Here is a 121,896-nt window from a genome sequence, read left to right on the forward strand (position 1 = left end):
TCCACCAGGGGTTACTATTGAGCTTCGCATCAGTGACACTGTGTCAGTGTCTGATCTGACATCAGATTAGTTTTAATGGCAAAAAAGCCACATGAAATCTGACTTCAGGTTTCAGAGACACATTTGTAGGTGACTCCAAATTGGATTCAGATCTCCTCTCTGAGCATGTGACTCTTTGTGACTTTGATCTCACTCTTCTCTAAACTACGTCTCCCATGATGCCCCTGTGCAGTGGATTCTCGGGGGCTCTGTGAGGGTCCGTCAGTGGTGGCGGATCAGCACCGGTGGACGGTGTATAACTCTAAAGTGAACCTCCCCGCCGCCCTCAACGACCCGCGGCTGGCCAAGCGCGAGTCTGACTTCTTCACTAAGAACTGGGGCCTGGACTTCACAGAGACGGAGGTCATGCCTTCCTTCTACCTGCCCAACATAACGGCCGAACACTTCAGCTCGTACCTGCAGGACACGGCTCAGGTAACACACACACACACAGTCACAGACTCTCACATCTGCTGTATAATTCAGGAGTTTTCTGACAGGAAGGAGATTCTGTGGAGAAAATGGAGTTGTTTGTGTCTGTGTCTCTGTGTGTGTGTGTGTGTTTGTGTGTATTTGCTTTACAAATCATTGTACTTAGTTCCAAACCATTTATAAGTACCCTCTAACACCCTTCAGAAACTGTATTGAAGAGGTTATCATTTTGTTCTTTTGTTTGGCAGAGAGAGAAAATCCACAATAGGTGTAAGAACATTTGTCCCAATAAAGACGACCATTCACTCTCCAACATCACAAACAACCACGGTAAATGAAGAAACAAAGAAATGTTGCTCCTTTGATCTGTAAATCTGTTTGAATTATATCAGATTTAATAAAATGTTTAATGTTTGGGGTAGGTTTAATGTGTTGTTTGTGAGTTATGTGAGTATTATCGTTCTTTTTTTCCTGATAGATAAAGCCAAAGAGGAGCTTGAACAGGTGCCTAAGGTAAGAACTGCCATACGAGTTTGAGTGCAGTTAAATATCGGCAGAAAGTCAGATGTGGTTAGTATTTTGTTCAACTGTCCATTTGGAGTTAATTTCAGTTTCCTCTCAGCTCTTCATGAAGCCAGACTTTGTGCTGAACGACCCCACCACCTTTAACGCTGTTTTGCCATGGTCACACTTCAGTGTCGCCGGGGGGAAGAACAGCCGGGACGGCGCCTCCTCGAGACTGCTGCAGGAGAAGGTAAACTAAACTCTGTGTACATGGGACTGCTTCATTACTCCTCTTCTCACAGACATAGCTGCAGGAAAATGAGGAGTTTGGGTCTATTCAGTTGTGAGGGTTAGGTTCTGGCAACCAGAACTAACTCTAATCTACGTAGTTTGGCTGTATCAGTTAAATCTAATTTTCTTTTAATTCAGTTTAACCTTTTTTGTTAGTTCTGTTAATACGTCCCACACTGTGTGTTCATGAACTGTCCTTTTAAAAGGAGGAGAACCTAAACACAGAGGCGGACCAAGCAACTCGTACCAAAGAAGAGTGCTGTGTCTGTGGTTTGGACGTGCTTTGACATTAGTCACTGACTAAAGAAGTCAAATGTTAACAAAAAACTGTTTCAGACTCAAGTTAATCCCCCAGTCTGTTTCACTCTGAACACAATCACACTGAATTCGAGCAAAGCATGGCTTTAAAAGACGAGATGGACAAGCTCCCATCGACATTCATAATAATAAATAAAATAATAAAAAGTTCAATAATCACAATATTGATTTGTGGTCATATTGCCCAGCTCTAGAGAGTGTTTTATATTTTTCTCATAAGTCTCTCTCTGTCTTGTTCTCTCTCTCTAGTTGAGTCACTACCTGGACGTTGTGGAGGTCAGTATCGCCCGGCAGATCTCTCTACGCTCCGAGGCGTTTTTTCATGCAATGTCGTCTCAACACGAGCTGCAGGACCGGCTGCGTGAGACGGCGGTCGCCGTGGCGACACTGCGCAATCGCACGGCGGCCATGAAGCGGGTGATGTGCCGTGGGCCGCTACAGGTGCTGAAAGACGCAGTCACACGCAGCAACTGTGCCAAACTGCACGGAAAACTGAAGCTGATGGCAGCTGTGCAGCAGACACAGCCCACCGTGCAGTTACTGCTGTCAACCTCAGAGTTCGTGGGAGCGCTAGAGCTCATCGCCACCACCAAAGAAGTACTGCAGCAGGAGCTACAGGGCATACACAGCTTCAGGTACACACACACACAGAGAGGTTTTATTGCACATCAGGGCATGAGTTTAGGTGTAGAATTGTGTGAAAAAGTTGAGGCACAAATGGCATATTTGTGGGTTTTCTGAGTGAAAAATGTAATAATAGGTTACATGTTTTGTGTCTGTATTTAATAAAAATATTATGTTTTTGTATGATCTTTCACTCTCTCTCTCTCTTTCAGACATCTAGGTTCTCAGCTGTGTGAGATGGAGAAGCTGATTGATAAAATGATGGTGGCTGATTTCACGACCTATTCCAGAAGTGACCTCGGCCGTTCTTTCGAAGATGACAGCCAAGTATTGGAGAAGGTACAGAACACACAGGAATTGATTTTCCTTTCTTTCAGATACATGCAAATTTCCCTCTGAAATTCCTAAAGTGAAAGCTAGATAGGTAGGTAGACAGATAGATAGATAAACTAGAAACCATTAGAATAAATGTATAAAATAAAAGCAGATATAGAGGTAGAACAGAATAAATATGCGCGGAAGAGAAGACGGAGCAGAATGTCTTCATAACCTTCATATATTTATTATTTTATATATGCATTTTTATCAGGCCTTTTTAAATGATCTTACTTTCTCAAAGCTTCTGTCTAAACACTGCACAGACTGCACCTCCTGAAAGTACCAAAGCCTAAAATAAGGCCTGAGCTGTTGTTAGAAAGAGTTTCCCTGCCATATCCGACACCCCCGTGGTTTCGGGAGCCACTTCAGAGCAGGGAGATGTGTTTTTAGGTCAGTGGGTGTAGTGTGTAGTCTTTCATTGGTCTGAGGTTTGAAACTGTGGCTGTGTTTGATTTAGGCTAAAGACCACACACTGGCAAGTGAGAAGGTTAGTGTGTCGAAACAGAATGAGTACATTTCTGATTTAGAGCTGATCCTAAAACACCTACACTCAAACCACACGGGGAATTCCTGATCCTTAGATTGCATATTGATTTGTAGATTATTTAAAAATCCTGCTGTTATTTGATCATTTTGTAATGAAATAAATGCCTGCTTGACAACGGAATGCATTTCAGCGCTTCAACATGCCAATGTGCAGAGATCTGAAATATACCTTCTGTTAGTGCCACAGTTGTGCATTCCTGATCTTTTAAACGACTTTTAATTGGTAATTTTAATTATCAGTTATCACTGATATATTTATAAATTAACATTTAAATTTAACAACTGGGTTTATTGTAATTATATTAATTCATTTGTATTTATGAATTTATTTTTGCATGATATTTTGACCTCATTTGTATGTATATGTGTATATATTTATATAATGTACTGTGTGTGTGGTTCAGGACCGTCTGCAGTCCCTTGTGTTCGGTTTACTGAGGCAGAGGAAGCTGGACTTTTTGGACATTTACAGTGAGGAGATCATGCAGGCGGCCAAAGGCATCGTCCGGCAGGTACTGAACACTCACAGGGAGTTTAAAATTGACGGATGTAGTGTGGAGGCAAAGTGCAGATCTTGTTGCGGTGATTTAGAAATGTTCCAGTGTGATCTCTTTGTAGTTTTGATGTCAGAAACAAGACCCATCAAGATGAATGTGCCTATCCTGACTCTGTGCTACGAGACCAACCACAGCGTCATGTCTCTGTGTGTTTTGCTGTAGCCATGTTTAATAAAAAGGGCACGACTGGAGAGAGTAATGCAGTCACCATATAGTATTTTCCTCATATTGTAAAGAGCTAATAAAGTGTTAAAGTATACAGTCTATTCCAGTCACATTGGTGAATTCGCACTACATGAGGGTTACTTGCCCCTGACACTTATAGTAGGTTCAGACACTGGACATTCCTTGTGCCAAAATTGGGCTAAATTCATGTAGTCTAATCCCAGCATAACTCACCTCACTCAAACACATTTAGTAGGTACAGATTTTCCACAAGAGGGCAGTAGTAGCAGGAAGCTCAATGCGTTGAAGCAGTGGGAATGTGTCCACATTAAACATAATTCTGAATTCTAAATCTAAGTGTAATACAGTTATCTAATGATGGTACAATGTGAGCTCGTGGCGCAGTTAATGGTTTGGTTAATAACTTTAACTGAATCAAAATTTTGTTTCTGGTGAGAGACAGATGTTCCTTAAGCCTTAAGCCTCTGTAAATTAAAGCTGTGTTTTTATTCGTCTTTATCTTCCAGTGTGTGTTAAGATCGGTGTCTCAGATCGAGGAGATCGACACAGACACTGTCGTGAAGTGAGTATTTCAGAAGAAATAATGAATTCCTCTCCAAGTGCATGTGTTTCTTATATGTTTTTGTGCTTATGCTGTTGTGTGTGTTGCAGGCTTCAGGATCAGATGAGGCTGATGACGTTTAATCAGTGGTTCGAGCTGCTCCAGAACGTATTCGAGCATTTTATTCTCTTCCTCACGAGGATCAAGGTACAGCATTAAATCTAGGTTACACACATAAAGAATTAGATAAGGTTTCCACATTGTTTTAAAAAATTATGCTTCAAAAATTGTTTTTAGTGAAATTTAAAGAATAAAATCTGTCTGACCAGCACTTCTTTAAATTTAGTTATTTGTTATTGTTTTCTCATTAAATAAATAAATATCTTTTTTTACAAGAGAGAAAAAATAACATGTAGAGACATTTCCTATTGCTGTACTGACCAAGAATTCTGTATTTAAATAATTTGTTTTGTGTGTGTCAGGCCACTCTGAGCGTGATCCGTAACGTGGTTCTGGAAGTCCTGGACAGTTGTCAGAGGAGTCGCTCGGCCGACGCCTCGCCTGCGGTTGTGGACGGTAACTGCGGAGAGAATGAAGACGAGGAAGAGGAGGATTCTGGAGGCTCTTGTCTTCGTCCTGGAGAAGCTGAGCTCGCGTACCTCACCCACGACGGCCTGTTCATCAGTGACGCATTAAACGAAGCCGAGCGACGCAGCAGCGCAGCCGCTCAGACAAAAACAAACACGCAGACACGCACAGAAACACGGGCTGAAACCTCAGGGAGCGATTCAGCTTCAGGAACAACAGAGTCGTCCTCCAGCCGAGAACAGACCTCCAACACTACCTCCTCCCTGCCCACAGGGGGCACCACCTCAATGTGAGTAACAGTACGTGCAGGGGACTCGATTTCAGCAGGAGTCACCTGCAGTTTTACTAACTGGTGTTGTTTATAAAAAATCTCTCTCTCTCTCAGTGAGGATTTGATGCCCTCTGAACTGGAGCTTGGCCGAGTAGCCAACAACATCCAGGAGCTTCTGTACACTGCATCAGACATCAGCCACGATCGCTGTGTTAAAGTGCTGCTGGCTAAAGCTAAGGTACACACACACGCATGTATATAAACAAATAAAGAACAATATTTGTATTATAAATATTATTAAAATTAAAAATATACATTTTTAAAATTATTTCTCTGTGTGTGTGTGTGTGTGTGTGTGTGTGTAGGATGGTTCTCTGGAGCGGTTGAGCTCTGCTGAGTTTGTGTGTATGAGTCGAGCAGTAGAGGCTTTTGTGAAGGAGACGGAGGCTCTCTGCTCCAGACGCAGCGTCAGCCTGAGGGGGGCGCTACAGAGTCAGGCCAACCGCTTCGTCCACCGCTTCCATGAGGAACGCAAGACCAAGCTCAGGTAAAAACACACACACTAAACCGTTACCACTTAATTAATACCACTTTCTCTGTGTGTGTGTGTGTGTGTGTGTATGTATATATATATATATATATATATATATATATATATATATATATATATATATATATATATATGAAAACCCCTCACCACGTTTTTTTGGTGTGTGTTTTACAGTTTGCTGCTGGACACTGAGAGATGGAAACAGGCAGAAGTTCCGGCTGAGTTTCAGCACCTGGTCGACTCTATCGCAGACGGACACATCACGCTGCCAGAACGCAAACCCGCAGGTACACACACACACACACACACACAAGGCATTGTTCCTTCATTATCTGCAGAAAGATGAACATCCCCGTTCTGATCTCCTCAGTAGGATAGTTACAGATCGGATCAGTGCACAGATGACGTTTAAGAGCCGTGCTCTTTACTCATTGACTGTTGATTATTTCCAGTTACAGAAGACAAGAAGCCCAGTGACTTCCTGCTGGTGGACGGGCAGAAATACGCTGTCGTCGGGTGAGTTTCCTTCCAGAAAAACTTGTGCCTCTAAAAATACAACAGGCTTTAGGCATTAAACTGGAGAAGTTCAGTCTGTTTCCACCAGAGACCACCACTTTCAGTGTCACCCTGGTCACTATGACTGAGACGGTTACTTTTTATTATTAACTCACTCCTGCTCCAGGGGTCCATCAGCAGCTCAAACTCCTAATGCTAATGTAGACTCTGTTATAGAATAAAATTACCCAGCATCACTGAGTTAGTGAAAAATAAGAAAATGAAAATAAAAATTGTTTCATGTTCGAATATTTATTTTTACATTCTGACCTCCCATCTCTTATTTGCAACCCCCTCACTTCACATCCCACAGTCTGAACACCTCTGTGTTAAAAGACAGAGGTGACTAGTGCCTTGTAGTGTATTGATCAGAAGGAGGAAAGGTGAGGGCAATGAAGTATCTATCACTCCATATATCAGTCGCTTGCCTCACAATTTTCTCAGCTGAGGTTGTTTTTGAACGTACCTTATGAATTAATGTTGTTTTCTCGTAAATGATTTGCCACTGAGGTGATTAACTGGCCCTGGTTCCCTCTTTTAGGACGGTCCTGCTGCTGATCCGAATCTTTCTGGAATACTGTCAGTGTGTGAATGACATCCCGTCCATCACCACGGACATGCTCACGCGCCTGTCAGACCTCCTTAAGGTGAGGGACACCATGTGGGAACTGGAGACGGATAATATGTACAGCACAGTGTAACTTCGTGAAATATCTCGTTTAAACAGCAACGAGCAGTTTATTACATTGTCAGAAAAACCACATGTTGTCTACATTATGTACTTCAAGTCTCCATGTCATCACATCACACTAACCTTGAGTTCCTGCACTCGTGTTACAGTTAATGACGCTTGGGTTTCATGTTAAAAATGTTTTAGCAAAAACTGTAACATGTGTGAAGTTCAGTGTTCCGTAGATGTGACGTCAGTTCTTAAGGTAATTCGGTTCCAGGTGTTTCGTCTTGACTTTACCTGATTGATTTTGTTGCTGTTTTCTTTCCGTGGCTATAGCACTTCAACTCGCGGAGCTGTCAGCTGGTGCTGGGGGCCGGAGCTCTTCAGGTGGTGGGGCTCAAAACCATCACCACCAAGAATCTGGGTAAATAACAGGGTTATACACTCTTACACTTAGTTATCATCCTTTGACTAGTGATCCTCTCCAAGGCTGCTTGTGACGAAAGGACCCATGAGAATAAACATTTCTCTTTCTCAAATCTCATTCTCTCTTTTTCTCTCTCACTTTTTCTTTCTCTCTCTTTCTTTATCTCACTTTTTCTTTCTCTCTTTCTATCTTTCTTTCTTTTTCTCTCTCTTTCCCCCTCTCTTTTTCTTTCTCTTTCTTTCCCTTTTTTCTCCCTTTTTCTCTCTCTCTTCCTCTTTGCCTCTCTATCTTTCTCTCTCTCTCTTCCCCCTTTTTCTTTTTTTTTCTTTCTCTCTTTTTCTCTCTCTCTCTCTTTCCCTCTTTCTCTCTCTCTCTCTCTCAGCTCTAGTGTCTCGCTGTCTGCAGCTTGTTGTTCACTACATCCCAATCATCAGAGCACACTTTGAGACCAAGCTACAACCCAAACAGTACAGCACCCTCCGCCACTTTGACCACATCACTAAGGTAAGCACTTTCCCACTGTTTGAGTATTTGTTCTGTTCTTGGGGATAATATTGAATCCAAAAGTATGTTTAGACGATTTAAATATAGGGATTTGTTTTGTTCGTGATCGTGAATGTAGTGAAATTATGAAAGCCACATTCATGATTGTAATAAAAAAAAACATATTTAAAAAAAAAAAATTAGAAGATGTTTCCTCACCATTCGCTGCTATTCAGTCTGTCTGTGCGTTAGAAACTAGTCTAGTGTGATTATGGAGCCCCAGTGTCTGTAAATGAGTGAAATGCCAGACTGGCTCCGTCCAGTATCTGGAGTTATTTTAGACAGTGTAGAGCTGTGCTTACTTACCCACCATCGTAGATGTTTCCTATAATACATTTTTTTATACTACACAACACAACCGTTTGAATTGAAATAACGGTTAAATGTGTTTCACAAAAACATTTTTAAAACTTATTTTTACACCTAATAAAATGTAGCCACTGGAGTTTGTTCCAGGAAACTCCAGAGCCACCCTAGGGCTAAAAGACTTGTCTAACTCTCCTTTTATACCCTTTTTAAAAGTGGATGTGGAAAGATCTACTGAATTAAATGATCAAATTAGTAGGGTAAAGAAAACAGCCATGGCCTGAGGTTTAGAGGCACAGACTTGGTACTGGAAAGTTGCAGCGGGAACGTGTGTGTGTGTGTGTGTGTGGTTTCACTTCCCTTGAATCACATTGTACAAAGAAACATGACTTCTGTATTTAACCCATTTGTTGTAGTAAACACTCTGTTTTAGGATCATTTTTGGTTCCAAAATCTAAAACACAACCCTCCAGAGTCAGAGGTATGCGCATCTAACTGTGCTGTGCTCAGCTTTGGACCTGAACACCACAACATTCAAATCCACTGAGCTGAGCAGGTCTGGGTCAGGTCTCTGATGGCAGACCTCCTCCAAAGGAAGCTCAGGCGGCTGCTGGAAGTGTTGTTGTTGGGCGATGTTCTGTGTGGATCCCAATGCCTGAGTGCAGTGACCGAACAGATCCTAACTATCGGTAACAAAATTATTCAACAATACGAAAGCATCAGCGCTCCTAAAATTCCTGTCAGTAACAAAACTTAAGTAACACATATGACAAACTTGGACGGATGGATTCCTGGAGAAGGGAACCGGAAGACCGGATTGTTTGATTTATCCAGACAATATGTTCACTTATCACTCTTATCCTCCGTATCTTTAAATAAATCGGCTCCCTCCCTCTCGTCTCATCTCTGGCCGTTGCATCGTCCAGGTGGAAGCTGCACGTTGGAGGAGGTCAAGGCAAATCCATAATGTCCATAAGAATGGTCTAGAAAAAAAGCTATATTTAATTAACTTGTGTTATAATGGAAGCTAATTATATTAGTTGGAATTTCATATATAATGTGTGTGTGTGTGTAGGATTACAATGACCACATTGCTGAGATTTCTGCGAAGCTGGTGGCCATCATGGACGGTTTGTTTGAGAAAGTTCTCTCCAAGGTGAGCACAGATTACACCTCCAGCTTTTCTGTTGGCGTTGTTTATTATTTAAAGATTTAATCATTCATAACTCCTTCTGTCTTTCTATACAATGTGACTATAATACGCTTATGAACATTATATTGTGTACTTTCACTCTGATGTTTAATATTAAAGCAACAGTAGGTAAAATGTTTGCCTTTAAATCAGTACTACAAAATCATTGTGATGCTTCTCTGAGCTGTAACAGGGAAAACAGATCCTCTGTCATTTATTTACTTTCCAAAACTAACATGTCATGATCATGATGATAAAACAGTGCTATAAAACCTCTATAAAATGTGTGTGTATGTTTTTGTGGTGTCTCACAGTATGAAGTTAAAGCTCCGATGCCGTCACTGTGTTTCCGTAATGTCTGCAAACAAATGGCCAAAATGCACGAGGCCATTCATGAGCTTCTACCTGAGGAGCAGACACAGGTAAGACAATATACACACACACACACAAAGTCCTGACAAATCTGACTCACTCAAGTGTGTATCTTCTGGACGTTTACTTGATCGTGTGTGTTATTGTGTGTAGATGTTGTTTTTGCGGATCAACGCCAGCTTTAAGTTGCACCTGAAGAGGCAGCTGTCTCGGCTGGGGGTTGTAAACGATGGAGGTCCGCAGCACGGGTGAGAACCACTTCCTCCTTTGTTCTAGGGGACACACAGGATTCAATCACATTTAATTAAAAGTATACACAGTTCAGGGTCTTAGTGAAATGTCTGTGACCTGAATTGGTCAAAACACCAGAAGGATCAAACCCCATAGCAGCGATCTCCCCCTGTCTAAACAACCCTGTTCAGAGCGGCCGGTTTCGGTGCTTGTTCCTTTAAATGATAATGAGGCGCTCGCTGTTCACCCCGACCCCAAGTGCACAGCAATCAGCCATTTTCTCGCTTTCCCAGTTCTTACTCTGCTCTTATTTCTTTATGCTCGTTGTGTCTGTTTTTGCGGCGTTTAACCTAAATTTTTGCACACTCATATAAGTGCGGGTCCAGCGCTGTGATTGGACAGACTCAGACGAGGGGGTGGGGCCATTCTAAAGTCTCTGCACTTGACATCAGAAGCGGAGCTGAATCAGAACGGCTCGTTTTATCCTGCGTTTTCTGACTTAAGCAGATCACAGGAAATTGACTGGACGTTCTTGTTTCAGTGTGTGGGTTGGTGGGCTCCAGAAACCATCATTGTGAAAAAAATCACATTGTTTGTGCACACTAGTGTCTCCATAGTAATGTTGAGTTTTTTAATTAAATGAACCTCCTCTTTTCCGCGCTGTAGGTTGGTGGTGGTGGATGTTGCCTTCTACACTGAGAACATTCAGGCCCTGCGTTTTCTGGAGCATCTGGACTTAAACATGCCTGAGATCTGGGAGCAGAAGAGGTGATGATCCACAGCCAGGCCATCAAGGGCCTTTCCTGCCTCGTCTGTCACCTCATCTGTCGTCTCGCCCTCTTCCTCCCACTTTCTCCCTGAAGGGATCGAGGCCCGAGGCGCTGCAGGAAGAGGGGAGCGTACACTCTTTTGGGGAAAACTGTTATATACTCCGAAAGAAGGATAAACTTTTTGGTTTTGTACCTCCTGCACTATTGAGATGAGGGCATCTCCATGGGCTGTGTGAAACAGAACGGCTCCTGGACCAGGAAAAGTTTGGTGGTGGCGTAAATCCTCGACTATTTAATCTACAGAAGAGTTCGGGGGGGGGTGTTCGGCATTGGGGACCAAATCAGGATAAGCTGAGCGTGGTTGAAGTAGAGCGCTGGCATTTTAAATCTCCATCTCTAGCTGACACAGTGTCGATTATCGTAGACGGTATCTCAGCACAGCTCCCTGAGACTTCAGACCCACAGATAACAGCCTCAAAATACAGGTCGGCCTGTATTCGGCCCCAAAAAAACATGTCAACGGAGGTGAGGGGCTAATGATTGAAGACAAGTTCTGGGTCATCAACACTAACCCAGCTCGTCTCAGAGGTGTTGGATAAAGCCACGGCCCAGTGCTGGCAGTTAGCTGACAGTAAGCATTGAGCACGGTGATTTATTTTCTGTGGTTCAGAGGTGTCGGACAGAGATGAAGATTAAAAATGCCTGAGTTTACCTTTAATTCTAAGCTGGGGAACTCTGCGGTGGGAACTTTTTCAGTTTCAATCAGTTCGGGGCTAATTCTCAGTGCCTCCTTACGTGCTGTCAACCAGCACAACTCTCTGCTCATGTGCAATTCTGTCAGATGATGATGAAGATGATTATTATTATCATTGTTATTAATAGAAACTGAATGAATTATTTATGCTTATAAATGAAGAAATTTCAGAGGGTGCAGTGCAGCAGCTGGGTTTAAAAGTGTTAACCTGGGTACATTGTCTATTTTCTACAGATTGGTTTTACTGAGATTTTTCTGTTGTCTGTTTCTGAATTGTCTTAAAAACCTGTGGCCACTGAGAGAATGGGTAACAACAAGAGCATTAGAGAGAGGGTGGAATCAGCGTCAGAGCTGTTCTGAGTGTTTCTATGCATCTGCTGGTTTTCCATCATCGTAATTAGCCTTTTTACAGTCACTTAAATTATTTGCCTGTCAGTCCTGCTGTATTCTAGAGGTGTAAATGTCTATTTCAATATTTAAAGCAGTTTGTTATTTATAAAATATTTATGCCCCCCCCCAACAGATGGAGAGTTGGTGCTGGATGTCTGCGTCGCATGGACAATCAGCGCTCTACTAGGTTTACACGCCATGGTTAAGTCCCTGTTCTCCCGAGCCGAGTAAGAACTAAACTGTGATGTGTAAAACTTGCAGAGCGCTGATTGGCCAGAGAAAATCATCCCCGAACCACAGTTATCAAATGGAAAAGCAAAAAAAAGCAGAGAACACTAGAATCAACTAGGTACCAGGCAATGCAAAGTGCTATTTTGGCCTCGCTCTGTGTGGGTGAGTAGTACGGCTCTCCCTCTCCCCTCATCTCTCTTCTCACAGTGCTTAATTAACCCAGCTGATGGGTGTTGTAGAATCATTTACCCACCTTCCTGGGGCTGGGGGCACTGTGTGAGACTGTGGGGAGACTCCATTAATGTCATAATTGAAGATGACTAATATTTGGGGAGAACATTCAGTAAACATTTTGGGAAAAACTTTTAAAAGGTGAAATGATTCAGTTGATCATTTCATTTCTCATTTGACTGCAGACTGGTTCTGATTCTGGTTTGTTCATTCTAGAGAAACGGACACAGTACCCGACACTCTTTGTGAGGGGTTTGAAGGATTGATCAGTGAATAATGAAATGCATATTTTAAAAGAATTTAATTACATCAACTTGAATTGATCCCACGTTTCCTAACTGGCAGCACCTGAATCACATTCTAATTAAATTCACACACGCCCCCGTCTCCTTATGTCCTCCAGTGTTGACTTAAGTCCAGTAAGACCAAATAAATCACTTCTTCATTCCCTGTCCCACTGTTACATACATCATCTGTAATCTTCTTCCAGCGTTCATTAGTGATTCCTGAATAATACAGACAGAGGTCCCTATAGGGGTTTACTGCTAGGACCTGCTTTATCTTTGTTATTCTCACTAAGCTTTATTGGATTGCATGAATGCCCTGATTCATCCGTTCATCCAGAGAGACTCATCACCCTGTCACATGACCACACCCATGATCTGTTTTAAGTAGTGTAATCTTGGTGTATTTCCCTTTTAGATTTCATTACAGATATGAAATAACTGTACACTAATTAATTCTCTTCCATTCCTTCATTCATCTTCTGTAGCTGCTTCATTTGGAAAATAGTTGCTCAGTCTGGAATCTCGCCAAAATTATTGGACACAAGGCAGGAACAAACACACACTCACCCTGGCACTCACTCGCTTGCTCATGGACAGTTTCACACACCCGGGCTTCCTGGGCTTTGTCTTGTTTGTTTAGTTTTTAATTAATTTATTATTATTATTTTTTTTTTTTATTATTAATTTTTTTTTTTTTTTTGCATTAAAGGAACACTAGGTAGTATTTTTACCTTCAAAATCATTATAACGCTCCAGTGGGCTGTAATTAGGGGAATAGAGCATCTGTGGTTGTTGCTACTCTGGGCTCAGCACTGCAGAAACTGCACTATGTAATATTTAGAGGAGGGTTGGAAGCGCTGATTTCAGGACAGTGCTTTAAAAGTGAATAACACTGCAACCGTAAGGGAGCCCAGCAGCAAAAATATAAAAATAATACAAAATCCTACCTAGTGTTGCTTTAAGAGCTTTACGAGTGTCGGGGGTCCCCTGGGGTCAAATTGCAGTGCTATCTTGTTCAGAAGTGCCTCCTGTTGATTTTCTATCTCACTTAACTTACAGCTCTGTCTGTGTGAGTGTGTGTGCCAGTCGTTGCTGCAGGACAGAAATTCTAAACGGTTTTTGAAGCCTACTCGATACTGGGTATTAAACATGAAGAATGCAGAGTGAATTCAAATAAAAAGCCACTGTGGAAAAATACAGACTGCTGTCTGCTTTTATTCTGTACAAGCTCAAACATAAACCAGCCTTAGCATTATATATGCTATGTATTTACACATTTGTCAGCACTTTGTAGTTGTACAATTACAGATCGTAGTCCATGTGTTGCTCTGCATACTTTATTTCCCCCCTTCCCTCACGTTGTTTAATGGTCAGGACCCCACAGATCAGGTATGAAGTGGGTGGCGGATCATTCTCAGCGACACTGACGTAGTGGTGGTGGTGTTAGTGGATCACTAACACCACTGTCCACTCTCTGAGACACTCCTCCCTCGTTGGACCACCGTGTAGATGTAAAATCAGAGACAGTAGCTCATCGGTCGCTGCACAGCCTGTGCGGACACGTATGCAGAGCAATAGATGGACCAAAGTCTACGTGTACAAGTGGTTTTAATGTTATGGCAGATCGCTGAATACGTACTTGAACGTAAAGCACAATAAAAGCCCCTTTCCGGCTGTGTTCTCAATCACTCCCTGTGCCACGGCCTCAGGACTCGGAGGCGGCGGGGGACTTTTATTGTGCTCAGGGCTTTTATTTTGGATTTAATCCGCTGGAGCTTCACACTGGTGCTGGCGATGGCGCAGGGGAAACTCAAACTTAAGGCTCAGCGACCCGGAGGGGCAAAGAAACCCCAAAACAAGCCCCGGGGACCCAAGAAAGGAGGTGAGACAGAGGGATAACTTTAACCGAGGGTGGGGGGCGAGGATAATGGGGTTAGAGCCCCTCGGGGTTTAACCTGGGGGTACAAACAGGGGACCACGTGACCAGTGTGAACGGGATTAACTTTAAAAGCAGTTTAATCCCCTAACGTGTACCTAACGTTACTCATTCTCCTCACTCTACGGTTTAATGTCATTTTAAAGAGAAGCTGAAGAGGTGTCTATTTCGATTAAATGTCTGTTCCACCTTAAATTGTGCAGCTGTTGAAGTCATGTTACATTAAAGTTACATTACAGTCCTCAGTGTATCGGTCGATGGTGTCGTGTTAAAGTGTCCCTGTGATAAGGGAGGAGCAGGATTTTAATCCCTATAAATCCTCTGCTAAATTGTAGGTATGTACCGATTCGAGTCATTTAATATTGAGTTTTTAAATCGAATCTCAATTCGATACTAATGTCACACACGCGACATATATATTACAGTTATTCAGCATCAATCTCTCATTCTTTAGTAAATAAGCTCCAGCATACACAGAGGGCTCTTAAAACCCGGGGCATTTAAGGTGGAGCAGAGAATTCCAAAAAAAAAGATGGCACATTGCTATTTCAGGTGACGCTTAAAAGTCTGCTTTACTGTAACTCTTTCTAAGGTAGCAGTAACATGAATGTTATGGTTTTTATTGCCTGTCTTTATTTGTTGTTGTTTTCTTCTAGGGAGGGTCATCGCACCCAAGAAAGCAAAGGTTGTCCAACAGCAGAAGCTTAAAAAGGCAAGTCCTCAGGGCAGTCTAATGGGACTAAATCTGTCGCCCTTAAAGGCTAAGCACCACTTAATGGACCTCCATGAATATTTCACATTATTTTAGTTACTGACATATATAAGTATGAATTAAAATGAAAAACCATTAAAATGTAAATAACATGCTTAATTTGCTTTAAAACTGATAATTTTCTTAAATTGACGGAAAAACCCGAGCTCGCTACGGAAATTCTTGAACTCAACCGTGACGTCACCGGTGGACAACAGCTGAACAACGCCGCGGTAAAACACCGTTATGACCGACTGTTATGACAGTATCTAGCTAGATAAATTCTTTGTAAGCCAATTCCTTGAATTAGTAAGAAATAACATGTTTTCTGACTATCAATAAACACAATTTAGGAACTCAAATTCCACTGTATTTATTTGTTTGACACTTTCATAGAGCTGGTGCTTGGTCTTTAAATCTGCGATCAGATCTGACTTCACGGTTACAACAGCAGTCCCTCATTTTACCACCCACAAAATAAAAACAATATATTATGAAAGTAATTAATCATTATTTTTACATTTCCTTTAATGTGCAGCTTGACTGAGATAATCAGGGTGGCAGTTTTATATTATATGGTGGTATTACAGCTTCAAAATCATTGATGATCCACCGAGCTGTAATTAGGAGAATTTGTCATTTGTCGTTGCTACTCTGGGCTCAGCGCTGCAGAATCTGCACTGTGTAACTTTCACAGGGAGACAGGAAATACAAATGTAACAAAAACAGACGTTTACCATCCAAAGCCATAGGAAAACAGCTGTGCTTGTTTTAAATCTGTGTGTGTGTGTGTGTGTTCCTGTTGTTTGCTCCTAGAGTCTGGATGTGGCCATCAGGAATAAAATCGAAGAGGAGGTCACTCAGAGGGCCAGCACGTCCTTGCACAAGAAACTGAGTGTGTTAAAGACTCCACAGGGAAAAGGGGCCGAAGCAGGACCCTCCAAACCTGCAGCTGCAGCAGGATCCTCCAAATAACACCCTCCTCATTTATTCACAATAATTAATGTGTTAGAAAATGAAGTCATGGACTTCTTTGACCTAGTTCAGTGCACTGTAATGTCATTTATAGCCACTAGGTGGCTGCAGTAGCTAAATCATCAGTAGACCCGTGAGAACTGAACAGAGAACCTGAAGACCCCATTTTTACACACTTTTGGAACACATTCATATTAAAGCTCTGGTGTTCTTCGGCCTAATCTTTAAATTTTTATTTTGATAGCAGATGAATTTGGGGGAAACATTGTGGGTTTTTTCTAATTTATAGATATATGAGAGCGAGAGAGAGATTTCCTGCCCCTCTCCAAGTAACATAGTGCAATTCCTGCAGTCTGTCTATTACAGTGGACCATCTTAATGATTTTGATGCTGTAATTTTAAAGAAACTACAGAGTTCTGCTTTAAAACAACTTAACATATTTTCCTTCAATTTAAACTGCAGCTGTTGTGATTTAAAAACTGCAGTCAGATTGTGATTTTCATATGAAGAGCCATTCATCTGTCAGCTGTATCTCCATGAAAGTTTTAAGGAATACATACCTTCATTCATTAAAATGTAAACAGAATTAAACTAATGCAGGCCAGTCTTTAATTGTGGCTTTAATATAGTGCAAGGAATATCAAAAGAGCATCCAGTGGTATGTCATCAGTTTAAAGGTGATTTCCTGACTTCAGTGACTCTGTTCAGACCTAGCGTGTGGTGTACTGAGATGGTGAGGCAGCTGTAGTCTGGTGTAAAGCTGAGGGCAGAATGCTAATGTTCAGTTCTCAGTAAAAGCAGTGGGCTGTATTTCCAGTTTATACTCTCAGGAATTCTGTAAGTCTGTTGCTCTGTTTGCTTTGTGGTGTTTGTAGAGTAAACCTTGCCCACTTGTTCTTGTGGTGTGTTACCTGCCTGTTTCCTTCACTAGGGTTTACCTCTAAACACTTGTTTCAGCCATTTCAGTTTTTACTGTATGTCAGTGGTGGGTAGTAACTTGTTACTTTCGTCAAGTGCAGGGGCTTGGGTCAAATACTGATTTGTATTTTCCTGAGTCGTCTTAAATCCTGAAACTATTTAAATAAAAATAAGTATTAAATATTTTAATACATAAATTCTTTATATTAATTTTAATATGTCTTATATTAGTTTGGGTTTGTAAATATATGCTTTAAATAATGTGAAAAAAGATCACTTTATTCTGGGCATGTGCACAATTAATGGAGCCCACCAACCCACACACTGTGAAACAAGACCACCCAGTCCTTTTTCAGTGTGCTGCCTGAGTCTGAAAACATGGGATAAAAGGAAATCTTCCTGATTTGTTCATAATTGCCGTAAAAAAAAACATTAATTCACCGATCATTATCTGCAATAAAATTCAGGGTCGCAGTGGGTCTGGAGTCCACCCGGAATCACTGGGCTCAAAGCAGGATCACACCCTGGAGAGGGTGCCAGTCTTTCACAGGGCGACACATGTATTCACTCACACTTATGGACACTTTTGAGTCACCAATCCACCTACCAGCATGTGGTTTTTTTTGTTTGTTTGTTTGTTTGTTTTTTGGGCTGTGGGAGGAAACCCATGCGGACACGGTGAGAACACACCAAACTCCTCACAGACAATCACGCGAAGCAGGACTCAAACCCACAAACTCTAGGTCATTGGAGCTGTGACAGAAACAATACCAGCTAGTCAAAAAACAGTATAATATTCAGAAGATGTTTCCTCACCATTTGCTACTCTCTGGAAACTGATGTAAAATGTTTAGAAAGCCCCAGTGTCTGTAAATAGGCAGTAAATATGTTTTTTTTTTTATTAGACAACAAAGAGAACTCCAAACATTGCTCTGCTCCATAGGGTTGTAATATGGACTTATTTGTGATGTTTGGGATCACTTAAGATGGAAATGTCTCCAACTCCAAAGACGGCTAACTGCATTAGCGACAGTGCTAAAAAAATAAACAACCTGAGTTTTCAAGTAAGACAAGTCAAACTTCAGCAACCAAAAAGAACTGTAGTTTTGTCCCCTCAAACATACCGCTCCACCTTAGACAGCGCTGAGCTTAGAACTGCGTTTCCCCACAATCAGGTGTTTCCTTTACAGGCGTAAGAAACAAAACATATTTCTTGTTTTAGGATCTCTAGGTCTGTAACCGACGTGTTCCTAAAATCATCATCATCATCATTTTCTTCTCCGCTTCTCCATTTCAGGGTCGCGGTTGTTCCTAAAATGTATTTATTTATTTAGTATAGGATACCCATGCTCCCAAAATTTCCAGTTAGAGAATCCCTGTGTTCTTACATTTCTAGGGCTAGAATCAGTGAATTCCTGTGTTTGAATCTGTGTTTCTAAGTTTCTTGTCTGGAACCCCAATGCTGCTGAATTTCCAGGTCTAAAATCCCTATTAAATGTCCCAGTTTACAGTTGTAGAATAGACCAGTTTTTGAACATTGTGAATTCTGTGTTGAAATTTGTCCCAAGAAATGTGTTAAATTTGTATATGTAAAATAAAAAGTAAACTAAATTCATTTAATATATATTTATTTGTATTTTTATCAAACACAATACAGTAACGGTAAGGAACAGAGTTCATGGCTACACTCAGCTGTGATGCTAACAACTAGCTACATGCTAACTCTATGCTGGCACAGACTCATTAGCGTCACTCATTCCCTGAATCAAGCTGAAGCTACACAGCTCTGACGGTCTGTCGGCAGTACGACGAGCGGAGGAACCGAGGGAAGGAGTCTTTCGCCATCAGGCAGTAGATACGCTGCTGAGCTTCGTCAAAAGTGTTGGTGGCAGGATCGTCCATCAAACTTATCAACGCATCGCGCGTCTCACTGTCCAGATTCACCTGAAACAAAGGGACAGTGTGAAGAAGAGTTCCCCGTTCTCTACAGAGGGTTATTTTATTAAGGGTTATTAAGAGCCCATATCACCAACATTTCCTCCCTGCTTTTAACTAAACTCTGTACTGTGTATTCATCGCTAAAGTTTCAGAATGTGCCGTTCATTCACCCAGGCCATGCTGTTCATAAAAGGAAACTGCAAAAATAATTACAACAGTTTTTGTGATGTCACAAATTCAATAATTTGATACATATCCCCCTTTCCACCTAAAGCAGTTTAACAGTTAATATTCATTCATTGTCTGTAACCCATAGCCAATTCAGGGTGGAGGTGAGTCCGGAGCTGACCTGAAATCATTGGGTACAAGGCAAGAACACACCCTGGAGGGGCACACACTCACACACTCAAACCTATGGTCACTTTTGAGTCTCCAATCCACCTACAAACGTGTGTTTTTGGACTGTGGGAGGAAACTGGAGCAGCCGGAGGAAACCCACGCAGACACAGGGAGAACACACCAAATCCTCACAGACAGTCACCTGGAGCGGGACTCAAACCCACAACCTCCAGGTCCCTGGAGCTGTGACTGCCACACTACCTGCTGCGCCACCCTAAGCTGCAGTCACACTAAAAAGCAAAGTCCATTTGAATGGAATTTACTGTGCTGAGTGCCAATTTCATTTTGGCAAAAGATGACATTCGAATTCATGTCATAGACCAATAGCGGTGCTGCTTTGTTTGATGGGCTGCCCTGAAGAGGCGGGGCTTAGCACAGTGGTACTGTCCAAAATGTAGAAAATGCACTGTAGCCAAGTGTGAGCACAACGTTTTATATTTTATCTGAGTCCATTATAAAATGGTTCATAAATGTGAGGTGTGACTTGTCTTGGCTCCGCCTGCTTCACAGAGACTAAATGTCTAATGTCACTGCAGCTTTAAACAGCAGTAAAAAGGATCACTTGCTATTTTTAAGGACTCAAGAGAAACTATATTTTAAAAAAGGCTTGCACAGAATTATTAAATGCCAGAACTGAAAAATGTTGGCTCTTAGACTCACAAACAAGATTTCAGGGGAAAACTGCCATGATCACTCCTCCTAAATTCCACAGTGAGACTGTCCCTGTGGAATTGGGACGTGTTCAGACTTCTCCCACACCACCCCCCACCCCCCTCACATGCATCCCCACCACAACCACACACACACCTCCTGAGGGGCGTCCGGGTTGATGAACTGGGTGTAGATGCTGGACGCTTTCTCTGCCAATTTACACTCAGGGGAGCTCTTATAGTCTTCACAGGCCAACCAGAACGCCAGGTTCTCCTCACTGAACTCAGAGCGCAGGAACCAGCGGAACGACTGCAGACCTGCTGCTCAGAGAGAGTGAGAGAGAGAGAGATTGCAGAAAAAGAGAAGAAGCAGAATTATCTGGGTGCATTTGTAATCCCTGTCTCTATCCGTGTTGGGAAAATGTCACTCGTTCACACATTCCACAGTGTTTGCCGAGTGATCAGACCAGAACGACTGGACATATCAGGCACTAAGGTCCTTTCTGTGGCTTAAGCTGATGTTAGTAATTCACCATTCGCAATTTGGGCCTTGTACAGGTGAGAGACTTTAAACAACACTACAACAAGACTGACACACTACATCGTGCACTATTCCTATGTTGATGATTCTGAATATAGCTGCAGTCTGCAGGATCTAAAGTATATCATGGCTTTCCATGGACAATAATTTACCTGTACTTGGTAAATAACAGGAAATGTTTACAAGAAACGCAAAGCCCTGAGGTTTCATCTCCAGCACATGACCACTGACGCAACCAGGGAGGGCAAACTTTGAAAACAGCAATGTGTTCCTTTAAAGGTGCAGTGTGTAAGATTTAGTGGCCTCTCACTGTGAGGTTGAAGACTGCAATGAACTGAATAACCCACCCTCACCCCTCTTCGAGCTGTTGCTTCAAAGCACAAACTCTCTAGAGTCAGTGTTTGGTTTGTCCACTCTGGGCTACTGTAGAAACATGATGGCCCGTTAGAAGAGGACCTGCTCCCTATGAGGATATGAAGTTATCATCAAACAGAAACACAACATCTTGTAGTTAATGATTATACATCAATAAAATCAATCAAATAAAACTGTATTCCATTTCTGCTCATGGATCCCGCTAAACATTACCCAGTCTGCAGTGATATCAGAGGAGCTGCTGGACTGAGACCCCCTACCCCAAGGCAAAACTGAGGGGTGGGGCTATGTGTTAGGGGCAAGGGGTAAGAAACTTAAGCGTTCACTTCTATCTTTTACTGTAGCTGTACATTTTGTGCCCAAACGTTTATTGCCCTTGAGTTTAAATGTATTAAAAGCCTCCACTCCTTTGTAAAGTCTTTACACAAGGTGTCAGGACATTTTGGTGAGGGTTTGGTGGCATTCAGCCACAGGAGCATTAGTGAGGTGAGGTATGGGTGATGGGTGATTAGTTCTAGATCACAAACCCCTCTCCGTCTCAACCCAAAGAATCAGATAGAAACACATTAGACTCCAAATAACACAGGTTCACTGCTCCACACCCTGATACTGGGGGGAATCAAACACCCCCTTTAACCGACGTTAGGCACTGGGTCTGGTGAACACAGGTTCCTGAGGTTCCTGTTCTCATGGTCAATAGTTTTCTGTGAGGATGATATAAACTGTCCAGTGCTGAGGGTCAGGGTCAGGAAGGTGTTCACATTAAAGCAGTGAGAATCCCACATCACTCGAAGAGCTGTGTGAAAACATCTGAGGGGTGCGAGAACAGGAACTGAGCCAGAGGTTTCAGTGTGAGTTAAAGTGAAGTGTGGTGACAGTGACACAGAAAGAGTGAACAAACAGACAGAGAAGTGGAAGTGGAAGACTCTTACCCTTGCTGCTCAGCAGGGACTCCAGGTCATGAACAACCTTCTCTTCATGAGTTCTGAGAGAGAGAGGGAGGGAGAGAGAGAGAGAGAGAGAGAGAGAGAGAGAGAGAGAGAGAGAAGGGAAGACAGAAGTAGAGTCAAAGGGAAATAAAATGAGAATACAGGAGAGACAGATGGAGACACCACAAGTGAGTGAGAAAAAAGAAGAAAAAGATAATAGACAACGACAGACAAGAAAAAAGATAGTAAGAACAATAGAGAAAGAAGAATGTTTTGAGAGAAAAGAGAATTAAAAGACAGTGAGTGAGAGCAAGAGAAAAGAAGAGAGACAAATGTGAGAATTATATTTTTTCCTCAAGTAAAAGTAGGAGTGCTTAACTTCAGCAATACTGGAGCACAGAACAAATCATCCTCGGTGTTACATCAGTACAGTAACAAAGGACTGAGCAGCTCCCGAGGGGCTTCAGGTGATCAGATCTGAATACACCTGTACTTCACTCAGGATAACATCTCTGCAGGTGTAACTCTGATACTGAAGATTCGTGTAACAGTTACCTGTGTTTGTAAGGCTTCTCGGTCAGGTGAGTTAACATCACCCGCATCCCCTTCGCCCTAAAACACACACACAGACACATTAAATTAGTATATTATAATATAGGCATGCGTATTATTAATAAAGCATGGGAATAAGACCCTAATGTGCAGGAGTGAGTTAATAAAGCATGGGGCAGAGGGAATTCCTGAGGCACTGGAATTACTTTTAGGGAATTTGATATTGTTTGGATATTTAAATTCCTCCTTCATGTCTTAATAAGTCGTTTCCACACGCTAGGTCTCTCTTTTCCATTCCATATGAACTTACTCCCACACATCAATGAGTTATGTGCTTGCTTTAATTTTGTTGTGAAGAAGCAAGGCTCTGTATGACACTGCTGAGTCACTCTCCGTCTGTGTGTGTGTTGTGTCTGACTGGTCCTGAATGTGTGTAGGAGACTAAAGCTCAACAAAACTAACTGGAGATACATGTTTGTCTTTGGAGAGTGATAATGTGTTTTTTCTTATCTGTAATCAATTAATTAAATTATTCATTCTTTGTCTGTAACCCTTATCCAGTTCAAGGTCGTGGTGGGTCCAGAGCCTACCAGGAATCACTGGGTGTAAGGCAGGAACACATCCTGGAGGGGGCACCAGTCCTTCACAGGGTGACACACACTCACACATTCACACCTACGGACACTTTTGAGTCACCAATCCACCTACCAGCGTCTCTTTTGGGACTGTGGGAGGAAATCGGAGCACCCGGAGGAAACCCACGCAGACACAGGGAGAACACACCAAACTCATCACAGTCACCCGGAGCGGGACATGAACCCACAACCTCCAGGTCCTTGGAGCTGTGTGACAGAGACACTACCTACTGTGCCACCATGCCGCCTATCTGTTATTAAATTGTAAATATTTTAAAATGACCTGACAGATGACAGCTGTTTTTGTTCCTTAATTTTATTTCATTATATCTTTGGTTTATTTTTCAATTGTTTGCCTATTTTTATTCACGTTTCCTTATATATTTTTATAATAATTATAATAATGATAATAATAATAATAATAATAATAATAGTTTTTAAAGAAACAAAAGTTTCTACACAGCTCCAGTGTTAAATCAATACTATTAGTGTTAACTTAACACTACAATTGTTCAATTATTAAACTAACAGTGTTGATTTAACACTGGTGAATTTGCTGTGTATATATATACATTTATTGTGTCGTAATTATAAATAAAATCTTAGCCTCAGTGGCTTCATCTGCCTCAGTATTAATTACTAAAAAACATGTAAATACATCAGTCGATAAATAAAGTTATACCCACTTCTCCAGGCATGATGAGGGAATGGCGGAGAGCCCCTTACACATCAAGGACCGCGAGAGCAAATATCCAGAAAGAAAGTGGTGTTCAACAGCATGAAATTGTCCCTCACCCCTCTTTGCCTTTTCCTGAGACAGAGGTGTGAGCTGCTCTTATAAAGCTGTTTATCTTACGCTAATCACAAAACAACTGGCAGATGTTAGGTAAGGGACGTGCGTCTGTGCCATGTGTGTGTGTGTGTTCACTGTGGAACATCCATTTAGGATTATACACACATAAATCATCATCACTGACAATACAGCAATTAGGGCCTAAAGGTACATTAAGAACACAGTGTACACAGCTTAGGTGTTAATAGCATTCGTCCCTAGGGTGAGGACTTGAGAGGACAATACAGGATGATGGTGGCCTCCAGCAAATGTGTTCACATCTCCTTTTCTGTCGTGACCTCTTTTTGGACTGGAGGGGTGCAGATGTGCTGCACGTCCTCCATAATTGTGTGTCATTCACACTTGCAGCTATTGACTAATTAGAGCGATGACACAGGGAACAGGTGGGGTGCTGTAAAGGTGTGTGTGCATTTAGCTCCCTGTGGATACCAGATGTCTGACACGAACTCATGGAAACTTTTTTCACAACAGGGCATCTTTTATTAGTTATCAATTTTATTGAAATAAACAAATTAAAAACACACAGTTCAGTCTTCGGAGTTGGTTGTATCACCTGCTTCTTTGAAACATATTCATGATGCTGTGGTCTGGGGATCTGAGGAACACCAGCAGCTTCTTTATATGTTTTAGGCATGTTCTTCTTTGGTGTCTTTTCTCAGTGCGGGGTTCCTTCTTCTCCCCGTCTCCACGTCCTTTCAGACCCATGGTGTTAAGTCGTCTTTCTCGCAGTGGACTATGGATGTGATCACATCTGAAGTGTGTGAGAGTAGGCCTGTCACAACAGTTACATTATTATTTCCTCAATAATTTTCGCTGACCTCTGTTTCCTACTGTGTTCACTGTTGTGTTTCTTTACATCAGAATTAATGTCACGAGTATTTTATTTCACCCATTGACCCTGTTCTGATCTCTGGTTGTCTCTGTCTGAGCAGGTATGTGGATTGGTTAAAAACAGTGGTTTCTAAAGGTTTCTTATAATGACAGCAGTGTATTATTGACAATAACAAAAAATCACTACTGTGACAGGCCTAATTGAGAATGGAGATGTGTTTTCTCTCTCTCAGTCTTTCACTCTCTGTCAAAGATGACGGCTCTGAAAGTTGTGGTGTTGTGTGGCTGTTATAGTACCATGTTCTTTGTCTGATTAATGCTCTGAATCTTTGCTTATTATCATTTTTACATTACATTTACTTTTCCCCTCTTATGTTTTTGCCCATTTTGATTAATCATTGTATAAAGGTAAGGTCCACACAGAGGAGCACTGGTCTGGGTTCAAAGGTGTGAATCCTGATGCTGTCTCAGCTCTGTGAGGCCCAGGAGTTCCAGAGAGCACAACGGGCCTTGCTCTCTCTGCGCATAGGACGGTACCCACTCCCACAGTCACTGCCTGAAGCAGGGGTGTCATAGTGGCGTGAAAAGTGGGACTGAGTTGTTAGGGCCCCAAGTCGGGGGAGTCTGGAATTTTATTTTAATTTCCTTTAAATATTAGTATAATTTTAAGATCACAATAAATGTTTCTAACTAATGTAAATTTAATGTTTTGGGTAAATAAATTGGTTGGTTGATGGACTGAATTGTGTGCCCTTTTCTATGTATAGTGTCTGAGGACTGGCCTCACCCCTTGCATGAAATGCTTTAGTTAACCTTCACCGGGCTTTTTAACTAGGCACATTTAAAAATGCTAAAAAAGATGATGCACAAGAAAGCTCAATCCGATTGTCAGAAAATAAAATAGAGGCAGGAAAAAGACAAAAAAGAAATGTTGGATACTTTCTGCATTGTTAATTTCTTGTGTACACAGGACCCAGAATTTGGTGCTACGCTCCTGGTCTGAGGTGTTAGCTATTACAGGTGTCTGGTGTGGCAGATCTGGGCAGTTTGCATTCTCCTTCAATGCTCCAAACTGTTGTATTATCGGCAGCTCAGAAAGAAGCGGTGGGTCAGCGTCTTTCGGTAAAAGCATATGTTTGCCATCACTCGCCCAAGGGTCCTGGCACTGTTTGTGATCAGGGGGAGACTCTCAAAAACTGGAATAAACCATTTTAAATATAAATTTAAAGGGGTGTCTGACTGCTGCATGAATGTATGAGCTATAATTAAAAACACTGACACAAAATCCATACAGTGTTTACTACACAGACTGCGCACATTAACTAACACTGTCCTTAAAGAGGAGTCACATTTTCCAAAATGTCTGTAAAACTGAGCGGTTGAGGTGTATTTGAATTGTTAGCACTGAATTATGGGAGGGTGGAAAGTGAAGGGAGGTTGTGATAGCCAAAAAAAAAAAACAGGAACAGGACAGGCCTATTTACATCACCACTGTGAACAGTTCTGACTCAGTGAATTATTTGGAAATACTCAAAATAACATTGTATATACTGACTTTAGTAAAATAGCCAACCTGTGGCACTAGAAAAATGTATAACCAAACCAATATTAAACAAATAGCACACTTAGTAGTGGGCAAATGGTTGTGGTCCATTAGCCCTACCATAAATTCCCTCTACTGTAAACTACTACATATTTCAGTCCTTGCCTCTGATAAATAGGAATGACTGTTAGAATAACAAACACATACACACACACACCTAAGTTAGTTTCTGTGAGTTGAGGGGACATCGCACAGACTTTCATTCACTTCACTTCTCTCCTTAACCAGAAATATTCCCAGTCTAACCCTAACTTTAACACGTTTTCACCTTAAAATTAAATTGTCACCGTTGTGGGGACCACAAGGAGAAGGAGTCCCCACAACAAGACTGTAATACAGATTTTGGTCCCCACAACTTGATTTATTCCTTTAACACACACACACATACAAGCTGCTAGCCGTGACCCCGTGACCTGAACTAGCGCTCGTAAGCCCGAATTTCCACCCGGAGGACACAAATACACGCCGCCTGAAGTCTCTCGCTGCTGGGGGCTCAACAACAAACCAACAGCCCTCCTCCACTGTGGCTGCCTCTGTGTCTTGAGCAATAGAAACCCACTTTACTTCTCGGGCGCTGCGGTGAAATACGAGCCAAACTGTAACCGGGAAAGGCAGCAGAAGACGCGTAGGCTAGTTTCTTGACGGCTTCTGGGCGTGTGACCGGGTCGGAGTTGGCCCCACGGACCGCGGAGGGTTAGTGTGTGGCTAGGACTGCGGTGTGAACCCTGCTGGAGCGGAACCGGGGCTGTAGAAAATTAAATAACAAGGAGAAAACAACTGCGTTTTGCTTGAGCTTCCTGGTTTGGGAGCTGAGCGAGCGAGCCGCTGAGCCGCTGAGACGCGGCGGTGTAGCGCGCGCGAGCAGCTGTAGAACGTTTTGGAATATTCAAAAAACACTCGTCGGTTTGAAAAGCCATTAATTTGTAACGGCTCCGCGCCTGACCGAGCCCTCGGAAAGACGGAGGGAAACTCGGTAAAGGGATGCGTTTCTGAGCAAAAACTGTGGAAATAACCGCGAGGAATCGGAGGAGACGGCGTCGATGAGTCAACCGGGCTGGAGCGGGGATGCGGACTCGGACCCGGACCGGGAACGGCTGTGGGCCGAGCTGTTTGAGGAACTGGACCTCAATAAAGACGGCCGTATTGACATTAACGAGCTCAGGACGGGGCTGACAAGTCGAGGGCTGCTCTCTAACACCTCTGTTGAAGAGGTACTAACTATAGCCTTACGTCAATTTGCGTTGACGGTGCATGCAAACATAAGAATGCATTCATATACTCATATCACAAGAGGGGTGATTCAGGGAGTTGGGAAAACCACCACTGAAGTCTACATTGAAGTCACGACGACATTATTAGGTTCTGCTAGCTTGGCTTTCCTCCTATTCTCCACCTGTTTTCCGACAAACCACGCCCACACACGCTAGTGGTTTTGATTGGCTAAGTGTCAAGACGAGTCAGGTCCAGTGGTCCTATAGACATTCCTTTGCAGAACTTGTATACGCAGGAATCGTAGGTCCTTCTTCAGGCTAGTGGTGCTGCACCATGCTTGGGCTGTGAATCTGAACGGTGGTCCATGAGTATGAGTCTAGAGCAACATGGAACCGCGAGGTACCTTCTGGCACTCCAGACCCTTAGTGTCTTATTGTAGATGGGGGTGGTCTGCTTGGCCACTGGTGATCGCGTTGGTTAATGTTCTGGGACATTGGTTGGGATTTGGGATGTGTAACCTCTGGTGCTAGATAGGTTCTACACAGTGTGAAGATTCTTTAATTTTGTTGCCAGTTTGTTGAACATCAGTCAAAAATTAGACACTAACCTAGATGTTTATTTGTTCTTCAATGACGCACTATGACTAGAACGAATTACCTGAATTACCAAACAGGAATCTGATTCTTACCTATAAATTCATCTACTGAGCCACAAGTGCTCTAGAATGAAGGATTTATAGTATAAATGATTACTGTAGAATGATAAAGCCCTCAAAATGGTGGACTGGTGTCATGTAGTTGCAGAAGTGCTCCAAAAGAGAGATCTGTGAGTGTGGTCCCATGACCTAGAATGTTAAATAATCTAGAATACAATCTATTGATAAAGTGCTATTATTTGTCATTGTACAATGAAATGTGTCATCCGCATTTAGCCCATCTGTGGTAGTGAACACACACAAACTAGTGCACTAGGGTCGGTGAACACACACCTAAAGCAGTGGGCAGACATCCCCGGCACCCAGGGAGCAGTTGGGGGTTCAGTGCCTTTCTCAAGAGCACATCAGCCATGGATATTTCTGCTAATCCTGGGGATCGAACTGGCAACCTTTCGGTACCAAGCCTGGTCTCTAACCTTTAGGCCAAGAATGTTGGATTTTAAGAATGTTGGATTGGGACTTCCGTGTAGTTGCAGGGAACACCAAAGCACTCCCAGAACAGTGATCTGTGAGTGTGAACCCATGACCTAGAACAGGCAGGTTCTGTAGAAGTGCAAAAGTGAATCATGAGTTTGTATAACTAGCCTATTTAAATACAAGCTATATAATACTCCAGCCAATCACAGCGCTGGAGGGTGGGACCAGGTGGAATACGGGTGGTAAGGAAAGCCTTGCAAATTCCGCGTGCAGCAGATGCCAGCGAACCACGTGACTAAGTTTTGCGCCGCAGGTCCACTGTGCTGCTAATCTAGATGCACACATGCCTAGATTATACACATCTGTATGAGCTCATTAGCCAGAGCAGTGTTTTTAAATGTGGGCAAATGTGTTTGTTTTTGGACACTTGATCCAACTTGTCTGTCTGAAACTAAGGGAAATATTCGGTAGTTTGTCATCCTTTGCTAAGGCTAGTCTGGGGAGGCTTTAGACTGGATGTGGGAACGTTTCTGTGAAAATTTGATTGCACCCAGCCACTTTAGTGAAGTTAGGTGCTGATTTTGGGTGATTAATTTTGGATCAGAAACACCACTCCACTCTATTACTCAAGATAACTGCTCCTCAGCCCAGTGTTGGGGGTGGCTGGACCCCTGTAGACCACACTTATCTTTGGGCACAGTGAACTTAAGTTCATGTGCAGCTGCTCCAGGGCGTCTTTTATTGTTTCCTGCGTCTCTGTAGATGGTACAAGTTGTATGTGCACAGCTGAAGGTCTGTGTCCACAATGGGTGTATCACGAAGTTCATTCATCCATTTTCTATCTATTCTGCACGACTGTACTCGGCTTGTATGTTTTCCGTAAATGTAGTAGTAGAGCAGAGTAGAGTAGAGCAGGTTATGTTCAGTGGAGAATTGTCAGTAGTCAATATGAGAGGGGTCTACAGACATTCTGACATATTGTGTATATCATATTGCATATTTAGATAGTGTTAGCTAATATAATCTCATAGACTTAAGACCTGGTTGGTTGGGGTATATTAATGAGCTATATTGATTCTGGCTTTGATACAGTACACTGTAAACAAGACAAAAAGGAAAAAATTCAGATAAAACCAAATAGCATAAACACACGCACAGTGACTTTAACACAGTGTAGTCAGCAGGATTCACCTAGAGTTCAGCTGTTTGACCAGGGTTAAAGTGTCAGGAGAATCTTTGTAAAACCTCATTAGTTTGCAGAGCAGCTGACTGACAGGAAGGACAATTTTGACAGGACAAACTGAATCAGACATTAGTAAAAATGTGTTCGTTCCAAAGTTTCTGGCCTCCCTGTGCCACAAGATACAATGGCGCCACAATACCTGATTTTTAAATTTTAAATTACATTTGGATGCTTCAGTGTATATTACGAGCAGATGTGCAATTTAAATGCTAAGCACGTCATGGTTGTGGATTGGTACCATTCCCTCACTCACTCACTCACTCACTCACTCACTCACTTATGTTTGGGAACTATTCCAATAAACAGAGTGCTGTTTGTTGCTTCATATCAAAGACGACGCAAATATGACACTATTGTAAAGTGGGGTGATTTAAACAAATTTATATCACAATATTTTCTGATTTCCGGACAATAACAATAGCACACTTTACAAATAATAAAATAAAATAAAACTAACACTAATAGGAATAATAGAGAAATATAATGGGCGGCACTGTGGCGCAGCAGGTAGTGTCGCAGTCACACAGCTCCAGGGTACTGGAGGTTGTGTGTTCAATTCCCGCTCCGGGTGACTGTCATTGAGGAGTTGGTGTGTTCTCCCCGTGTCTGTGTGGGTTTCCTCCCACAGTCCAAAAACACACGCTAGTAGGTGGATTGGCGACTCAAAAGTGTCCGTAGGTGTGAGTGTGTGAGTTAATGTGTGTGTGTCTGTGTTGCCCTGTGAAGGACTGGCGCCCCCTCCAGGGTGTATTCCCGCCTTGCGCCCAATGATTCCAGGTAGGCTCTGGACCCCCCGCGACCCTGAACTGGATAAGGGTTACAGATAATGAATGAATGAATGAGAAATATAATTGTGATTTATGCTGAAACCATACTTACTGGTGTTTTGAAGTCTGCTAGCTCTAAAGCCTGCCATACTGACTGCATGTGTTCGTCTACAGACACTCAGCTCTTGCTGTGTTTTTCCTGCATGTTGTGTTAGAAGTGGCATGACACTGTGATGCATGTGTTGTTTGGAAACAAGTGGCTTCACGCGCCTTCAGCCTTTCTCTGTGTGTGTGTTTGTTTGTGTGTGTTGGTGTTTATTGCTGCATGGGTGAAGCTAGTGTGCTCTGGCATGTCTCAGCCTTTTTTGGAGTAGATGGTTAAGGATTGATAATGATTGAAGTGCAAAGTGCACACTGTACTCTCTATCTCTTTCTCTCTCTCTCTCACTCACTTTGACTCACCTACTCACAATTACACAAATATACTGGAGCTCATTGGAAGGAAAAAGGTCAGCTACTTGGACCTGGTCCATGTGTGAGCAAAGATCATAGAGAGAGAGAGATTTAGGAGAGGTGGAGAGAAGGAGGCACAATTGAAAGCCAAATAGCAAGACAGAAGAATGAAAGTGAGTGCATGGGACAAAAGAGAGGGAGAGAAACAGATAGACTGGGGAAGCAAGAGTAGAGTGAGAACAGAAAAACAAAAGGAAGAGAGTGTGATATGGAAGAGAGAAAAGTGGCAGGTAATATAGTGAAGAAAGAACTGAAAAGACAAAAAGAGATGAATGAAGGGGGTAGAGAGTCAAAGGGAGGTAAAAAGTGTTAACCAGAAAGGAGAGAGAAAGAGAGAACTAAGAAGACAAAACACAGGAGATAATAAAAGAGAGAGAAATGGAGAGAGGAGAAGGAAGACTGTGTATCTGCCCCCAGTTGGACATGAGCATTTAAAAAGTGTGAAGTCTCCAGCATGCTAGCTTTTATAACCCACATACACCAAACTGCTAATTATCACCCACTCAGAGCTAGTTTTACAGCCTGCTGTGTGTTACAGATTCATCACTATTGGAGAACACAGACTAAGACGTCTATGTAAACGGGAAAGGTGTCTATCTGGCAGAGTTTACATAATAGCTAGTCAGCTTGCCTGTGGGCCAGAATGACCATCCTGGTCTCACACCTACTCGTGATATAGTCACATATATAGGGGGCTGAAATTCGTGACATAGTCACATTTTTTTATTTATTTTATGCAACAATATCACAATTATAAGTGTATGGGTAATTACCATACAAACCATCATATCCGTGCCCTGTGTTATGCGACAGTAATACGAAAACCCTTCCTCATTACAGGCGTCATTACCATCCATTAATACCACAGTCTTATTTATATTTACGGAAAATATAACCTTACTAATTTATTATTTGCTAAAATATTGAAGCAAATAATGGTTAGAGAAATGTTCTTTTCAGTTTCACACTTTTGAAAATTAGTCAAAATAACGTTAAGTGAAAGAAATGTTCTCGTTAGAGTTAAAGCTAAAGTAGGACACCAATAATAGGCATTGCTTAGGAGAAATATTATAATAAAATACTTTATACCTTTGTTGGAATAACAACCTATGGTATGTGATTCACATTCGCTTTTTTCTATGTTATATGAGTAATGATGCCTGTCTCCCATTTATGTGACTTTATCACGAGTAGGTGAATGACCCCTCTCCTCACTTAACTTACAGTGCTAGTTGCACTAGAGCTAGCAGCCAACTGTAGCAAACAAGGAGGTTCAAAACCTGCTAATGATCACAAAACTTATAAGACACACATTAGTAGGTTGATTGGAGGCTCAAAAGTGTCTGTAGGTGTGAGTGAATGTGTGAGTGTGTGTCACCCTGTGAAAGGGTGTGTTCACACCTTTGCACCAGTGATTCTGAGTAGGCTCTGGACCCACTGCGTCCCTGAACTGGATAAGGGGTGACAGACAATGAATGAATGAATGACTAAAATGCAGTAAATATATGTACAATAATGGTCATTTAGGGCTTCCATAACATGGTTAGCAGCATGTTGTTAATTTACTTTTCTGTTTCTTAATAAATGATAATGTGAGCCATTCATTTAGAAAAAAAAACATCACCCCAACAATGAGTGTGGTGCCAGTGAGGACCAGCTAGCATTATTTCATTTGTGTTGAATCCTAGCTATGAATATCAGCTTTGGTGTGATAATAATAGCCTTTTCCTTTTTGGGTAAATGCGTTATAAGTTAGAATTTCTTCTTATCTCCATTTATGCTGAGCTGCCCACTACCCACAGGACAGATCTGATCCGTGAAGACCTTTGGTCTGACGGATGAGGCTTTCCTGTTATAGTAACGACACATTTTATACACTTGCCTGTGATGTCCAGTACAGAACTGTTCAGCTCAGATTACATTTCAACCCTCTGTGCCAAGAAATAACTTGGGCAACTTGATATTTAAACACCACCTGCCGTAAAAGTTGCACTCTGTATGATTTTGTTAGGGTTTCTAAGAAAATGGCTATGTTTTTTTTAGATTTACCTGAACAGAGAGTTGTGAAAGCTTTAAAATCAAACCCTCAACTGGCCAAATTAATGGTGTGGACACGAGAGAAGGTCAGATGCCAGAATTCTGCCAGGATGATGCCAGGACTTTAAAAGGCCTGCTAGCAGTGTGGGTGAAATATAAAGAGAATTGCTTTCCACAGAGCGTAACATATATAGTTAAAGTATTATTCTTAGTGTTATTACCTTAATATCACAGATTCAAATGATGAGCCCTTCTCTCTCTAACCTACCCTGCTGATTTCAGTACAGTGCTGTAAAATTGCCTGAAACTCTGTAGCGAGGGCCCAGGAGCACAAAAACCAAGTCTTGGCTAGTGTTAATTTAAAGAAATAGATTTGATCTGAGAATGTGTGTGTGTCTGTGTTGCCCTGTGAAGGACTGGCGTCCCCTCCAGGGTGTATTCCCGCCTTGCGCCCGATGATTCCAGGTAGGCTCTGGACCCCCCGCGACCCTAAATTGGATGAGCGGTTACAGATAATGGATGGATGGATGGATTTGATCTGAATGGTCGTTAAATTTGTTAATAGCAAAGTGTTACATCTGAATTTACTCTTCTTCTACAATCTTAAATATAAAGGTACTACAAGAGGTTCTCTGAGCTATGCCAAAGAACTACTTTTGGTTTCATTAAGAACCAGTTTTGCTTATATTTTTAAATGGTTAAAGCATCATAAGATTGAGTGGTAGACTTTTAAACCTTTCCATGGTTCTTCATACTCATGCAGTTCTTTATGGAACCAAATGTGGTTCTTCTATGGCATCACTCCAAGAACCCCTTAAAGCACCTTTAATTATAAAAGTGTAAATGTCTTCAGTCAAATCATGTTTGCTGCAAATATAAACCTATGCAAAACATAAATATACAGACTATCCCTATGATAAACTAGCAGTTAGCATGATGCTAAGCTACCAAAGTTTACAACAATGTGATAGCTCCCGTTCAAATCTAAATGAACAAGTCCTGCTAAACTTGCCTTAGCCAGCTGACTACATTCAGGGTAGATGGTCAGTTTTATTATGAACAGTTACTTTGAGGTAAGTGTAGCTGTTTCTCAGTGTTCATCTGGTTTGTCTCTGAATTACATGTTGCTCATTAGCCGCATGCTAGCACCGATTCTCTGTTCTGAAAGTGCTGTGGGTGAACAGTGTTAGCTGTGAGTGTTGAGCATGGTGGAGAGTCATGTGGCGTTTGCCTCTAAAGCTTCGCATTGTGTAACTCGCATTTCTCCTCACCCTGCTCCCATTCCCCTTTTTATCCCTCCATTCCTAACCATTCTGGGCCTCCCTCTTTCCCCCACTTTCTTTTTCCTTCTTTGTTTTTCTCCTCTCTTCTGCCCTGTCTCACAGCAGATTGTTCGAGCGGGAGACACTAATGATGACGGCCAGCTGGACTTGGAGGAATTCACACAGTACCTGCGCACACACGAGAAACGCCTCAGACTCATGTTCAGCAGCCTGGACCGCAACAACGATGGTCAGCACTGTCAACGATAATGTGGTCCCAGCCCAATTATATTTTGTGTAGAGTTTCCCTGATTAGCATCAGCATTAGCACTGAGCTTTGATACTGCCCTAAATAAATGAATTAGGTTTGTTTTTTGAGAATACACCTTAGGAAGGAGAGGGTGATGGGTGATAATTATGTTCTCACTATGGGGATGACGTAAAACACAAAGGAAATGTATTATATTTTTCTGTGTAATCACCCCAGACTTATACATTTTATAATTTTTTTTATGCATTTGTTAGGTCTACCATTTATCTCTTCAATTCCCTGAAAAATACATTGTGTTTTCACTTGAAAAATTGTCATGGGGTGGCACGGTCACTCAGCTCCAGGGACCTGGAGGTTGTAGGTTCTAGTCCTGCTCCGGGTGACTGTCTGTGAGGAGTTTGGTGTGTTCTCCCCGTGTCTGCGTAGGTTTCCTCCGGGGGCTCCGTTCTCCTTCCACGGTCCAAAAACACATGTTGGTAGGTGGATTGGCGACTCAAAAGTGTCCGTGGGTGTGAGTTTGTGTCACCCTGTGAAGGACTGGCGACCCACTGCAAACCTGAATTGGATAAGGGTTGTTACAGACAATGAATGAATATAATCAGGCAATATATTTCCACTGAGATCTCTCTTCAAATCTGGGAGATGGTGAAATGTGCTGTGCTCAAGTTTCCTCAACACACTTCTCAGAATGGTTTAGTTTTTGTAGCGATTGGAACAAAACAAATAATGGAATGAGCTGATGTTTTCTTCATACTCCGTCTCTTCCTAGAACCAATATAAAATTATCTGCAAAACATATTGAATGCACCCTAATACACAGATCATCCATAAGATTATGACCACATTCTTGTTTATACACTCCAGCAGCACTGCTGGGTCTGATCCAGTCGCACCCGCACAGAACACACAATCACCACGTCAGTGTCACGACAGCGCTGAGAATGATCCTCTACCACATCACACCTGCTCTGTGGGGGTAACATATAACAAAAGGGGAAAGTGAAAGGAGATAAAGTATGCAGAACAACAGGTGGAAATCTAATTATAGAATTGGAGCTGAGAGAATGGAAAGTGAGAGTAGAAACAAGGAGCGTGTCTTATTGTTATGGCTGAATGTTGTACATAACCTGATTGTGTTGGAATGTGTGTGTTTTACAGGTCAGATAGATGTTGCAGAGATCCAGCTCTCATTACAAAGTGTGGGAGTGGACATGACTCTTGAGGAAGCATCCAAGATCCTCCAGAGGTTTGTGTGTGTGTATGTGTGTGTGAGAGATAGAGAGAGAGAGAGACTCCTTTTACAGCAGAGATAAAGATGACGTTGTAGTAAATTCCTATGTCATGGAGATAAAGATGGTCTTGTAGCATTTTCTTATCAAGTGTGTATATGTGTGTGTGTGATACAGCATGGATAAAGACGGCACCATGACCATCGACTGGGTGGAGTGGCGAGACCATTTCCTGTTTAACCCTCTGCACAATATGGAGGACATCGCTCATTACTGGAAACGCTCTGTGGTCAGTTCTGCTGTTTACAGGCGCTAAATAAACACAACTCACAGTACATTACAAATACACAACAAAATATGTACAAAGCAGTACAATGAGGACTGATTGTGTAATAAAGGATATAAGAAATTTAGAGGGATTTGGACCTATCAGTGGAGTCCTAGGCATCTGCATTTCTTCCCCGAGTTAAAAAAACGGACAGTTGTCTTAGCTTGGATTAACTCATATACAGTGTGTGTGACTGTATAAAATATAATATTGTGTTATTATTATTATTATTATTATAATACAAAAGACTTCTGCTGCTGTTAGTAATGGTCTCCGTAGTAATTCATTACACACATGAGCAGTACCTGTTTGTTCAATGTGGTAAGACCCACATTAAAATGCGTACCTTATCTGCTATTATCTTCTGTGACGTGTAACCTGTGTGTCCCCTCTGCGCTCAGATCTTGGACATTGGGGAGCACCTGACGGTTCCTGATGAGTTCTCAGAGAAGGAGCGGAGGTCAGGGTTTGTGTGGAGGCAGCTGATGGCCGGGGCTATGGCCGGATCTGTGTCCAGGACGGGGACAGCACCGCTGGACCGGCTCAAAGTCTTCCTACAGGTCAGAGCCTTTCCTCTGCGGCTTTTACAATTTCAGTTCAGCTTTCCTATTGGGCAACAGAGACCAAACCTGGAACTGCGATTTAGTCATGTTTAATGTTAAAAAACTTTTCTGAGAAGCGTTAACCACATTAACTATGTTTATTTTAGCTGCTTTGAAAATTAATCCCTTAAACAAGTATTGTAAAGTGATCTAGTTGATTTGTGTAGGGGCCTATTATTATGAAGTGTCACTGTATCATGGAGACAGCTGTGGAAGTGTGTTTGGAGGTTCATGGTTAAATTGTGTTGAGGGCACAATATGTAATTGACTGAGGGACCGCTAATGTTTGCAGTCTGTGTGTGTACAGCTTCACCTTCAGAGCTCAGATAAGGCAATGGTTAATAATGTGATATTGTGTGTGTGTGTGTGTGTGTGTGTGCGTGTGTGTGTGTGCGTGTGTGTGTGTGCGTGTGTGTGTGTGTGTGTGCGTGTGTGTGTATAGGTTCATGGTCAGAGCTCTGATAAAGGGAGTGTATGGAAAGGTTTGAAGGCGATGGTGAAGGAGGGCGGGCTCAGGGCGCTTTGGAGAGGAAATGGAATCAACGTCCTCAAAATTGCCCCAGAAACAGCCATCAAGTTCCTGGCATATGAACAGGTCGGTGTTTCCCTCTGTCTTCAGCACTAATATGACGCACAGTTACATCAAAACCTCTTATCTCCAAGTGGAGCGTTTACAGGAAAAGGTGGATAAGTTCTTAAAGCCACAGTAGGTAGTATCTCCACTGAAGTGTAATAGGGAGAATAGAGTCTCTGTTTTTTCTACTCTGGGTTTAGCACTGCAGAAACTGCACTATGTAACTTTTGTAGGTGTGTAAGGCACCATTCCCTGCCCCCCTGATTTCAGGACAGTGCTGTAAAAGTGAATTACACTCTGTGCCTGTAGGGGGAGCCCAGGAGCTAAAATACCTAATCTTACATATTTCTCCCATCTTTTCCCTCTCACACCTGTCTCTGCAGATTAAGAGACTGATGCACGGCAGTAGAGACGGAGGCAGTTTAAAGTTGCAGGAGCGATTCCTCGCTGGATCTCTAGCAGGCGCCACTGCACAAACTATTATTTATCCTATGGAGGTACACACACACACACACCCACACACACACACACACATTCCAGCTGCCATGCTCCTCCCACAAACACATTCATTTTTCCAATGTGAATAATTGTAGGGCATTTTCACACCTACACTTCTGGTCCAGTTCAATCAAACTCTGGTTCCTTTTTCACCCTTGGCATGGTTGGTATGGGCAGGTCTGAAAGAAGTAATTACACTCAGATGCAGACCCAAACAACTGCACCAAGACCCTCAAGAGGAGGTCTCTCTTCTGTTCCAAATGATCTCTGGTGTAGTTAATTTCTGGTGAGAACATGATCCGACCTCGATCAGACCCATCTATCAGGTGTTCACAGCAGGGTCTGAGCTAAACGTCTCTTGTAGCCAGTGGGGCTTTGTCTATAGGACACAACAGAGCAAGGAATCTGAGAACTGGCTAAAGTTTAGCTGCTAATCAGAGGGGAAACATGCACTAGTCAGAACACAGGACTCCTTCCCAAGTTTGTATTCTTGCTCCTGCCTCAGTCAGGTCTGACCAATTAGCAGTGAGAACATTCTCATGTGGGCGGCACGGTGGTTCAGCAGGTAGTGTTGCAGACACACAGCTCAAGGGACCTGGAGGTGGTGGGTTCGAGGCCCGCTGCAGGTGACTATATGTGAGGTGCGTTCTCCCTGTGTCCATGTGGGTTTCCTCCGGCTGCTCCGGTTTCCAAAAACACATGTTGGTAGGTGGATTAGTGACTCAAAAGTGTCCGTAGGTGTGAGAGAGAATGTGTGTCTCACTCTGTGAAGGACAGGCGCCCCCTATAGGTTGTGTTCCTGCCTTGTGCCCAGTGATTCCGGGTAGGCTCCGTACCCACCTCCACCCTGAATGAATTAACATTCTCATGTGGTTTGGTGCTATGTGGTTTGGTGGGCTTTTTCCCTGTGTGAACCAAAGGAAAACACTCCAAATGTTTACAAACATTTGATCTGAGTCAGACAAATTCAGCAAACAAACTTCAGGTGTGAGAAAGTCCTTAGACTACAAGCTTTTTTAAAATCAAAATGACAGAGATGAGAAGTGATAAGTTATTGTTAGGTTTAAGTGAATGAGTGTGATGTTAAAGAAAACCAGAAACCAAGCTTTAGAGGTACAAACCAAAAGCCAAATGTGGACACAGTCAGAGGTCAAGAGGTCACAACAGCACAAGCAAAGTGTGAAAAAGGGCAAAATACAAAGGCAAAAATCTATGAGGGAGGCAAAATTTCAGTACACAGATAACAGGAGAATAACAAGGAGCGCTCAGACAAAAACAAATGTGGCAATACTTACCCAAACACAGTCAATGTAAATAGTAAACATACAGGCGCTGAGAATTAGTAATGAGGAGACCTGCTCTGTGATTGGACTGGTGCCTGTCAGTCAGTGTCACATGATCTGCGAGTGAATCCTGGGAGTTGGAGTTCGGAGCAGTATTGGGAGAAAGACCTTGTATCATGAAAAAAGCTCTTCACTGTTTGAAATAAAATGATTGAAATACTTGCACATGTCTGTGTCCTGTAATGCTGTCTAGAAAGGTTCGCATTCAGCGAACAGCTTTACACACACACACACACACTATATACACAGCAAATTCACCAGTGTTAAATCAACACGGTTAGTGTAATAATTTAACACTCTCAGTGTTAAGTTAACACTAATATATATATATATATATATATATATATATATATATATATATATATATATAAGAGAGAGAGAGAGAGCGAGAGAGAGAGAGATTGTTTGAAGTCTGTGGAGAAACACACACACACACACTCACACACAAAAACACACACACACAGTTTCAGGGCCACTGCCCACTGTGGCCTTGCTCTTACACAGACATTGTCACCACATGCTCACACACACACCACAGTCCTTTGTTCAGAGGCACGCTGTTGTTAATCAGAGGGAGCAATGTATTTTTCTCTCTGAAAGACGTAATGAAACTGAGTTCTAACCCATGGTCATTTGGAAAGAGCAGAGGCCTCTGAGTGTTTATATTTCTGAACTGTGGGAATCAATTTGTATTAGAAAATCAAGCCTTGTACACAGTGCTGAGTTTAGCATTTAATTAAAACATTCGAGATTGTTATATTAATTTCATTGCTTTAATCTGTGTGATAGTCCCAGTTTATCTAATTTAATATGGACACATTCATTGCTTCACTTTATTGTCTTGCTAACAGTAATAAAAAGCACCAGTAAAATCATTTATCTTTTTCTTTATTACAGTTACTGACATTTATTCCCTGTCTATAAAGCAATTGGAGTTCTTACCTGTGTGAATCTACAAAAAAAGTGTGTTATTATTGTTTAATGACAACTGAAAGCAGGAAAACAAGAATAGCTGCATATGTTACTCAGTTTCAGTATTTTTAGATGTAAAGCACCTCATGGGACTGGCTTGTTTTATTGTCACTTACACACTCACTCATTCACTCACATCCTCACTCACCCACTCACTCATGCGCTCCTGAATCTGGAGTCAGTTCCACCTTAAGTAATCTGTAAAAATGGGTCAATTATTACCCACTTATAGAGCAGCATCCTCAACACTTTTCATGCTTTTCAACATTGGAGGTTTTCTCTGCCGTCTAAACGCAGTGAAAACCTCCAGTGCTCCGTCAGTGATGCAGTGAGAGAGCTCCTGAGCCAGTTTGGGCTGAGGCCCTTTGTTTTACCCCATTTACCGAGCCAGGGATGTGTATAAACACAGGAGCTTTTTCCAAAGGTGCACACAGACCAGAGAGCTAGCATTCACACGGACCACTTCAGGAGGGACTCTGAGATTTTAGGGAAGTGTACGTGCATCTCTTCAAGTCACAGCTGAGAAACAAAAACAAAACCCCAGTCAATACTAGGGGTGGGCGATATTACCATAAAATAATATCATGATAATTCAGGGTGGTTTGGCGATAACGATATTTTTGGCGATGTGAACAAAACACTGAAAAATACTTTTATTAATTTCAAAAACACACTATTGCAACAAAATAAACATTATTTTACTGTTAATTATATTAAATAGAATATATTTTTACACAATACAATAGTTTATTGTACATCGGTTATTTTGTAACCAAACCACCTCCACATCTCCACTTTTTTTGGAGCGAATTCCTTCGCTTCAGAGCCACTTTCCACCGTAATTCACTGTGCCTAAATCACTCATGTAAAGAACGTATGCTGTATTATAGGTAACTTCGTGATGTTGTTAAGTAAACAATTCAGAATATCTTGATATAGATTTTTTTATATCGTTTTAAGTATTATGATGATATTATCGTAAACGATACGATATGGCACAGCCCTACTCCATACAACAAGCCACAAGACTCATGATCCATATCCCAGTGGGAAGAGGACGCCACTCACAGAGGACGTACACAGTTGGATTTTAAAGTGAACAGAGATGCGTTTCTCTATCAAGTGTAAAATCAGACTTTGACTATTTTAAAGGTGTTTTAAACTAGATACGGTCGGATTTCACAATGTTTAACACAGCGCTAAGCCCCAGATTTGAATCTGAGTACTGATGTGTGGTGAGTTTAATAATCTACTCTCTGTCTCTCGGTGTAGGTGCTGAAGACTCGTCTGACCCTGCGGAAGACCGGTCAGTATTCAGGTGTGGGCGACTGTGCTCGGCAGATTCTGCAGAAAGAGGGAGTGATAGCATTTTATAAGGGCTACATCCCCAACATACTGGGCATCATCCCCTACGCAGGCATTGACCTGGCCGTCTATGAGGTATGTGTGTGTGTTTATGCATGTCGTCGCTGTCCAGCAAAAACCTGTATCTACATTTTTGTGGACTTTTTGTTTATTACTTCATTTAAACATAGCAGCTTTCCTTCACACTGTGTGAATATTCCATATTGAAGGGACCAATAGAAATGCTCCTAATTTAATGTTTTTGGAGATACATGCTTTTCATTGAACAAAGACAATGCGTAAGCTCCGTTATATATTATTAGTGTGCACACCCACACACAGACCCACACACCATTGTCTTGCATTTGTCCTCTCTCTCTCTTTTCACTATCTAGTTCTCTCTCTATTACACACACACACACACACACACACACACACACACATATATATATATATATATATTTTTTTTACTAATATGCATTTGTCTCTCTCTCTCTCTCTCTCTCTCTCTCAGACTCTGAAGAACATGTGGTTACAGAGACACAGGTCTGACTCGGCTGATCCGGGTGTTTTGGTGCTGGTGGGCTGTGGAACTGTGTCTAGCACCTGCGGTCAGCTGGCCTCGTACCCCCTCGCCCTCATCCGCACTCGCATGCAGGCCCAGGGTAAGATAGAGGAGCGATGGATAGAGTAACTGCTGCTCTGATGATGGAGGGAGAATGTATAAAGGGGTGGCTGAGCGAAAACGACAGGATTCAATAGAATTGGATCCTCCATTGTGGAGGATGGACGGGTGAATGGGTGGATGGATTGATAGATGAAGGACTGGGTGGGATTGCTCTGGGTGTGAACGCATAGAGGCATGTGTGGGTGGGTAAATTGGACAGGTCAGGGCATGCGCAACTTGCGTCCCCACAAAACTATAAACCTGAGCCGCCAAAGAGTACTGACACACTTTTTAAACAAGTAATTCCCATTCTTTTTTTAAGGGCAGTTTTATGGAATTGTGACACACTGCCACCTAGTGTTTACTTCCAAAGTTTGAATCATTCTCCCAGAAGTGGCCAAGTCCCATCTCTTTTCCCCCACACAGATCACACCACATTTCTCTCACCGCTCTGTCGCTCCAGTTTGTTTACAATTTCAGTGACTACGCAGCTGAAACACTGTAAAATACAAAACATAATAAGAGAAAGAGTGGATTAAGCGACTGGATTCAACATCAGTTACGGACAATCAGCAATTCAGACAATTCAGCAATATTTATACTTTCACTGATATTATTACATTTTATTAATACCCGTTTACATACAAATGTAATACTTTAGTTGATTTATTTGTCATAGTTCTTGAGTCCAGAGTTAAAAAGGAAAGTATTTAAATTACATTAAACTCATTCATTCATTCATTCATTATCTGTAACCGCTTATCCAGTTCAGGGTCGCGGGGATTACATTAAAATAGTTTTTAAATTTTTTGCTTATGAAATTGTCACCTCTTGGATGGAGAGATGTTGACTTTCATTCATTCATTGTCTGTAACACTTATCCAGTTCAGGGTCGAGGTGGGTCCAGAGCCTACCCGGAATCACTGGGCGCAAGGCGGGAACACACCCTGGAGGGGGCGCTAGTCTTACACAGGGCGACACACACACTCACACCTACGGACACATTTGAATCACTAATCCACTTACCAATGTGTTTTTGGAGCGTGGGAGGAAACCGGAGCACCCGGAGGAAACCCACGTGGACACAGGGAGAACACACCACACTCCTCACCCGGACTCGAACCCACAACCTCCAGGTCCATGGAGCTGTGTGACAGAGGGGTGTTGACTTTTACAGCATTATTTTAGAATGGCATAGTGGCTCTTAGCTCATGGTCTCATTAACCTTATTACTGTTAATTTAAATATAATCTGATACAGTGTTTCATATGATTTATATCCGGAAAATATCATGATATCATATTGTCTGAATATTGAACACAGCCCATTGTTAAATCTCTCTCTCTCTCTCTCTCTCTCTCTCTCTCTCTCTCAGCCTCAGTGAAGGGCGGTCCTCAGCTTTCCATGCTGTCTCTATTCCGCAGCATCGTGGCTCAGGAGGGGGTGGTGGGGCTTTACAGAGGAATCGCCCCAAACTTCCTGAAGGTCATCCCCGCAGTCAGCATCTCCTACGTGGTGTATGAACACATGAGGAAAGTACTGGGGGTGGGAGAAAGGTAGACGGATAGAAACGAGGGAGGGATTTGAATCAGTTCTGATCATTACCTCAAAGACACTGAGAACAGGGACGTTATCATTAGAGCCATGATTTCACTCCGTACGTAAGTGGATGGACAGAGGATGGAGTGATAAAATAAAGAATAAGAAAGAGGCCAAACTACCCTCTGTGGTTTGAAAGATCTGGATGAACTGTGAATCGACCAAAGGACAAGGCTGCCACTGAGGACCAAAGACAGGACCAAGTTAGGTCCATTAGGTTTATTAATCACCAGGGCTACACAGCAGCAGTGTAGATCATACAGACGTGGACAGATGTTGTGTTGGTTCCCTCTCAAGATAAATGGAGAACTCAATTTTCCCAGAAATAACTTGAGACTAATGAAGTGATAGGCCTCTATCATTTACTCCCAACAGTGGAGTCTCTCTGGGTGTTCTTTCCTGAAGTCCACGGCCGCTTGGAAAGCAACGGATGGTGCAATCACACACTGATGTACCATGACCTTGGAGTTGGGCTTGTATCAACTACAGTACTGTGGACCTTACACCTCTTAATAACAGTTTAGTGTAGTCAGAATGTCCAGTCAACTCATTGGAGAAGGTCTTACAGATTTACCTTTAAGAGGTTCTTCTCAAAGAACGCTCTCCTTTGTTTTCTTTGGTCCATGTTCAGTGTGCTGCATGTGATGATACCAAACAGAAGAGTGACAACCGTAGGTAGTAATTTTCACCTTAAAAACAGCTTCAAAATTGCTGTGATGTTCTACTGAGCTGTGACAAAGAATAGAGTCTCTGTCATTGCTAGTCCCAACTCTGCAGCACTGCAGAAACCACACTATGTAAGGAAAAATCACCCAACGCCCTCGCCCTTGATTTCAGAACAGTGCTGTAAAAGTGGATTACAGTCTGTCCCTTTTAAACAGGCCGTGTGTTTGACTTTATCAATATAATGCATATATTTAGCACTTTTTCTAGAGCTATTAACAAACCTGTGCAAGCCATTGTAGAGAATCTTTGCAGAACGAGCAGTGTTTTACCTTTTATGGACACTCCTTCTTTAAGTTTTCTTTTAATTAGCTTTTAATTTCAGCCCTTTTCTGGCAGAAATAATCATGTATTTTCAATGAGCCAAAAGGGCACCCACAAGTCTGTCCACGTCTGTAGCTTGTTTGAGTTAAAAACAGTGTGTTAATATTTTAAATATGCAACTGGTGCGGTGCTTGTTCAACTTGCAGATGCAGACCCTAAATGGCTGCCTACATTTTATGAGCGAAAGGAAGGAACCAATGCAGCGGTTTGTTTGGGGAAACTGCACTGTGCTCTTCTACTGTTGTGACCTGTTTAATTTTGGTGGTTATATGTTTTTGTTTATTTGTCTTGTTGATTAACAGGGTCCTGATATTCAGGAACACAGACCATGTTCATCTGGGGGTGAAATGATGAGAAGTGTGTGTGTGTGTGTGTGTGTGTGGTGAATATATTTGAGCATGTGCTATATTTTTAAAGTGTGTCTGAATGTGTCTAAACCTGTACATACAGCACTAGTCAAACGTTTGGACATAGGGTACTGTGCAAAATTCACAGACCCACCTTCAATGGGAGTTTTCCACACTTCTGGGGTTCAGTAGAAGCTGCTTGCATCCCTCTTTTCTCCTGATCCAGGGCAATCACAGAGTCATTGATGATAACTGATGAGGCTCTGGGGCTCTCAGTCAGTTATTTTGAGAACCACCAGCAGATTCTGTCTTAGATTTACACTTTCTGCTTTTGTGTCTGTTTCCTTTTTCCTCATTAAAGGAACACTTTGTAATATTTCTATTTTAAAAATGCAGCTTCAGCTTCATTGTGATGCTTCACTGAGCTGTAATAATGAGAATAGGGCCTCTGTCCTTGCTACTCTGGGCTCAGCACTACGGAAACTACACTGTGTATCTTCTGGAGGAGGGTAGGAAACTCCCCACCACCCCCATCCCCCTTCCCACTGATTTTAGTACAGTGCTGTAATCACACAGGGGGACCACCAGGAGCAAAACAAAAACCTACTGTTCCTTTAAGGGCCTCTTGAAGAGTCTCTCTTACTTAATATGGACTCTTAAAACTAATAACTGTATGGGAATTGAATTAAGTGAATGGTGGTCTCAGAAGGACTCTAAAACAGGACAAATTTTTAGTTTGTTTAACATCACTGTCACTGTGTTACTTTATAGCTTTGATGTTTTCAGTTTCTTTTCTCTTATGAAAGGTGTGTGCAAACCTGACTGGTGCTGTATGTAAGAGACTGAAGTCTATGTTCAGAAACATAGGCTGGCGATACCTTGGGGCGGGGGTGGGGTCTGTGTTAGTCCACATTCTGACCACTCACCCCCACCTGACCCTTCAGCTCAAAGTGCCTCTCAAAGCGAATGCAGTGTGTATTTGTGTTGAACTAGGGGTCAGTAGCCTTGTGAAAGTCTAATGTATGGATGGAGCGCCCCCTGGTGGTGGATTATGCTTTGCTTGTTGCCTGCACTGAAGCCTGAGCTCTAACACTAACTCCAGCTCTGGAGCAGAACCCTCGTCCAGGAGGAGTCCTGCAGCTTTATCTGAGGTGGTGAAGACCTTGAAAACACAGACATTGCTTCAGTTCAGGGGTCTGTCGAACTCAGGGGGGACACTTTCACAATGTCAGCTTTCTCAGAGAGGTGAGGTAAAGGAATACGGCGTTATTTTTGTTTTGTGAAACGTGTCCCAGGCTTCGTTAGAGTCTCTGAGCGGGTCCCTCTGTCCTGACAGGCTGCTGGAGAAGAGCTGAATCTCTGTGTGCTTGACCTCACCTCCTAAAGGGCACCAAAGCCTTTACTGCTGCATTTAATGTGACTACAGTATCCGATGCATGACAGTAAAGTGTGTGTATGTGTGAATTAAACCAAACAGTAACAAGCGGAAAGAGGGACGAACACTACTCTTTTACAACAGTGTTTAGATCAAGGGTTTATCACTGAAAACAACGAGAGGAGTTTAATAGTTTTAGTCTGTTTTATGAAACAGTTCAATAATTCAGTTGTTGTTTTCTTGCTTTTTCTTCTTATTTTTAAACAGTCACCGTATTCAGAGGAAGAGATGGGTTCTGTGTTCAGAGGAAGAGGGTGATCATTTTTGCGACACTGGGAACAAACTATTTTAAACAGTTTTTATTTAAAGCTGAAAGGTGACATTGCATTTAGTTTCAGGGGTTTGATTGAATTGCTTGCAATTTTATGGATATTATAAATATGTTTTTGAAGAAGAAAAACTTGTTTTGTGCTTGAGTGCATGACAAAGACTGTGTAAATTATTAAATTAAGATTATAAGATGTGTGTGATTATATTATTCTTCATGATAATAGTATGAATTAAACTTCTCAAGACAGTTATTCATGTGGTCATTTACAAAATATATATCACCTTTGTATTAAAGGTAAATCTCCACAAAAAAAATGAAAGTAAATAAAATAATTATTTTAAAAAATCTGTTAAACTGCATATATTAGGAAATGTGGTCCCTAAATGTATCCATTCCTTGACCTATTTAGATTTACCTTGAGGTATTTAAAGTCATCACTCTTCAAAAGTAAAGATATAGAATTTATTCCCAATAAAGCAAATCAAGTGGCTTAGATTTACTCCACTATAAACCTTTGCCTTCATTCAGTACTCACAGGTCTAAGTGCAAATGTAATTTGAAATTTTGGGTTGGTGGACTATTCTCAGTCCAACACTTGAGGGCTTTGAAAATTCTAGCAGCACTGCTGTGTCTGATCCACTCGTACAACGTCAGTGTCACTGCAGCGCAGAGAGTAATCCACTGCTCAAATCTTACCTGCTCAGTGGGGGACCTGACAACTAGTGCGCGACCCTGGGCCCCACTAACGCGCCACAACCTATAATGTAATGATATAATGCCAATTCTTAAGACACATTATCATAATTTATTGCTAGAAACTGCACCAACGTGGGCCATCAGTTATTTACTTGCCATATGAAGGGCAACAAATGGGGCACTTGTCTCGTTTTTGCCACCCAAAAGGCATTTTAAAGACGTTTTTTAATCATAGGGGTTGTAATTGTATTACTACATAGTGCTCATATGATAAGTGGAGCTGAGAGAATGAACCGTAAGTGTAGAAACAAAAAGGTGGTCATAATATTATGGCTTGTCTCTGTTTATCACCACAAAATCAATAGAACATGCCCTGCGCCCGAAGAGGCGCCAATGTATGTATAGCATGTAACTCATTGACCCGCCCACTGCCTTTGTTTATTGGCTGAACAGCATGTCAATCTCTCCTGAAAGCGCGTTACTCTGTTTATGATTGGTTCGTGTGTGTCGTCCTTGAACTTGGATTGGCTCGCTTCTCAGCATCTTACTTATAATAAAATCATCAACAAATAGGATATGGCGGAATTGTAGCAGCCGCCTCTTGTGCTGTATTCGCGCGTTTTGATTGGCTTAAAAATATCAATCAGCTAATAGCCAATAGGATTTCACACGTTTCGCTTCTGAGCGCTAACGGCAACCGCCCCCTTTGTTGTAGATAGAAAATCAGCAGCCAATGAAATTACACTAAGCGGTAGCGCCTGCCTCTTTTACTTTCTACGACAATTTTGATTGGTCGTCTGAAACGTCAATCAGAGCGGAGAGCCAATAGAGCTTGGCTCCGTTTCTTCCCTCGCCTTTCCCGCTCCTGCGCACCGCCGCAAGGCCTCAATCTCCGGCTCCGTTCCCGTTTTTTAGCTCACGTTCCCGGGCAGAAATGTCGGAGTACAACGCGGTGCCTCCGCCTGGAGCCGCGGGGATCAAGAAGGACGCCTTTGCGGACGCGGTGCAGCGAGCCCGGCAGGTGAGGTACCTCTCAGCGGCCTCGAAACGGAGAGAGACCCGTTGTTAGCTTGCTTCGTGCGGGAACTTTTCTGTTCCACCTTAAATGGTGCAGCGCTTTCATTCTGGCGCGCCTCGTCAGTTAAGGTGAAACAGAAAAACCGAACAGGGAACGCGCTAAGACCACGGCAGGGCGTATTTTAACGCTGGAGGCGCCTATTTATCACGAGCTATAGAGCATGTAGCTGTTTACACCCCCCCCCATAAATGGCCTATTTAAGGTGGAACTGTAATCTTTATCTTACAGTGAACCGGCTCGCATGTTTAATGATGAAAGTGGCAGGGCTCTATGGTTTCTGTGAGTTTAAGGTGTTTAAGCTGTGTGGGAGCTTTTACATCGTTATTCGTCTGTTTCTGTGATGTTTATTGTTTGATCTCAGGCGCCAGAAGGCATCTGCTGCACTGGTTAAGGTGGAATATATAGAGCCGTTTAAGAAGTCAACAGCAGCTTCGCTGAGCTGGTCGTCGTTTTTTTCATGCATTTATTTTTTAAAGATTGAACAAACTAATGTTTGAGAACTTAAATATAAGCCAGTTGTCTGTGAATTTACTCTCGTTTTTAAGTAATTCAAGACGTATTTTTGCTGATAAAAATGATTAAATAAGTATCATATCCATCCCATTGTTTACCCGTGGTGTGCTACTCGGCTATTTGCACGTTTCTCGTTAGAATTCACAATTCCACCTTAACTATCGCGGCTGTTACAATGCTGCAGCTGCACCACTTAAGGTGGAACGGAGAGTTGGAATAAGAAATGAAGTCCAGACTCGTTTAGCTTCAGTGTCTTGGATCTTTGTAGAAGTTCTGATTGAAAATGCTCAGTTTAAGCCCCCGGGTATAATTTTAAATGTTTTGCTGCTATTTAAAGCCGCTTTGATGATTACAGAAAACAGTAATTAAGTTTAATATTGTCTCTATTGTCTACCGTTAGCAGTGCTACGCTCCTTAGCTACGGTTGCTAGGGGTCGTTAGCTGAGGAGCTAAAGCCTTGTGGCAAGCGAACTTACCGACTCTAGAGGTGTTTCTTTCTATTTAATCGCTATTTAATTGATTTTTAAATCCACTTCAAGAATTCACAGTTAAGCTTTTAATATAAACAGAGCATTGTATATACGTAATCAATTTAAGTTCAGAGAAAGGAAAGTCTAAATAAATGAACGAGGGGGAAATGTAGTGTTTTGTTTTGTTAACTAAAAAAAAAAAAAAAAAAAAAATAAGTGTACACGTCCACTTTTTCCCCCCACAGATATAGGACGTATTCATTTGTTTTCTGAAATTAACATAAATTAAATCTACCACAACTTCTGCACAATCCTTGTCTTTCCCCCTGGATGATGAATGGAAATAAACGGGCATTGTGCATTTAAAATGTGCAGAAGTGTGTTCTTTATGTGGAACAGTGTGTTCTATGTAGATGTTTTAAAAGAAACATGACTGATATCTAAAATGTTCTCCCACAACTCCAAATAGCATCCCTCTAATTGCGGATGTTAATTTTTCTGGCCAGTCCGTGATGTAGACAAAACCTCAGCCCCAGCTGAAGTATCTAAATGTTTCCAATTTTTAATTTCGCTGCTACATTTTTTTTTTATCCAGGATTTTCTCACTGAAAAGAAAGATGGTTTTTAACGGGAGTTTTAGGGCTGAGGAAATGAAGAAGACATAACTAGCTGTTCTAGTGCAGACATACAACAACATAAAAACCGTGATTAAGGTTAAAACAATTCACATGCACTTTCCACAATTCACTGCTCAAATATCTGAAGAACTTCAAACATCCAGAACTTTAAGTCTTAGAACTTAAGTCTTGGTGCAGCGCATGTTTGTTATTTTGAGTTCAGTTTGATAATTCTCAGGTTTTTAACTCTCTTCTCGGGTCACTGTGTGAGAAGTGTGCTGTGTTCTTCCTGTGTCTGTGTGGGTTTCCTCCCACAGTCCAAACACGCACATTGCTAGGATTGGCTGAGCAAAACGGTCCATAGATGTCTGTGGTTTTTTTTTTATTTATGTATTAATTTTTTGTGTGTGTTGTCTTGTGATTGACTGGTGATTTGTGTTGCATTTGTCCCAAAGATTTCACTTGGACTCTGGATAAGCAGAACCGGATGAAGCCGTTATATAAAAAAAAAAAAAAAAACCTAAAAAAACGAACGAATAAATGAATGAATTCCCAGGTCATTTCTGGGTATGCGCTTTTTACTTAATCGGAAGTATGCACTTTGTTTAGGAATATATTGTACATGACCTTCACCGAGTGCTTTTCCGATAGACGGATCTGGGTACTTTGTGAGCTGCAGCAAAGAAACTCCTGATCTGTAAATATCAAAAAAAGTGTTTTGCTGCAACTTTTATTTATTAGATTTATATAAAGTAGATCCCTGCCACACATTCAGGGTTCATTTCTTGCTTGTTGTGGGTTCATGGGGTTAAAAGCCACCAAACGGTGCATACTGGATGTCGCCGATGTTCCTGTTTTTGCCCCCTCTAAAGCAAGTGATTTTAAAATGTAGTTTCCACATAAAAGCAGATCTCCAGCTTCCTGACCTTGTTGGCTTTCGTTCTCAGATGTTGGTGTCAGTTTGGGGTCTGAGTGACTCAGTGCCTACAACATCACCAACTTTTACAAGACTTTTCGTAATGTCCTGTGTTTTTTTTTTTTAATTTTTTTTTTTATTTATTTATTTTTTTTTTAAATCTGGATTTGGCACACATTTCTCATTACCCAAGTTGAACCACAGTGAGTGCCTCAGAGTGCAGCAGTTCATTAGCACTTTGTTGTTCCAATCAAGATGTTTAGAAACATGAGAAAGGCCACGTTTCAGATTTTATGCCAGGACACAGTTGGGTATGTAGCAGGCTTAAAGAGAAGTACTCTGTGGGTTTGTTGTAGAGAAACTGAACAACGTTGGTTTACTAAGTTTGTGATGTGAAAGTAGGGTTTCTAACCTGACCTAACAAATTGGAGGTGTGGTAGGTGATCTTCGTATTGAACCGAGGGTTATTCCTCAAAGCTGGATTTCTCAGTTAACCTGATAACTAGAGCCCAAAGTCAAGTGTAACCCGTAGGTAAAGAGGTAATGCACGTTCCTACAGGGCAGTTCACAATTGGGCTTTATCTGACTTGCTCTGAAATGCTGCTTTGTGGAACACCTCCAGATGTCAGTTTACAACAAGTTTGTTGTTTTCCAAACTATTGAAAAACATCTGTATTGAGATTTTATATTCATTCTTGGTAACTCCAAAGTTTTCCTGATTCCTGCATGTATTTCACAGAAGTCCCTACAGCAGAGGAAAACAAAACTTTCCTCAGGAGACCCACAAACTAAAAATATGCTATTTTAAATATGCAATATTGTAGCGCATGTATAAAATTATCAGGTCAAATCCCATAGCTTCTTGCCAAAGCCTAGGCTTGGACCAAGGTTGGAAATGTCCTTAGAAGGACTGTCCTATGGACGGTCTAAGGAGGCTGTCTTGTGACATCACGGGAAAGGTCTTATCTGCCTTTAAGCACTAACATGACTAAGGTGAAATAAGTCATTTACTTATTGATATTATATAATAATATAAACTACAATACTGTTTGAGACACTCAACCTATAAACACACAAGCATCATCTTTAAACCTTTACGTTTCAACTGGGATGAAAAATAACATACTGTAGAAATGCAGCTGAGCTCGGCCGCAGCCTAGGCTTTGGAACGCAGCTCATATGTCTAGGGTTTTGTGTGTTATCAGTTGTTTCAAAATACTTAGTACAAGTTCATGACAATAAGAGCTTATTTTTTGCTCAGATAAAGACGACACTCACTCCTGCTCTGTGGGATTTCTCTAATCATGCCCCACCCCCGTCCTAGAGTATGTACATTAATTTAATTTAAAAAGCAAACAAATGTTTAAAAAAAAAAAAAAAAAGATTTTTTTGTGAAGAATCAACAACAAGTGGGACACAATTGTGAAGTGGAATGAAATTTATTGGATCTCTCAAACTTTTTTAACAAATAAAAAAACTGAAAAGTGGGGCATGAAATATTATTCGGCCCCCTTGTGTTAATACTTTGTAGTGCCACCTTTTGCTGCAATTATAGCTGCAAGTCGCTTAGGGTATGTCTCTCTGTTTTGCACATTGAGAGACTGAAATTCTTGCCCGTTATTTCTTGCAAAACAGCTCGAGCTCAGTGAGGTTGGATAGAGAACGTTTGTGAACAGCAGTCTTCAGCTCTTTCCACAGATTCTCGATTGGATTCAGGTCTGCACTTTGACTTGGCCATTCCAACACCTGGATACCTTTATTTGTGAGCCAATCCATTGTAGATTTGGCTTTGTTTTGGATCATTGTCTCGTTGGAAGATAAATCTCCATCCCAGTCTCGGGTCTCTTGCAGACTCCAACAGGTTTTCTTCCAGAATGGTCCTGTATTTGGCCCCATCCATCTTCCCATCAATTTTGACCATCTTCCCTGTCCCTGCTGATGAAAAGCAGGCCCAAACCATGATGCTGCCACCACCATGTTTGACAGTAGGGATGGTGTGTTCAGGGTGATGAGCTGTGTTGCTTTTACGCCAAACATATTGTTTTGCATTATGGCCAAACAGTTCGATTTTGGTTTCATCTGACCAGAGCACCTTCTTCCACATGTTTGGTGTGTCTTCCAGGTGGCTTGTGGCAAACATTAAACGAGACTTTTTATGGATATCTTTGAGAAATGGCTTTCTTCTTGCCACTCTTCCATAAAGGCCAGATTTGTGCAGTGTATGACTGATTGTTGTCCTATGGACAGAATCTCCCTCCTCAGCTGTAGATCTCTGCAGTTCATCCAGAGTGATCATGGGCCTCTTGTCTGCATCTCTGATCAGTCTTCTCCTTGTTCGAGATGAAAGTTTAGAGGGACGGCCGGGTCTTGGTAGATTTGCAGTGGTCTGATACTCCCTCCATTTCAATATGATTGCTTGCACAGTGCTCCTTGGGATGTTTAAAGCTTGGGAAATCTTTTTGTATCCAAATCCAGCTTTAAACTTCTCCACAACAGTATCTCGGACCTGCCGTGTGTGTTCCTTGGTCTTCATGATGCTCTCTGTGCTTTGAACAGAACCCTGAGACTATCACAGAGCAGGTGCATTTATACAGAGACTTGATTTCACACAGGTGGATTCTATTTATCATCAGTCATTTGGGACAACATTGGATCATTCAGAGATCCTCACTGAACTTCTGGAGTGAGTTTGCTGCACTGAAAGTAAAGGGGCCGAATAATATTGCACACCCCACTTTTCAGTTTTTTATTTGTTAAGTTTGACACATCCAATAAATTTCATTTTCACAATAAAAAAAAATATATATATATATATCTTTGTTTGAAGCCTGAAATGTGGCAAAAGGTTAACGTTCAAGGGGGCTGAATACTTTCGTGTCTGTGTGTGTGTGTGTGTGTGTATATATATATATATATATATATATATATATATATAATATCTAAAGGCTTTTTAACCCCCGCAGTTGCTCAGCTGGAAGCTAGGATTTTATGGAAGGTTTTTGTTGTTTGTTTATTCAATGCTTCAGTTTAATTTTTTAAAATTTATTTATTTTTCTTTTCATCACCAGATTGCAGCCAAGATCGGTGGAGATGTTTCAGCCCCCCCTATGAGCAATAACGGTGGTGCAGAGAGCTATCCATTCGCAGCACAGAAACGATCTTTGGAGGATGGAGGTATGCACCATTGATGTTCTTTATTGTATCAGATCTTATCTGTTATTTTTGCACAAACGGGCATTAAACCGTGCAGCACTCTGAGGCATGCACTTAACACACACCACAAAAATGGTTTAGTGATAAAATAATGAAAGAGTGACAGCCCTGGGCCCTTATGAGCTGTCTGCTTTTCACTGCATGTGTATTTCCAGTGAGTTTCTCTTCAAAAGTAAAATGTTAATACATAAGTTTTGCCATTTAATTAATGTAAATAAACATCCAATTAACCATAAAATTCTGTTAATGTAATTAAAAACATTTTTAATGCACGTCACAATTTGACAAACAAATGCACAGGTTTTCATTTTAATATTACATGTCCTTTAAAATAATAAATAAAAGAAAATCATGGTCCTGTCATCAGGAGGTTGCTAGTTCTAGATTGGAGGTCCCCATTGAGGCCTTAGCTTCCTGTGGCTGTGGGGTCCTAGAGGGCACAGTTGGCTTCACTTTTTGAGTAGCTGGGTTGGACACACCTTTCCCCAATTTCTCTGCTCATGGCGAGAGCTGGTGCAGGTGTGTCAGCTGATGTGTCAGATCTAGGCAGTTTGTCTTCTGCTCTGACACATTGAGCTATTCAGTGCTGTTGCATTAGCAACGGTTTTTGAATGTGGCTTGGCTTTGTCCTTTTCAGAGAAAGCATGTGTTGGTCTCCACCCTCTGGTAAGGATTATTTGGTCGCTCCTCATCTAGAAAGACTGATATTTGTTCTTGATGTGTTTCTCTGAGAGAGCTGCAAAGTCACAGCATTTTGTTTAAAAATAAAGCCTCAATCTCCACCAACGTCTTTACACAGAAATACAGTTGCATGGATAAAAGCTGTCCATTTTCCTTTATACCTCCCTGTTTTTATAAAGGCAGATATGTAGACACAGGGTTTACTGTGCTGTTTGATTTTTCTGTCCTCAGATCAGCCAGACAGTAAGAGGATGGCCGCTCAGAGCGACAGGGATAACGCTACAGCGCTGTGTGAGTTTTCTTACACAACTTTGTTCTCTCACACCAGTGTATTAGTGTGTAGTTTTGTGTTGGTGTCTGGTTTTGTGTACACACACACACACACACACACACACACAAAATGTGAAATTTGTCTTAGTTCAAGCTGTAGTTGACAATACAACTGTCCAAAAGTGTTAGAATCACTGATGTAAGGGTGGGCAATAGGACATGTTTAATCATGAGCCGCTATGTCACAAATTTAGCATGTCTTCACCCACAACAAAACTTTATTTATTTATTTAGAAATTTTCGTGTTCATTTCTTGAACTGTCCACTTTTATTTAGCATTTTCCAACATTACACCACAAATAGTTAGAATTTCTCTCTAGGATAAATAAATGTAACCGTATATAAATTAGCAACATGAGCAACAAGCTCTTGATATGCGTTTGTGCAGTATTGTGTATTTTTGGTAAGACCGTTTCCATTATACAATAACAGCTGGCGCGTTCTGCAGAGTGTTTATTTATTGGCAGTGTTTATTTAAGAGCAGCAGCCTGATCAATCGCGTCGGATCCAATTAAAAATTTGCGAGCGGAGGAAATTTAATTTGAGGAAAAACCAGATTGGGCAACAAACAGTGCTCTCGCAAACGGGAAAACATTTCCCAGGAGGAAAATACACTTTAAGTGAAGAAAAATCCAACTTGTTCGAGGTCAGTCAAAACAGCACGGCACACCCGCTTGGGTTGCCTTCACATATTGCCAGCAATTCCAGGTCGCCGACACTTTGAGTTATCTCCTCATTAGCGCAGCAACGTGCACAAGGTTTCAAATGTTGGTATTGGGGCCTCTTTAGCGATTATGCGTAAATGAACACTGGGCGAATACCTGATACCAGTATCGGTGTTCATGCACCTCTAACTTTTACCTTAAAATTCCAGCTTTAAAATTGTGATGTTCCCCTGATCTCTAATAAAGAGAATAGTCATTGCAACTCTGGGCTCAGCACTGCAGAAACAGCATGGTGTAACTTTTGTTGGAGGGTAGGAAACCACCTGTTGTGATTGACGCAATACATGTGATGTACTGTCTTTGTGTTCGCCGTGTCTGAACAGTCTGTGTCCATCACACTGAAGTCTGCTATGAAATCTTCAGGCCTGGAACACAGACATTGAAACATGATCAGTCTCACACTCTCTCCCTCACAGTGGCTGATGACTCAGTGATGTTGTATATTTAGACTAATTAAGTAATGCTGTGGGGTGTTTTAATCCACAGCTATCGGGGCTCAGCTGGCTGCTCTGTCTCAGCAGAGGTAAGAATATGTTCTTTTCTGCAAGGGGTGGGGGGGGTGGTTAAGACTAATAAATGTGACCTAAAATAACTGTGTCCATGTTTATGGGATTGTATAATTTTGTAGAGACAAGAACCTAATATTAAAGAGAGACAGAATCAGTTGTTGATAATTTTAAGAACAGGTTTAACCAGATTTAAAACTCCAGTTTTGCAGGTGCCTGATGCTTGTAGGGAAGGGTGTGGAGTTGTTACCTAGTGGGAGTCTGAGGTTGGGGTTGAAAGGGGGACACATCATACGAGTTAAATCACCTCAAACTGAGCTAATTTGTTGTGTAGATATAAGGTAGTAGAGACCATAGTTCTGTTTACGCCTGCAGTGTGACACACAAACACACACATAACATGGGCTCTCTCAGCATAGAAAATATTTTACATCAAGTGTCACGCTCCAGAAAGGCAGGCTGTTCCAGTAATATGTTTTAAATGGGTGGCAATCTGAGGAACCTTCTTAAGACACAGTTTTAAGGGAAGCATCAGACACGTCCTCAGCTGATGAGTAAATAGTGGAGCGTCACATAAAGCCCTGGTGGGGTTTGTGTGTTTTGCGTCACCTGCTGAAATGGACGTGGCTGTGAGCGGGGCTCGGCATCAGCGCTGTGAACTGTCCTCCATATTGGTTCAGCAGTTTCACACCTGAAGTGTGTTGGCATTCTTGCAGCAGCTGTGAAAATGAGTTCTCAGGAGTTTTGTTAGCTGAGCTATTACTGTGAATTAATGTGAAAATACATGGACAAAAACCCAGTGTGAAGGTGGATGTGGTTTAAAATGCTTCCTCTACGTAGACGGTGTAGTAAGACTGCTCACTAGGAATTGAGACACTTTTGGAGGGTATAGACACACTATAGGTGGGTTATGTGCCACAGGGAATGGCTCCTCTGACTAGATGCTCACAGCTCAGAAAAATAAAATCTGGTAGGCTAGCAGGTTATTTAGGTGTTACAGGTTTTTCCTCATCTCTCTGCTGAAAAGGTATGTGTCCTCTTTAAGCGGTTTTATTGACCCTAAATTTCACTGTTCCTCCTTTTTTGTTTTTTCTTTCAGTGTACGTCCATCCTCTGTAACGGAGGAGTACAGAGTGCCTGATGGCATGGTGGGCCTCAGTGAGTACCCTCACATTTCTCCCATAATGCTGTGTGGTGAAGATCCTGTGTGAAGTTCTTGATTTGATAAGAGATGTTATATATCTTAGTCAGACCGTGGTGAAGCTGATGGGAATGTTTAGTCTGTTACACTTGAAAAAAGAAACTTTCTAGCAGTGAGGTAACGGCAAGGCCACATTCATTGGAATTAAATATAACTCTCATACTCAAATAAACTGAAAATAAAAACAGCTCCAGGATCAGATTTATAAACAATAAGCCACCTGGGACTAATACGGTCTCTATCGTAAAAGCTGTTTGATGTATTTGTTCTTGAGGTCATGTTGAATAGTCAGCATTTTTTTTAAGCCGCTCTGATTGGCTGTCTGCTCTCTTGCCGTGCAGTCATTGGTCGCGGGGGAGAACAGATTAATAAGATCCAGCAGGAGTCCGGCTGTAAAGTCCAGATTGCTCCAGGTGAGAGATGAAGATGCAGCAGTTGCATTGAATATAGAAGAATGTTTTTCTTGGTACTGTTATTGATTTGATTGGCTTATTACTATTATTTAGCACGTTTTTCCTTGTTTAGAAGTTGATAGTGGAAAGTGTTTTTTCCTGCTCTCTGCTCCAGGAAGAAGACCCAGTGTTTATGCAAACCTTTTTTAGGCTGGTTAGTTCAATGAAGAACAGGAATTAGCTTTCAACAGCCAAAAAGAGGGAAAATGTAGCCTAGGAACATATTGGGCAAAGTGTTATGGAGAAAAATTGATGCTGAATGGATGTTTCTGAAGTGATGGTGTTTGTATTTGCAGACAGCGGTGGTTTACCTGAAAGAAGCGTCTCTCTAACTGGTTCTGCTGATGCCATTCAGTGAGTGTGAACTACTTTCCTTTTCACACCAAGTTCACTGAATTATTGACCACCTTTGCCCTTCATTTAACCTCTGATCTCTCTCTCTCCCTCTCTCTCTCCACAGAAAAGCCAAGATGCTGTTAGATGACATTGTCTCTCGAGGGCGGGGAACTCCACCCACTGCTTTCCACGAGACCAATGGTAGCGGCCACATGCAGGAGATGATTATCCCAGCAGGAAAAGCCGGCCTTGTTATCGGCAAAGGAGGAGAAACCATTAAACAGCTCCAGGTGAGTGCATGGGGATACTTTCCAGTTTTCATGACTGGGGGTTTCATGTGTTTGGCCCTGGGCAGGATCTTCAGATCTGAAATGTAAACCTAAAGTTTGGTGCATTGTTTCATTGACTAAAGTTATGTCTTTGGTGAAAGAGATTTACACTGTTCTGGGTCTTAATGACAAGTCAGACTACCACAGGCATCAAAGCCTACATGGGGCACATGCACTGAACACGTGGCCTTTATATCACTTGTGCTTATAAATATTGCTCTAAGATTTAAGTTGATTTATTGCATAATATTAATTGTACCTCAATCGTCTGTTACTTTTGTGTGTGTGTGTAGGAGCGAGCTGGAGTAAAGATGATTTTAATTCAGGATGCATCTCAAGGGCCCAACATGGACAAGCCCCTTCGCATCATTGGAGAACCATATAAAGTGCAGGTGTGTTTGTGTGTACGCTTGCTTCAGTAATCCATTTAAGGGCTTGAGACATGCAGAAATATCAAAACATTCATACAGAAGCAGTACACAAACAGCTGCTTGTGGTTAAGTAATGAAATGTATTAATTTATTCCCGACACACTCAGCAAGCGCGGGAGATGGTGCAGGAGATTCTGAGGGAGAGGGATCACCCAGGCTTCGGAGACAGAAATGAGTATGGATCCCGTATGGGAGGAGGAGGAGGTGGAGGAGGAGGAGGAGGGATTGAGGTGTGTCATAATTAATGTGTCATTTAAAGTGGGAACTTTGGTTCTCCCATGTTTCAAATGATTATGTAGAAGGGATGTGAACAAAGGTATTCAGAGGAGTTTAATGTGACTACAACACATCGTGTTATTTACCTTGAGACCAGTGAATATTACAGCGAATGTCTATAAAATAATTATATATTATTAAATAATGTATTAAAATTAACGACTGCTTTAACCAACGTATCTCCCCTGTGTCTCAAGTCCTAAAATGTCTAAAGTCCAAACCCCAACAATGGTTTTTCAGGTGCCCGTTCCACGTCACTCCGTGGGTGTTGTGATTGGCCGAAACGGAGAAATGATCAAGAAGATCCAGAATGATGCTGGAGTCAGGATACAGTTCAAACCTGGTGAGGGTTCTCCTCACATTTCTGTTCTCTTCCACTGTTTTACAGCAGTTGTTCAAATCTGAATATTGGATTCTGATTGAAGACACTTGTTGTACAGTATTTTTCACTTTTTAAAAATGTCCTCATTTGTATTAGACGATGGGAACGGACCTGACAAGATCGCTCACATCATGGGCCCCCCAGACCGCTGTGAGCATGCGGCCAGCATCATCAACGACCTGCTGCAGAGTATCCGCGTCCGAGAGGAGGGCGGAGGGGTGAGTAGTGTATGTGTCTGAGAATGTCGAATCGCGTCTGAAAGCATAGCCATTGTAACCTCTCACCATGAGCTTTTAATCAGATTTCAATCGCTTGCATCACACGTTTGTGTTTGATCTCTTTAGGGACCCCCAGGGCCTCCTGGCACAGGTATGCCCCCGGGTGGGCGTGGCCGAGGCCGCGGTCCAGGTAACTGGGGTCCTCCTGGAGGTGAGATGACCTTCTCTATCCCTGCTCACAAATGCGGCCTGGTGATTGGCCGAGGAGGCGAGAACGTGAAGGCCATCAACCAGCAGACGGGAGCGTTCGTGGAGATCTCACGTCAACCTCCACCCAACGGAGACCCCAATTTCAAACTGTTCACCATCCGGGGGTCACCTCAGCAGATAGACCATGCCAAGCAGCTCATCGAGGACAAGATTGAGGTACAGCTGGGCCTTATTGTTTGTCCTGTTTTTTGTCTTGTGACTAAGTGCCACCTGCCCCAGGAGGGTGAGGAGAGCCTGTGCTTTCTTTAAGAACCATGAAGCTGCCAACTACCACTTTTCCAACAGTCACTAATGTCAGCGCCAATGAATGTAAAGTATCGGAGGGGAATGCAAACTGCCCTGATCTGTCACAACAGCTGACAGACACATGCTTTGTAGCACCATGAGCAGTGATGGAGAGAGGTTGTGCTCTGTAAAACTCCTGGCTGAAGTGTCTTCTAAATTTTAAACTGATCTGGTGATAGGCCCTGAGATGACTGTTGTGTTTTCATTAACTAGCAATGTAGTTGTGACATTCTCTTATCTGTTTCTTTAGGGTCCTCTGTGTCCTGTAGGACCAGGTCCTGGTGGTCCTGGTCCAGCTGGTCCAATGGGACCCTACAATCCAAATCCATATCAGCCTGGACCCCCAGGAGCCCCACCACAGTCAGTGCCTACTCTTAACCTTTTTATTGATATATTTACATTGTTTTAATCACTAATAAAGCCATGGTGTGATTGTTGGATCGCTAAAGTGTGATGATGCTCTTGTGTGCAGTGGAGGTCCTCCAGGTGCTCATCAGTACCCTCCGCAGGGCTGGGGAAACACCTATCAGCAGTGGCAGCCCCCTGCACCCCATGATCCCAGTAAGACAACCCTCTACTCTCAAACACTGAGATGAAGCTGTTTGTATTGAACGTTTTCTTTACCCTGTGACTTCTGTGTCTGTAGGCAAGGCAGCAGCAGACCACAGTGCAGCCTGGGCGGCATATTATGCGCAGTATTACCAACAGCCTGCGGGTGGTGCTGTGCCCGGTCAGACGCCAAGCGGTCAGCCCGCCGCTCCAGCCCCCGCCGACCAGAGCCAGACTGCCCAGAACGCCGGGCAGCCAGACTACACCAAAGCCTGGGAGGAGTACTACAAGAAGATGGGTGAGTGTCTGTGTGAGTGCTGCAAAAGTGAATTACGCTCTGCGAATGTAGGTGCAGCCTATGAGCAAAAAGAACAAGTCTTACCTAGTGTTGAAATGAACCCTGAGCGCACAGCAGTGAGGAGCAGAAGCTCTGTTTTTTAGCCGTTTTTGCTCTGTTCTCGGTTTTACTCAGTGCTCTATTTGTCCATGCCCATTGTCTGTTTTGCTGCATGTAACCTCGTGTTGGCTCTCTCTCATAAACCTGGGTCCAGCATTGTGATTGGACAGACTCAAATGAGGGGGCGTGGCAAAAAAGTGGAGCTTAGAACGGCACACTTTCTCCCATATTTCCAGACAGATGATGTAAAATGGGTGGTCTTTTTTTCCATGTGTTGGTGGGCTTTAGATATTGACATTAATGTGCACATGCACTGTACAAATTATTCTTTCATGCCTGGCCCTTTGTCTTCTTTTTAAAAGAGGAGGATGAGTGGAAATTAAACTCAAAGATGAATGAATAAGAAAATGAAAGTCGATAACTGTTTTTATAGCGACTGTATTTCTTGATTTATTTGTGTGTACAACCTGCGGTGATTTTTATGATATGTATTAAATTGATTATAAATTGTGTGTGCAGCTCAGCAGAGTGGTGGAGCTGCTCCGGCTGCAGGGGGCGCTCCAGCGGCAGCAGCAGGAGCTGCAGGACAAACTGACTACAGCGCTGCATGGGCCGAGTATTACAGACAACACGCTGCTTATTACGGACAAACAGCACAGACACCAGGACAACCCGCAGCAGCACCACAAGGCCAACAGGTATTTGGACACACACACACACACACACACACACACACTATATATTTTATTCTGAGTAATTTGAGTTTTACTATAGACCCATTCATCATGATATTTTCAAACTGTGAACTGCTTCTGTGTTCAGATGATGTAGTAAAATAAAGATGCACAGAATCGTTAAGTGAATCGAGTGCAAATTCAAATCAATGATTCAAGACATTGTTTACAAGCTTGGGCTGCACATGCTCTGACCTCGTGTACACAGTGGCGGGGAAACTCAGATGACACTGGATTATACTTCAGAACGTGTGTTTGTCACTGGACATAGCAGAAAGACACGCACAAACACACCGGAAGCCTTCATAAGAAACTGAATGAATTGCACAAAACGGATTGTTGGGGAAGGGCGTGGACGATGTCAAGATGGCTGCCCTAACTGTAAAGCACTGCAGGAAACCCTGGTGTATATAAACACAGTGCATACACACACACACATGCAGCACAGTGTACATGTACACAGCGTACACACAGGAATATTTCTGTTCTATTGTGATTACACAATGTAAAAGCCAACTGGTGTAAAATAATAATAGTAATCTTTGTTTATATATCACTCTTTGTGCTTGGTTTGATGTTGTGGTTCATTCTGATGCTGAGTTTTCTGTTTACAGGCGCAGTGAAGTGAAACCAGACGAGCCCTCTGCTCACTGGTCTCCCCCTGACTCCTCCACGACCTCCGCTTCTCCTGCCGTTTTCTTTTATTTCCTCCACATTTCTTCATGGTCAGCTTCTCATCTTCATCCTTCAGGCGATGAAATGAACAAAGCCTTTTTAATTTTTTTATTTTTTTTCCTCCTCCTTCCCCCTTTGCTCTCCCTCCTTTTTCTGTCGAAATGGACTAAAGCCCAGCGTAGAAGAGTCCTTCACCACCTCCTCCTCCTCTTCACCGCTTCATCGTCTCCTCAGTGTGGTTCTGAATCCGTGTCCAGGGAAACTAAAGGGAACGTGTCGCGTCTTCACTGGCTAACCTCCATCCTGCAAAATGGACTTGCACTTCCGGTCTGAGTTTTGTTTTTGTTTTTTTTTGTTTTTTAATAAAATATTTAGAAAGAAAGCGAAAAAAGATACGGTCTTTACATTCAGGTGTTATTACTGCGATTAAAACATGTCGAGCAACTGTGTAAAAAATTTTTAGTTTTAGTCCCCTCCCCTTTTTTAGACTTTTATTTTGTTTTTAAAAATGAGTGCTCTAGTTGAGTTTGAAACATTCCCAGTGTCTTCATTTTGAGCTTTTGTTAAGATCTGTGACTGCCTGCATGTGTGTGTGTGTGTGTGTGAGAGAGAACAAATGTGTGTATGAGAGAGTGACCCTTTTGTAACCTCATTCATTTCCTAGTCATTCTTTCTCCCCCTCTTTTTAAGTTCAGAAAGCCCTAATGTTGTATAAATATATATTGAACGCTTGGGTTTTCTTTTCTTTTTTTACTGCTCATTTTTAAAACCTTCACAATAAAAGATATGCAGACTGTTTTTGTCTCTGAACACTTTGCTACTGAGTCAGCAAAGTGCAAACTACTACTTAGTTTATAGGAGCTCATGATGTGGAGTATAATTACCATAATGTGATTACAGCATTTCACTAAAACTCATCAGGTGCAAACAACCCTGTGTAACGTTTGGTTTTCTTTCTGTAACGTTTCAATAAAATCCAAAAGTGATTAAAGGTGTAGTTCATCTTTTTGTCCAAAAGGGGAGAAGTGGCACTAGTGAACAATTTCTAAATCCACGGATGAAACCAGTGTTGTGGAAAAGCAAGGATTTCATTCTTAGTTTTAATTAATTTATTTATTATTCCTAATGTACTTAAGGCAGAGTTTTTTTAAAAAAAATTACATGTATTAGACTAGGCCTGTAGATGACAAAATATATCATTTACATGTATTTCTTACGTACAGTACATGTGTTTTTCGTGTCCAAGTGATTTCCGAGTGAAATTTACTTACACTAAATCACAGTTTAGGAATTACTCTATTAAAGAAACTGGTAGGATATCACATGTAGTTCCAGCTGAAAAACATTATAGAATGACTGTTTAATGCAAAGGGTGGGTTGTTAACAGTAACAGGGAGGGTTTAAAAGTCCAAATACTCGTTAAATAAATTTAAAAATATATTTCCTCCACTTCGCGGACATTCGTTTTTCGCGGGTGGTCTTGGAATTAGGGTGACCAAACGTTCTCTTTTACCCGGACATGTCCTCTATTTTAGACTTCACAAATGTCCGGGATTTTGTTTTTCTAGAGCTTACATAGAACTTCGAGAAGCGTTTCGTTCACAAACTAGTCCCGCCCTCCCCCTGCTCCGATTGGTTCGCTTGAGTGAGAAGGGGGCGTGGTGAAGTAGCCTAAAATCTTCTGAATGGACGTCTGACTGTAGCGCTACAGTTATTGGTCGATAACCTTCTCTGTAAACATTTAATTGGTCAGTCTGCACGTCAGTAGTCGTTCACCGTCCACACCCCCTCCTCCCCGAGACGTGTCCTCTTTTTCACCATCTCAGGTCTGGTCACCCTATTGGAACGTACCCCCCCGCGAAAAACGAGGGCTTTGTTTTCATTTGCAGTTTATTGAGACTGAGACGGGGCCAGGAGTGAAAACTGCCTCCGACCTCACTCTGTTCACCCTCTTCTTAGAATCAAAACTCAAACTCAGTGTTAAAGTTCAAAACCTCTTTATTCAAATCAGTTCTTAATCTTTACAGCAGCAGTCATCTCGTAAAAATAAAACAGACTGCCGTCACTAAACAAAAGCAGAAGGGTCACAGAGGACAAGCAAGTGGGGCAACAGTCTTCTGGGTTTTATTCGCATCTTGAACAAGTGAGAAGTATTTACAGAACAAATGCAAGGGGTGGTTTTACGGACAGGGATTAAGCCTAGTCCTGGCTGAGGTCTAGTTATTGAGGTCAGTAATATTATGATGATGATGTTGGATTTAAACCTGTGTCTAATCCTTCCTTCTACAAAATACACCTCTGAAGTTCAGAAGCCCTTGAAGGGTAAACAAAAAAGTGCATTCCTGAGTCCAAGTTTCACAATTCAGCCGGTTTAACACCAAATGAGCTGATTTTTTTTATAGCAACACTTGTACAATTTTAGCTTTCACAAAACATCATAAAGGAGCTAAGTACTAAAAATTAGCATGCAATAGACTGCTACTGTAGAGGCATGAGCAAGTTAGCCATCATGCAGCCACAGGTGAGCTAAGTTGTTCAGCTGTTCTTTATTAAAACATGTTTCACCGTTTGTTTCTCATGCAATTTTTCTTTAGGCTACTGAATGAAAATTAAGATTTTTGTGGCTAAAATTATTCAAGTATTAGTAGAAATTTTTTCAACTGTTTTGTTGTGTTATACAAACAGAAAAAAATCTCAGGAACAACTTTTTTTTTTAATCTTACCCTTCCAGGCTTCAGTATCTTTATGTAGCGGGTGACCTGACCAAAACAGAGCTCCTGGTCTAAGCTTCTTCTCACTGAGACAAGTCTATTCGATGTGTACAGTTTAAACTCCTGCACAAATATCACAGCCCTAAAAGCCTTTACACCCTGTGAAACCTCCTCAGACCCTGAGTTCTGATGTGGGCTTGAGGCCGTATACAGTATGAGTACAGACTCAACAGTTCAAGGAACACAAGATAATTTCTGCAGAAATGGAACTATGTAACTTTTTGAGGAGGGCAGGAAACAAATGTTACCTACACTCTCAGAAAAAAGGTAGGGTAGAGGTACACTATTGTCACTACAGTAACAAACAGTGTAATGTGCCTTTAAAGGAACAAAATTGGTATTAAAATCCATTTACGTTAAAATAACACAAAATAAGACCTGGAGTTGAAGCGGGGCGTATGAAATGAACACAATTAAAAATCGTAATAGTTAGGGTTATGTTCCCTAATTAAAGGTATTGAACATGTACCATTTAGGGCACCACCACAGTGACGGTTTTTCTGACAGTGTAGCGCTGCTTTAAACGGACATCATTTGGCATAATTTAAGGTTAGTCAACTGGTTATGCAGAGTCAAGTATTCAAAGCCCCTTTCAGATATGCGCAGTAATATCTGAGTCTGTTTACCATGCCGTTACCATACCATCTGACTGTGTTTGGTTCAGTTTGACTCTGAATGTGACTTTGGCAAAAACAAAAAAAAACATCCACCAACAGCCGGCTGTGTTTTTCATTTTGGTTCTGTTTCGTCTCCAAACACCTACACACAGGTAAACCTCTGCATTTCAAAAATGTGGCATGACATGATGTGAGGTGTCATGCCGTGAGGCCATATGTCATGACTTGGTGTGCTGTGAAGATGTTATGCAATTTCACATACTGTAATTATTCAAGAACAGGATATGACGTGTCGTGACGTGGCTTTGGGTGATGTGCTATTAGCGGAAATTAAATAAAATTTAGACTAACTGGAGGTGCGTAAGAACTGGGTCAAAAACCATGACTATTTCTCAGTGTGGGTCAAAAACCAATACAGTCAGAGACTCTGTCTGTGTGTGTGTGCTCATGTTTCCCCACACACACAGACAGAGTCTCTGACTGTATTGGTTTTTGACCCAGTTGTTACACACAAACACACAAAAGAAAATCAGACACACGTCTCCGTCAGCTTCACCTCCCCTCCCACGCATCCTCTCGCTGCTTCGCTGCCAAACGCTTTTGCTCTGAAAAGAAGAATTAAGAAACTCAGTACTTAGCTTTGTTTTCCTTTCCTTATTCATCTTCCTGGGATCATCTGTCTAATGACCCCTCAGCGGCGCCACTCTGGCAGAGCTAGACCCTTTCTTAAGATGCCAGTGAGTGGAGAAACAGTGTGTTTCTAATGAAATGGCTAATCATTTCCATTTCCATTTGTCGCCATTGGAAGACCCTCAACTCATGACAAACTAGGAGTTTTAATCCTATATCAGATGGAGGCTGATGCAGTGTTAGGAATCTTGCCCAAGGACTCCAACTGGTGTGGTGTAGTGCCCCTGTCTGAACAGGGAATCTAACCCCTCTCCACAGGGTGTCTTTCTAATAAATTCACCACTGAGTGCGCGTGTGTTACCTCTGGCTTGCCGTAGCTGGTCCTTCTCGGCCTCTCGTTGCTCTCGCGTCTGACCGCTCTTCACTCCTAAAGCTCCAGTCACCAGCCGACGAGCCAGAGCTGCACTCGTCTGAGGACGCTCCTTAGCAGGAAGGAGGTAATCTACACAGAGAGAGAGAGATATAAAAAAAGAAAGAGATGGGAGTCACAGGTGTATGATCAGTAAATGAACACCATAGCAATCACCTGAAACACCACAGCATTCCTTAGGAAAACACAGCAACATAGTTCAGTTCAGGAGGAAGGAGACAATGAAACAATGTTGGAGTAAACAGCCTGAGCCCAATCATGAATGAGGCAGAGTATAGGGTCTTACCGGAGGAGGCTCGGGCCTTGGCTTTAGTGGCAGAGGACGATTTGGACAGTGGACGAACCTTCAGCATTGGGTGTTTGGTCCTCAGAGCATCACGAGCTACACACACACAAACACACACAGTAACAGTGCTGAATATCCCAAACAGCCTTCAGTGCAGGAAGCAAAATCACTGTTTACTTTTTACAAAATCAACATCCTGTGAGACATTAGCCCATGTTTCTTCTGGTCTCGTCCCCACAAAAAAACAGGAGGTTCGAGTGTTAGTGACTATTTTTAACCTCTGTCTGATTCTGATGTTGAGACAGACCTGCGATCGGACTGGAGAACAGCCCCAGAGCGTGAGTGTCATCAACCCACTGGATATCAAACCCTTTCTGCCTGAAATACAGAGATAGAGAGTGAGAGAGAGAGATTATTAGAATCCTTTTATATTCTATTAGAACTCTTTTTTATTCTAGAACAGTTTTGTATCATTAACACTGCTGTGTTCTGTGACACTGCTATATTGTAGAATGCTGGTCTGGTTTAGAACACGTCTATATTCTGCAACTTCTATCTAGGACATTGCTTCATTCAAAAACAATGCAGGGTTCTATTAAACTGCTTTGTTCTTGAACACTGAGTAGCTGCAAGTTTTAAAGTCTGGCTTAGACCTGTTTTAACTTCACTGATGGCAGCGGTGCCACTCCAGACTCACACTCAGACCCAGACCTAGACTTACTGGTAGGAGCCAAACGCTCGGATCAAATCCTCCGTCTTGAACTCGGAGGGAAACTCGTAGATCTCCACGATGTGTGAGAGCTCGTCCTCCCGCAGCTCCACCTCCTCATCCTCCGGGCTCCAGTTGTAGTAGTTAAACTGCGGCTCCTGTACAGACCTCCTCTCTCGCCCTGCCTTCTGAGACATCTGAAACAGGAGGAAGTTAGAGCAGAACCAGGTTCTATAGCTCAGATACAGCAGGGTTCTAGCTCCAGAGCTGAGCTTGTTGTGCTTTTCTACAGCATGGAACCTACATAACTCAACTAATTGGCTTTTCTGCTTTACCACTGGGTAAATCTGGTCCTGGAACCGGGTTCTTTTTAGTTCCTGCTCTCTTGTGGTTAGGGACTAAACTGTGATGTGTAAAATGAGTTGTCACTCTACGCCATGCAATGCAGACGTCCAGCAGGAGGTTCAAGCGCTCCTTGGATCGGTGAGGAGAGCCAAGGAGAGTAAAGTAGAGTAGGTACCATGCAGTAGAAAAGCACCATTAGAGAACATTTTAAGGCGGAGTGCTTTAACCTCTTCTAGAAGGTGTGGATCCAGACAGTCTCCATCATCCGTAAATAAAGAATCCCAGTCATCTTTCTCTTCATCCTCCACTTTCATTCCTTCCTCCTTCTCTCCTGCAGCGTGGGTCTTGGCATCTGCATCTGTTGTTGTTTTCATGTCTTCAGACGAGACAGTGTTTCCTGTGTCTTCAATGGATAACTCCTCCGTTCGAGCCAGGGACGCATCGTCATCTTTCTGTCCCTCGTCTTTCTCTCCGTTTGGCAGGGCCTCTTCTCCAGCTCTGGTCTTACCTCCCCCTGCCCTGTCCTTCTTGTTCTTGTTGGTGTATTTCCGGGCCTTGTCTGTGTATTTGGGTCTGGGCCTGGACTTCTTGTCCCCAGGAGCGTGGTGGTTGTCTCTGGGCTGGGTGTTGTTGGTGGACGTGTCCCCTGCTTGTCCCTGTCCCTTTTTGGGCACATAGAGAGGAGCATCAGGTTTCTTCAAGCGAGCCTGAGTGCAGGGTTTACACTCAGTCTCTGGGCGGCCGCCGTCCTCCATCACCAGCAGGAATTTCTGAGAAATAGTGAGTGAAAGACAATGTGTTTTAACAAAAATAGCCCAAGGTTAAAAAGTAAGTGATAAAATGTATTTCTAAAGCACATTTAAAACAAAAAAAGAAACAGGAACAACAATAAGGAGAAGAGACAAATATTTCATACATAAAAAACTCTAGCAGCACCTGCTGTGTCTGATCCACTCGTACAAACACAACACACACTAACACACCACCAAATTACGGTCATGATCCATCACCCAAATTAAAGCCTAACTGCCCTGTGGTGGTCCTGTGGGAGTCCTGACCACTGGAGAACGGTGAAAGGGGGTAGATACAAGTATGCAAAGAAACAGCTGGATTAGAGCTTCTAACTGGACACAGAGAGTGTAGTAACAACGAGGTAGCTGTAATGATTTGGCTGATGGCTGTAAATAAATAGGTTACAGCGTATAGAGCCGCTTTAAGCACAGACCCCCAGGGGTTCACACACAGCAGGTCAGCAGAAACAAGCGGAGACGCGGCAGACCGCTTTCCTCTCCCATTATAAAGCAGTCCGTGTTAAGGTGGACTGGACCTTAAAGCCCCCCTTGTTTACTCTGTAATCTGCACTGAATTCAGAGTTCAATTTACCCACCTTCTTCTCCTCCGACCACTCCACAACGCCGACACAACACCGGATGTTTGGAGCGCAGCGCGTGTGACGTCATTGCCGAGTGGGATTGTTGGGTTTGTAGTTTTTAGGGGGACTAGGGATTTAAAAGTAAAGCGCCATTTTCAACTTTGAGAGTGTTGGTGTTTCTGTGGATATTGTTTTATTACAGAGCTGGGGAACTTCTTTTTCAGGTTCTGTTTAGAGCTGGGCAACACAGGACTCAGAAAACATAGGACTCTAGGGAAGAGTACACAGCAAATTCTCCAGTGTTAAATAAATATTATTAGTGTTAACACTAAGAGTGTTAAATTATTACACTAACAGTGTTAATTTAATACTAATAGTGTTGATTTAAAACTGGTGATTTTGCTGCATACCCTCTAAATATATAACCCTGCGGACACAAGTTCCCAGGGTAGCACATATGGAGACCTGGGGAACAGAGTACCCTAGGAACAAAGGAACCTGGGAGGGCACGCAGATGGGGAACATAAGACTCAGGGAACATAGCACACATAAGACCACAGCATCCTGGGAACATAGGACCCTATACGGCCCTAGGAAAGCCGTATGTAAACTGGGCAGGGGCAGCACGGTAGTACAGCAGGTAGTGTTGCAGTGTGTTAGTTCAAGTCCCGCACCAGGTGTCTGTGAGGAGTTTGGTGTGTTCTCCCCGTATCTGCGTGGGTTTTCTCCGGGTGCTCTGGTTTCCTCCTACAGACCAAAGACACACGTTGGTAGGTGGATTGGTGACTCAAAAGTGTCCATGTGAGTGAATGTGTGAGTGTGTGTGTCGCCCTGTGAAGGACTGGCGCCTCCTCCAGTGTGTGTTCCCACCTTGTGCTCAGTGATTCCGGGTAGGCTCTTGACCCACCGTGACCCTGAATTGGATAAGCACTTACAGACAATGAATGAATGAATGAATGAATGAATGAATGAACTGGGCAGGACCAGTGGAGCCCCCTGCTGACTGTGAGGGTGAGTGCAGACCAAAGAGTCCAGTCATCACAGGGGCTTCCTGGACCGCTGCAGTTCCTGTATAGATGTTTACACTGAGGTGAAACGAGGCTCCATTTTCAAATCAAATTCATCCAGAAGCCCATGAGTGAGTGAGAATGATGGGATGATAGTTATAGAGTCTGAGACATGGAGGCTGGAGTTGGGTCTATGTGCAATCTCATGTCTCATAGTGTGTTAAACCATTGCCCTGGTGTGTGTGTGATCTTTCATCAGCTCAGGATGAAGGGCTATTGATAGTGTGTTTTAAATGTGGAATCAACATCCCACTTTATCTTTCCATAAGTGTCCCACTCTGAGACCCAGCTGTAAAAAAAGAAGGGGAGTGGGTGGGGGTCAGATCTTATTTAGAAAAGCATATTTAGACAGATCAGCCGTAACACTGTCTGCTCTCAGCTCCACTGACACAGGAGGATTTTCTAGTTCTACAATTACAGACTCTAATTAGTTTGTTTCTCTGCATACTTTGTTTGCCCCCTTCTTCCCTGTTCTTCAATGGTCAGGACCCCCTTCAGGACATCCACAGAGTAGATGTTATTCTCAGTGCTGTAGTGGTTGTGGTGTGTTGCGCTGGTACAAGTGGATCAGACCCAACAGTGCCTCCACCCACAGTTCAAACATACATGTTACTTGGTGGAGTGACTTGTAAACTATCCACAGGTGTGAGTGTGTGATTGACTGGGTGAGTGTGTGAAACTGTCCACAGGTGTGTGTGAGTGACTGGGTGAGTGTGTGAAACTGTCCACAGATGTGAGTGTGTGAGTGACTGGGTGAGTGTGTGAAACTGTCCACAGGTGTGAGTGACTGAGTGAGTGTGTGAAACAGTCCACAGGTGTGAGTGTGTGAGTGACTGGGTGAGTGTGTGAAACTGTCCACAGGTGTGAGTGACTGGATGAGTGTGTGAAACTGTCCACAGGTGTGAGTGTGTGAGAGACTGTGTGAGTGTGTGAAACTGTCCATAGGTGTGAGTGTGTGAGTGACTGGGTGAGTGTGTGAAACTGTCCACAGGTGTGAGTGACTGAGTGAATGTGTGAAAATTTACACAGGTGTGAGTGACTGGGTGAGTGTGTGAAACTGTCCACAGGTGTGAGTGACTGGGTGAGTGTGTGAAACTTTCCACAGGTGTGAGTGACTGGGTGAGTGTGTGAAACTGTCCACAGGTGTGAGTGTGTGAGTGACTGGGTGAGTATGTGAAATGTTCCACAGGTGTGTGTGTGTGAGTGACTGGGGGAGTGTGTGAGTGACTGGGTGAGTGTGTGAAACTGTCCACAGGTGTGAGTGTGTGACTGGGTGAGTGTGTGAAACTGTCCACAGCTGTGAGTGTGTGAATGACAGGTTGAGTGTGTGAAACTGTCCACAGGTGTGAGTGTGTGAGTGACTGGGTGAGTGTGTGAAACTGTCCATGGGTGTGAGTGACTGAGTGAGTGTGTGAAACTGTCCACAGGTGTGTGTGTGTGACTGGGTGAGTGTGTGAAACTGTCCACAGCTGTGAGTGTGTGAATGACAGGTTGAGTGTGTGAAACTGTCCACAGCTGTGAGTGTGTGAATGACAGGTTGAGTGTGTGAAACTGTCCACAGGTGTGAGTGTGTGACTGGGTGAGTGTGTGAAACTGTCCACAGGTGTGAGTGTGTGAGTGACTGGGTGAGTGTGTGAAACTGTCCACAGGTGTGAGTGTGTGAGTGACTGGGTGAGTGTGTGAAACTGTCCACAGGTGTGAGTGTGTGAGTGACTGGGTGAGTGTGTGAAACTGTCCACAGGTGTGAGTGTGTGACTGGGTGAGTGTGTGAAACTGTCCACAGCTGTGAGTGTGTGAATGACAGGTTGAGTGTGTGAAACTGTCCACAGGTGTGAATGACTGGGTGAGTGTATTAAACTGTCCATGGGTATGAGTGACTGAGTCAATGACTGGGTGAGTCCTGAGAAGCTCCTCTGCAGTAACTCAGCTCTCGTCTTCACTCCTACTCCAGGATTATTATGGGATTTCGCTGGTTTTGCCTCAACCCTAGTCATTATTTAATTGTAAAATTATACATTTCACATAAAAATATGACTGTCCTCCTCCGCTGGCGCCTCCTGTTTTTATTTATAACGCTTTTAACAAGGTTAAAGCCCCCCACCCCCCACCAAACATTATTTAACCACGTGATGACGCCACATCCCTAAATATTTAATCAGACCTGTTATTGGTTAAGCCTCCAGGATATGCACATCTCCGTCCCCTGATTGGTCGGCAGCTTTACACAAGCGCTTGTGTAAAGGGGAGCCGTTGCGGTTGTGTAAGGTGAAGGAGTGCGGGTATATAAACACGCTCCGAGGAGAAACTACAGCAGCTGCAGATTCAACGAGATCGATACACACGCGTGAGTACAGCACACCTCCAACAACACAACAACAACACTACACTCACACAGCAGCACCACACTGAGCTGAGTTCACTGAGGTACTGCAGGGAGTTATGGGCTTGTTAGTAAAGCTTTAATACAATTGTTTTTTGAGGTGCTGCTTTATTAAAATCTTGAGGAAATTGAGACTCTCCTTTTAGCCCAAACTAGGCAGTGAACACACACACACACACACACACACACACACAGTGCACATCCGAAATGTATGAATCCACTAGTTGTAAACAAGGGCTGAGTGTGTGTGTATATATATATATATATATTCAATTCTGGTAATTACTGAATGCTAACTATACTGTATTCCAAACTGGTAAATACTATGATGTAGGTCACTGTTTATAGGCCAAATAAATGTAAAAAAAAAAAAAAATAATAAATAAATAAAAAAAACAATAACTTTTGGCTATTTTATTATTTAATAGTGAGTTTATATTACACAGTAAAATTGTGCCATTACATTTAACCCATCAGTTGCAGTGAACACACACACACACACACACACACCTGGAAGCAGTTAGGGTTAGGTGGATCTCAGCTGTGCATAATGAGGGAGGAGACAGCACTGTTCTCTCACTCCCCCCCCCCCCCCGCCCCCTGCAATTTTCCTGCAGCTGAAGGTTAGAGATCCTTCTCATCTCAAGTTCCCCTGGTAATGTGTATGTGCTGCTGGTTTCTCAGGTGAAGATGTGGATGTTTTGGACATTTCTTTTCTCTCTGAGCCTCTCCGGAGTCCGGTCCATGTTCTCAGTCGTCACGGATACGGTACTCCCTTCTCATGCATTCCACAACCCCACCCAGCTGAATTATGGGATGGCAGTGACAGATGTGGACGGTGACGGAGAGCTGGAGGTGGTGGTGGCTGGGTGAGTACGCCACTTTTATATCAAAAGTCTCCAAGGCTGAACAACATGGTTCTCATGGTGGAGGCACGTGGGATCGAGGCTGGGTCACGCTGGTTGTAGCACACACATATTTATGTGTAAAGTATAATTGTAATTCACTATTCAAACATTCTCCTGCTCTTTTGTCATTTTATGGTAAGCGTTGTGTTGTACTGACTATGACAATTGTCCTTTTATTCCTTATTTAGGAATAAAATTACATTAATTACGTCTCATGTCTAAATAAATACTACAAGATTTTTGGGAAATTGGGCTCAGGGAAGTTTATAATGTCTAAAGCCGATAATGTCAATGTGTATTTGTTGTCGGTTACAGGTACAACGGGCCGAACCTGGTACTGAAGTATGACGGAGGTAAGAAGAGACTGGTGAATATTGCAGTGGACGACCCAGACTCTCCGTACTACAGACTCAGGGACCCCCAGGGACACGCCATCGGGGTCACGGCGTGTGATGTGGACGGAGACGGACGAGAGGAGATCTATTTCCTCAACACCAATGATGCCTTCTCAGGTATTTACACAAACACACCGCATACACACACACTAAGAGCATACAGAGTTAGGGGTGTTCCTGCCAGAGATGGGAATCAAACCCAAGTCCGCAGTGTGGAGGGTTTTATTAACCCCTAATTCATGTTGTTAGAGCACAGAACAGCAGGTGTTATAAATATCCTCCATTTATCCATAAATTCATCCAGCCATATCTTAATATCTCAACCAGTCCATCCATCCACAAACCCATTCATTCATTCATTCATTCATTCATTCACTCCAAACATCCGTTATTCGACTTTCTATCAGTTCATCCACACATCATTCCATCCATCCACCTACATACACATCAGTACAACTATCCACACCTATATCCATCCACCCAGTAATCTGTTCATCCATTCACTCCATCCATCTATATATTAAGTCTATCCATTCTCCCTCTGTCCATCTCTCCATTCATCCATCCATATATTAATAAGTATACATTTATGATGTACAAATACATTTATCCATCTATTTATTAATCTGTCCATCCATCCAATCCATCCTTTATGTCTGTGAATCTATTCATTCATTTATTAATTCATTCATCACTCACCCACACCCTCATCCACTAACTGTAGTACTGTGTTACGGTACTAATTCCCTGTTCTGTTGCTCCTCTGCTGTGTGGCGAAGGTCGAGCGACATACTCTGATAAACTCTTCAAATTCCGCAACGGACGCTTCGAGGATCTGCTCAGCGATGACATCAACGTGAAACGAGGAGTGGCCGGTCGCCTGGCAGGACGCTCTGTGGCATGTGTGGACAGAAAGGTGAAATACACGTCTGTTTATCTGTCCAAACACTCACTCCATCTTTCAGTATTATATCTGTTACTCAGTTCAACATCCATCCACTCACTGTGTTCACAAACATCACTTTCTCTCTCTCTCTCTCTCTCTTGCTCTGTCTGTTTCTCTCTCTCTCTCTCTCTCGCTCTGTCTCTGTTTCTCTCTCTCTCTCGCTCTGTCTCTGTTTCTCTCTCTCTCGCTCTCTCTCTCTCTCTGTCTCTGTTTCTCTCTCTCTCGCTCTCTCTCGCTCTCTCTCTCTCTCTCTCTCTCTCTCTCTCTCTCTCTCTCTCTCTCTCTCTCTCTCTCTGTGGGGGCTACAGGGAACTGGTCGTTACTCTGTGTATGTGGCAAATTACGCTCGGGGGGACGTTGGGGCTCATGCTCTGATTGAGATGGACGAAGAGGCCAGTGATGTCTCTAAAGGAATCATCGTTCTCTCTGAAGTGTCCTCATGGGCCAGGGTCAACAAGTACACAGGTCAGAGGGGTCAGGGGTCAAACACACACACACACACACACACACACAAACAAAAGCTAGCATTTAATTTGTTCCTTTATTTTTTAAATCTGCTTTTGATTTTAGTCATTTATTAAATGTTTTCATTCACTGTGACTTCAGCAGTGCTTATAAGTAAATAATAATAATGATAATATAAATGATAATAATATAATAATAATAGTGTTTATTATTATCATCATTGTTAGTAGCCAGTATTTGGTATTTTCAAGTTAGCAGGCTTTATCAGCGTGGTATAATGCTAATGTAACAGCTAACTATGAAGGAAAGCTCATGGGGTGGTGCTCACATTAACAGTTCCTGAGTTGAAAAGGTTTTTAATGACCTCCTATTCCCTTTTATAGTACACTACGTAGATCATGAAATAACGGCTGCTACACCCAGACAGTGCAGTAGATGACCACCTGTCTGATAATGCGGGCAATTTCTTTGTGTCCAAGCCATGCTCATGGATCTGTGAAGTGCACTACGTAGGGAACAGTGAGGCGTTTGAGACTCAGCTTCGTTGCTGTAGATGTTAAAAGATTCAAACCTTTGTCTTGTGTCTGCAGGGGGACGAGGTGTTGTCGTGGGTCCGATCCTTAATGACGCACGCTCTGATATCTTCTGTGACAATGAAAACGGACCCAACTTTCTCTTCCGGAACAACGGAGACGGCACCTTCACGGATGTGGCCGAGAAAGCAGGTGAGAGGAAGAAATGCTTGATTTCCCCCAGACTTCAAATGTAGTCACTGAGCCAAAACATTATGAATATTAATACTTGTGTTTCAGTCCATTGACCAGGAATAATATACAGTTATCCATTTCACATCACAATGGTGCGCAATGTGAAGTTGATTTGTCACGGATTAGGAGAAGAAATTAAATGGGAATATTCAGGGAATATATTGGAAAACCACAAACAACACACAAAGATCAGCAGATGGCACTTATAAGGCTAAATGTAGAGATACCATTTAATCATTCATTGTCTGAAAGTGCTTATCCAGCTCAAGGTGGCGGTGGGTCCAGAGTAAAGTATTGATAAAGTATTGGTATAGTATCGATTACTGATGGTCTGTATCCACTCCTCCGTCTCAGGTGTAGCCGATCGGTATCAGCACGGCAGAGGAGTGGCTCTGGCTGATTTTAACGGTGATGGAAAGATCGATATTGTTTATGGAAACTGGAATGGCCCTCATCACCTCTTCCTGCAGAGCAGTCAGCAGAGATTCAAGGTGAGACCCTCAAGCAGGCATCAAAATGCCCCTTTGACCCTGAGCCACTGGGTTTAGACCCCTTCTTTAGGTTACAGTACTTAGAGGTTATTGTTTAGTGGGTCACATTATTGGTGCTTTTTCACTACTTGGTACCTACTCTGCTCTGTTTCACTCTAAATTGTTTCCCTGGAAGCGGGTGCTTGTTTAGTCGCTGTTCTCTCATGGTTCAGAGCGAACCGAGTAGGGAATAAACTGTGGCGTGTAAACCTTGCAGAGCGCTGATTGTCCAGAGAGAGTCGTCACTATACGCCACACAACGCAGACGACCAGCACCAACTCTCCATCTGTATAATCTCCAGCTGCAGCAGAGATCACGTTTGTTTTTATCCGACTCACGACGGCAGCTCGTAAAATTACGCCGTGTCTTTTGAAGAGGTTCAAACGCTCCTTGGATCGGTGGTCGACAAAAGAATCCAGCGAGAGCTGGACGCTGCAACAAGGAAGGAACAAACTCTACTGATCTGTTTGAACTGATGACGGAGCTGTGTTCAGTCCCAAACAACAACAACAAAAACAACACACCAATGCACCATGAGTAAACACCACTTAACGTTTCCACTGCTGTTGTAGTGGTTTCCAAAGCCCGCTGTTCCTGTTGGAAAAGGGGTTTTGAGACAACACGGGAAAAATTTTGGTTGGGGGTGGGGGGGGTGCTGTGATAGTCGAAAGTGAACCAGGGACAAGGGACCAAAAAGAGGGTAGAGTCGGTACCATGTAGCAGAAAAGAGCCATATGAACTAAATTTCAAAGTATGATTCACACAGTACATCGACGTGTCCAAGTGTAGAATGAATTTTATTAGTGTTATTTTGTCCATCACTTCGTCTGAAATCAGGAGCATCAATATAGGGTTTATCTGTTTTTGCTAGAGTCACAGCTTCTACTTCTCTGCAAAGCCTTTAGATGCTAGAGGATTTAACTGCATTCAGCAGTGACCATTTATTAAATGGAGCTCTTTTACTCTAGAGAACACAGTTCCTTGTGGACTTTCACCCTGCTAGCCCATTTTTGGCATTGATGACCTTAGGCTTGTGTGTGTGTGTGTGTGTATGTGTGTTAGGACATTGCCACAAAGGCCTTCGCCGTCCCGTCTCCTGTGCGCACCGTCATTGCTGCTGACTTTGATAACGATCTCCAGCTGGAGGTTTTCTTTAATAACATCGCGTACCGAGGCTCTGCCCCCAACAGGATCTTCAGGTGCGTCTTAACATCTCTTGCTTATCCAGTTTAGGAATCACTGGGCACAAGGCAGGAACACACACTGAAGGGGGCGCCAGTCCTTCACAGGACGACACACACACATTCACTCACACCTACACTTTTGAGTCACCAATCCACCTACCAACATGTGTTTTTGGACCATGAAAAGAGACCGGAGCACCCGGAGGAAACCCACGTGGACACGGGGAGAACACACCACACTTCTCACTGACAGTCACCCGGAGCGGGTCTCGAACCCACAACCTCCAGGTCCCCAGGTATTAATAACGCTGTCCACTTGCCTTTTTCATGTCTTCAGACAGAGTTCTGTTTAATCTCCTCCTCAGGTCACTCTCTGTGAGGAGTGTGGTGTGTTCTCCCTGTGTCTGTGTGAGCTTCCTCAAAAAATATTCACATGTTGGTCTGTGGGTTGTCTGTGTGTCACTGTCCACGTCTGTGTGTGTGTGTGTGGGGGGGGGGGGGGGGGGGGACTGTGTGTGTGTGTGTGTGTGACTGAGTGACTTTATGAAACTGTCATGGTATTTTCTGAAGATGGTTTATGTTTTTGTTTTTCTCAGAGTCATGAGGAAGACGGACGCGGACCCTGTGATCACGGAGCTTGACATCGGTGATGCCTCTGAGCCTGAGGGCAGAGGAACAGGTGAGCATCATCTAGTCAGTGATGAGCCAATCGGGCTCCTTTCTGTCAGAAGAAAACCTTGTACCTAATCATTTTCAGCACTGCTCAGTTCCAGCCATTTGCTAGAACCAGATTCCCACACAGTGCCACCGAGCAGCGTATTTTTTCTTTGGGACTTGTGAAGCCAGTGTATCTAACAGTAGAGCTCAACATGCTTGGAGGAGAGCACCAACCTCCAGTTCTGTTGTTAGCTAACAGATGTCTGAAGAGGGGTGGGGAGCAGAAATAGAACACAGAAACCTTGTCAGAGGTCCATCCTCTTACACAGATACCGTTTCTGAGACGCAGGGTTTTCTCAGACAGAGAGGACAGTCTGACAGTTGTGTGCTCTTTAACTGTTGGGTGGTGTGTTGGCGACAGGTGCCACGGTGGTGGATTTTGATGGTGATGGACACTTGGACCTACTGGTGGCTCATGGAGAGAGCGCCTCTCAGCCCATCTCCGTCTACAGAGTCAAACAGGTACAGACAGGGGAGTGTATTATCGCTGTAAAAAATATCACCTTTTTTTCCACCCAGTTCAGAGTGTGACAACAGTGCTCAGTGAGCTCCCACAGCGCCCCCTCCCTGTGGCTCTCTTAAATGCACATACATTAACTCTGGCCTTGTACTTAAAGACACAGAGCAGAGGTTTGACACCACACTCCAGATACATTTCAGCGGGGAGCTGTGTTAGTGGAAAATGAACTAGGGCCCAGGGCCCAGTAGAGTATGTACCATGCATGAGCACCATAATACTGTTCTTATCCTTATCCTCATCCCTTTCCCTAAGTCATTTCTGAGACTGACCCCTAGCGTCTGACAGAAGTTTGAAATGCAGTGAGATGTTTACTGAAGTGAAACCTCTTTATTTTTACTGACTGTGTCTGTCCTGTGCCAGGGCTCTGGTAATAAGTGGCTGAGGGTGGTCCCCCGCACACAGTTCGGAGCCTTCGCTCGTGGGGCTAAGGTGGTCGTACACACCCAACACAGCGGGGTCCACACTCGCATCATCGATGGCGGCTCAGGATACCTGTGTGAGATGGAGCCAGTGGCCCACTTTGGACTGGGTGAGAAACACACATCACCTGTTTTTATATAACTGAGAACGTTGTCCGTGCATATCTCATTTTTGTTGCATATGTTTTTATTCTGTTTTTTGATGATGTTTATTAAGGTATTTACTAACCCTTGCTTTCTTTGGTTCTCAGGAACTGACCAAGCGACCAAGATTGAAGTGTATTGGCCGGATGGTCGCTCGCTCACTCGCCCCGTTCTGCCCAGTGACATGAACTCAGTGATCGAGATCAAACATCCAGGAGCCTGAGGATTTATCTCCTTCAACACTGAAATGTTCTTCCAATTACTCACTCACTCACTCTCTTCTGTTCATTTCTCTCTGCTGATGCTCTCATGCCTTTAACACGTGGATACCGACATGGCTCCAGACCAGTGCTGTAAACTGAATATAAAAGAGAACGTAAACAGAGCGCAGGAGAAGTGAAGTGATGCTTAAAGGCAACTTCTACGATTGTGGGGATCATAGAAGTTCCCACAACGTGGGTAAAGTGTAACTGGTCTGTAAGATTTTATTCACTGTTTGAATTACCACAGAAACTCATTTGTATTTCATCTGTAACCACACATCTTGGTTCATGCTTTTTAACGTTTGGAGTTCTCTCCAAGATAATGAAATATCTCTGCCCTTGACCTCTGAAGCAGAGATCAGGACGACTTTTAACTATTTTTCTGACTAAGTGGATCACAGAAAACAGGCTTGGGGGGGGGGACATGCACAGAACAATTTATTATGTGTCCCCTTTAAGACTCATGGTTGTCTTAAATTCAAGTCATGCTTGGTATCATTTGCCTCTTTGAATGATGTTCCTTAGATTAAGTTTAGAATTTTGGCTAACACTGAACTTTTTGTCTAACTTTTCTGACTGTAATAAGCATGATACAAATAAATTAATGACCAAAACTCCATGTCCTGGTCTCTCATCACCTCTTAACACAGTAGAAACAGGACTGTCTAAGTCCACCTGTTAACTGAGTAAGAAGTGAAATGGGTAATGAATGGGTAAAGAAGAAACCACTTTGTTTACTATTATTCACAGAATTCAGAGTGAATGTGATTATCTACATTTGAATGTGTGAAATTGTCCACAGTTGTGAGCGTGAGCGAATGTGAGTGTCCACAGATGTGAATGACTGGGCGAGTGTGAGTGTCCACATGTGAGTGTGAAAGTGTCCACAGGTGTGAGTGACTGGGTGAGTGTGAGTGTCCACAGGTGAGTGACTGGGTGAGTGTGAGTGACTGGATGAGTGTTAGTGTCTACAGGTGTGAGTGACTGGGCGAGTGTGAGTGTCCACAGGTGTGAGTGACTGGATGAGTGTGTGTCCACAGGTGTGAGTGACTGGGTGAGTGTCCACAGGTGTGAGTGACTAGGCAAGTGTGAGTGTCCACAGGTGTGAGTGACTTGATGAGTGTGAGTGTCCACAGGTGTGAGTGACTTGATGAGTGTGAGTGTCCACAGGTGTGAGTGACTGGATGAGTGTGTGTCCACAGGTGTGAGTGACTGGGTGATTGTGAGTGTCCACAGGTGTGAGTGACTGGATGAGTGTGTGTCCACAGGTGTGAGTGACTGGGTGATTGTGAGTGTCCACAGGTTTAATTGACTGGGCAAGTGTGAGTGTCCACAGGTGTGAGTGACTGGATGAGTGTGAGTGTCCACAGGTGAGTGACTGAATGAGTGCGAGTGTCCACAGGTGAGTGACTGGATGAGTGTGAGTGTCCACAGGTGAGTGACTGGATGAGTGTGAGTGTTCAAAGGTGAGTGGCTGGGTGAGTGTGAGTGTCCAAAGATGAGTGGCTGGGTGAGTGTGTGTCCAAAGGTGAGTGGCTGGGTGAGTGTGAGTGTCCAAAGGTGAGTGACTGGTTGAGTGTGAGTGTCCAAAGGTGAGTGACTGGTTGAGTGTGAGTGTCCAAAGGTGAGTGACTGGTTGAGTGTGAGTGTCCACAAGTGAGTGTGAGTTTCCAAAGGTGAATGTGAGTGTGAAAGTGTCCACAGGTGAGTGAATGGGTGAGTGTGAGTGACTGGATGAGTACGAGTGTCCACAGGTTTGAGTTACTGGCTGAGCGTGAAAGTGTCCAATTGTGTGTCCATATGTGAGTGTGAGTTTCCAAAGGTGAATGTGAGTGTGAAAGTGTCCATAGGTGAGTGACTGGGTGAGTGTGAGTGACTGGGTGAGTGTCCACAGGTGTGAGTGACTGAGCGAGTGTGAGTGTCCACAGGTGAGTGACTGGATGAGTGTGTGTCCACAGGTGTGAGTGACTGGGTGATTGTGAGTGTCCACAGGTGTGAGTGACTGGGTGATTGTGAGTGTCCACAGGTGAATGGCTGGGTGAGTCTGATTGTCCACAGGTGAGTGACTGGATGAGTGTGAAAGTGTCCACAGGTGAGTGACTGGGTGAGTGTGAGTGTCCAAAGGTGAGTGACTGGGTGAGTGTGAGTGTCCAAAGGTGAGTGACTGGTTGAGTGTGAGTGTCCACAGGTGAGTGTGAGTGTCCACAGGTGTGAGTGACTGGATGAGTGTGAGTGTCCACAGGTGAGTGACTGGGTGAGTCTGAGTGTCCACAGGTGAATGACTGGGTGAGTCTGAGTGTCCAAATGTGAGTGACTGTTCACAGGTGAGTGTGAGTGTGAAAGTTTCCAAATGTGAGTGACTGTCCACAGGTGAGTGTGAGTGTGAAAGTGTCCATAGCTGTGAGTGTCTGGGTGAGTGTGAGTGTCCACAGGTGTGAGTGACTGGATGAGTGTGAGTGTCCACAGGTGAGTGTGAGTGACTGGGCAAGTGTGAGTGTCCACAGGTGAATGACTGGGTGAGTGTGAGTATGAAAGTGTCCACAGATGTGAGTGACTGGGTGAGTGTGAGTGTCCAAAGGTGAGTGACTGGTTGAGTGTGAGTGTCCACAAGTGAGTGTGAGTTTCCAAAGGTGAATGTAAGTGTGAAAGTGTCCACAGGTGAATGACTGGGCGAGTGTGAGTGTCCACAGGTGTGAGTGACTGGATGAGTGTGAGTGTCCACAGGTGTGAGTGACTGGGCGAGTGTGAGTGTCCATAGGTGTGAGTGACTGGCCGAGTGTGAGTGTCCACAGGTGTGAGTGACTGGATGAGTGTGAGTGTCCACAGGTGTGAGTGACTGGGCGAGTGTGAGTGTCCAGAGGTGAGTGACTGGATGAGTGAGTGTCCACAGGTGTGAGTGTGAAAGTGCCCACAGGTGTGAGTGTGAAAGTGTCCACAGGTGTAAGTGACTGGGTGATTGTGAGTGTGAAAGTGTCCACAAGTGTGAGTGACAGGGCGAGTGTGAGTGTCCACAGGTGACAGACTGGATGAATGTGAGTGTCCACAGGTGTGTGTGAAAGTGTCCACAGATGTGAGTGACTGGATGAGTGTGAGTGTCCACAGGTGTGAGTGACTGGATGAATGTGAGTGTCCACAGGTGTGAGTGACAGGGTGATTGTGAGTGTCAACAGGTGTGAGTGTCCACAGGTGTGACTGGATGAGTGTGAATGTCCACAGGTGTGAGTGACTGGGCGAGTGTGAGTGTCCACAGGTGTGAGTGACTGGACGAGTGTGAGTGTCCACAGGTGTGAGTGACTGGGCGAGTGTGAGTGACTGGATGAGTGTGAGTGTCCACAGGTGTGAGTGACTGGGCGAGTGTGAGTGTCCACAGGTGTGAGTGACTGGGCGAGTGTGAGTGACTGGATGAGTGTGAGTGTCCACAGGTGTGAGTGACTGGCCGAGTGTGAGTGTCCACAGGTGTGAGTGACTGGATGAGTGTGAGTGTCCACAGGTGTGAGTGACTGGATGAGTGTGAGTGTCCACAGGTGTGAGTGACTGGGCGAGTGTGAGTGTCCAGAGGTGAGTGACTGGATGAGTGTGAGTGTCCACAGGTGAGTGACTGGATGAGTGTGAGTGTGAAAGTGTCCACAGGTGTAAGTGACTGGGTGATTGTGAGTGTGAAAGTGTCCACAGGTGACAGACTGGATGAATGTGAGTGTCCACAGGTGTGTGTGAAAGTGTCCACAGATGTGAGTGACTGGATGAGTGTGAGTGTCCACAGGTGTGAGTGACTGGATGAATGTGAGTGTCCACAGGTGTGAGTGACAGGGTGATTGTGAGTGTGAGTAACCACAGGTGTGACTGGATGAGTGTGAGTATCCACAGGTGTGAGTGACTGGATGAGTGTGAGTGTCCACAGGTGTGAGTGACTGGATGAGTGTGAGTGTCCACAGGTGTGAGTGACTGGGCGAGTGTGAGTGTCCAGAGGTGAGTGACTGGATGAGTGAGTGTCCACAGGTGTGAGTGTGAAAGTGTCCACAGGTGTAAGTGACTGGGTGATTGTGAGTGTGAAAGTGTCCACAAGTGTGAGTGACAGGGCAAGTGTGAGTGTCCACAGGTGACAGACTGGATGAATGTGAGTGTCCACAGGTGTGTGTGAAAGTGTCCACAGATGTGAGTGACTGGATGAGTGTGAGTGTCCACAGGTGTGAGTGACTGGATGAATGTGAGTGTCCACAGGTGTGAGTGACAGGGTGATTGTGAGTGTCCACAGGTGTGAGTGTCCACAGGTGTGACTGGATGAGTGTAAGTATCCACAGGTGTGAGTGACTGGATGAGTGTGAATGTCCACAGGTGTGAGTGACTGGGCGAGTGTGAGTGTCCACAGGTGTGAGTGACTGGACGAGTGTGAGTGTCCACAGGTGTGAGTGACTGGATGAGTGTGAATGTCCACAGGTGTGAGTGACTGGGCGAGTGTGAGTGTCCACAGGTGTGAGTGACTGGGCGAGTGTGAGTGACTGGATGAGTGTGAGTGTCCACAGGTGTGAGTGACTGGCCGAGTGTGAGTGTCCACAGGTGTGAGTGACTGGATGAGTGTGAGTGTCCACAGGTGTGAGTGACTGGATGAGTGTGAGTGTCCACAGGTGTGAGTGACTGGGCGAGTGTGAGTGTCCAGAGGTGAGTGACTGGATGAGTGTGAGTGTCCACAGGTGAGTGACTGGATGAGTGTGAGTGTGAAAGTGTCCACAGGTGTAAGTGACTGGGTGATTGTGAGTGTGAAAGTGTCCACAGGTGACAGACTGGATGAATGTGAGTGTCCACAGGTGTGTGTGAAAGTGTCCACAGATGTGAGTGACTGGATGAGTGTGAGTGTCCACAGGTGTGAGTGACTGGATGAATGTGAGTGTCCACAGGTGTGAGTGACAGGGTGATTGTGAGTGTCCACAGGTGTGAGTGTGAGTGTCCACAGGTGTGACTGGATGAGTGTGAGTATCCACAGGTGTGAGTGACTGGATGAGTGTGAGTGTCCACAGGTGTGAGTGACTGGATGAGTGTGGATGTCCACAGGTGTGAGTGACTGGGCGAGTGTGAGTGTCCACAGGTGTGAGCGACTGGGCGAGTGTGAGTGTCCACAGGTGTGAGTGACTGGATGAGTGTGGATGTCCACAGGTGTGAGTGACTGGGCGAGTGTGAGTGTCCACAGGTGTGAGCGACTGGGCGAGTGTGAGTGACTGGACGAGTGTGAGTGTCCACAGGTGTGAGTGACTGGACGAGTGTGAGTGTCCACAGGTGTGAGTGACTGGATGAGTGTGAATGTCCACAGGTGTGAGTGACTGGGCGAGTGTGAATGTCCACAGGTGTGAGTGACTGGGCGAGTGTGAGTGACTGGACGAGTGTGAGTGTCCACAGGTGTGAGTGACTGGATGAGTGTGAATGTCCACAGGTGTGAGTGACTGGGCGAGTGTGAATGTCCACAGGTGTAAGTGACTGGGCGAGTGTGAGTGTCCACAGGTGTGAGTGACTGGATGAATGTGAGTGTCCACAGCTGTGAGTGACTGGATGAGTGAGAGTGTCCACAGATGTGAGTGACTGGATGAGTGAGAGTGTCCACAGATGTGAGTGACTGGGTGAGTGTGAAAGTGTCCACAGGTGTGAGTGACTGGGCGAGTGTGTGATTCTCTGTAAAGTTTCACAGTTGTAGAACCAATGACTGACTGCTCCTTTAAATTCGGAGATAAAGAGACCAAGCCTCAGTTTAACTGTAAGATTCAGCTGTGTTTATTGGCTTTGCTACACAATAGAAACAGACAACGCTCTTCCAGTCGAGTGCGAGTACGAAACTCTTCTGTACGTTTGCATAAACACAGCCTGTTTCCCTCAGAAAGAAATGGAAGCTCACAGCGAGATTTTGGCAATTCATGACTCTGAGGAGGTCCATTCTGCTTTTGAACTTTGGGCTACATCAGGAATATGAAAACAGAGACAAATATAAAAGTAAAATCATAAAATCATCTGTAGAGTATATTTCATGGCAGTGGAAGCTTATGGGATGTCAGTATGGGGCTCAAGTGTAGGTTTGAGAACACACTCTCAGGATCTATTCCCTATTAAACAGGAATACTTCTGATCGACTGGGCTTTGTTGTATTTAGAGCTATAGAGGAAGGACTAGTAATAGCAATAAAGTTTCTTTGCCAAATTTGCCTAATTTATGTGTCTGGTCAGTATCTAGTCGCCAATGTAAACAGGTTCAGTAAAACTGACAGCAACTTTTTGATTGTGGGAAATATTTGATATCTTAGAAAAACACAGGTATGTTTCCAGATTTCTCTGAGATTCCTAAAAAAAGCAAGAATTATGTATTTATTATTATTATAATCTTAGCATTTTTAAAAGTGTAAAAATCCTCAGTTACTAACCAGATAAATGTATCATCGCTGTCCAAAGAGAAGCATGTTCATTTTTTGTGGATGTAAAGTTTTTCTACATTATTTGAACACAGCAGCTATCCTTTACACATTGTGTGAAAACGTCATGATGAAGCGGTCAAAAGAAATGTTTTAAATTTACTTTCATTGAACTTAAGAAGGTACTATCCCTTCGTCTAAGTGGTTACTATTTTGAAGACACGTGTTTTTCTTTGGACAGCAATGAAATAAAAGGTGGCTATGCCTTAGCAGGACCAATCAGAGGTATTTATCTAGTATATGTAAACTGCATTCATTAATTTCACATGTTTGGGGACAGCTAGCTTTGTTGCTTTGTAATAAAACTCTATAGATTCTACCTTTTTTTATAACTGAGTAAAACAGCTGATAAACGTGCTTTGGGAATGTAGCCAAAGGCAGCTCTCATTCTCCCTCAGCACACAGACCTTGCAGGTGTTAAGTCGAGTCTGAATGTGTTTTCACCAACAGTATACAAATGCATTAAGTGTGTTCGATCACACTCTGGAGGAAACCTCTTCACACAAAGGAAGACACACTCTTGAGCAGCGTGAGAATTAAATGTAGAGGTAAATACTGGCAATCGATCAATAAACTTCATACAGATCTCTGTGGATATCTATCTTGATTCAAAAAGAACAATGGAAATCAATAAATATGCAAAAGTAGACAAGATGTTCCCAAACGTCTGACAGTACACACATTATATATAATTTCTGATCTAGGGTCAGTTTTGGCATTTCATTATTATCAAATACAGCTACGTGTCACTTCCTTCCACTGTTCTGGGCACAGAATCACAGAGAAAGACATCCGTCACTACAGCTACAACAACTTGACTGTCCTTCTGCATTTGATTGCCTTGTACTGAGCAATGACAAAAAAGTTGAATCTATCTATCTATCTATCTATCTATCTATCTTTGTGTAATATAAACTAAAAGGAACATAAAGGGGAAAAGTGCAAACGGGGCCAGCTACTGACCCACTGTGGAAGACTCTCCTCTGCGCTCTGGGCCCTACAGGCCGCTACATACCACACGATCAACAACAACAACAACAACAACAAGAGCAGAAAACAAACAACCACAAGGAATTGCATAATCAAGGAGGTGATGCTTCCCTACAAAGGCGCAGTGCAGTAACCACGGCAACAGACAAACTAGCTTCAAAATATAGTCACGATTGAAACACAAGCTCGTATCCAGTTGTCTAAGACTCCAGATCTTACAGGAGAAAAATAAACAGTACTGGCCTGTTATGGTTTGTGTCTGATCAAAGCACTGCTGTTACCATGGCACTCGGCAACAATAGAACTCTGAGTCTGTCGCCGTAGAAACTGTGCTCTGCCTCCGCAAGGTAAAAAGTATGTAAACATGGTGGAGGACTCTACAGGAATGGGCTGGTCTCTGCAGACGGATGGCACTGAGGGGCTGTAACACTCTAGTGTCAGTCAAGCCAGGTGTTCTGGAGATCTGTAGAGGTTCTGCCGAAATCCTGTGGAGATTCAGTGGAGATACTAAAGTTATTCTGAGTAGACTCTGAGGAGATTCAGTGGAGATTTTGAGGAGACTGTGTAGATTCTGAGGATATTCTGAGATTCAGAGGAGACTATTGAGGAGATTCATCTGAGGTTTTGAGATGTTAACAAGTTTCAGCTGTGATTTTCACGAGACTGTGGAGACTCGAGATTTTAAAACATTTCAATGAAGGCTGAGGAGACTCTGGAAACTCTCGAGATTCTGAGCAGATTTTAAGATGTTTCTGAGGAGATTCTATGGAGACTTGTCTGAGACTGTAGGCATTCTTTGGAGATTCTGTGGAGACTGGGTGGAGACTTGGCACAGACTGTGAGGAGATTCCATGGAGGTTTTGTGGAGATTCTGTAGAGACTCGTCTGAGAGTATTTGAAGAGACTCAGTCGAGACCTCAAATTTTGTGGAGATTCTGTAGAGACTTGGTGGAGACTCTGTGGAGAATCTGAGGAGACTCTGAGATCGACTGAAGTGAGGTGCACTTTGCTTCGTTTACTCACACTGTGGTTGGCTGTGGTGTTATGGTTTGGAGAGAACCATTTATACAGCAGGAACATGAAGGCAAAAGGCATATGTGTGTGTGTGTGTGCATGTGCACATGTGTATACTAGAGAGATAACTGTGATATTGAGTGCCTAGGGCCGGACCAATGTGAACACTATCAGCAGTACTGATTCTAAAGAGCTGATGTTTTTTCATAATATGTTCCATTAATTTCAGTGTAATTTACTGATGAAATGATAAATCGGTCCAGTTCTGTGTGTGTGTGTGAGTGGGGGGAGTGGGGGATCATCGTCCACTGCTGCTGGTGGTGCTGCTGCCGGAGCTGGAGCCACTGGAGCCTCTGTCTTCATAAATACTGATCTCGATCTGAGACGACCGTTAAGACAATGACGGGTTACATTCTCAGTCACATTCAGTGCGACTCCTTTAATCACACACTTTAAAACACATTTCTTACTTTATCACAATCTTCAACCAAAGTGTAACCCCACCCTCACCCCACCTTGACCAACACACACACACACACACCTGAAATATCTTGATGATCTGTACATCACAGAGCACAAACCTATCACAGAATTATGTTCCGCCCTCTCCCAAAAGCTACATAGTGCAGGCTCTGTTCTCCCGGTTATAGCTCAGTGTGAAGCATCATTTCTAGCATTAAATTTATGTCTCAGTAATGACACACACACACACAAAATATGTAAGGATACAACTCTCATGCCCCTCTCTATAGGGTCAGTAATGAGCAGACCTCTGGGAGCATAAATCTTCTCGTTCTGCTCCTGAATATACCGAGAGATCTTCTTCAGGACCTACACACACACACACACACACTACAGTCAGTATAACATTAAAATATACATATGAAAAAGTATACAAACTAATTAAGTGAGACACCTGGAGGGTCCCCTGAATAGTTCTCGCTTGTGAAATAGCACATCTAGAGGGCAGCACTGAGGAATGTTTGTTTATTTAAACAGTTTCTTTGCTAACCCGTGCTGCCAGAAGTAGTTTTGTTAACGAAATCCATTCATTGACGACCTATTTTTCACAATGGAATTCAGACAAAAACTAAATTAAAATAAAAACATGAACACAATAAATGTCCTGATATTTCTGATTTGGAAACAGAAAGGCAATTCATAGATCTTAAACTCTCTGAGTCTTGGTTTGCGATGCTTTCTGCAACGCATTACGAACTAAAAACGTAAATGTTAAACTAATGCAAAATGTCTGAATAAAAAATTACCTTAATTTTTGGGTGTTAACAGTTTTAAATACTTTTAAAGTGTTTTTTATAGAAGTTAGTATTAAATAATATCAGTAAAATAGTAAAACCTTAAGTTATACATAATTAAAATATCTAAAAAACTAAAATTAGGCTAATGTTTAAAAAACATTTAAAGGACAAAAGTAGACTAAAATGTTTTTATTTTTCATAGATTAAAATAATAACAAAAATGAGACTAAAACGAATACACATTTTAGTTATTTTAGTCACTACACATTAGGCGTAGTGGCCCAACATTGCTCAGTCCTCCAGGGGCCGGAGGGGCTCTCTCTGGGCGAGGAGGCTGTTTTTCCCCCTCATCACAAACGCAGTGGTAGCCAGGGCTTGCAGCTGTTGGCTGGCATAACAGACCTACACATTTAGTATTCTCCTCCGAGTGTGTTGAGCCGTTCAGGGGTGTGGTGTAAAAAAAGCAGTTAAAAAAGCAGTAATTGGATTCAACTCCCCAGTTTATGTTGTGAAACTACCACCTAAACACAGGAGAGCTTCACACACCAGGTTAACAGATAATACAGAATAGACGAATCACTGCCATCAGTCGTCAAACAGCAGGTAGCTGTGATACAGTGATGCCAGGTTTCTTGCTCTATGAGGTGAGTTTATGAGGCACGTCGGAGGGCATTCTCACCTTCTCATAACGCGTCTCAATGCAGAGGAAGATGAGGTACGCAGTAACACAGGCCAGACATCCCTCTAGATACGAGTGGCCGCCGATCTTCTCTGCCTCGGCGTAGTAGTTATTCAGCGTCTTCACCGTGTCCTCAAACAGAGTCTTCTCAATCTGAACAAACACACGCCACGTCACACATCAGCATCAGGTGCCACATGAGGACAAAGATGGAGGAGTAACCTTCCTAAGAATTTAATTTTAACAAATGGAAATTATAGGTGCGTTGATTATATCCTTCACCCACTGTAAAGAGTGGTGTAATGTTTTGATGTCCAGTAGACCTAAAAAACGTATATAATATAAACATCTTTCTTATTATTATTATTATCTCTTAATATCATAATGACATTCACTGTCATACACAAAATGCAAGTGGGACCAGTAAGGAACAGTTTTGGACGCCTCCAGTCTGTCGGGTTCAATTGGGAATCTGTGTTAAGACACGTATTAATTTAAAGTAACACTAGGCAGTATTTTCACCTTAAAATTCCAGCCTGAAAATCATTGTGATGCTCTGCTGAACTGTAAAAGGGAGAATAGAGTCTCTACCGCTGCTACTTTGGGCTCGGCACTGCGGAAATGGCACTATGTAATTTTTGGAGGAGGGCATAGGGAACCACCCCTCTCTGATTTCATCAAAGGCAGCATCTTTAAACAATGAGATGTACAGTTTCTTTAGATTAGTTTAAAAAAAAAAATCAATATGTAAACCACTGCTCTGGGCTCCTGTCTCTGCAATGGTGACGTCACAGGAGGAAATCTGTATGTTCTTTGTTTGTTGGTTCATTCGATGTGAAATGTTGAACACAAGGGGTGGACTGTACTAAATGGTCCCAAAAAACAAAACATAAATGAGGTACAGGGCTTTGATTCATGAGAAGAGAGGAAGAGGCTTAACCAGTGCACCACAATAACACAGAACAACTGAAACAAACGGACTGACGCTCTCATCAGTCTAATGAGGGTCAGCTTCAGCAGCAGATCAATCTTCTCCTGGACAACCACCAAGTCAGATACATCCTCTCTCTCTCTCTCTCCTTCCCCCAGGGTTTTAGTATCTCTCTTTCAGGGCTATTCTCTCTCTCTCTTTCCCCCAGGGTTTTTTTCTCTCTCATGGCTTTTCTTTCTCTCTCTCATGGCTTTTCTCTCTCTCTCTCTCTCTCTCTCTCTCAGGGTTTTTGTATCTCTCTCAGGGCTATTCTCTCTCTCTCTCTCTTTCCCCCAGGGTTTTTGTGTCTCTCTCTCATGGCTATTCTCTCTCTCTCCCTCCCAGGGTTTTTGTATCTCTCTCTCTCAGGCCTATTCTCTCTCTCTCTCTCTGTGTGTAACTGCATCTTTGTGTTCAAGTCTTTAAAGGCTTCATTACAGATAACACACTCATAATGTAACACCCTAGAGAGTGTTTAGCTCCTGTGTATGTGTGAGAAAGTGAAACTGTGTGTGTGTGTGTGTGTGCTGACACTGTCGGGAATTTAAAACCCTCTAAAACAGCAGAGTGCAACCAAAAAAAAAATCAGCAGAGATATGAGCCTCATTCAGAATACACAACACTCTCATTCTATCATTCCGTATCGTTTCATTGCTTTTTATTTGTTCTTTCCTTTCATTCTCTTTATATCTTTATTATTTTTCTCCTTTATCCTCAATTTCTCTCTCTTTGCTCTGCCTCTCTCTGTTTGTTTCTCTTCTCTATTAATTTTATTTTTATTTATTTAAGGTTACACTTATATAGCGCCTTTGTAGAAATCCACAACATTTAATCCACACACACACTGGCGAGCTCTCTCTGTATTTCTGCTGCACTCCTTTCTTCTCTTGTTTTCATTCTCTTTCTCACTCTCACCCTGCTGTCCAGTTCGGAGGGGAATTTGGTCTGGAACTTGCAGACGGTTCCCTCTGAGTAATCTCTCTGGATGAAGACTTTATTGGCCAGAGAGGCGCTGTGCCTCAGCTCCTGCAGGTTATGGAACTGTGAAAAACACACACACACACACACACACACACACACAGAGAAGATAAATATGCAGTTTCATCAAAACAAAAAGAAAATGGAATGCTCTGGTGCAATTGCACGTGCCCAGTGTCACCATTCTGAACACTCTGGAGACGAAACGCATAAATGTCATGCTGAGCATTGCCTCCAATTTCTGTGGACATTACAGGGTTTGTACTGGAAGAAAAATAAGAGCACTGAGTAAAAACTGACAAAACAAGAAGGGAGAAGATAGAGAACAGAGCGAAAAACGCTAAAAACTTCTGCTCCTCGCTCTTCACTGCTGTGCACTCGGGGTCGGGGTGAACAGCGAGCGGCTCATTATAATTTAAAGGAACGGGTGCTGAAACCAGCCGCTCTGAACAGAGCTGTTTAGACAGGGGGAGAACACTGCTGTGGGGTTTGATCCTTGTGGTGTTTTGAACCAGGCAGGTCACAGATGATTCATTACGACCCAGAAGTGTGTTCCTTGTGGAAAACGGAGGGACGTTTTCTTTTAAGACAATCCCTTAATACTACATTACTGTTAGTTAAGGCATCCAGCACTGCGGCTACGGCAGTGTTAAATCTGTCAGTCCTGAACTCTCTGAACCCTCTCTCTCTGACACATCACCATCCTACAGTTTCAGCACAAAGCACAGTTTGCTTACTTAGACATGCAGCCTTTAGATTTAAAGCAGACTTTCAGATGGTGCTGAGCTGAGAATCCCATCCATCTACTCACACCATCAAACCATGATCAGTGAATGTGTCACAGCACAGTCATCATCAGACTAAATTTAACATGTTTAACACCTTTATAGGAAAACTGTCAAAAACGTGCACTGTTCCTTTAGGGGGTAGTGTGTGCGTGTGTGTGTGTGTGTGTGTGTGACTGTTTGCTGAAGGTTTTGACCCCAGGCTGCTTTTATACGATCACTGTGGCTAATAAATAAACGACTGGGACACTGTCCATTAGGCCAGATCACTATTTGGCATCTACAACATGTGCTTTATGTCTCACTGTCCATTTCGCCTCCCCATATCGGTTTACACTTGGGCTGTGTTTTCTTGGTCCCTATGAAATCACGCACATTAGTTCACCCACACTTGTGAGGAATGTCCATATAAATAAAGATTAATGTGGCTGATTAACACTACACCTACCATAACCTCAGTAACCAACAGTAAATCATTTAACTCTTAATTTTTCATAATTAAGTATCAGACCTTTAACAGATGATGCCAAAGTGTCCTCACAATGCAAGAAAATACAAGATGGTCCAATCCGTGCAAGGACTTTTGGTGCTCACAAATTTATAAAAACATCCCAAACACAAACACATCCTCAAATAATCAGGGTAAGGCTAGAGATATACTTGCAGTCTGGCCGTGCGTTGGCGTAGACATACTCGCCTATGTGCTACACTTGTAACTGGAGGCTTCCACTAGGGGGCAGATGAGAAAAAGACAGGGGTAATTGCAGACTTGGCTCTGACACAGCGTTCTTCAAAACCTTTTGCCATTGTGATGCTGTTGATCGTCTGCACTGCCCCCTATTGTTTACACGTGTACTGCACCTATTTTCTGAGGACGTGAACAACCAAACTGTTACGGGATATGCGAGGCAGCCATGACTGGTAGGTGCTCTATAAGGGAAATACTCCATGTTTTGGAGATGTTATGCTCCAACAACCATGAGACAAGTGGAGAATGCTGTTGTGACTGACAGGGACGAAGCTCACTGCATCCACAGGAACTCAACTGTAGAATAAACTGCACAAACTGATAGATGAACTGCAATCATTGTTAAAAATTGTTTGACATTCCTAATATCATCATCTATAATGTATATATTAATAAAAGACAACATAAGGAGCAGTTTCACAGTAAAATCCACAGGGTTTAACCTGACTCAAACTCTGCAGGACCGAGTGAACAGTAAAAAACCCTACAGAGCTGAAAGAATGTCTACAATTGTGAATTAATATCTATAATACTGCACGAATACTCAATGTCATAGATACTGGATAGTGAACACAGTTCCACTGCTCCACAGCCCACTGCTCTGCATGGCTTTATACCACCCCAGCCGACACCTGGCACTGGGAATGGTGACTTTAAGCACATGGGCAGTTGTTTCAGTGTCCCATTCCATTGGTCAATGTTTTAATATGATATATGGAGATTATAACAGCTGTGTTGTTAATGTAGAGGTAACTGCTCATTACACAATCTGTCCACGAACTATGAGTTTCTCTCTGGTTTAAGATCAGGGTCCGAACTGAGCCGCTGTGGGATAGCGTGACTAAATTCTCCGAGCTGTTGACACTGTACGCTTCATTTATAATTGATACACAGCTCAGCAGTAGTGCCACCATCAGCCGACTCCACTACACAGCACAGCGGATCAATACTGCAAGAGAGATCGGTGTTCCTAACACACTCACACCTGTGGACAGTTCCACACATTCACTCAGTCGCTCACATCTACGGAAACCTCTGCAGACACAGGGAGAACACACCACTCTCCTCACAGGCTGTGACCCTGTGGGTATGTGGCAGCAATGCTCAGATCCATGCAGTGTTTCATCTGAAGTGAGTAATGTTTACTTGAGCTGAAACTAAGACAGTCCCACTGTGAAAAAATAAACCAAATAAACCTAATTAAATTAAAATTACCAAATAAGTTTAATTATAATAATAGATGGCATTTATATAGCTCCTAACACCCAAGGTCGCGTTACACAAGGAGGCAAAAAGAGAGAGTAAGAAGGAAGTCACCAATACCTGCCGATGGGTGCAGAAATACTGAGAGAAGGGAATGTATTTTATTATACTCTGTTATGTTATAATAAATGACATAATATTTTACACTGGTAATGTATCAGTGTTACTATATTTGATGAAATCATTAGGAATATATAATAATTTTAAAAAACTAGAGCTACATTCTGGCTTCTGCCAACACACACACACCAGTTAACGCCAGAAACAGTAATATTATTGTATTAACCTTTTTTTCACGTGGTTTTCAGAAGCGCAGTACACGGTAACGATGACTATAATTGACAATAACCAAGAGTTGACTTTGTAAAAACAATCTCGTGTCTAAAAATCGCAGAATCACGGGACGTCTCGAGACCCCAGCGCGCGCTCAAGGTTACTCTTGGTGACGTCGCCTAAACGAAACAAGCCAAATCAAAGTTATAAATAACAAACATGAAAGTACAAGACAAACACCGCGGACTTCATACCGCATGGACAAGAGAGAAGTAGAGAAGCTCGCGCTCACAGACTGGTGACAGTAGGGCAGCACGGTCCTGCCGGTCTCTGTCCGCGGTGCTGATATCATCCCTGCTCTCGGTGGTGGCGGGAAAATGTGAGGTTTCCAACGGGGAATCAAGAAAAGACAAACAAACAACAAACTAAAAGTGTAGAGTCTGAAAGCGTAGCGCTCGCTTCGCTTTGATGTCGTCCACGCTGCTGCTACGTCACGCGTGCGCGCGCCTGCACGTTCGATTTTTTAAATCTAAACGGTCGTTTTCTCCTTAACAGTTTTCTCCGCCTCAGCTGAATTTTGTGACAGAAAGACACCAACAAAACACAGGTTTTCCTTCGTTTTTCCTCACAAATAACCCTCCAGCGTCAAATATTCTCCCAAGAACATGTTCTACGAGAATATATTATGCTGATTTATCTGCCTGCAGCTTAGGTTTATAAAAGCTAAACCTCGTCTGTTGTGAAAACGTCACGGTGAAGCCCATTGTTATTTGTATTGTATCTTAACTGTAAACGAAGGAGGAAAGGCAGCTAAAATGCTAGTTCTGTCCGTTTATTTAGTCTCAAATTAGATCTTCAATCTAGATCTGACCTCCCGGCGAAAGGAAGATGTTTCCACTCGCCTTCTGCTCGACATTAGAACCAAAATCAATCATGAACTCGTTAGGATAGGGGCAGATTCTTACCTCTGTCGCCATGTTGTTGGCTCGGTGGCCTCAATTGGTTTAACAGGACACGAGAGACGCGGATTACAAGCAGGATTGATGGACGTTATCATTTCCCACCCGTTTTCAGGGAACCCAACCCTCTTGTGTAATGATTGGCTACCATTTATCCTACTCTTTGGCGGCCCAATTTTAATTACTTGCTAGCCAATCACAGCTCAGAAGGCGGGACCTGCTAGCCAATCCCAGGGCAGGAGGGCAGAACTAATCAGAAAACAGGTGGTATAAATAATGGACCAGTATAATAGAGGCGGGGGCGACATGATAACACATATAGGGCGGGGTTAGAGCAGTGATGGGCATACATTTACTTTTTTGTATAAATAATAGAAATATGTCCAGGGGAACTGACTCAAGTTCCTATTAAGTACAACAATCATTAACTGTGACATGGTGCTGGATTAATTTTGAAATGACACTGACTTATGACATATTTGGAAATATCAACACAGAGTAAGGAATGTCATCACAGAATAATAATCTAAATAAAAGTGAATGAGAAAGGTCTATGGACATGCTGAATTCAGGAGGCAGATTTGCAGTTAAGATGGCTTTAATACAGTTGTTTTACAGTACAGCAATCACACCAAAACAACAACAATGGCAGATAAAATAGATTAAATCTTACATTCAGGTCCTTCTTGAACAGGTAAATAAACCAGACAAAGATAAAATAAAACCCAGAGAAATAAAATATAAATATGAGAATAATTATCTGTATGCATCTGAATAAAATAAGATTTGATATGAAGAATCAGAGGAAGGAGAGAGCAGCTTTAGAAGGATGAATGCATTTACAGTGTCGAACTGAGACACCAAATTAGATCAACCCACACGAGGCCTTAAGCAGCACCTGAATAATGACTCATTTATCTCTGTAGGCGTTTCTGATTAGCTGATAAGCCAGGATAATAAAAACGAATCAGTGGGTCACATGATCAGTACAGTAAAATGACATACAGCAAAAAAGACCCCGACATATTTGGTATTGCAGAGCATCTCACAGTAAAAAACAATGCTGTGAAGGCTGATACTGGTTGTTTTTTATCTTCATGAACATGATTAGAAACAGAAAGTCAAATCCTCGATCCCTGAAGACAGTAGAGATCAATTCTGGAAGAGGTGCAACACAGTATATACATAATAATTAAAAATAAAAATAAAAATAAATAAAAAAAACAGTGGCAAAATAACAAAGCTCTCTGTGCAAATTACTCGAACAATTGAGCCCTTGCAACAAAGAACCACATATTATCCATTTCCAATTGTATTAGCATTGCTTGATGTTCTGTCTTAGCAGTGAAAATAAACCATTTTAGCATTAGCACATGTTGCCATTTATAAAAATACTGCTCTATTAATGGAAAAAATCCTTACATGACAAAAAAAGTCACAAATATGGGTCGTTGTTGCAAAAGTCTCATTTGGATATGTGTTTGAGGACCAGTCAAACATATCAATCAAAATATATCACAAGGGTTCTGACAGATGATGGAATATTGCTCCAGACTCCGGAATTTGATGTTATAATGTCAGGAAATAATTTTAGAAAATGATGTTACATCCTTGTCTTAAGATGTTTAATGTTACACAGCTTAGTTTTGGTCCCCACTTGAGTTAAATAAGAGGGATCTATCTTAGGGCCAATTTGGAGGCTAACTGGCCGTTAGCTTATAGCAGAATAGCAGATACCAGTGGGTATACTGTAAAAGGTGACACCATTCTCCAAGTGACAGACCTGGGTTTGAGTCCAGACCCAGACAACCACCACACTTGTCTATACAAGTGAGAGCCCCTGGGAAAGACTCCTAACACCCTGTATCTCTAGCATGATCAAAACCGTGTGGCTCTGTATAAATGTGTCTACCAAATGCTGTACATATAAAAGATTAAATCAAATTAAAAGTAATGCAGAAACATAAATATCACCATGACCACTACAGGATGATACCTGAATTAATCAGAAGAGCCCTGATTTTAAAAGTCTCTACAATGGTTTCTCAGGGCTTTATACAGTAGTCATTCTTTTCATTGCTTAGACAGTAACAAAACCAGTTCTGGCAGGAATACAGTCTCCTTATGGAGCTTCTGAAGGAAGATTTGAGCAGAAGAGGAGACAAGGCAAGATGGATGTAGGAGGCAGATAGCTCAGGTTCAGCAAAGTAGAAACCAAAAGATGATAAACCTCCCAAGAACAGTGAAGGCTCCGCCCACAGCTCCTGAACCCATGGTGGTTTTTGCCTAGTTGCGGTGAAAGGAGGAGATTTTTTTTAACAGGACACAGGTCTTACTTGCTGAGTGTGAAATTACACATAGCACACACAAACACTGTCTCTCTCTGGGCCTCTGGAGCTATAGATAGATAGAGTTAGAGAGAAGGGGAAGAGAGAGAGACAAAACAAAAGCATTGTTTAAAATGAAGTCTATTTTATGTAACATTCTTTAAAGTAACACTGGGCTTCACCTAGAGTTGCAGAGAGTAATTCATTATATACATTATGTCCTACAATCAGGAGGAGGGGTGAGGGAGTGGGTGGTTTCATATCCTCAGGAAAAAGTTACATAGTCTGGTTTCTGCAGTGCCGAACCCAGAGTAGCAATGAGCCCTATCACAGCTCAGTGGATCGCAACAATGATTTTGAAGCTGTAAATTTGAGGTAAATGCTTTACTAAATTTCTGACTGAAAACTACATGATCAAATAATATTTTAAAATATTTCTAAATGTTTTTTATTTACTAACTTTAATCTTGGAAATAAATTCTTACACAGGTATACAGGGCAGCCATGACCTAAAAGTAGGGGAAACAGACTTGGAACAGCACTATCCCTTCCCTCATCATCCATAGCTGTGGATGACAAGTGCCCTTGAACAAGTCATCTACCCCCCCAACTCCTCTCTAGGTGCCTTGTTATTTCCCTGCCACTCCAGGTGTGTGTTTTTGTGCATGTTTGTGAGTGTGTGTGCGCGCGCACATGTTCACTGACAGTTGAGCGATGTCCAATTGAATTGTACTTCTATACAATGAAGATAAAGCACATTTCACATTTCCTGACCTGGATATTACTGATGCCAGAAAGGAGAGAGGAGCATTATTATTGAGGTTAGTCTTACCTGTAGCTCCCATACTGGACTTGAACACTTTGTAGGAGCAGCAGCGAGAACAGAAGCTAACGCCACAGTTAGTGCAGTACCTCTGCAAAACAGTCAACAAACATCACATCAGTAATAGGAAAACAGTTCTCATAAAGACATTCATAGACATCGGACAATATGAAGCATACCCTCTTCTTTAACACAGAGAACGCTGCAGCACAGCTGGAGCAGTTACCTACAGAAAGAGAGGGGAGAGAAAAAAAAAGGGTGAATCCAAATTGCTGAAGGATGAATACATGTATATAACATCATAGAAAAGCATTTACAATGGGTCATTTTTGCACTTTAGTTCCCATATACTCATAGGTATGTCACAATAATCACATTTTCGATTTATTGCACAATATATGGACATTACCTCAATTTTTACCGACCCGAATTTCGCCAATTTTGTTAACTTGCATGTTTGTTTACATAAGAATGAACATCACCAACATATAACAACTTGCTCTTTTCTGTCCTCTGGTTTTCAAACAAGTCATTTGTCGTTTGGTTATACTTAGAATATATAAGGTATTAAAATTGGAAAAATATAGTTTATCGCAAATATGTCTTGGACAATATATCAACAACAACAAACAGCTGCTGTTACAGTCCTATACATGGAATGTGTGAACTGGTAGATGGTGAATTCTGTGTGTCGTTCTGACGCCTTAACTACGTTTAGACAACACATCAAATCTTCTATTTACCAATCAAGAAATGCTTTTCCACTTTTTCCATGAACAATAAATGAAAGAGTCTGACCGGTGGGGTTGGTTGGCACACGCTTGCGGAGTCTCTCTGTTAACTTGGATACTTTGCTGCGTATCGGCTCGTTCCTGCTCAACAGGCCATTATCAGACACAGAGTCATAATCTGCACTGCTCACAGAGACATCACCATCATCATCCTGTGGCAAGAGTGGAAGGGAGAAAAGGAGGATAACAAGAAAGCAACATTAACATCAGCTCACCCAGATGCAGCTAGAAGGCTGTTTTTCAGCAGTCACTATTCACCACTCCCTTTACAAACCAGTCCTTACTGCACCCACATCCAGTTTAGTTCTCCAAACAATCAACGTACCCTCGGATGAGTTTGTTTAGGAGACTTTGTGGTTAGTCTTAAGAAGCGAGGAACCCACACACTGACCACTTCGAGGCGTCAGAATAAAGTCTGGAGGTAAATTTACCAGTTAATTGTGTCAATATTAAAGTGATAATTTGGTGAGAACCTTTAACCAGGGTCTCCGTTATAATCAAATGTACTCAATCCGTTGGATTCTTTAGTTGTAAACTGGAACTACAGCTATTAGGGCTATCTAATAGGGCTATAGCTGATGAAAGCTATGCACAACCTTTAAATAACCTTTTAGTAACATCAGTCTAGTAGCACCAGTACAACACCAAACAGACACCAAGCGGGTATTTCCAGACTGAGTACATTTGACTGCCCCTTTAATGTTTTCAGCAGCTACAAATAACATGTACCCAGTCCAGAAACTGACAAATGTCAGTGTGGGGGTTCCTCTTAAAGGGAGATCAAGATTAGAGGTGGAGATTTCGCACAATATGTGTCTGGGGGTGTGTGTGTGTTGTTTTTCTCGGTGTAGGGTCAATTAAGATCAAGTCTATTATTTTTCAACCCATCTCCTTCTGCATCCGTTGTGTAGTTGGATGAGCGTGGATATTAATTTCACAGCTCCTTTTACTTGCCTTTATCATTAATATATTTCAAGTGAATGGGACTTTTTGGGAAAAATAAGTGGTCATTCTCCTTCCCTGCTGGAATAATAAAAACACTGGTTTACATTGGTCTGATGCTGGTTTAGCTGGTAGCTAGTGTATGGTTTTTCAGGGATGGTAGAAGACTGCATAATAGAGATAGGTTGAAAAACACTGGAAAAATCCTCCTGGAATTACCACAACACCAAACAAGTAGACCATGAGAACCAATTAGATCCTGGAACCGCTCAGTTACTGAGCCGCCACCACCGCTGTGATATCACTGTGAGTTTTAGCCAGCGAAAGTGAGGAAGGGCTTGAGGTGGTGTGGTTAGAACACCCAGAACGAAAGTCTGACGGAGTGGGAGGGGCACCTTTTGAGCTATGCGTCTCCACAGGGCTTTGGTCAGCCCAACTACTGCAGGGAACACCTATATTCAAAAAGGGGAGGTTACACAAGGAATTTACCCATCCACTCTCTCCCAACAAAAGCTAGCTTTAATAACAAGTGTGGCTAGGTTGGAAAAAGCTTTACAAAACACTACCAAAAATACTACTCAAATGAATGAGAAACTGTAGTAGATAGACGTTTACAGTTAAAAATGACACTGTACCGAGCTGGACTGAAACCAAAATGGATATGACCATGGCAAAACTGTTGGCTAAAAAATTGGAGAGAATACTGCCCTAAATTAAATACATTCATGTGCTGAAGCTTCTCCTCAGACTGAGTGAGAGTTTTTCCAACACCCTGTTAAGCCTGATCAACCATGGGACGTTTGCTACCACACATAGCATTAATGGGCGGAGCCTGGGGAAGCCAATGATCCACATTCTCAAAATGGAAACACTGGAATATTGAATAAAAAGGTTTAGTTTATAATAATCTAAAAAATGTACATTTGAAAAGAAACAGCTTTATACAAAGGGAACACATTTACAATAAACACGTGCTTACAAATGAGGACTCTCCTCCAAAATAACATACACAAACTGGTGGACATGCTCAGAATAGGCATAATACCGACGTGCAGGTGAACACACACACACACACACACACACACACACACACACACACACAGAAAAGTAACCATGCAAAGTGTTGTTGCCTATTAATATGCAACTAAAGTCAAAGCATTCAAACTGTATCATCAACTACTCACCACAAAAGCCAGCTGAGTTTCCTTTGAGAGCAAAGCAAATAAGTGAGCAATCTCACCCATATAGGGTCTGTCCCAAAACCTACCCTGTGTCCGAAATGGCTCCCTATTCACTATAACAGTGCACTATTATAGGGAACTGAATTACTGAATTCAGGAGTGTAGTGAATGATTCTGAACACTACCCCATCCAGGCTTTCACCAAAGAATGCAGTGGATTATGGGTAATCTGATATCTGATAGCATACACAAGTTGTACACTAATTTTTGCAGTGCATTGTGGGATTGTTTGAGTGCACTGAAAATTGTCCACTATGTTTTCGGAAGTGAATAGGGCACCGTTTCTGACACATCTCTGGTGAACTGTCTACAAAGAGAGTATTCTACGTCACAGTGTGCGCACACCCGACACCTAGGCTGTCCCAATTCTTAGATACGTCATTTTGCTGCCTACTGAGATAACTTAATATGGCCGAATATTAAGGCAGCATCGAACCGTTCTTCAGTGGCAAAGGCAATCCCATGATGCAACACAAGCTCAGCTCCAGTCTATTACACTGTTTTCCCGGAGCAAAAAAGAAAAAAGAACCTCAGTAAATACAGGAAGACAAGAATCCATGGCGCTAGCCGCTGAGGTAAGTGAACAACGGTTCTGTGCAGTGGGCGGGAACAAGCCGTGACATAATCACTCTCTAACTGCCTCATGAGGACAGACCACCGTTAGAACGCTGCCGACTTAAACAGATGCTTACTACCTAGGCATCTCACTAGGTTTTGGGACAGGCCTATACACACACACGAATACACAAACATATACTCACACACCTACATCATGCAGACCCAACTCTAAACCTCCATCATATGGCTGTCACTTCTCATTGGATTAATAAAAGAGCAATCTACAAATCAGAATAATTGATTCATCAGCAGATCAGAATTAGGAATCGATTCATCTATGAATGATGCTGATGATTATTTGAGAAAGCAGCTTATTTAATGTGAAGCACTTAATTGAAATGGCTTGTAACTCACTCACTCATACTCCATCACATATAGCAACTGCTCCACAAAGGGGTGCCATTCAGTGCTTCATCTTAAAGCCACAGTGTTTCCTGGTTAAACTACGTAATCATAATCCTAGCAATAACAAATCATGAAAAGTTTAATATTTCTGGAATTATTGATGAATGCTGAGCTGTATATTTCACTGCTCTGTGCTCCAATCCATGACCTAATACTCCAATCCTGGGAGGATGTGTCCTGTGAAGAACTAACTCTGATGCTCCCTTACGCAGAGAGCTTCCCATCAGAAATAGGAGCTCAATTATTAATCATAGCTTAATGTTTGTGGGGGGTTTTCAGGGGGAGCTGATGTTTATGAACGGAAAAGCATGTGCAATATTTAAAACTGTAACTCCTGCTGTGCTGGATTTTTTAATAAACGCTTGTGAGGAGGGAAAGAACATGGATTCACAGAGCAGGAGCAGAGTCTACATTTTCGTTTCTATTTTAGACAGTGTAAAAGATAGACACCGCCCACTCTGCTAAACACTTTGCAGACTTTAAATTCCCAGCTTTAAAAAAAATGCCTATTTTCTGAGCTGGGGAAAAAGGTAGGCACTGGATGAGAAATTCCAATAACATTGGTCTTCCTCCAGAAGAGTTTTGGTTGAGAAATGGTTAAACTACTGATAAAGTCAGTAGTTATTGTGTTGAGGTTTATTATATTTTTTCTAATATTCGTGTATACACTGATCAGCCACAAGATAAAAACCAACAAAGTGAATAACACAGATTATCTGGTTACAACGACAAGATGATGAGCCCATCTAGTCTGACCCCACACTGCTGAAAGACTTAATGCTGGATAGAGAGTTGCCCTCACCTTTCATGGACCACTTTTGGCAGGTACTTACTACCACAAGACCTGCTGTTCTGGAGATGCTCTGACCAAAACTTGACCATCGCTCAGGTCAAAGTGGCTCATACATTTCATAGTTTGTCCATTTCTCCTGCTCTCAATATTGACATCAACTTACGAATTTTCCAACATTCGACACGTCGCTCGGTCGATATTTTCGTTTATGTTGAGTTAAGACGGAGCGAGCTTACACCACCCGCCACTAGGTGACGTTCAGTTCACTTGGTTATCTTTCCATGAATCTCTGTCGTATCACTGTTTTCTGTAGCATTGTAGCATTAAGTGTGTAGCAATTAAGTGATTGAGCACGAAAAGAATAACTCCCCCACGTCTTCTGCCAGCTTCATTGTCTGATCTTCAAGGTAAATACACTTAATAAAACCAGTTTATTTATAGAACCAGTTTATTTCTTTCCATTTTCTTTTATTGTGTATTGTTACTTTTTTATACATCATTTGTTATTAATAAAGTAAATTTTTCTCATTTAAAAACATGTAACAAAATAACTGCTGTGGGTTTTGGGGCCTGGAACAAATTAACAGCATTTTAATTTATTTAATTTAATTTGATATAAGAGTAAATTGAGTTATGAGCTCATTAAATAAATATATATTAGTGTTAATTAGTATTATTCACTTCACTAATCTTGTGGCTGATTGCTGTGTAAACACTATGTGACAGAAAATGTTTGGGTCTAACAAACTTTCATTTTTGCTCCCCTAACTGAATTAATTAATTTGTTAAATGAGTTTAACTGATTAATTTTGACAGCCCTAATCTAATGATTGTGTTTCTTACACACACACACACACACACACACACACACACACACACACACACACCATTCCTTCACTTAACAGGAAGGTTGTTAGTTGATGCTCATCTATAGTTTATTAAAAAGGTAAGGAGCTAAATATGGGAGTTATTATTTAATAATTAATGATAAATTAACATAAACACTGTTAAACACTAGGTGAGTTTACACTGAACACAAACTGTATTCATCCCTCTTTCCTCCAGAGAGAGCTACTCACCTGCAGCGCCAGCTGGTTTTCCTTATGAAGCATCAAACATCAGAGACAGGAGAGCAGGTTAGATACAGCTTCACAGAGTTTAACAGAGAGAGAGAAAGAGAGAGAGAGAGAGAGAGAGCTCTCTTTACCTCTATTGCATCTTTAAACTCGTCGTCAGGCTCCGCCTCCTCTGCCTCTTCCACACTTCCAGGTGAGAGATCCTGCCAAGAGGGAACACACTCATTCACACCGTTTCCTTCCTTCATTTCCTTCTATATCACTTTCCCTTGCAGTGTTTATGCAGTTTTCTTTGCTGACTCTTACTAATTCCCTGTTTGCAACTTTTATTTATTTACCTTTTTCTCAGTGCCTCTCTTTCTCTCTCTCACCTCCAGGCTGGTGGGTGTAGGGGTCCGTTCAGGTACATTTCCCAGTTCTGTATCACTCTTCTCGTTCTCTCCATCTGTGGGCTGTGAGGGTGCTGAGTGGAAAAAGTCCTTTAGCTGCAGAACAACTACAGAGAGAGAGAGAGAGAGAGAGAGAGAGAGATTTACCTATCCTTATCTCTGTGCATGGATGTGCATATCCTGTTCTCTCTTCTTTTCTAACATGGTTTAACTGTGAAAACATCTCTAGTGTTGTATGGTTGTCTTCTCAATATCTGAATACAATGATTCCATTATCCACATGGTAAAACACTACAGGCTTCCATAGCTCTGGATCTGAGCACACACTTCTAAATTGAGTGTGTGTGTGTGTGGACTGACCTCTACAGAAGTCTCTGTTCCACAGGAAGAGGGTGCTGTTGATCAGAGACAGACTCCAGCCCACAGGAGCCGTGTACAGCAAACACACCATCATCAGCAGAAAACCATAAAACCTGCACGAGTACACACACACACACACACTAAATGAACAATTTGTTCTTTAAATTTGGCTACACATGTTGTAAAATGGACTCAAAAGTGTCCGTAGGTGTGAGTGAATGTGTGTTGCCCTGTGAAGGACTGGTGCCCCCTCCAGGGTGTGTTCCCGCCTTGCGCCCATTGATTCCAGGTAGGCTCTGGACCCACCACGACCCTGAATTGGATAAGCAGTTACAGATAATGAATGAATGAATGTTGTAAAATGTTTTGACTCAAGAGTTTAGAGAGAGAGAGAGAGAAAGAGAGCAAGAGAGAGAAAGCGAGTGACAGAGAGAGAGAAAGAGAGGGATATGCCACCCATGAATGTTTACCCCAACTGAGGATGGGGGAGTGTAACAGCTCTGTCTCCTCCCTCAACATCCACAGTTGGGCTGCCTTTGAACAAGACACCTAACCCCCACCTGCACCACAGACACTGAGTGTGTCCTTCTGCCACTCCAAGTGAGTGTGTCTGTATGTGTGCATGTGTGTATGTGTGTGTTTGTTTGTGTATTACTCACATAGAAGAAGATACATGACTCTCCCAGTACAAAACCTTATAAACAGATTCTGCATACACACATGCCTGGGTCAGAAACTCGTCCAGCTGCTTGAGCCTGCAAAACACACAGGGTTCCCCACAAGGTTTTTTCTGCATCTTCATGTAAAAGGAAACACAGGAGGAGCAGGAGCTGGTAAATGTAAAAATCTACAGGCTTCTGGACACACACTGTCTGTGGCTTTACTCACATGCCCTTGACCTCCAGCACGGCCTCCTGGCGCGTCATGTGGACAGTCTGCAGCTCTCTGCGCTGAACAGAGTAATGTTTCTTCTTCTGCACGCCCATCTCACTGTCCACACCCTGGCAACGGTCACCAACATAACCCAGTACAGCCGGGACAGAGACGGACAACAGGAACAGAGAAAACCACACCACTACAGAGAGAGAGAGAGGGGAACAGAGAGAGAGAGAAATGCTTACTCATTTACCATCTGTTCACTGCGTCACTGAGACGCACAAGAAACTAGGCCAACATAATAAACTAAAATACTTATTATTATTATTAATACATTTTACTTTAACCACAACACACCCAGTTATCAGGCAGTTAGACACTACAGCTACACATCAGTTATGTCTTAAGTCTGTCTTTCTGTCTCTGTTTGTGCGAGGACCTCACCTTCACTCAGAGTTACGAAGAGGACGTTCAGGAGGACGCAGCAGAGCAGAGAACAGAGAGGCATTCTCCACCTACACACACACACACCACAGAATTCATAAATAAATTATTTAAAGAGAATTTTAATAATTAAACCTTTGTTCACCACTGCAGTGAATTAGAAACACAGGAATCAAAATCTGACAGCAGTGCAGACTTTCAGCTTCAACCATTTAGAAATAACAGTCATTTTAAGTGTTCCTCTCCAGTAACAAAAACAGAAGAAAAATATTGGATAAAAAAAAATTCCAATAAATTTCGTAAATTATATTTTATTATTGTATTATATATGTTCGTTCGTTCATTCATTCATTCATTATCTGTAAGCGCTTATTCAGTTCAGGGTCGCGGTGGGTCCAGAGCCTACCTGGAATCACTGGGCGCAAGGCCGGAATACACCCTGGAGGGGGCGCCAGTCCTTCACAGGGCGACACACACATTCACTCACACCAACGTGTGTTTTTGGAATGTGGAAGGAAACCGGAGCATTACCGGACACAGGGAGAACACGTACTATATATGTATGTATGTTTATATTTCATAATAGTTATTTTATAGTTATTATTATAAGGGTCACAATCTACTTCTGGGGAGACACCATTCCAATTCTTAAAAATATTCTAATTCCAACAGTTATTAAATTTTCCAAATCCCTCACTGACCCGAGCAGGTAGCGCAGCACTTCCACAGCATCTGTCAGTGGCTCCAAGAAGATGGCCATCCGCTTGTAGGACACCACCATGTCGAGCAGGTCAAAGGTCATTGTTCGGGGTCCTCTGGGTTCTGAACTGATGTCCAGAGACGCCGCGTCCTTCACAGGGGACTGAGACGTGTCTCCTCGATCTCCAAGGCCCTGCAATGTGTCCTGCATCCTCAGCTTTACAGGAAGACTTCAGCTTCACATATAAGACACAGGACACAATAATCATGATTATTCATTTATTCATTCATTGTCTGTAACACTTATCCAGTTCAGGGTAGCTGTGGGTCCGGAGCCTACCCGGAGTCACTGGGCACAAGGCAGGAACACACCGTGAAGGGAGTGCCAGTCCTTCACGGGGCAACACACACTTGCAAATTCACTCACACCTATATAAACTTTATAATAAATGTTCACGATTGTTATTATTAATATTATGATGTTTTCAGATGGGAATCACCTCATGGATCTGGCTTGTAAACACATGCCCTCATACACACTCACTCACTGTTAGGAATTTCACCACAAGAGGTGCTATTCAGTACTTCACCTCAAAGATATTTTGTGTCCTTTTTTAAGTAGCACAGGGTTGTCACGTGGGGGATATAGGACAAGACAATAGTGTACATTTAGTTACATTAAATTGATGCTATTCCTTACATACACACACATACACACATACATACATATACATATATATATTGTGTGTGTGTGGGTGTGTGTATATATATATATATATATATATATATTATAAGTTATACCACACATACACACACACACACACACACATATATATATATATGTGTGTGTGTGTGTGTATGTGTGGTATAACTTATAATTTATATATATATATATATATATATATATATATATATATATATATATATAACTTATTTAATTCCAGTTTCTATTAAATTCAAAAGCAACAGGAATTCAGTTAAGGATGTTTACTTAATGAGCGCTCAGGAAAGAAAGAACTGGCACTACTGAGCCCTTTTACAAATCACTATACTATAGTTAGTTACAAAACCAGTCCTAGATATTGACACTTTGACAACACTACAATGCAGAGCACTAAAGCAGAATGGACACAATTTTCCAATTCAAATAAAACAAGAATGGACTATATTTTGTCTCTTGTTCTTGCTCTAAACTGAGGACAGCACCCAGTAATGAATATCAATCATTGACATACGCTGTAAATAATATATATTTAAATATTTATAATGCGTTTAGAAATTATATCATTTTTTTAATGAAACATTTTATATTGAGACAAATACTGATATTGACTTACTGTCCAGCCCTATGTCACATCTACTCAAAAATGTCCTAACTCCGATATTCACCTTTTCTAGGACTCCTGACTTTCGGAGCTGGGTGCCTGTCAAAAACTAAACATCTTGACTACTACTAAGATGGATGTTAATTGGTGTCCGTTGTTCTTTGAACAAATGCCACATGAAAGATCATTTCATAACTACAATCTCCAATTTCATAAAAAGGGACTTCTGAGGGGGATTTAATAGCAGTGTCTCTCTACCTCTTCCCATCTGTCTCTCTCACTCTCTTTCGCCATCCCTTTCTTTTTTCTCTCTATCCATTTTTCCCCCCCATGTTGTGATAGTTATGTTGACAAAGCTGAGGAATTAAACCAGTATAATCTTTTCTTTGCTCTTTATTTTCTCCTTACTTTTTCTTTCTAGTTTTATTGTCTTTTTAAATCTTTAATAATTTAGTGTTATGCTTTTTTATTCTTCTTTACTTACAATGCTTTTTTTTTAGTTCTTGTACTGTCTATATCTTCTCTCTTATATTTTCTTTCTCTCATCCATTGTATCCTTTCTTCTTGGAGAAATTGTTAAATTCATCATCCTCTCTTTAATAAAGAAAATGTGTGCATTACTGTTGGTGTAATTCTCCCAAACACTTCCTTTGGTGAATATATCCACATCCAGATCTATAACTAAATATCTTCCGTCTCTGCTTCAGGCTCAGCTAAAGTTCAGAAAATTCTTTTAAACCCCAGAAACCCAAAATAAGACTCAGAATAAAGCCTAGAGCTGAGGAACATTTAAAGCAGTTGTTTAAATACCCACAGCAGGTACACTAACAGCATTAGCAGTGTTTACCTCTCTCTGCTGTGTGTTCAGGGTTCACTCGGCACTCTGCTGAGCTCTGAACCCGTCCAGACCAGCTCCAATCCTGTACCAAACCTGTAATAAAACCCAAGCGCTCTCTCAAACCCCAGCCTCCATTTCCAAACACTGCAACCGAGCCTCTTCCTGCAGCACACACAGGCGGACCAGCCGATCGCCGAGCACAGGGTCACAACAACCCCTAATCAAACCCCGCTGGAATCGATTGATGCTTTGCTTTACTTTTTTAGTTTTTCTGTCATATTTTCTCCATTGTACCTGCGCTCCGGTGTTTAATGACCGGACCCTGAATGGTTTATCCAGCTACTGTTGTCTTTAAACAGCTACAGAGAATCAACACTAGGTGGCGTCGTAGTCAGAAATTGAACAGAGTTAGTGCTTTTGAGCTAGATCTCCTCTTCAATTGCTACCTGGGTGCTTTGAGTTCCTCTCACACTCCAAACACACATATTGGTGTGTGATTGTCTGGGTGAGTGTGTAAAACTGTCCGCAGGTGTGTGAGTGACTGGGTGAGTGGGTGAAATTTTCCAAAGGTATATGACTGGATGAGTGTGTGAAATTATCCACAGGTGAATGTATGAGTGACTGGATGAGTGTGTGAAATTGTCCACAGGTGAATGTATGACTGACTGGATGAGTGTGTGAAATTATCCACAGGTGAATGTATGACTGACTGGATGAGTGTGTGAAATTATCCACAGGTGAATGTATGAGTGACTGGATGAGTGTGTGAAATTGTCCACAGGTGAGTGTATGAGTGACTGGATGAGTGTGTGAAATTATCCACAGGTGAATGTATGACTGACTGGATGAGTGTGTGAAATTATCCACAGGTGAATGTATGAGTGACTGGATGAGTGTGTGAAATTGTCCACAGGTGAGTGTATGACTGACTGGATGAGTGTGTGAAATTATCCACAGGTGAATGTATGAGTGACTGGATGAGTGTGTGAAATTGTCCACAGGTGAGTGTATGACTGACTGGATGAGTGTGTGAAATTGTCCACAGGTGAATGTATGACTGACTGGATGAGTGTGTGAAATTATCCACAGGTGAATGTATGACTGACTGGATGAGTGTGTGAAATTGTCCACAGGTGAATGTATGACTGACTGGATGAGTGTGTGAAATTATCCACAGGTGAATGTATGACTGACTGGATGAGTGTGTGAAATTATCCACAGGTGAATGTATGAGTGACTGGATGAGTGTGTGAAATTGTCCACAGGTGAGTGTATGAGTGACTGGATGAGTGTGTGAAATTATCCACAGGTGAATGTATGACTGACTGGATGAGTGTGTGAAATTATCCACAGGTGAATGTATGAGTGACTGGATGAGTGTGTGAAATTGTCCACAGGTGAGTGTATGACTGACTGGATGAGTGTGTGAAATTATCCACAGGTGAATGTATGAGTGACTGGATGAGTGTGTGAAATTGTCCACAGGTGAGTGTATGACTGACTGGATGAGTGTGTGAAATTGTCCACAGGTGAGTGTATGAGTGACTGGATGAATGTGTGAAATTATCCACAGTTGAGTGTATGACTGACTGGGTGAATGTGTGAAATTGTCCACAGGTGAGTGTAGGACTGACTGGGTGAATGTGTGAAATTGTCCACAGGTGAGTGTAGGACTGACTGGGTGAATGTGTTAAATTGTCCACAGGTGAGTGTATGACTGACTGGGTGAATGTGTTAAATTGTCCACAGGTGAGTGTAGGACTGACTGGATGAATGTGTGAAATTGTCCACAGGTGAGTGTAGGACTGACTGGGTGAATGTGTGAAATTGTCCACAGGTGAGTGTAGGACTGACTGGGTGAGTGTGTGAAATTGTCCACAGGTGAGTGTAGGACTGACTGGGTGAATGTGTTAAATTGTCCACAGGTGAGTGTATGACTGACTGGATGAGTGTGTGAAATTATCCACAGGTGAATGTATGAGTGACTGGATGAGTGTGTGAAATTGTCCACAGGTGAGTGTATGAGTGACTGGATGAGTGTGTGAAATTATCCACAGGTGAGTGTATGACTGACTGGGTGAATGTGTGAAATTGTCCACAGGTGAGTGTATGACTGACTGGGTGAATGTGTGAAATTGTCCACAGGTGAGTGTAGGACTGACTGGGTGAATGTGTGAAATTGTCCACAGGTGAGTGTATGAGTGTGTGAAATTGTCCACAGGAGAGTGTATGACTGACTGGGTGTGTGCGTGTGAGTGACTGGAGGAATGATTGAAATTGTCCACAGGTGTGTGTTTGTGTGAGCAACCGGGTGTGTGAGTGTCTGGGTAAGTGTGTGAAATTGTGCACAGGCGTAACAGATGTGTCGATCCTGCCCGGCTTGTGTGACGCGGGAATTAAATCTGAGAGGAAATAAAACCTGACCATTAATCAACCTGGCGCCTCTGTGGAATAATGAGATCACTGTTTAATCCTGCCCTCTTTACCAGTATGAGATTTATTCTGCATTCTACTGCGCCACCTAGCTGTCCTCCCTCTTAGAACATGACCTTGTGTAACCTTAACTGGTTTTCTGGTCATTCTGCTCCTGGTAAACGCTACTTTATGGCGGAGATCATTCATAATATCTTTCATTTTGGTTGTTTTGTTGTTTTTTCCCGTTTATCTTGCTTCAAATCATGACTGAGCTCCTGTAAACCGCTAAAAAGGACATTCACGCCTCTAAAATTGAGCTTAAACTCTAGTTTGAAACACGGAAATGGCTTAAAATCTTCTTCTTCATCAGAACGTGTTTTGTAAGGCGCTGCTGCGGTGGTAAACTATTTGTACCTCGCCAAAACATCTCACGTTGACGTGTGACTGTACATAACGCATGTCTGACGTCAATGACAGTGACTACTCGGTTTTGCTCTGATTGGATAACGCGACCCCAGAGGCGGGACCTAGCATCAGACCGAGCTCCCCCATTGGCCAGCGTGGTACAGTAAGCGTCTACTGTGAATCTATTCGTTTTAATGGCTAGCGCCGCGGTAAGAAGCATACAGGTCGGGTGAAACCTGCTGTATATTGGTTTAAACGAGGGTTTATCGAGTAATCGATGATTCCGAGGGGTTAGAAGGGATTAAAGTCCACGTACCGGACCTGAAGGTGAGCTGGGGTCTGCTGGGTTCTATCTGTAATGCTTTGAATTGTTAAAAACAATGCGTTTTTAACTCTGTGGTGGATCTAAATCGATCGGGGCATGAAATCACTCGTTTTCTGGTATATTCATTTGTGTTTGGTGGTTTTAAGGCTGCATATATTCTTTTTCTACCGCTTCAGTGTTATTTGGCCTGTGCAAGAAGCCTCAGAAGCGTGCAGTATGTAGATGAGCTCTGTAAAGCACTTGTTTACTGTGGGCTGTGAACGTCACCATATTTAAAACATCAGTGTACTGTGTGGTCAGGATGATAAGGCGAGTCCTGTGGTCATGCATTGATGTGTTGGGGTTGGATATTCCCATACGGTCCATGAAAGGGAGTCCATAGCATTGTCCCATGTAGCTCTTTGTGCCTTTAAAGCAATATCTGTAACAGATTCTTGCCTCTGTAAGTTTTTAATGAGTGTCTGAAGCTGTCTCAGTGTCTACAGTGTCGTTACGGAATAGTAAGGTAATGGGCTGTTTTAGATAGCCTTTGAGGCAAACTGGTTTTATTCATTTGAATGAAAGTGCTTCCTTAATAAACACTAATTTGCATGTAAACATAAGTTTCAGTTCAGTCCTACAGTACACCGAGCTACAGCCTAAATCCTCCTGTCACTACAGCAGTCTGGGTTAGAGAGTGTTCATGGAAAATGGATTAGACCTTAATATATGTTATCTTCATATGTGTGTTCTCATGGTTGGATGATGGTAGTAATATGGTAGTAATATATAACAAATTGTATTGTTATATATTTCTAGGTTTTAAATATATCCTTGTATTTTTAGAGCTGTGACCACTGTGGTACGTCCCTAGTTCTGTTGTAAATTAGGTTAGTCCCTAGAAGGACCACACTGCTGTAATAAAATACCATGGTAAATAATTACGTTATTACTACAGCAAGGGGAAATGAAGGTGTGAGAACGACATGCGTGGGAACGAGATCTTAAAGACTGGGACTTATAAATGCATTAAGTTATTTTACCACACATAAATTAGGTTATTGTCATTTACACATATTGAGTCATTCATGTAACCTTATTCTTTCCTACACATTCTTAATGAATTCTCACACATTATTAAGTCGTTCCTATGCATTATTAAGTCATTTCTACATGTTTGTATGCCATTCTTAAGCATTAAATCAATCCTATATATTATTAGGTCATGCTTATATATTAAATCATTCACATGCATTATAAATTTGTTCCCACATCTTATGAAGTCTTTCCCATTCCTTATTAAGTTGTTCTTATGCAGTACTAAGTCATTCCCATGTATTATATTATTGTTCACGTTCCAGCATTTTATTATGAAAGAATGTCACCCGTAGGGCTCCATACTGTAAATAAATTTTAATATAATTAAGCTATTGTTAAGACATTTTAATTACTGTTTATGGAAGCATATTTTGTGAAATGAAAGCGTAATTTAGTAAAAATATAAGAAAAAATACAGATGTATCATTTAAAGGTGCCATGGGCAGTTTGTCTGGCTTTTCTGTGCATTGCTCAGGACAGCAGTTTTGCAACAGGTTTTCTCAGGTGCAGAATGTTAAAAATGTTTGTAATCATGTTCTACAATGTTTACAGTTTATTTATACTAGAACATGAAATAGTAACTAATGTCTAATGCACCTTTAAAATAGCCTTATGTACCTTTAAACAACATGTAGTTTTGCCATTCCACTCATTTAGAGTTCAGTTCGGCCTGGGTCTGTGATTTTCATGGTTTCAGCGCTGAGTTGTGTTTCTCTCTAAGGTTATTATCACATGAAGTATGTTTGTAGGTTGTAAAGTACACTGTACCTTTGTTCTTGTTGTTTTCTTTTGTGGTAATAAAAATGTAGAGCTGTCAAACTGTTCCGCTGTCGACTTCTCACATAAACATCATAAAAGCAACACCCTGCTATGCTATGGAGAGTTTATATTGTTATAAGAACTATGGCTGAGCTAGTGACTCAAGTGAATTAAATATACCTTCCCTGAGAATGAATTGAGGCGAACAACATCAGTAGCAGCCCATAAAACAAGCACTTAGGGAGTGCGTAACTTCCTGAATTACTGTGAAACCTCTTAACACAACCTGCTACTATTAGCAGAAGAATTGAAGTTCCTGTTTAGACTATTTTCTTCCCATTTAGGATCTCCAAAGACAGTGGGACACTAACTACAGCCAGCACATGTAACATAGTAATGGTAGATGCTCACTGAAGTACTTGAGTAGAACTATAACCTTTTGAAACTAAAGGGAAAAAAAACTTTGTACCCATCTCTGTGTAAGAACAGTGTAATATAATATAAAGCACATATTGTTGTTATCGTCATCATCACTAGGGCTTTCTCTTGCTGTGCTGTTAGCCACAGTCACATGAGGCCCAGCCAGCTACAGCAGGGTGTGAGTGATGTTTGTGGTTGTGTTATGGTTTCAGGGTGGCATTAATCTTGATCCTGATGTTGTTTTCAAGTAGAAAGGCTTTGGCACTCAGTATGTGTCACTAGGTCAGTGGTTTGTGGTGGCACAGGGCCGTGTTTATAGGTTGCTTCAACTGATGCAGCGCAGTAAAGAACACAATAAGTAACGAGGACACTGTGTATTTTTTTTTTTTTTTTTTTTTTTTTTTGCATTCACTAATAAACAGTTCTGAGGCAAGTAAAACAAACCCCCAATAATCTATTTGCATCGAGAAAACCCATCTTTTGTGAATGTAAAAGACAATTTCTTGATAAACTAAGTTAGAAACTGACAAAATCTCAGTTTTTTGTGGCCTCTGAATTTTCTACAGGCGTATTCAATGTGTCAATCAATCAATCAAATTTTATTTATATAGCGCTTTTCACAACAAAAAGTCGTCACAAAGCAGCTTTACAGAGATCCGGGTCCAAGCCTCAATATGTAGTGCACTTCTGCCATTTTGTATTATTCCCAAAACATCATAAGAGAACATTTTGTGCCATCAGGAACTTTCTTTCTGAGTGGGATGGTTCCCCACCTCATCACTCAACACGGTGCTAGCCAATATGTGTATATGTTAGTTCATGTTACAGAACAGTCAGTCTTCTCCTCCAAGCATGTTGAGATTTAATAGTGTAAGAAATAAAAATTGAGTAGCACTTCAAAGGTCTTTGTGCATTGCTATAGCCTTCATCCTCCCAGAATATAATTCTGTGTTAAGTGGAGAGCTAGCAGAAGAAATCGAATTGGAGGGTACCAATTGAATGCATCATATTAAATATGGCACTTTTCCACTGCATGGTGCCTACCTACACTACTCAATCAGTTAAATCTGGTCCTGGAACCAGGTGCTTGTTTAGTTTCTATTCCCTGGTGGTCCAGAGTGAGCAGAGTAGGGACTAAACCTTGCAGAGCAAGGAAAACAAACCAGGGACCAAACAGAGAATCGAGTAGAGAAGGTACCATACAGTGGAATAGCTTGAATAGTGAAAAACTGTTTATCCTAACTATATACCCTAAAAGAGTATTCATTGCTTTGCATTTAAAATGTTTGCCCCTTGGTCCATTCCTCAGCGCTGCTGCAGATGGAGGAGGTAGCAGCCGGACCCCCGGCTCAGCCTCCGTTTTGCCGGCCTGCTGCCCCTGAGCGCCGCCTCCGTAAATCTGGCTCTGCCAACATCTTCCAGGGCGTGAACCTGCGGCAGCTGCGGCGTCTGTTCCGTGTGGCGGGAGAACCTGATGCAGAGCAGAGGGCCAGAGTGGTGTGGGGCGACCGGACAGTCGCACAGGCCGAGGGGGGCGACAGGGAGGAAGAAGAGAAAGAGGAGGAGGAGGATGATGAAAGGCTGGCACAGGCATTGGTGGGACTCAGGGTCCGAGCTCGAAACCGCAGCGGGATCCGAGCAGAGCCTCATCGCAGCGACACCATGACGGGAACCAGAGGTGTCAGAGCATTTGGACACATCAGGTGAGAGAGAGAAAGGGCGTTAGTGCTAAGGCTGGATACAATCAGCAACGCCATAGATGCACATTAGACATTTCTGATGATGCTGACATTTTCTGATGCTGCTATGTTGGTGGCAGTTGTAAATGAAGTGGTGGAGCTTCACATGAGAAAGTTTAATTGGACAGTTATTACAGTCAAACTCAAGGTTACAGAACATAATTACATTTCATTTTTAACATATCAATTTAATGAGATTTTGAATTTCGCTATATATCTGGGCCCTTGATGAGATTATGTAGGCCTTGTCCCATTGAGCCCAGTCATACATCTGGTACCATGTAGTGCACCCTTTAGAACCCAAGCCATTTTTAATAGTCATATCATTGGTACAAAGACATATTTTGTGACAGATTCTGTGGTTATAAGTGTCCAATGAAAAATATGTATCTCCCAAAATAGTAACTTTACAGGAGACGGAAAGCTCTTAACTTTCAATGGAATTCATTCATTGTAAAAACTAATGTTCACAGTGAGCTCTGTTCAAATGATGTTGATCTTGGGCTCAAGTCCCATCTGGGTGGAGCTTCCATGATCACCCCGTGCATGAGTTTCCTCCGGGGTCTCCGGTTTCCTCCCACAGTCCAAAAAACATGGAGGTTAGGTGAAGTGGCTTCTCTCATAACTGTCCTGGTGTGTGAGTTAATGAATGTCGGTATGTGTGTGAGTGAATGTGTATGTGCCCAGATATGGACAGGCATTGGTGAAACCCTAAACCTTCCTGAATGACAGTACACTGTGCTCATTACCAGTGTGTGTGGATTGATTGTAAAGCATCCTTGGGTTTCTAGAAAGGAGCTATATAAGTGCTACATTAAAAAATAAATTTCCAGTAGAAATGTTCCAGAATTATTTGGAATAAAACCTTTTTACACAGACTTCCACTGAAAATTAAGAAGGTTTTTCCCTTCCCCTGTAAAGTTACTATATTTGGAGATACATATTTTTCATTGGAAAATGAAGATATATAAAAGAAGTGATCATCATAGAGAGAGGGATTGCATTATGCAGAGTTAATTAAACTAATGGGTTTCATGAAAATGGGATTATTGTTTCCATCAAATTGTACTGGAGCTCGTTCCATGCAATTCAAATACTGCAGGTGTGGTCCAGCCCAGTGTAACATGAAAATAATAATAAATATTTATAACAATGTATTAAAATCTATGTAAATAATAGTAAACACAACTTTGAATTACCCTCTGGCTAAGGATTATCTATGTAATGACCTTGGGTTGTAACATACTGAAGTGAAATTCCCATAATGTTCCCCTAATGTTCCTTCAGAATGAACGAACAGTCTCAAGGACAGATGTCTGAGGCCATAGCTGATGAGGGCAACGCTGCTTTGGGGGCTTGTGGTGGGCAGGACCCTCTCAAAGCTGGGTCTTGTGACTCAGTGGACTTTTCAGTGGAAGAGGAAACTGTGCGTGGCTCCTGGAGCCGGAACGGCGTTCCAGAGAAGGACCCGGAACGCTACCTGCACCGTATACGACACTGATGACAAAATAGGATTAACACAGTGTGAAAGAATGGGATTAGGCAATAATCTGAAAACCCTGTCTGGGTCTACAGGCTACAGCAGGTCATACTACATATATACTGAGTTGACAGTTTATTAGAAACACAGAGTTTGTATTTGCACCCATTGGCCTATTTTATTGAAAACACTTATAAGTGTTGGTTTACAACTACTGAATGTAGTTTCAATGCACAGCTTATCACAGTTCTACCATGGAAATGGTTTGTGGTCAGTGGTTGTCCTGTGGTGGTCTTAACTTTATGGAAGTAGTAATTGGAGGCTGATAAATTCTGCAGCACCAAATGTGCTAGGGTTAAATTAAAAACCTACTGAATGCAGATATATGGTGCTAAAAACAGATAATCCATGTAGGCATGTTGTAAAACTGATCATGAGGAAATGTTATTGTATTTCCCACCCCTAAGAGAACAGCATGGCTAAACTGTCACCTCAGTGTAAACAGATAAAAACAATAATAAGGGATTAACACTATTAAAAAAAAAAAGCTCATAAAGCACCTGATTTACTAACTAGGGACCTCATAATGACTCTATCTGAGACCTTGAAACTTGAACACTATTTCTATTGTGGCACTGCAGGGCTAATTAAGACTAGCTAGCTCTTCTTTTGTTCATATCACACAGGAGCCTTGTGGCTTAAAATAGGTAACATGGCTAACAGTGATTGCTAGCAGGCTATGAAAACCAAACAAGCAGTGAGCATTATCTTTGGGTTACCATGCATTCAGGGACTCTAGTAGGTTTCTCATTAGCTTTGAAACTGGATTCATCTTAGCTTTCATTAGCTTATCTCAGGCAACCTTTATTCATGCACAGACAAGAGTCTGCTTCCATACACTAAACAACCAGGAGTTAGCTTGTCCTAGTTAGAGTTCTTTCAGAGGAAATAAATAGCCATATGCTTGTTGTAACTTCTTTTCACAGAGAGACACAAGCTTGTACTACCTTCTATTTCAACCTGGTTTCACACCTATTCATGATATAGTCACATATATAGGAGACTGCAATTCGTGACATAGTCGCATATTTACCCACATTTTATGCGACAATATCACGATCATAAGTGATTGGGTAATTACCATAGAAACACTATGCGACAGTAACACGAAAAAACACTTCCTCATTACAGGCGTCATTACTCATAACATAGAAAAATGCATAATTCGAATTACATAACATAGGTTCATAATATTTCTCCTAAGCAATGCTTATCACTGGTGTCCTATTTTAGCTTTAACTCTAACGAGAACATTTCTTATACTTAACGTTATTTTGACTAATTTTCAAAAGGTTAATACTGAAAACGACATTTCTCTAGCCATTATTTGCTTCGATGTTTTAGCAAATAATGAATTGGTAACTAGTAAATTAGTAATTAGTATATTTTCCGT

At 42.4% G+C, this 121,896-nt stretch overlaps 10 protein-coding genes across 20 annotated transcripts in view; 6 read left to right on the forward strand and 4 right to left on the reverse strand.

Moving 5' to 3' along the window:
• Nucleotides 1-13,971, forward strand: part of vps54 (VPS54 subunit of GARP complex) — a 19,114-nt gene extending 5,143 nt beyond the window's left edge. The window contains exons 3-23 of the mRNA XM_066660739.1: nucleotides 233-474; nucleotides 720-801; nucleotides 950-984; nucleotides 1,094-1,225; nucleotides 1,834-2,219; nucleotides 2,421-2,547; nucleotides 3,537-3,644; nucleotides 4,382-4,437; nucleotides 4,527-4,623; nucleotides 4,899-5,293; nucleotides 5,390-5,513; nucleotides 5,641-5,822; nucleotides 6,000-6,112; nucleotides 6,278-6,341; nucleotides 6,922-7,027; nucleotides 7,390-7,477; nucleotides 7,863-7,984; nucleotides 9,405-9,485; nucleotides 9,836-9,943; nucleotides 10,047-10,141; nucleotides 10,791-13,971. Of these exons, the coding sequence (XP_066516836.1) occupies nucleotides 233-474; nucleotides 720-801; nucleotides 950-984; nucleotides 1,094-1,225; nucleotides 1,834-2,219; nucleotides 2,421-2,547; nucleotides 3,537-3,644; nucleotides 4,382-4,437; nucleotides 4,527-4,623; nucleotides 4,899-5,293; nucleotides 5,390-5,513; nucleotides 5,641-5,822; nucleotides 6,000-6,112; nucleotides 6,278-6,341; nucleotides 6,922-7,027; nucleotides 7,390-7,477; nucleotides 7,863-7,984; nucleotides 9,405-9,485; nucleotides 9,836-9,943; nucleotides 10,047-10,141; nucleotides 10,791-10,896 (2,849 nt within the window). The 3' untranslated portion in view covers nucleotides 10,897-13,971. The remainder of the gene's footprint in view (nucleotides 1-232; nucleotides 475-719; nucleotides 802-949; nucleotides 985-1,093; nucleotides 1,226-1,833; nucleotides 2,220-2,420; nucleotides 2,548-3,536; nucleotides 3,645-4,381; nucleotides 4,438-4,526; nucleotides 4,624-4,898; nucleotides 5,294-5,389; nucleotides 5,514-5,640; nucleotides 5,823-5,999; nucleotides 6,113-6,277; nucleotides 6,342-6,921; nucleotides 7,028-7,389; nucleotides 7,478-7,862; nucleotides 7,985-9,404; nucleotides 9,486-9,835; nucleotides 9,944-10,046; nucleotides 10,142-10,790) is intronic.
• A 244-nt stretch (nucleotides 13,972-14,215) lies between these two features.
• Nucleotides 14,216-18,948, forward strand: c2h19orf53 (chromosome 2 C19orf53 homolog). Its single transcript, XM_066660740.1, has 3 exons — nucleotides 14,216-14,669; nucleotides 15,380-15,435; nucleotides 16,291-18,948. The coding sequence occupies exons 1-3, from the start codon at nucleotides 14,582-14,584 to the stop codon at nucleotides 16,447-16,449; spliced, it is 303 nt and encodes a 100-aa protein (XP_066516837.1). The 5' UTR covers nucleotides 14,216-14,581; the 3' UTR covers nucleotides 16,450-18,948.
• A 67-nt stretch (nucleotides 18,949-19,015) lies between these two features.
• Nucleotides 19,016-24,186, reverse strand: si:ch211-196h16.12 (regulator of G-protein signaling 5). Its single transcript, XM_066661236.1, has 5 exons — nucleotides 24,074-24,186; nucleotides 22,756-22,812; nucleotides 22,204-22,256; nucleotides 20,513-20,676; nucleotides 19,016-19,312 (listed from the first exon to the last, which is right to left on the reverse strand). Exons 1-5 carry the CDS (start codon nucleotides 24,115-24,117, stop codon nucleotides 19,145-19,147), a joined length of 486 nt encoding a protein of 161 aa, XP_066517333.1. The 5' UTR covers nucleotides 24,118-24,186; the 3' UTR covers nucleotides 19,016-19,144.
• A 2,881-nt stretch (nucleotides 24,187-27,067) lies between these two features.
• On the forward strand, nucleotides 27,068-47,562 carry slc25a23a (solute carrier family 25 member 23a). The gene is made up of 10 exons (XM_066660743.1): nucleotides 27,068-27,885; nucleotides 34,967-35,090; nucleotides 36,270-36,357; nucleotides 36,518-36,629; nucleotides 37,070-37,228; nucleotides 37,713-37,865; nucleotides 38,228-38,341; nucleotides 41,930-42,097; nucleotides 42,516-42,666; nucleotides 44,044-47,562. Exons 1-10 carry the CDS (start codon nucleotides 27,715-27,717, stop codon nucleotides 44,226-44,228), a joined length of 1,425 nt encoding a protein of 474 aa, XP_066516840.1. The 5' UTR covers nucleotides 27,068-27,714; the 3' UTR covers nucleotides 44,229-47,562.
• Nucleotides 47,563-48,889: 1,327 nt separating this feature from the next.
• khsrp (KH-type splicing regulatory protein) lies at nucleotides 48,890-63,729 on the forward strand. Of its 2 annotated transcripts, none has more exons than XM_066661165.1 (18): nucleotides 48,890-49,084; nucleotides 54,726-54,831; nucleotides 55,783-55,842; nucleotides 57,093-57,129; nucleotides 58,212-58,270; nucleotides 58,655-58,726; nucleotides 59,062-59,119; nucleotides 59,226-59,391; nucleotides 59,724-59,822; nucleotides 59,969-60,091; nucleotides 60,378-60,480; nucleotides 60,616-60,746; nucleotides 60,864-61,163; nucleotides 61,543-61,652; nucleotides 61,765-61,853; nucleotides 61,939-62,139; nucleotides 62,758-62,936; nucleotides 63,587-63,729. In XM_066661165.1, exons 1-18 carry the CDS (start codon nucleotides 48,998-49,000, stop codon nucleotides 63,593-63,595), a joined length of 1,989 nt encoding a protein of 662 aa, XP_066517262.1. In that variant the 5' UTR covers nucleotides 48,890-48,997; the 3' UTR covers nucleotides 63,596-63,729. The 2 variants fall into 2 exon arrangements, with proteins under 2 accessions (XP_066517262.1, XP_066517263.1); XM_066661166.1 differs by having other exon boundaries at nucleotides 48,893-49,084; nucleotides 60,616-60,737.
• Nucleotides 63,730-67,129: 3,400 nt separating this feature from the next.
• On the reverse strand, nucleotides 67,130-70,889 carry r3hcc1l (R3H domain and coiled-coil containing 1-like). 3 transcript variants are annotated; one of them, XM_066648913.1, is made up of 7 exons: nucleotides 70,823-70,889; nucleotides 69,663-70,205; nucleotides 69,103-69,287; nucleotides 68,689-68,759; nucleotides 68,382-68,477; nucleotides 68,027-68,167; nucleotides 67,130-67,640 (listed from the first exon to the last, which is right to left on the reverse strand). In XM_066648913.1, the coding sequence occupies exons 2-7, from the start codon at nucleotides 70,188-70,190 to the stop codon at nucleotides 67,588-67,590; spliced, it is 1,074 nt and encodes a 357-aa protein (XP_066505010.1). In that variant the 5' UTR covers nucleotides 70,191-70,205; nucleotides 70,823-70,889; the 3' UTR covers nucleotides 67,130-67,587. The 3 variants fall into 3 exon arrangements, with proteins under 3 accessions (XP_066505010.1, XP_066505018.1, XP_066505002.1); XM_066648921.1 differs by lacking the exon at nucleotides 70,823-70,889 and adding an exon at nucleotides 70,372-70,728; XM_066648905.1 differs by lacking the exon at nucleotides 70,823-70,889 and adding an exon at nucleotides 70,352-70,728.
• A 3,195-nt stretch (nucleotides 70,890-74,084) lies between these two features.
• crtac1a (cartilage acidic protein 1a) lies at nucleotides 74,085-82,118 on the forward strand. Its single transcript, XM_066660744.1, has 12 exons — nucleotides 74,085-74,218; nucleotides 74,939-75,123; nucleotides 75,478-75,674; nucleotides 76,337-76,473; nucleotides 76,812-76,968; nucleotides 77,559-77,693; nucleotides 78,090-78,226; nucleotides 79,329-79,465; nucleotides 80,047-80,129; nucleotides 80,529-80,629; nucleotides 81,048-81,216; nucleotides 81,358-82,118. Exons 2-12 carry the CDS (start codon nucleotides 74,945-74,947, stop codon nucleotides 81,471-81,473), a joined length of 1,548 nt encoding a protein of 515 aa, XP_066516841.1. The 5' UTR covers nucleotides 74,085-74,218; nucleotides 74,939-74,944; the 3' UTR covers nucleotides 81,474-82,118.
• A 5,151-nt stretch (nucleotides 82,119-87,269) lies between these two features.
• On the reverse strand, nucleotides 87,270-98,068 carry golga7ba (golgin A7 family, member Ba). Its single transcript, XM_066660745.1, has 5 exons — nucleotides 97,883-98,068; nucleotides 93,786-93,911; nucleotides 91,901-92,053; nucleotides 90,692-90,793; nucleotides 87,270-90,341 (listed from the first exon to the last, which is right to left on the reverse strand). The coding sequence occupies exons 1-5, from the start codon at nucleotides 97,892-97,894 to the stop codon at nucleotides 90,261-90,263; spliced, it is 474 nt and encodes a 157-aa protein (XP_066516842.1). The 5' UTR covers nucleotides 97,895-98,068; the 3' UTR covers nucleotides 87,270-90,260.
• A 388-nt stretch (nucleotides 98,069-98,456) lies between these two features.
• Nucleotides 98,457-112,039, reverse strand: zfyve27 (zinc finger, FYVE domain containing 27). Of its 8 annotated transcripts, none has more exons than XM_066660750.1 (15): nucleotides 111,833-112,039; nucleotides 109,663-109,896; nucleotides 108,962-109,032; nucleotides 108,530-108,716; nucleotides 108,301-108,396; nucleotides 107,642-107,754; nucleotides 107,264-107,388; nucleotides 107,024-107,095; nucleotides 106,896-106,916; nucleotides 103,155-103,211; nucleotides 101,825-101,969; nucleotides 101,206-101,252; nucleotides 101,036-101,117; nucleotides 100,213-100,273; nucleotides 98,457-99,034 (listed from the first exon to the last, which is right to left on the reverse strand). In XM_066660750.1, the coding sequence occupies exons 2-15, from the start codon at nucleotides 109,869-109,871 to the stop codon at nucleotides 98,998-99,000; spliced, it is 1,323 nt and encodes a 440-aa protein (XP_066516847.1). In that variant the 5' UTR covers nucleotides 109,872-109,896; nucleotides 111,833-112,039; the 3' UTR covers nucleotides 98,457-98,997. The 8 variants fall into 8 exon arrangements, with proteins under 8 accessions (XP_066516847.1, XP_066516843.1, XP_066516848.1 ...); XM_066660746.1 differs by having other exon boundaries at nucleotides 107,231-107,388; XM_066660751.1 differs by lacking the exon at nucleotides 106,896-106,916.
• Nucleotides 112,040-114,838: 2,799 nt separating this feature from the next.
• Nucleotides 114,839-121,469, forward strand: avpi1 (arginine vasopressin induced 1). Its single transcript, XM_066661828.1, has 3 exons — nucleotides 114,839-114,970; nucleotides 118,534-118,927; nucleotides 120,251-121,469. Exons 2-3 carry the CDS (start codon nucleotides 118,545-118,547, stop codon nucleotides 120,462-120,464), a joined length of 597 nt encoding a protein of 198 aa, XP_066517925.1. The 5' UTR covers nucleotides 114,839-114,970; nucleotides 118,534-118,544; the 3' UTR covers nucleotides 120,465-121,469.
• Nucleotides 121,470-121,896: the final 427 nt, after the last annotated feature.

The sequence above is a fragment of the Hoplias malabaricus genome, chromosome 2 (genome assembly GCF_029633855.1).
Source record: "Hoplias malabaricus isolate fHopMal1 chromosome 2, fHopMal1.hap1, whole genome shotgun sequence".
Taxonomy (NCBI): Eukaryota; Metazoa; Chordata; class Actinopteri; order Characiformes; family Erythrinidae; genus Hoplias; species Hoplias malabaricus.

Coding starts and splice junctions, on each gene's coding strand:
- r3hcc1l (XM_066648905.1), bottom strand. CDS start 70,435: ATGACCGTAATTTGGTGGTGTGTTAGTGTGTGTTGTGTTTGTACGAGT. Junction 70,206..70,351: donor GTGCTGCTAGAGTTTTTTAT/GTATGAAATATT, acceptor ACTATTTCTCAG/AAATTCCTGCTGGTGATGGA. Junction 68,168..68,381: donor CAAGGCCCGAGCCTCCTCCG/GTAAGACCCTAT, acceptor CTCTCTGTGTAG/ATTACCTCCTTCCTGCTAAG.
- golga7ba (XM_066660745.1), bottom strand. Junction 92,054..93,785: donor CCTCCGAACTGGACAGCAGG/GTGAGAGTGAGA, acceptor GTGTTTGTTCAG/ATTGAGAAGACTCTGTTTGA. Junction 90,794..91,900: donor TTGAGACGCGTTATGAGAAG/GTGAGAATGCCC, acceptor GTGTGTGTGTAG/GTCCTGAAGAAGATCTCTCG.
- avpi1 (XM_066661828.1), top strand. CDS start 118,545: ATGGAGGAGGTAGCAGCCGGACCCCCGGCTCAGCCTCCGTTTTGCCGG. Junction 118,928..120,250: donor AGAGCATTTGGACACATCAG/GTGAGAGAGAGA, acceptor ATGTTCCTTCAG/AATGAACGAACAGTCTCAAG.
- crtac1a (XM_066660744.1), top strand. CDS start 74,945: ATGTGGATGTTTTGGACATTTCTTTTCTCTCTGAGCCTCTCCGGAGTC. Junction 75,124..75,477: donor CTGGAGGTGGTGGTGGCTGG/GTGAGTACGCCA, acceptor TGTCGGTTACAG/GTACAACGGGCCGAACCTGG. Junction 79,466..80,046: donor GCCCCCAACAGGATCTTCAG/GTGCGTCTTAAC, acceptor TGTTTTTCTCAG/AGTCATGAGGAAGACGGACG.
- zfyve27 (XM_066660746.1), bottom strand. CDS start 109,871: ATGCAGGACACATTGCAGGGCCTTGGAGATCGAGGAGACACGTCTCAG. Junction 108,717..108,961: donor CTTCGTAACTCTGAGTGAAG/GTGAGGTCCTCG, acceptor CTCTCTCTGTAG/TGGTGTGGTTTTCTCTGTTC. Junction 100,274..101,035: donor GTCCAGTATGGGAGCTACAG/GTAAGACTAACC, acceptor ATCTATCTATAG/CTCCAGAGGCCCAGAGAGAG.
- c2h19orf53 (XM_066660740.1), top strand. CDS start 14,582: ATGGCGCAGGGGAAACTCAAACTTAAGGCTCAGCGACCCGGAGGGGCA. Junction 14,670..15,379: donor CCGGGGACCCAAGAAAGGAG/GTGAGACAGAGG, acceptor GTTTTCTTCTAG/GGAGGGTCATCGCACCCAAG. Junction 15,436..16,290: donor AACAGCAGAAGCTTAAAAAG/GCAAGTCCTCAG, acceptor GTTTGCTCCTAG/AGTCTGGATGTGGCCATCAG.
- khsrp (XM_066661165.1), top strand. CDS start 48,998: ATGTCGGAGTACAACGCGGTGCCTCCGCCTGGAGCCGCGGGGATCAAG. Junction 54,832..55,782: donor ACGATCTTTGGAGGATGGAG/GTATGCACCATT, acceptor TTCTGTCCTCAG/ATCAGCCAGACAGTAAGAGG. Junction 62,140..62,757: donor GGAGTACTACAAGAAGATGG/GTGAGTGTCTGT, acceptor TTGTGTGTGCAG/CTCAGCAGAGTGGTGGAGCT.
- si:ch211-196h16.12 (XM_066661236.1), bottom strand. CDS start 24,117: ATGTGTAAGGGGCTCTCCGCCATTCCCTCATCATGCCTGGAGAA. Junction 20,677..22,203: donor GTCCCTGCTGAGCAGCAAGG/GTAAGAGTCTTC, acceptor CTCTCTGAGCAG/CAGGTCTGCAGTCGTTCCGC. Junction 19,313..20,512: donor ACCCGGACGCCCCTCAGGAG/GTGTGTGTGTGG, acceptor CCTTTGTTTCAG/GTGAATCTGGACAGTGAGAC.
- slc25a23a (XM_066660743.1), top strand. CDS start 27,715: ATGAGTCAACCGGGCTGGAGCGGGGATGCGGACTCGGACCCGGACCGG. Junction 27,886..34,966: donor CTAACACCTCTGTTGAAGAG/GTACTAACTATA, acceptor GTCTCACAGCAG/ATTGTTCGAGCGGGAGACAC. Junction 42,667..44,043: donor CACTCGCATGCAGGCCCAGG/GTAAGATAGAGG, acceptor TCTCTCTCTCAG/CCTCAGTGAAGGGCGGTCCT.